The sequence below is a fragment of the Talpa europaea genome (genome assembly GCF_964194135.1).
Source record: "Talpa europaea genome assembly, chromosome: 12".
Lineage (NCBI taxonomy): Eukaryota > Metazoa > Chordata > Mammalia > Eulipotyphla > Talpidae > Talpa > Talpa europaea.
The window spans coordinates 77,996,268-78,137,161 of record NC_140079.1 but is presented as its reverse complement, the minus strand read 5'-3'; the positions used below and the strand labels follow the sequence as shown (position 1 = coordinate 78,137,161).

Genomic DNA, 140,894 nt, shown 5'->3' with positions numbered 1-140,894 from the left:
GTTTCTGTGGCCTCAAATAGAGCTGGCCTCGGTCCTTCCAGAACTTATCAGCCCAGGATTTTGAAACTCAAAGAACTTCTATAAACAAGATTTTTTTTAAAGACTTATCAAACCCACTATGACCTACAGGTTTGTTTTTTTCCATTTTGCCCGAGGCACTGGGTTAGCCAGTCACCCCACTCAGCAATGACCAAGGACACTAAACGCACTGTACCCCACGGAAACGCAGTGCTCAGCCAGGCTAGCGGGGAGCTGCACGCCAAGATTTGAGTCAGGGTAGAGCTAGACCCCCAACTTGAGGGTTCCAGGTCAGCAGTGGGGATAACCCCTTGTTGGTTGCTATGGAGAAGAGGTGCTAGCGGATGGGGAGAGCAGGCAGGGACTGTCAAATGGAGAGGGAGAGGCCTGGGGGCAGGGCTGGACCATGAGGCTTACTGTCACCAGGGCTGAGGTATGGGGGACCTGAGGCTGGATAGTGGAGGGCTCAGCCTCCCAGGAGGTGCAGGGTGGAGGGCAGTCACCTGAGGAGGATGGGGGACAAGAGGTAGTGATGAGAGCCTGCATTCTGGCCCTGCCTTCAGGGGCTCACAGCCTTGAGAGCAGGAATTCACAGGGATGTGGGGGGCTTTGGGGAGACATGTGCAAAGCTGAAGACCTGGACATCAGCCTTGACCCTGTGGAGGGTCAACCCTGAGCAGGGAGGCCTCTGACGGCACCAGCCAGGTAAGAGCTGGGGTCCAGCCTAGTCGGCCCCCCTCTGACCATTCCGGGCTAGGCCTAGTTCACTACTGCCCGAGCATCCATCACCTCATCTGTGAAATGCAAAAAATAAAACCAATCCTGTGCTCCATGGGGCCTGAATGAGACCCCATAGGAGCCCTGATTAAAGTCTCCAGCTGGTGGTTTCCTCACTCGCCCAGCGTGGCAGAGCAGCTGCTGAGATGTGGAGGAGGCAGGAGAGCTCTGTAGGACCTGAGGACCCTCGTGGCCCAGCACAGGGGTCAGCAGATCACCCAGTGAGAGGAGCCCCTGAGGTCCTCGCAGCTCCGCACCCCTGCCGTAGGCATCCCTGCACAGAAACTCCAGGAGCTGAAGGTGAACCTCCACCCCTAGGTTCAGGTCTGGGGTACAGTGGGAGGAACTGTGAATCTGCCTCCACAGACAGAGGACACCCCCACGTCCTCCCACACATTAAATTGTGCAATGATTCCAGATTTACAGAAGAGTTGCAAAAATTGTAGAATTCCATACCCCTCTCCCCAATCTCCCCTGATGTTAACCTCTTGCAAGGTCAGGTCCCGCTGGAAAGCTGACTCTGGTAGAATGCCATTGACTGAAGATCTGGCTTCGTTTGATTGCATCAGTTCTTCCTCTAATGTTCTTTTTCTCTTCCAGGGTCTGGTCATGCCCCCTTAATCTCCACCAGTAGGTAACAGTGTCTCAGACTTTCCTGGTCTTTTGTGACCTTGATATATTTGAAGAGCACAGAACAGTTGTTTTGTGAAAGGGCCCTGAGCTTGGCTTCTGTTGTTCAAGTTGTGATTTCTCATGATGAGGCTGAGCACGGGCGATGTGCCCGGTCAGTACCCATATCAGGGCTACCTGGTTTCGATGTCTCATTATCCGTCATGCTGACCTTGACCACCTAAGGTGCTATGTGCAGGATACGTCACCGTCAAATTACTCTTTTTCGGGCCTCCCCGGTGGCGCAGCGGTTGAGCGCTGGGTTGCGAAGCTGCCCGCGGCCACTGCGATGCCGGTTCGATCCCCGGCTGCTCCCCGGCCACCTGAGGAGGGTCCCACATGGCGCGCAGACCTCTCCTGCCGCCCGCTGCTCCCCTCAGCAGTGTACTTCGGTCCTTCTGCCTGCTCTGCTCCCCGCTCTGGCTCTGGTGAATTCTCTCACCCTCCCACGCTTCTGACTGTACCCAGTGCATGTATAAACCAAACAAACAAACAAATAAATAAATAAATAAGACATGCCTCTAGAAAATTAAAAAAAAAAAAATTACTCTTTTTCTCTTTGTAATTCATAACAATTTTGGAAGAGATACTTTGAGATTATGCGAATATCGAGTTTCTCCTTCAACTTTCACCACTTATTTTTCCATCTGTAAATGTATCTTCCCTGTGGCAATTATTAATATAATATCCTGATGGGATATTAGGGGTTTTCTAGTTCCTTCCTTCTGTCTCCATGTATTAACTGGAATTCTCCCATAAGGGCGTTTCTCCACTCCATATATTTATGCAGTCATTTGTCTCACTATGGACTCGGGGATACTTACCCTACGCTTTGGGTGGTCAGCCAACACGATCACTCTTTGCTCCGTTGTTCAAGATGTTGTAGCCTTGGCCACACCATTACTGTGACATCTGAGACTGGCGAAAACAAGAAAGCCGTCCAGACCATGCTCAAGTTCGCGCACAGCAAATGCATACCCAGCCAGAGGAAGCCCCCCTTTATTCAATATTATCCCAGGAAAAACTGGAAGACAAGGATATCTCAGACTTCTAAAGATTATTAGTATCGGGCCTCTCCAGTGGCACAGCAGTCGTTGAGCACAGCACTATGAAGCTGTCCACAGCCTCTACAGCGCGGGTTCGATTCCAGGCCAGCCAGGGAGCCACCCACATGGCGCAGCAGACCTCTTCTGTCTCGCCCGCAGTGTTTTCGGTCCGTCTGCCTGTTCTGCTCCCTGCTTTGTCTATGGTGAATCCTCTCACCCTCCCGTGCCTCTAGCCGTACCCCAGCTCTTGTATAAATAAATAAATCTTTTAAAAAAACTATTTTTTTAAAGATTTATTTATTTATTTATACAAGCACTGGGTACAGTCAGAAGCGCAGGAGGACGAGAGAATTCACCAGAGCCAGAGCGGAGAGCAGAACAGGCAGACTGACAAAATACACTGCTGAGGGGAGCAGCGGGCGCAGCAGGAGAGGTCTGTGTGCCATGTGGGACCCTCCCCGGTGGCCGGGGATCGAACCGGCACTGCAGAGGCTGCAGGCAGCTTCGCAGTCCAGCGCTCAACCACTGTGCCACCAGGGGAGGCCCTAAAAAAACTATTCAAAAAATTAAAAAATAAAATATTATTAGTATCGCAGGTATAAGAACCCTTGGCAGGGAGATGATCTTTAGCATCATCTGTGCAAGAAAAATGAAGCTGTTGATCAAATAAAAACCAAAAGAGAGAATGACAAGATGTGAAACGGCTAAGGAACAAGAGTTGAAAGGCAATTATTTGTTTCCCAGCAGGCCCCTGAGGGCTGAGAATTTCTTAAGTTGAAAGGCCAGGTTTGGTGCAGGCCTGTTGGAAATTAAAGAGAAGCGAGAGGAGGAAGAACAAGTAGGGAAAACTTACTAAGTGGAAAACAGTGATTTGAAACAGATCGCGATCTTGGCACATCTGATCCTCAGTAGCAGGGGAAGCTGCCAACCCCCTGCGGTGGGTGAGACTGTGCCAGACAGGGCGACGCAGAGCTGGAGGGGAAGCTACGCGGCCCGTGTCTGTCTGTGGGGTCTCTGCTGCCCCAGCACCCGAGGCTGCACAGAGAGGGTTAGTTTGCACTTTCCATTCTTTTTTTCTCGAAAAAATAATTTTCAGGAGAATGTTTTTCTAATGATTTCATTATTGAACTTTATAAATGGACCTTAAAATTTCAAATAGAAGAAAAAATTGCTAAGGACTTCCAGTTCAGGGTGGAGAATCCATAATGCAGCCTATGCCAACTTTGCCATATAACCCTGCAGCGGGTACTACACAGCAGACAGGCTGTTGGTTCCTGGGATGGGGTGGAGTGCAGGAAACTGGCTACCCCCGAGCCTTCACCAACTTGGTGTCATTCTTCTTAAAGTGTTCTTTTAAAGGGTGATCCTTTATAATTTCTTGGAGGCTTAGAATATTCCGTAATACATTTTTGCTTTTCTTTATTATGGAGGATTGATATACCTATGGTAAGGTGTACAGATCTTCAGTGTCCCTGGTGATGAAATTTTTTAAGGATTTATTTGTATTTATTTATGCATACAAGAGCTGGGGTATAGGCCAGAGGTGCAGGAGAGTGGGAGGATTCACCAGAGACTCTGCAGAGCAGAACAGGCAGATTGACTGAAATACACTGTGAGGGAGCAGCGGGTGAGATACAAGAGCTCTGCTGTGCCATTTGGTTAGCTTCCTGGCTGGGGATTGATCTTGTGCTGCAGTGGTTGACGATAGCTTCATAATATTGAGATTTTAGCCTCTGCGCCACTAGGGAGGCCCATGGTGATGAATTTTCACGTAAGTCTACACCAATGTAATTTTACCAGTCAGATCAAAAGAGTATTTCCATCTCTCAGCAGACTTCCTCATGCCCCTTCACAGCCCACACTCCCCCACCCACTAGGAAATACCCAACATTTCCACCCATCCGCATGCGATGCGCTATGCGTACGTGCCGCTTGGGGCCTGGGGCTCACGCCGCTCACACCTCCCTTCCTTGTAAGTAGCAGTGCCCAGCCTTTCCTGACGGCCATGTAGTGCCCTTAATGTACCCCAGTTTGTCCCTTCTCTCTTTCTTTGTATGTATTCAGGTTCTTTATTGATCTACAATTGACATAGGATATTCGTTTCAGGTATGCACCATAGTGATGTGATAGAGACAGACATGACCGTCCAGCAAACGTCCCTCACCCCACAGTCACCACTCTTGTTCTGGTGATGAGAACTTTTAAGGTCTGTTCTCTTAACAACTTTCAAATGTGCAGCACCGTATTGTTAACAATAGTCACCAAGCTGCACATCAGATCCCCAGAGGTTATTTCTTTTATAACTGGAAGTTCGCACCCTTTGGCCCTCCCCCCATTTGGCCGATCCTCTGGTTGCCTCCGGCAACTGCCAATCTGGTCTCTGGGTCCGTGAGTCGTGTCTTTGTAGGATTCCACATATAAGTGAGATCATATGGCGTTTGTCCTTATCCATTCTCCTCCTAATGCACAACTGGGCTGAGAAATATTGTACTGTGCCCATGAAGACACAGGAGAAGAGGAAGCTTGGTGAGGCACACAGTAAGATGGGCGGGCGACTGACACCACGAGCTGGAGGCTGATGGAATTAGCGACGCCTCCATGTCCCCTGACTTAGGCCTCAGGGAACTGCAGGTATGCTGGGCACTGGGGTCTACACAGCTGCCCCACAGGAGGTGCCAGGACAGGAGGCTGGGCAGAGGCACCCATGGGGGTGAGGCTGAGCCTGGAGCTCCCCCTCCACTTCCACGTGGGAATCGAAGACTAGAGCAAACAGGTGGGTACAGAGGGCCCTGATCCTAGCTGGGCGCACTTGCTGAGCTAGCCCAGATCAGAGTCAGGAAAGACGGGGGGAAAACTCCACAAGGTGGGAAAAGAGAAACACTGCAGAACGAGGCAAAGGGAGCAGCCTTTGGGGGACTCAGAGCAGAAGAGCAAACTTTGGAAAACAACCTACCCAGAATCCAGAGAAAGACAAACATGTGCCTGGAGACATTGGGGGATTTCTGTTTCTGACAGTGTCTCAGATTAAATTTCATTTTTAAAAAATTCTCTTGATATAAATAGCCAGATAAAATATAACACACGAGCTTTTAAGCAAATATCTGAGCTGGCTGGAAAATATGGAAAATCCCCAAGGCCAAAACCAAGGAAGATCTGGAAATCAGATTAGTGAACACATTTGTCAATCTCAGAAGCCCAAAGCCTCAGAATTTCATAGCCGCAAGGAGCTTGGAGGGTCAAGATGTGCCAAGTGGAAAGCTGGAATCAAATGCCTGCTGAAAATTGTCAGCTATGGAGCTACCACCTCCCTAGATGGATGGACTATAAAGCCTTTGCCGGCGAGAGGAGGTGGCAAATAAACCTGATTGTCTTGGCATAGATTCTGGGTGAAAGAAAAATCATAGGAGACTTTCTAACAGTCCAACCCACAGAGAGACTGGAGTTTGAGTTTACACCATTGGAAGTGATTCAGGAAATACTCAGCTGTGAAGTGGGCCTGGTGCAGAGAGCCTGGCAGAAGCAAGTGCAAGTCTACTCTGAAGGGATGACCACATGGCAGGCCTTGCAGGGAGCCCACTGGACATGAGCTCACAATCCAAAATGTATCAAGACCCAAAGCAAAAGCTATTAAGTCTGGAGTAAAAGGATTTCAGATACTAGAATTGTCAGATAGAAAATATGAAAGGCATTTTTTAAAAAGATTTACTTATTTATGCATACAAGAACTGGGGTACAGGCCAGAGGTGCAGAGGGTGAGAAGATTCACCAGAGACAGTGGGGAACAGAATAGGCAGACTGACTGAAATACACTGCTGAGGGGAGCAGCGGGCGAGACAGGAACGGTATGCTGTGCCGTGTGGGTAGCTCCCTGGCCCGCCAGGGGATTGAACTCGTGCTGCAGAGACTGCGGATTGCTTCATAGTGCTGTGCTTAACCCCTTGCATCACCAGGGAGGCCCAAGGCACATTTTTTAAAAGATTTATTTATTTATGTATACAAGAGCAGGGGTACAGACCAGAGGTGCAAGGCAGGGGAGGATGAGAGGATTCTCCAGAGACAGAGTGGGGAGCAGAACAGGCAGATAGACTGAAATACACTGCTGAGGGGAGCAGCGGGCGAGTCAGGAGAGGTCTGCTGCGTGAAAGTCGTATCACTTTTTTTTAAGTAAAAAAAAAAAAAAAAAAAAAAAGCGGTGGAATGAAAAATAGGAACAAGGAACATTATGTTACCCAAAAAGACCAAACTGGTTTGAAAAGATTGAATTAGAACTTCTAGAACGGAATAACCTCATCACTGCAATTAAAATTCAGTACATATTTAAAGCAAGAATAAACAAAACTGACAAGGAAAGGTAGGACTAGATGAAAAGTCTGAAGACGTTTATTCAGAGATGGAAACTGGCAGAGATTGGTTAGAACCCACAGAGGAGCTTACCTATGCCAGAGCTCAGTAAATATTTGCTAAATGCATAACAACGAGAATAAAAAGAAAGGCCAATATGTGTCTAATAGAGTCCAAAAGAAAATGGAGAGGATTTGAGACTTGTATTATTTAAAGAGGAAGCAGTTGAGAAATTTCCAGATTGGCAAAAGAGATAAATGAGAAACACAGAGAATCATGAGCATTATACGTAAGCAGCAATTCTAAATTTTGAACACCAAAGCCTAAGATCTAAGCAGGACTCACAGGATATGACCATAACAGCGACTTTATTTTGTCTCCCATTTTGTCATCCAACCGGTCCCTGAACAAAGCTCAGGCAGGACCTGGGCGTCCCCAGGCACTGAGCACAAGAGCGCAGAAGCCACTTAGATTGCAGAATCTTGATTTCAGGACTTAAAATGTTGACACCCATTCCCTGTGTCCCCCAACTTGAAGGAAAGGTCCCCAGGGGTTCTTTATTAAACTCCCTCTTGCAAGTCCTCACTTAGGAGCTAGTAAGCTGGCCCTGGCCTGGATGTGGGCCTCACCACACAGCTCTCCAATCTGCGGGTCTCCACCCATCAGGAGCTCCCCCGAGGGACACTGGATATGGTCGCGAGACATCTTTGGTGGACCTTACTGGCATTGTAGCAGGATGCTGCTAACTACTCTGCAGTGCACAGGACAGCCCCCCAGAAAAATTATCTAGCCCCAAATGCCTAAAGAGTCAAGGTGGAGGGCCTCCCCGGTGGCGCAGCGGTTGAGCGCTGGGTTGCGAAGCTGCCCGCGGCCTCTGCGGCGCCGGTTCGATCCCCGGCTGCTCCCCGGCCACCAGAGGAGGGTCCCACATGGCGCGCAGACCTCTCCTGCCACCCGCTGCTCCCCTCAGCAGTGTGCTTCGGTCCTTCTGCTTGCTCTGCTCCCCGCTCTGGCTCTGGTGAATTCTCTCACCCTCCCGCGCTTCTGACTGTACCCAGTGCATGTATAAACAAAACAAACAAACAAATAAATAAATAAAACATGCCTCTATTAAAAAAAAAAAAAAGTGAAAAAAAAAAAAAAAGAGCCAAGGTGGAGAAATGCTGCTCTAGAACAAATACTCCCTAATCTCCCACAACTGGGGTCCCTTTCTGTTCCTGATTGGGGTAGGTCCCTAACCGCTCCTCATAGCTCACCTTTGCCATCGAGAGACAGCACCATGCACTGCTAAGATCAGGTTTCACGTCTGACTCAGGCACTGACCCACCCGTGGCCAGAGTAAAGCCCAGCCTTAGTTTCCTCATCCGTAAAGTGGGGAGTAGAGTCCCCAGGGAAATTATGAGTTGGCCAGCGGTGAGAAGGAGCATCCTCCTCTGGATCACTCCCCCTGGGACAGGGTAAGGTGGGGCTCTGGGTCATGCTTTGGGGAGATTAAATAGAACTTGGTACAGTCGTGTTGGGGTGCAGGACTGAGCCCCGGTGGACTCGGGAGGAGTGTGACATCTCCGCCAGTGTGAGGACAGCAATGGCCCATAGTAAGCAGCCCTTTGGCACATGGGGAAAAAAATCTGGGCAGCCTTAAGAATAATATGCCCAGGTTTGAATTCCAGCTCAACCAATTTATGTGCCTTATGGTCTTCACCAGACCCCTAAAACTCCTTGAGCTCCCGTTTTCCCATATCCAGTTTGGTATGGACAATGAAATGCTCCACATGGGGTTGTTGTGAGAATTGAATGTGACCACCGCTGCCGGGGAGGGACACTGTGGGTCATGGGGGGGGCGGGCGGAGAGCAGGGGGGAGATGGACTTGTCTTAGGAAATGGTACTACCCTCGCCCCACCTCCCCTTTCTGTTCTGCCTGCCTGGAAGGACACAAGCCATGTTTCCTAGTCCATAAGGAGGCCTTGCCGCCGTCTCCTCCTGAGGGATTGAGGTGAAGCTAGAGGTGGCAGAAAACGCACCTCTGGACTCCAGGAGGATCCTTTAGCCAAGACTCGCCTGTGCTGCCTCCTCTCTCCAGCAGGTGTCACCCTTGGCCCTCTCATCACTGATCTCTCCCCACCAATGCTGAGTGGGGAGAGGAAGCAGAAGGCGCAGGGCTATGTTCACAACAGAGCGGGATGGTTCTGGTTGGGGCCTCAGCTCCCTTTCGAGGCCTTAGAGCTCTCTGATCCCTGTGGCGTCCCAGACTCGGTTCTGGCCTCTCTGTGAGTATCCACCTGGGACAGAGGCCAGCTAGGGGAGGATGTTCATTGTGTCACCAAGACCCTCACAGACCAGGACTAACCCCAGCACCCCCCCTCCCATCACTGTGGCCTCCCCACTCTGGGGACCATGTGCCCCTCCTGCCTGCAGGCTGCACCTCCTTCATGAAGCTACCTCCTGAGCCTGGAATGTCTCCTAAACCCCTCATCACTTCCCCCTACCAGCCTCCGTGTCTCCTACTCCTCAGGAGTCTGCCTGAGGTTGAGATTCAGTGTAAATTCAAGAGGCAATTAAAGGATAGGTCAAATCACCTGGAGACTTAATTCTAGAATTTTCTCTGGAAACTTGGGCAAAACTTTCTACTCCTTCCATCAGGGGATCCCCACAGCCTCCGTCTCCCAGCTGTATCAGCCGCCCTCCCTTCTGATCCACACAGGCAGCTTGGATTCCCCAGACTCCTCAAGCCTGAGATTTACCAGGAGCATCGTTAGTTGCGCCTCTCCAGGTGCACAGCATCATGTTCATGTCCTCCATCACGTTCAGTTTCCGTCCTCATTCCCGCCCCCAAACCCCCCCACCCCATCCCCCACCCCATCCCCCACCCCCGCCTCCTGCCCCAATCTCTCTTGGGCATCCCCTTCTTCCTTTTCTCTTAGTTCAGCCCTCAGATCCTGGTCAAAACCACATCCTGGGAGAAGCCTTCCCAAGTGACCACAGACAGCTGTGCACGCTCCCACCCTCCCCGTACCCACTCTCTTCCCTGGGCAGCGACACACACACAACCATCCAGAGAGCACATTCAGGGCCTCCCTGGTGGCGCAAGGGGTTAAGACGCAACCTATGAAGCTAACTGCAGCCTCTGCGGCTGGAGTTTGATCCCCAGCCAGCCAGCAACCCACATGGCGCAGCAGACCTCTCCTGTGTCGCCCGCTGCTCCCCTCAGCAGTGTATTTCGTCAGTCTGCCTGTTCTGTTCCCCGCTCTGTCTCTGGTGAATCCTCTCACCCCCCCACACCCCACACACACCTCTGGCCTGTACCCCAGCTCTTGTATGCATAAAAATAAAATAAATCTTTAAAAAAAAAAAAACAAAGCGCACATTCACAGGAAACTGCAGGGCAGGTAGCAGGCACCACGCTTGGCTCAGCCACACCCCTAACGTGCAGCCCAGCGCCTGGTATTTTCAGGTGTTCAATAAAAAGCTGTCAGATGGATCTAACCAGCCCCACACACACGCACACACGCCCCTAATCTTCCACCTTGCCCTTCTCTTTGCCACCTTCCCTGAGCTCCAAGCATTCCTGATTTGCCTTCCAGTCTAAAAAAAAAAAAAAAAAATGTTGCTTCACCTGCAACCCTCCACAAGGCACTTAGCTGTCCTTATTTATTTATAATCTTGATTTATTTGACCATTATGTCTGTAATCTTCAAGCTTTTTGAAGTTTCAAGCTTTTTTTTTTTTTCTTTAAAAAAGTTTTCTCTTGGTCTTCTTTAAAGTTTACTTCTTGTTTAGAAGATAAATATTATACTCCGTTCTTGTCTCTCCTCCCACGGTCCCATTCTCTTAAAAGTCGCTCTTTATCTCGTGGGTGGTCGTCTGCCTCTTAAACTCTTACATCTTTAACTTTCATATATTTAATCTTTTAATCTCAGACTTTAGGCTTTTGATCTTCTAACTGAAATTACATTTATTTTGTCACTTCATTTTATCATTGTTTTAAACCTCTTAACTTTTATCTCTTGTTTAGACTAACTTTTAAGCCCAACTGGTTTTTAATTTTAATTACGTTTTTGCCAGTTTTTACTGTATATTTTAGCACTCATATTCATATTGTAAAGGTTCGGTTTCATTGGTCCTAGTCTTTTTTTTCTTTCATCTTAAGATGTTTTTATTATTGAAAAACTCCTTGATTTTCAGTCTGTAGGCTTTTGTTCTTCATCATTTGAAATCCTTCTTTTTCTCAGCGACTCCATCTTCTTAATCTTCCAAACAGTCACTCCTTATAAAACCCGATGCGTCCAGTGTCCTATCACTGTCATCACCCCCTTTTGCAGATGAGACCTGGAGGGTCAGCCTCTGTGCCCAGTCCCAGGCCCCTTCATGGCTGGGGAGGGGCACTTCCAGCATGTAGCTGAGCCATGCCTTTCCCTCCCGGCCTCCTAGTTCCTGCCTCAGCATCACACCGGAGCCCACGGTACTAATGTTGCCCAGGCTGGGCCCACAGGTGCCCCTCACGCAGGCTGCCCCAGGGATCTGCTTCACCTTTTACAGCTGCTGTCCCCAAAACCTCCTTTCAAGAGACTCTGTAGAACCCATTAGTGCAAGTGTCACCCTTGATTTCCTGAAGCACAGAATCTTAGAATCTCAGGCCATCCAGGCTTTCCATGAGGACCTGCATGTTGTAGAATCTGTGGTCTCTGACACCCATGGCCACTGGAGTCGGGGCAGATTCTGGCAGGAGTGGCCATCCACCTGGAAGGGCTGCAGGCACACTCTGCCCTCCCGACCAGTCTGATGGGTGCTGGAGTGAAAGAGGACAGGAGAGCTGGGACCACCTCCCCCCACACCCCCACCCCCCGCCCCAGCTTGACACCAGGCTGCTCCAACACACTGACTTCCTGGGTGGCCCAAGGCTGGGTCCTGGTCTCCACAGGCTGTGTGACAACAGGTTCTCCATGTCGGACAACTCCAGGGGGCACTGAACCCTTAATGCCACGCGGTGATGCTGTGTGAGGAGAGGGTGCTCCTAACAACTGAGGGTGAGGGAGCAGTTAGCTTCAGCAGAATGTACCCCAAATAGGGATCATCTTTGGGGGGTCACCCACAGTCTGTTTACACAAGGACTCCTGACTGCCCAGCTGTTCAGAAACCCCACGCAGCACTGGGACCCTCTGGAATGTTCATCTCTCAGGGTTGTCCCACCTCTCACTTGTCTGACAAGAGGTAGACAGTTTTTAAAAATGTAGTAGAGCTGGTAAAATGAAAGGAGGCAGACAAAGCAGTACACCTGGAGGATTCCACTGGTGTCAGACAAGGAAAGGCCACGCAGTCCTGTGCCGGGGGGCAGGGAGCTTGCTTGCTACTAGCTAGCAGGAGCTATGAGGGGACGTCTGGGGGCCTGACAGACAGACAATCCTTGACTTCAAGACTTTTTGACATCTCCATGGCGCAAAAGTGACGGACGGTTTCAGCGACCACACTTCCAAGGGTGAGTCCTGTCGGGGAAGATCTCTTTTCTCCAATGTTTCCTAACCTGGGGGCTGGTTAGGAGAGCCTTCAGGTTTTGAAATCTGACATGCTGTACACTTACGATTTGCTCATTTTTCTGTATGTATTACCTCAATGAAAAGTTAAAATAAAGGTCCTCCCCGGTGGCGCAGCGGTTGAGCGCTGGGTTGCGAAGCTGCCCGCGGCCTCTGTGGCGCCAGTTTGATCCCCGGCTGCTCCCCAGCCACCAGAGGAGGGTCCCACATGGCGCGCAGACCTCTCCTGCCACCTGCTGCTCCCCTCAGCAGTGTACTTCGGTCCTTCTGCCTGCTCTGCTCCCCGCTCTGGCTCTAGTGAATTCTCTCACCCTCCCGCGCTTCTGACTGTACCCAGTGCCTGTATAAAAAAACAAACAAACAAACAAATAAATAAATAAAACATGCCTTAATAAAAAAAAATTAAAAAAAAAAGTTAAAATAAAAAAAAGCCTTCTCTGGCAGGTGAGCACAGGGATCTCCCAGTACCTGGACCACATGGGGCTGCGCACTAATTAGCACCACAACAGGACCACTGTCTAGGGTCAGTCCTCTGACCCAAGGGAGTGGCCTAACTAATCACCCCACTGGGTCGGATTTAGAGTGGATTTATCCCAGCGGGCTTGCCAGGAAGCCACACGTTCACACACACACATCCATGACGTCTTCCTATGTATTCTTGCTTGTTCCGCTTTTACCTTTTGGACAGATTTCTTGAGATTATAATTTGCATGCGGGACGTGGATATAGTAGAGTCGGCCCTGTGCAAACCACCACAACTCACTTTAGAGCATTTCCATTAGCCTCAAAAGGAACTCTGTGCCTCTAGCCATCACCCCCGCCCCCCCCCGCGCCCCCCCTCCCCAATCCTGCTCAGGAACAGCTGTGTTTACCTGGTAAACACAGCATTTTTATCTTTTAGATAGAAACCGATCATGTTTCCCTCTGTGTGGCAGTTGCCAAAGAGGAAAGCGTGGCCCCCTGTGAGACACCACCAACCCTCCCCTCCAGCTTGATCTTATTTTCCCTAATTTCCTGACTTGCTTGGTTTTATTTTATCTTTGGAGATAACACTTGATTTGATTAGGATAGCATTAAATTTATAGGTTAATTCAGAGAGGAATTATCTTCCCATCCATGAGCTTAGTATATATTTGCATTTATCTAATTGTTTTTAAATTTTATGTCCCTAAGTTAATTTTACCATGTTATCTATGAAGGTCTTGAGCAATTTTTACTAAATTTATTCCAAAATACCTTATATTTTATTTGGGACTGTTTAATAAATGCTGCTAGGACAATTAGCTGTCCATATGGGAAAAAATAAAATTAGATTCCCACCTCCCACATAAGCAAAAATCAACTCCAGATGAATTAAAGAACTATGTGTGAAAAGTAAAGTTGTGAATCTTTTAAAAGAAAATGTAGGGTAGGGAAATGTATTAGATTGGAAAATCCAAAAGCCATAGTGACTTTAGTAAGCTATCTCCAATTTAAGATAAGTTCTATTTCAGGTATAATCAGGCTACAGGTACACAAAAGCCAAATAAAATCTGAACTACTGTTATGACTGATTTACAATGATATCAAGAATCAGTTTTTAACTTTCTGTCCTGCCACTTCAGCATGTTGCTTCCCTACTGATGTTGCCTCAAAGTCCAAGATGACTGCTAGCGCTCCAGCCATTACATCTTCATCCTAGATGGCAGATGAGGAAGATGAAGAAGGGAAACATCACATAAAACATTCATTCACATTTCACTGGCCAGATGTCAGTCTAATGGCTACACTCAGCTGGAAAAAAAAACTGGTAAATTTAATTTCTTAGCTGGGTAGTAATAGTCAATAACTCCGAGAGAAACAGGCAATTCTGACTGTCGGCTCAGATTCCCCAAAGATCTGGGTACAAGTGTTTGGGAGGTGACTGGAATCTGTGTGAGGGGTGGGGCAGGAAGAAAAGCCAGTGAAGAGTGTACTGGTGAAGGGGCCCTTTGGGATCCTCCAAGGGCTGGGGACAAAATGCCTACCCATGGGGACAGCTAAAGGCTCAGTCACCACTCACATTCCTCAATGGTTGAGGGTCCTCCAGAGTATCCAGACACTCACCCAGAGCCAGCCAACAACTTCAGGCAGCCACAGAAAGCTGTGGTCAAGGAAGCGGACTGACAGCCCCAGCCAAAGTCCCCCCTCCAACACGACCATTGAGCCCCCAACCTTCCCTATTCAGGGACCTTCCCCATAGGTCTACTGCTCCACAGGAATGGGCAAAACTCCTTAGAAATCAAGACAACTAGGGCCTCCCTGGTAGTGCAAGGGGTTAAGACGCAGCACTATGAAGCAATCCAATCCTTAGCCACTGCAGCATGAGTTCAATCCCCAACCAGCGAGCGATCCACATGGCACAGCAGACCTCTCCCTACTTGCCCGCTGCGCCCCTCAGCAGTGTATTTCAGTACATCTGCCTGTTCTGCTCCCCACTCTGTCTCTGGTGAATCCCCTCACCACCCCCATCTCTGGCCTACACCCCAGCTCTTGTATGCATAAATACGTAAATCTTTTTTTTTTGAAGATTTATTTATTTGTTTGTGTGTTTATTTTTTTTAAATTTATTTATACAAGCACTGGGTACAGTCAGAAGTGCGGGAGGGTGAGAGAATTCACCAGAGCCAGAGCGGGGTGCAGAGCAGGCAGAAGGACGGAGGTACACTGCTGAGGGGAGCAGCGGGTGGCAGGAGAGGTCTGCGTGCCATGGGGGACCCTCCTCCAGTGGCTGGGGAGCAGCCAGGGATCGAACCGGCGCTGCAGAGGCTGCAGGCAACTTCACAACCCAGCGCTCAACTGCTGCGCCACCGGGGAGGCCCTAAATACATAGATCTTAAAAAAAAAAAAAAAAAGGAATCAAGTCACCTAGTCCCCTTATTTCACAGGTGAGGAAACTGAGGCCCAGAGAGACAAAGGACACAGGTGCATGTATTTGGCTCATGAAGTCCTCTCTGGAACTGAGATTTTAGGACCAGAGTGTGCTCCTCTCCTGGGAAGTAGGGTCCTTCCCAGAGCCAAGGGGCCCCACTTGGGGGAGGAGTCCGTGCTGTCTTCTTTGGCACCTTGGAAATGTTAATTGAGGGAAATTATGCAAAGGAGCCCAGATTGGAGATGCTCATTTGAATCTCAACAAGGTGCTAACATTAAAAATAGCTGGAGGAAGGAGGTAAGTTGGTTGGAGGGAGGCTGCAGGCTCCATACCTGGCCCTGGCCAGACTTCTGGCCCCTGCTGAGCTGGTGAGGCCTCAGGAACTGCCTGTGACTCTGGCTTCCACAGTCCTGGACCCCCACCACAGACCCAGTCCTGCTGGACGCAGAGCAATGCTCTAAAATCAGATCTGCCCACGTGGCTCCTCTGTAGATAACTTGCTGACTGAGACGGCCCACTGCTCAAGACCCTCCTGCCTGGTCCCTCAGCCTCATCTCCCACACGTTCCCTGTACCCCCAGATGCTCCAGCCTCGCCCTGACTCCAAGCCTGTGCACAGGCCACTCCTGCACCTGGAGCAGCAGCCACTCTTCTTTTCAGAGGAGACTTACATCATCTTTCAAGCTCAAAGGTACCTCCCCAGTGCCTCCAGGCCAAGCTGGTAGTTCTGATTCTGCTCTTCTTCCCACACCTTCCAGAGACTTCTGCAGCATCTGCTCATGGGATGAATGTGTCTTTGGGTCTGCAGCCCTAAAGACATGTTCCCTGAGGTCCGGGTCGCATCTGGGGCGCCTCCTGGGCGGGTCCCTCCCAGAGCTGGTGCCTCCATCCTGCATAGGGCTTGACCACAGGGCTGTCCCCATGCCCCATGCACCTCTCTCTCCAGAGCTGGCTGAACAGGCTTGGACAACTCTGGGCCCCCTCAATCCAGTCTGTCCTCAAGGACAACAGCGGGAGGGGAGAGGACCCAGGAGGGAGGCTGGTTATTAATTAAAAAGCAAGTCATGTGCAGGTCCTGCTTCATTCCAATAAAAACCGTCAAGGGTATTAATTACCAGATCTGGCGATAGACGTGGGTCAGGTTTACTCAGGCCTGGTAAGGAGCCTAGTGGTCAGAATGTCAATGAGCACCGGGCCTCCGAGGCTCTAGCTGGGCTGAGGGGGGGCTAGGGAAGTGAGGGGCACCTTGGGAAGGATGATCCGTAATGAATGAGGCTGCCACACCACTGCTTACTGCCTGCAGAGCAGTTGCTGAGGGCCTAGCAGGGGGCACGTGACTGCTGTCACCTGCCTTGTGTCATCATCTCCCAACAGCCTCATGAAATTGGTCCTACTTTTTTTTTTCTTTAAAGATTTATTTATTTATTTATACAAGCACTGGGTACAGTCAGAAGCGCAGAAGGGTGAGAGAATTCACCAGAGCCAGAGCAGGGAAGAGAACAGGCAGACCGACAAAATACACTGCTGAGGGGAGCAGCGGGCGCTGCAAGAGAGGTCTGTCGCACCTCATGGGACCCTCGCCGGTGGCCAGGGATTGAACCGGCGCTGCAGAAGCTGCAGGCAGCTTCGCAGCCCAGCGCTCAACCACTGCGCCACCAGGGGAGGCTCAATTGGTCCTACTTTTATGCATGTTTTGCAGCTGGAGACATCCAGGTACAGAGAGGTTTTGTAACTTGATAGGGTCACACAGCAAGTGGCAGCACTGGGACACCAGCCTGTGCCCTTAATTTTAGGACACAAGAACCTAGACATGCTCGTTGGTGTCATTAAAATAGCCCTTCATTGCACATGTGGGGAAACTGAGGCAGGAGAGGGCATCGCTTGCTAAAATCATAATGCACATCAATGGAACAGAAGCCAGTTTCCCTGATGCTCAACCCAGGACTCTCTCCCCTCTTCACCAGCTAAGTGTGTGTTGTGGGTCTCCACCAGGAAGGAAGAGGGTGAATGGGCCCCAGATGGGTCAGGGCCTGGGGGTGGAGGTCAACTGTCCCTCCTCCCTCTGTCCCCTCCCCAAACCTTCAGCAGCCCAGCTGGGTTGAAGCAACCCAGTACTTCTCTGTGTCGGCCCCGGAAGGCAGTCTCAGCCTTGCACTGTCCCAGCAGAATTAAAATAGTCCTGACCTAAATACGAACACAATGCCAGTGCTGAAAATGCAGCCGTGTCAGCAGAAACTCCAACCGGGTAGGAAACCAATGCATTTTGGGATGAACACCCCCCTACCCCAGGAAAGGGGCCAGGTCGCCTCAGGCCCAGGGCCAGTGAAATCTGCATGACCATGAACACCATCAGTTGCCTTAATGTCCCCTAGTGTGACTAAGAGGTGGAGGAGAGAGGAGGCCACTGTTCTCCCAGCCTGGCCTATATCGAGTGGTCAGGAGTGGTCAGGCCACCCATGGCATTGCCACTGTCACCCAGGAAAACTGAAACTCAGAGAGGGCAGGTGCCCACCCAAGGAGGCACAACTCTTGAGCAGCAGAGGCAGGGAGACAAGCCTCTGGCTTCTGAGTAGGGAGAGGCACGGGGTGGGGGAGGAATGGGGGCAGTGAACAGGGTCCTAAAGCAGAAGTCCTGGACCATGACCCTCAGAGACCAGGCTAGGGCCAATGGCTTTGATTGGCTTTGGTTGGGGGCTCCAGGCAGGCCCGGGTCAGGCCCCTAGCATTCTAGAAGGTGCCCACTGTCACCGAAAAGAATGAGCACTGCAGGTAGGCACAAGTGATGTACAAACAGGTGGCTGGGCAGGCTGTGCTTCCCTAGGCAAGCAGGCTTCCCGTGCCACACCGGGCCCTGTGCTTGGGAGGCCTCCATGCTTGGCTAAAGGTTCTGCAGGCGCCTGCTTCAAATACTTAAGACTTTCATCTTTGAACGTGTGTCCTGTTAAGTGAAGTCCAAGGGGACAGTGTGCATGGGGGAGAACTGTCCCTTGTGGCCCTATTTGCTTATAGTGCTGGCGACACCCATGGGCACAGATTTCAGGGGACCCCCAAAGTTCTGGAATTCAAGGAGGCTGGGACGCAGCCAAGGTGGGCAGATCACACCAGGGGCCTGCTGGCAGCCCCGACAGGCCTGACTTTCTGTGCAAACCAGAACTTGTTCCAAATGCAGAAAGAAGGCAAAGGTGTTCTAATGCAGAGGAACCCAGAAACCTATCCTACCCTTTCTTACTCGGCCCTGAAGGAGCAGCTTGGGCCGGCTCTGACCACTCACCACTGCCACTTAAACATCAAATGGGCTATTCTCAACTTGTCCCCCTGCCATTGAAACCAAGGCCATATTATTTGGTAACCTTGACCCTTACTTTTTAAAATCATGTTGACTTGGGTTCAACTAAATTCATATTTCCATGTTTGATGCACCCCAAGAACGTCCACTCCAGGGTTTGGGCCAGATGCCCGTGCCCCAGGCCTCCCATATAACATGCTTCTCCCGAGGACACAGTGAAGTGCTGAGGCTCAGGGGGCCTCTCCTGGGTGATGGACACAGGAGAGTGGTGCCTCTTTTTTTAAGCCACAAAAACATCAGTTAAGCATTGTCCAGTCTGACCTGGCAAGGAGCCAAGGTGGTTTCTCTGGGCCCAACCAATGTCCTAGCTCCTGGAGGATCCCCAGGTGGTGTCGGTTGCCTGGGACCCAACAAGTGCCAATGGCCTGTGTCCCCTGAGATATTGGGGACTGGGCTGTCCTGGGGATGGGTAGGAAAAATGGGCAGAGGGGGCATCAGGCCCTCTAGGGTTCCGGGCATGGGAGAGAAATAGGCCATGTGTGAGCTTCCCCAGGCTCTGAGGAGTCTGGGCCCGCCCACTGCCTCCATGTGCACTGGCATTCTCTGCTCATTTATTTATTTTCAGAGCAGGAAAGTGGATTGGAAATGCTCCTGCTGAATGTTTACCCCTGGGGGAATGTCGGGCTCATGAATAATGCAGCACATGAGGGACAGGCTGCTCGTCCTGTCCGGGAAGGCTCCAAGTTGCCACACATGAGCCCTGGGCAAATCCTCCCCTGCCACTATTCTGAGCCTCAGGGTTCCCAGCTTTAAAGTGGGGTGCTAAGCTCTCCTGTGGGCTCCATCCACCAGCCCTGGAGGGCTGGTCCCATCCTGGCCACTCTCTTGGCCCTCACCTTGGGCATCACTGTTCTTGCTCAGGCCTCATCCAGCAATCAGAGCCCAGGTAGTTAAAGCATCAACAGTGGGACAGAGCAGAGGCTGAGGACAGTGAGCTCAGCTCAGAGGGGGCTGTCGGTGGCCCCAGAGCCTATGTCTTGCACCCATCCCCAGATTAAATGGTGGACTCCCTTAAGGGGGCAATTTTTACATCTGAGGCAGGGTGCTGTCCTTGTTCTACTCTGGGCCTCTGCCCTCACTTCTGGGCAGAAAGGAGGGCTCTGGATGCCAGAAATGTCCCGTTCACCAGAACTATGCCTGGGGCAGTGGCCCCTTCCTGTTCCCTGGCCCCCTGCTGAAATCCCCCCTCCTCTCTAACCCCCCCCACCTCTGAGTTCCTGCGGGACTGAGTCCTCAAATTCAATGTAGGTGTGTAAGAACCATCCTTTCCGGCCCCCTTCACCTCCCGGGTCACAACACACCTCTCTGGAGCGCCCTCAGTGTGTGGGGTGGCAGAGGGTGGGTTCCCAAACCCCAGAAGATTCTAAGTGCTGGCTGCTGAGCCTAAAGCAGGAGTGACTTCAGTCAGACGCAGGGAGGATTGCTGGGCGTTGAAGTGGATAAGCAGGTGGTCAAGCAGCGAGTTTTCTCAAGAGTGGTGGCTGGTTTGTCTGGGAGTGGGGGAGACCATACAACCCCCTTGGCACTCCCCCAGGTCCCCTCTCTCAAGCTCTCAGAGGCAGTGACCTCATGCTACTCTCTATCATAATATTTACCAACAGCGCTGCAATTGAGCCAGGCAGCTCGGCAATTATAATCATGTTATCATTATTGCTGATAATTCCGATCATAAGCATAAATTACAAACAGGAGCGGGACACAGCGGGTAGGAGCAGGGAGGCTGGGACACCTCTGGGAGGGAACGGGGAGGGGGGAGACTGGCCCCTCTTCCCACTCACCTGCTCCCACTCCCCTCCTGTTTCTCTGGCCAATTCCAAGAGTCCCCACCAGAGCCTGGCGCAGGGATCCTGGTGGCTCCAGGAGGCTATTTCCCACCAGAGTCCAGGGCAGTCCTGGCCACTTCACACCAAGCCCCACTCTGCCTCCCAGAAACTATTAAGACGCAATTATTATAAGACAGTCGTTCCAAATTGATCTTTCAGTTATTCCACAGCTGCAACCATGGAGACGGCCCCAGCTCAATTACATGCCTCTCTGTTCTTGAAAGATTCCAGCAGAAGAGACTCGGAGGAGGCAGAGAGCAGAGACATTGGAGACAGAAGTGCAAGGAGAGCAAGGGCCACGAAGTCTCCCAGGAACGGGGAGACGCAAAGAGAAACAGCAGACCCAAGACAGCTGGGAGGGATAAAGGCTCAGAGTCAGAGAGAGAGAGAGAGGTGACAGAGACACATGAAAGATGGAGCTGACTTACGCAGTGGATGGTGACAGAGAGAATAAGAGGGCGACAGCTGGGTAGCAAGGATCAGGTACAGAGAGAACACAGGAGAAGGACAGGCAGGGCCAAGGCAGAAACAAGGACATGGAAGCAGACCCACGCACACATTTTGCTGGGGAGAGAGCTACCTAAAAAGACAGCAACAAACAGATGGAGAGAAAGAGAGAGAGAAAATAGAGACCAACAAGTCACCTGACAGCGGGCAGACGAGGCCTATTTTCATTCATCCATCCATCCATTCATCCAATGTTTGTAGAGTCCTACTACTAGGAGCCAGCTGGGCCCCGGGGACACCAGGGGATCAAGGACCCACCCCACCATCACCCTGCCCTCACACGAACTTCCTTTAATGGGTAAGACAGACAGAGATCAAGGAATCACCCAAACAACATAAAATTTTCACCCGGCTGGCTCCCTAAGGGGTTCTGAGAGGTTGGCTCGGGGGTGACCTACTCAGTGCAGTCAGGAGCTGACCTGGCGGGGGGCAGGCAGGACACTGGATGTAGAAGGAAATGTGTGGAAGATGTTGGGCAAGGCCCGCTTTCCCTCACCCGTGCAAAAGCAACACCCTGGAGTGGGGGGAGGTTTGGAAGGTAGATGAGAGATGAGATACCTGTGTGATATCTTTTCTTGGGGTGAGGGTGGTATAGTAGGGCCCTGGGTTCCCAGAAAATCCTGGGGCTGGAGAAATATTTTAGCATGTGCTGTGGCCCTGCCCATTGGGCCTTTGGCATGGAGGCTGAGGAAGCTGTCCTGTTGGTTCATCATTCCCCATGGGGCCAGAGGGGCATGACCTTGGCAACCCCACTCCCTCTTCAGGCTTAGGAAACTGCCCCCTCTGGCTCCAGTGTCTCATGGCTGCACACACTATGCTGCTGGCCCCCGGCTCAGGGCCAGTCTGGCCCAGCCAGATGCCAGACCTGGCTGCTGGTCTGGGCAGTGGCAGCCTATGACAGGAGCCAGCACTGAGTGCCTCGTGGCACAAGGGACAAGGCTGAGAGCCAGTACTGTGTGGCTGAGTATGGTTAAACCACAGATGCCAGGGCCTGAACTGGCACACGAAGGCCAGTAGAGTAATGTGCATCATAGAGAGTTGGGCGCTGTGTTCTAAAATGCAAAGTCCCTCACCTCTCCAGCGTGGGAGCCAACACATCTCTTGGAAGTGTCTAAACCTAGGCTTTTAGCACGCACACAGGTGAGGAAACTGAGGTCCCTCACCTGATAAAGTTCCTAGTCATCAGCTGAGATGGAATCCCTAGTTCCAGCTCATCCACTTGCCTCATCTGTTGCTTCCCTGGCCAAGGTTGTACTCACCACAGGCCTTGGGCTGTGTTAGGAGATCCTTTTGCAAATGAGAAAAACTAAGGCTCAGAGGGAAGAAACAGCCCCAAGCTGAGTTTCAGCTTCTTTTTTTTTTTTTTTTTTTTCCATTGCTGTACTTGGAATGGAAGAGTTTCAGCTTCTTGCAGTGAAGACCTTGTTGTTTGCATCCTCTCTGCCCCAACCCTTCACTGCCCCAAAGCTTTCCGACTGACCTTGCCCCCCACCACCTCCTCGCCTGTCACCCCACAGTGTGTGGGGAGTTTGCTTTGAAGTGTTTTCCCTTTTTTGGCCCTGGGGAGGTCAGCAGTCTCGCCTCATTTACAACTAAATTTTCTGGGCAGAGCGGCTGCCTGGTCCTGGTTGGAAAACCAAGCCTGCTGGTTCCCACTGGGATTGGGGCTCCGGGGTGGGGCACTGGGCACAGGTGAGAGGCTGGAGTGAAGGGCAATGTCATTTCTCACTTCTCCCAGTTCCCCCCAGCTAGGGGTTCAGGTGACCGTGCCCCCTCGGGTGCTCTCCCAGCTTCTTCCATCCATGGACTGGGAATGATGCGGGCTGATCAGTGCCGTGCCTGGCTTAGAGCGAGCGTCAGTAAGGGTTAGTTTCTGTTACTACTAGTATTTTCTTTTTTTAAAAAAGATTTATTTATGCATATTTTTATTTATTTATGCATATTTTTTATTTATGCACAAGAGCTGGGGTACAGGCCAGAGACGTGGGGGGTGAGAGGATCCACCAGAGAGAGTGGGGAACAGAACAGGCAGACTGACTGAAACACACTGCTGAGGGGAGCAGCAAGCGAGACAGGAGAGGTCTACCTCACCATGTGGGTTTCTCCCTGGCGGGCCGGGGATCGAACTCGTGCTGCAGAGGCTGTGGATTGCTTCATAGTATGGTACTTAACCCCCTGTGCCACCAGGGAGTCCCACTATTAGTTTTTTCAATGGTTGCTATGGATTGGGGAAGGGGGGGATTACAGAGGCTTCTTAGAGGAACTAGCAGATGAAGGGACTAAAGAGGGCAGCTCTGGGACCCCACCCCAGTTCCCACCCAGAGTTGTACCATGCTCATAGTGAGTGTCTATGCAAAAGTGTATTGAAAAAAAGTGCCTGCAGCTTAACAAAGGCTGTACTGTCCTGTCCAATACACAGCCCCCAGTCCCACAGTAATTTCTCTCTGGTCCAAATTGAGATGTGCTGTCAGCATAAAATAGACCCCGGATTTCAAAGACTTAATATCTCCATTTTAAAGATATTATTACATGTTGAAATGAACAGAGTTTGGATATGTGGGGTTAAATGAAATACTTTATTAAAATTACTTTCACCTGTTTCTTTTGACATTTTTAATGCGGCTACTAGGAAATTTCAAATTTCCTCTGTGGCATGCACTTGTGGCTCGAATCGTATTTCTGTTGGACAGCGCTGCCTTAGACTGCTCAGCCAGGCCAAAGCGCAGGGGCTGGGAGGCGAGACTGCTGACCTCCCCAGGTCCTGATGGAGTACCTACACAGCTTGCCAGGGGACCTGAAAGCCCAGCATGAGGGCTTTATTTGGGGGGGGGGGGGGCGTGTCTAGAAGGCTTGCAGGATTCTAAGAGGTTACTTTGTGGATCAAATACGCCACTAAGGGAAATGATTTCTGTCCTTAGCAACCTGGATAAGCCATGGAGACAAAGATACGGGGTGCATGGGAACAGGCAAGGTGGGGAGGGGGTGCCAGAAGCCATCCATGTCTCATTCTAAAAGGATAAACAGTAATTATCAGATGAAATCCTATTCCTAAAAATTCCAGGGAAGCCAGAGAGATGGTGAAGAGAAATGGAAGACAGGGGAACTGGGATGCCTGAGGTCTACCCTTGCCAGTCACTGCTGAGCAGCCGCTGGGCCGTCCTCCCGTATGGGTGCTACAGGAGCTTACCTGCCAGATTTGGGTCTTAGGGTCACTGTCCTTATCCTTGGTCCTGTGATCACACCGGGGGCAGCAAAGCCCCAGGTTACCTCAGGCTTACCCCAAGTTCAAAGAAGTGTTGCCTTGTTGGAGACGGCTGAGTGGTTCCTCTACTTGTACCCTTGTTTCCCTTGGAGTCTTACCTCCAAGGAACAAAGCCAGAATTGTGGGAAAGGAAATAATGCAGGAGGTCAAGGATCAGGACTGGGCCTAAACCCCAGCTGATCTAGGGGCTGAGAATATTGGGGCAGTTCTCTCTGATGGCCAGTCCCCAGAACTATTTTTTTATAAGACCCTTCTATACACCAGTGCACAAGCATTTTTCTGTATCTCATTTAATACTTAATTTAATCCAGAAACGTTGTGAAGAAAGGGCTATTTCAGCTGCGTTTTACAGATGAGGAAACTGAGGTCAAGAGAGGACAACTGACTTGGCCTAGGATACACAATCAGTGAACATGGAGTCAGGTGTCATACCCTGGCCACACACAGTTAAGCAGGGCCTGCATATGTCAAGGCAAGACCTTCTGCTGTACCACACTGTCCCCAGTCTCTGCCTGGGCGACGTTGCGGTCAGGTTGGCTGTTCTGGATTGGAAAAGGAGGCCAGAGGCTGCAGGTTCCCACCATCTCCAGCACTCCACTTGCGCTATTGCTGCTCTGGATCTGCCTGCAGAGGGCAGTACTGAGTACACACTGGTACATCCTCTCCAGGGCTCCCTTAGGCTTTGGGCTCCAGGGCTTCTGGCACTGGCCCAGGCCCTGGGTCTGGGAAGCCTCTGCCCAGAAACCAACAGGAGAGTGAGCCAGCCCTTCCTGGAACCAGCTTCCTCCAGAGGGGCCCACTGAAGACATGTTTCCCCTGGACATCTCATGGGCTAATGCAGTAGTGGAGAGACAGTGGTCAGTGGACTATACTAGGACCATGCAGCCAACCCAGTAGTGGCATTCATATGCTGCCTGTCCCTAAGGAAATCACTTCACCTTATCACAAAATGAGGCCAAGAGAACCCTTCCCCCCAATCTCCTGCAGGCTTTGTGTAAGGAGGAGAGATCTATGAACCTAGTAGAAGCTTAAGGTGCCCATCATCAGTATTACCCACTGTGGGGCCACACTGTCCTTGACTGAGAGGCTTCAGGAGGAGGAAAATAGAGACTCTGGAAGGTGAGCTGCCTTGCCCAAAGAAGAGCCAGGATGTGAACCAGCAGTCAGACTCCAGATCCTTGCCCTCAGTCATACTGCTGTATTGCACAGGACGGCTACGGATGTGGTTTTGAGGGGGGCCTCACAACAGGGTGCCGTAGGGTGTCCCCGATCCTTGCAGTTATGAGGGGCTGGGAGGTACCCACCAAGAGGGCTAGGGGCAGCAAGGAATGCAGGGAGCACTGCAGCCTTATTCCCAATCCCCAGTATTCCAGCCAATACCACCTGTGGGAAAGAAATTCAGCAGGCGAAAAGGGCTGCTCCATGTTCCACCTTGTGCTGGGTGCTGTGGACATGACCTGCCCAAGAGGGGCTCTGTCTGATGGGTTTGCCAGGGGAAGATCTGGTCAGCCAAGGTTAGGCTTTCCAAGTGCCCGCTGTGTGCCCAGAGGGCCCTGGGAGGCCAGGGGGTGCCCCTGTGAGCTGTGCCAGGCCCTCGCAGTTTCTCACTCTACATTTGGCTCTCCATCTAGGCCAGAAGCTCCCTTGGCCTCAGACCTACCTGGGCTATGTCCCTCCCTTAGTGTCCAGGGCAGCAAGGGCCTATCACAGGGCTTAGGGTAGACTGGGTGAACCTCTTGTGCTGAATTAAGATGCCAGGCTCCGGGGAGGATGGGAGGTATGCTCCCACATTCCACAGGAGGGCTGGTAATGTGGGGGAAGGGGGTGGCAAAAGCTTGGGTAGGGAGCTCACAAGGAGGGCCGCGCAGACCAGAGGGGATCTGGAGTGTCCAGTTAGATCTGCTGCGGCCTTGGGCATGTCACTGCCTCGCCTCACATCCCAGGGCACAGAGGCCGGGCGAGGTACCTGGACCGAGCCAGCAGAAGACAACCTGGGCAGGGCAGGGGTGCCCAGCGGCGCGACGGCCGCCTCCCCAAGCGCGCGCCAGGCCTCCAGTCGCTCCGGGCTTGGCCTCCCTTGCAGGGATCCTCCCCGCGCCCGCTGTGTGACCTTGACCCTCGGGCCCAGCCCCGCCGCCCGCCGGGTCCGCCGGGTCCGCCGGGTCCGCCGGGTCCTCCGGGGCCCCGGGGCCCCGGGGCCGGGCCGCGCTTTCTAATCCGGCGGGCGCTGGAGCGCCGAGGGGCGTCGCCGGGCAGCCAGGGGGCGCCGAGGGCTCGGGCGCCCCTCCCGCGGGCCCCTCTGGCGGCGGGCGCCGGGGCGGCGGCGCGCGGGGCGCGGGGCGCGGGGCGGGGGCGCCGCGCTCCCCCCGCGGTGCCCAGGCCGGGGCGCGGGGCGGGCCGGGCGGGCTAATCCCGTATGTAAATGGCAGCCAATGGAGGGTGGTGTTGCGCGGGGCTGGGATTAGGGCCGGGGCGAATGGCTGGCAATCTTACTGGGATTACAGAACAAAGAGCCTCCCTGCGCTCCCGCTCTCGGCTCCGCTCCCCGCGCCGCGCCCCGCCCTCCGCCGCAGCCCGCGCCGGGGGTGGGGGCCGCCGAGCGCCAGCCCCCCGGCCGGCCGAGCTCCCCCGCCGCGGCCCCCTCCCCTCCCGCCCCGCGCCCCGCGCCCCGCGCGCCGCCCGCCCGCCCCTCCGCGCGCCGCGGCGCTCCTCGCCTCCCTCCGGCGCGCCGTCCCCCATTCTCCCGGATTAATTAAGGAGGCAGCGGCAGGAGGCTGAGTCCTGGCCGCGGGCCGGGGCCGGGGCGCCGCTGGCAGGAGCGCTTGGGGATCCTCCAAGGTAGGAGAAACTTTTGCGGGGGGCGGGCGCCCGGGCCCTTCTCCCCTTCTCCCCCCACCCCCGTGGCCCCCGCCCCTCCCCCTCAAGGTGTTACAGAATCTGGGTCCGGCTTTTGGGTGCATCGGGAGGCACGTGACTGGGATTATAATTTGGGCCGGGGGAGGGGAGGGCCGGCCACCCCCACCTGCCGGGAGGGGATGGGAGCCGGGAGCTGTCACCCCCAGCCCTTCCGGGGGTGGGGGGCGCCCCGGGAGGCGGCGGGGCGCCGGCAGGCTGCAGCAGTTGGCAAATGAGGTCAGTTCTGCTGCCCGCGTTGGCGGCGCCAGTGTGGGAGCAGGGGGGGCTGGGAAGGCCGGTCGCCCCGTCCCCCGACCCAGCCCACCGCTGCCCTGCCCCTGTGGGCCATCTCCGGCGCGTGCCCCCCACTCACCGGCTGAGTCTGACACAGTCAGCGCTGCCCCAGCGCTGTGGCTCCTGTTGGGGGCTCCGGGGAGGGGGCTGGCAGGAGTGGAGGCAGCTGGACCCGTGGTAGGGTGGGGAGGAGACTCAGGATGGCAGTGGGGAGCACAAAGGGTTCAGAGGAGTAAGTTGGGGGGTGGCCTGTCTGTGGGTGGTCTCTTGAGTTCCTGCAGAAGGGCAGGAAAGCCAGTGGAGGGGCCAGGGGGTGCTTGGAGCCTGTCCTGAGTCCCGGGAAATGATGGACTTGACACCTATCTTGGGCTCCCTGGTGCCCACCTGCAGCAGGGAGGGAGCCTGCTCTGACTGGCGCCCAGGCAGAGGGAAACCTGCAGCTGAGTTCTGCCCTCCGGAGGGGACCCCAGCTCTGGATGCTGGGTTTGTAGCACGGCTTCCCAGGACCAGACCTGGGGTGGGAGCCTCCTTGTCCCCATCACAGCTGAAGTGAGGAAGTTCAACATACAGGGGTCTCCCTGCCAGGCACGTGGGGGAAGTGCTGGCCTTGGATAGAGAGTGGACTGAGTGATGTGGAGTGTGTGGCTACCCTGGGAATACCCCGGGCCTGGTAGCTGGGGTGAGGGGCTGGCCTGGACAATTTCTGGAGGAGTGGGCATTTTGGGGGGGGGCCTTCTTACTGCTCACAGAAGAAGGAAAGGATGGCGGGGGCTGCTCTGAGCCCCTGGCCATCATCTCCTGTGTGTTTGGTGGCCCCAAGACGAGGACTGCTCATCACTGACCCTGGGGCCTCGGGGCTTTGGGAGGTGCCTCAGAGCAGCCCATTTATTTCAGCACCGTCATTCCCAAAGGGGAAGGGCACCGGCATCGATTATTTATTCAGAGCAGTAGGCGGTGGTGGCTGGGAGTCTGGTCGCTGCTGGCGGGGAGGGGCTGGGCACAAGGGCAGCCAGGATAGGGGCGGTCAGGTGGCCATCAGGAGCCATCAAGTGTGGGGCCCAGGAGGGGGTGAGGTAGACTCTGACCTCTTCTGAGCAGAGCTGGGAGGACCAAGGGACAGACCTGGCTTTGGATGTCAGATAGGATGTCAGAACCCCCAGCCTGCTTTTGGGGTGTGGGAGACTTAAGACCATACCTCGTTCTGTGCCTGTGCTGAGGGTGACCTAAAAAGTCAAGACTTTGACTCAGAAGGCTCAGAGGAAATGAGGAAAGGTTGGCACTTCGGAGCCACTCACTGCCCGTTCATTCAAAAGGTGCAAGAATTTAGGGCCGAAGGTTGCAAAACTGGGTCTTGAAGACTGCATTGGAGGGGCGCGTTTAACCTACTTTAGAGGGCTCTTCTCCAGATGCCGGCGGTAGGGTCATTTATTTGCAGATACTTTTTTCCTGTTCATTTAAGGCAGTCTCCCAGAGCCGGGCTAGTCTGACACGGTGGCAGTTAGTGCTTGGTGCTTGGAAATAGTGGGCATGGCAGGCTAATGACGGGCCTCGGCAGCAGCTCCTGTAGCAGCCTGCTTGTTCCCAGCACTCATGCATCCGGTTCAGTAGACACCCTGGTTGTCAGAGACCCCAGGTCAGGGTTTCAGGGTGACGTGGGTGGCGGCTTGGGGCATTCGTGTCTTAAGCGTGACCTTGGAATGTCCATTCTCATTCTGCGTCTGGGTCATCTCTGCCTCTCACTGGCCCATCCACTGCTTCTTCCAATCCCAGGGCCTTTGCACATGTTGTTCCTCTTGCCCTGAAGGTTCTTCCCCCCTTCCCCGAGCCAGGTGGGGGCTTCCTTTAATGTCCCCTCCTGGCTAGAGTGAGGGTAAGGGGTTATAGAATTTGTCTCTTCCCGCTCCTGATAGGACTTAACTCAGCTGTCATGTCCTTCGGTTGGAAGCCTTCCAGGGCTAGGGCTACTCTGAGCCCCAGTGTTCATGTAAAGAGTGAAACACCTGTCTGCCCACTCGCACTAGGGCTAGGACAGGGAACAGAGGCTTACTTTTGACTCCCTGGTGCTCCGGGGCTGGTTCTCAAGTACTTGTTAAAGAGCTGGCTGCCTGAGTGAATGAATGAAATCCCACCCCAGAGCCTTGGCCCAGATTGCCGAACTGACTCCCTCCACTTGCTCCTAGATTATCCGTCTCTGGAGCAGGGTGGTGGGAATCCCAGAGCTTTCCCTGAGCATCCTGCTCCCTGGCTTCCAGGGGCCCACTCTCTCCCCCAGCCTATGACTTCTCCCAAACTTGAGCCTGGGGCTTTATTCTCCAGGCATCATCCATCCTGCTTCTCTTACCCCTTCCACACTCAGCCATTTGTGGGTATCTCACTCTGTTGCCTGGCAGCCAAGGGACATAGCCAGGTTCCTTGGGACCAGCCAGGAGTGTGTGGCCAGCTCCATGGGGCCCATTGAGACTTCCACTGGCCCCTGGGAATAAGATTTGCAGGGTTCGTTCACAAACACCGGGAAGTAGAGCAGGACCCAGGACTCTTGGGCCCTCCCAGACGGTGTGGGGCCAGGTGTGGAGTCTTGGGGAGCCTGGAAGGGAATTCCCATCAGGAACTCATAAGCAGGGGTGGAGTTGGGGGAAGGATTATTTTATGTGGGAGAATTGAGAGGCAACCCTGGTCAGAGACAGTGAGATACTTCCCCCTCACTGGTGGCAGGGTGACAGTGGACACTTCTGTATGTCGGTGTTAGGAACCAGGTAGATCCCAAGGACAGGCCTGGTTCCCTCCCTGGGTGCCCAGGTTCCTCATCGGCAGGGGTGTCTGCCTGGGACTGTTGTCTGTCATCCTCATTCTCACTAGGCTGGAGACCTTGTCATTTCAGACTCAGTGCTCTGGGCGATGGCAGATGACAGCGAAGGGACTCAGGCCTGGGGGGAAGGTGGTGCAAGGGGTTGAGCCCTTGTTCACTTTGGGGAGAGTAAGATTTCCTGAATGAGCTAGAGGAGGCGGAGTTTTGTGTGTGCTCGGGTTTGGGGTGACGGGTTTGGGGTGACGAGCTGGAGTGTCCGAGGCAGTGAGCAGAACTGTCATTCCAGATACCCTTCCTTTTAGTCCCGAGCTGGGTCTGGTGACCCAGAGCTATTTGCGTGCCCACCTGTCTCCCTCCTTCAGGACCACCTGCTTCGGTTGCCAGATTTAGCCAGTAAAAATAGGGACGCCTGGTTAAATTTGGATTTCAGATAGGCAACAGATAATGCAGTGTTGGGGACATAACTGCAATAAAAACTTAATCATTGTTTATTTGAAGTTCAGACTGAATCTAGGTCTTACATGTTATCTGGCAGCCCTATAGCTGCAGCCTCCGGGCATTGAGACTGTTGGCCTGAGGAGGGGTGTGAGGGCGTCGCTGGGGCTTGGAGATGGGCTCAGGGCCCCTCCTGAGGCTCCTCAGACTGTCTGGAGTGAATGTGAATCAGTCAGAGCCGATTCTAGTCTCCTCACTCAGACTTTCTCGTGTGTGTGGTTGAAGGGTCCAGCTCTCCTATTTGGCCCGGGTGGTGGGGGTGGAGGCTCAGAGACCCCCGTGTTCAGTTTTCTGAGCCGCTCTGGTTCATGTGGCCTATTAAGAGATACTGAGAGGAAAAGGGAAATTGCTGGGGACTGTTGCTTCGCGGGGTGGGGGATGAAGGAAAGACAATTCAAAGTCCAAGTGGAGAGAGGCCTAGAGGGGCTTACACCACAGAAAGTGCAGCCCTGACCTGTGGGCTGTCTCGTATTTATTTAGGACCAGGTTCGGGGGACGTGGGCAAGAATGTGGAGGAATGTACACACGTGGGGTGTGTTATTGTCTGGTGCAAGCTAAGGTGGAGTGAACCAGGGGCTATTGCTTGGGGGGACTCCATAGTTCCCACTAATCAAAGCATATTGTCTCTACTCCCTATTCTTACCTCACTTTCTGATAATCTTTCTAAGTAAGATATTCTAGCTGATCTTGCCAGTCTGGCCATAATGTCCACCTGCTGTTTTCAGCAGATACAGGTTTCCCAGTATGTTCCTCATACCAGGACTTTTGCCCTTGGTGAGAGGCCCCCTCCTGACTCTACATTTTAGCTTGACCAGCAGGAACCCTGGGCAACAAGACAGTAGCCCCCAGAACAAAGAGGGTAGGGGATTCCACAGGGGACACCCTGGTAGACCCCAATTTGGGATTTACAGTCAAGATTTGCAAAGCCAGGCCTGAGCACTGGGGGCCATTTTGCTGATACCCCCCCTTGAAGTCTTGGAGTTCCTGGGAACCCCGATAAGGGAGGGTCCTTGCTGGGGTGGTGATGGATTTGAGGGCTGTCCCCTTGAAGGGATGCCTGGTGAGTTCGGCATCATGGTTGCTGGGGGATTAACCACCCCCCCCAAAAGCAGGACCCCCTTCCCTGCCCCTGTGCTGCACTGAGGTCCCTGGAATGGGGGTAGGGGTTGGCCAGGAAGTGAGGGATGGGAGTCTTATGACCAAGTCCCCTCTCTCCAGTCTGACCTGTATGTTCATATGTAAAATGGAGACAGGTGGCATTGTGTTTTTAGGGTGTGTGGTGTTACATGGAGGGGGCTCCACGGCATGGGTGTGTGGGTCACCTCAGGCCAGGTTTGGAGTGGAGCAGGATGGGAATCCACAGGTGCAAGGACAGAGCTTGAAAGATTGGGCAGCTCTCAGGTACTGGCCAGGCTGTGTTGGGAGGGACGGCAAGCAGGGGACGAGGCGGGGTGGGGGGGTGCTGCAGGGGGTGCTGTGCCTTTACCCTTCTGGGCCCATAGCTGGAGGAGATCCTTGAGGCTGCTTTGCTGGCTGACTTCTGTCAGGTTGGGTCTCAAGGTATATTTTTTTGCTACTGGAAGAATCACTGCAAAAGGGATCTGTATCTGTTCACCCCCCCCCCCACACCTGATCTGTGGGGTCTCACTTAGGTCCTGGCATCCAGCCCCAAGCTGGCACGGAGGAGGGCTCACCCCGCATGATCTGTATGCTGTTGCGGTGGGAGGGGTAGTCAGTGAAATGCCCAGGTCCTAGGTGTACTGTCCAAGGAGCTTGGCTAGTGTGCTCACTCACATCACCAGCCCCTGTTGAGACACAACGTTCTATCACCTCAGGCCCATTTGCAGCCAGCCCCCTCCCCTCCCCCCATCCCTGACCCCCCAGTTGTCTGGTTTCTGTCTCTGTAGTTGCATCTTCCAGTGTTCCATAACCGCAGTCTCACGGTACCAGCCCAAGTCTGGCTTCTTTCACCAGCTAATGCACAACAGCAACTGGTTCCTTTTGGCTGCTGAGTAGTATTCCCTGTGTAGATCTGCCTCCAGCCCCTCCCACTCTCCGGGCCTTGGGGGTCCAGCAGTCCTGGCTTACCGCCCCTGTGCTGGCCTGGGACCACCCAGAGGAGGGCCTGCCTTTTTCTGATGTTCACCAAGGCGCTGTCTGCACCCTATCCCCTCCCCCGTGACAGCTGACCCCGAGCCAGGGGAGCTGCACCCCTCTGTCCCCAGAGCTGGAATTTCATCCTCTGGCTCTGGTGACTCACACACAGTGAGCCTCTGATGAAATTACACCTGCCTGCGGCTGCCCTTGGGCCTCGGAGTGGGTCCTCCCTCCTCTCATGCAGGTGGGCTCCTGGGACAATTGATGCCTGAGCATTAGGGCCAGGACAGCTGGGGGGGCAGGGGTAGATAGGGAGCGAACCGTGTATGCATTGAGGGATCTTGTCTGTCTCCGTGTGCCTGCTCCCCTGGGAGTCGGGGCGGTGGGTAACTGATAGTGTGGCCCTGGTCTTCACTCCTGGAGTTATTTAGTTTGGGGCAGAAATTGCAAGTTTTCCTGCTTCTGGGGAACGAGAGGTGGGCATTGAGGCTAGCCTTGCAGTTGGGAGGTGATTTAGGGCCTAATGGACAGGGCTGTGTGACCTCAGGTAAGTGACTTCACATCTCTGTGCTTCTGTTTGGTGCCTTGTGATTGGGAGCACAGAGCATCTGGTTTGCAGGGCCAGTGTGAGACTCAGCAGGGGTGACACAAGCCTGTGGACTACCACCGCAGGGACCAGGCTTCCAAGGGGAGACCTCCAGTGCCCCCTGTCCCCCCATGTGCCAGAGTAGGGCACCTTTTATCTGAGTTACGTATTAGGGCTCACTAAATTGTTGGCTCACCAACCATGGGCATGACCCACCGCTGCTTGTGGTCACACGGGTGGTTCTGAATGTTCGAGCAGCCAGGATTGAGATTTCAGTGCTGGAGTCTTTGCAGTTGGTCATAATAGCTTCTAGTTGGGCCAGTTCCATCTAGAAAATGGGGGCTATAGTAAGTCCTCTGAGGGGTTGCCTGCTGGACTTCTTGAAGGAGGAGGGGCAGGCAAGGCTTTGTTGGTCTTACCTGGGTCATGGCTTCCTAAGAAGAAGGATCTCCCTGGGTGATAGTGTAACCTGCCCTGCATGGGTGTCTTGAGAGATATGGGGGTGTTTTAAACTTTGGTTTTTGTGAGGAAGTCATTAATTTATCATTTTTTTTAAATGAACTGGGCTGCTCCCAGTACTGTGTCCTCTCCCGCACCCTACCATTGCCCCCTGGAGGGACTCAAGCTGGACTCTTCAGTCCCACCTTGGGCTGATCTCAGTGGGAAGCATGGAGGGATTGAGCTGGCTCACCCCATGCAGAAGGGCCCTGGGTGCTCCTGGGTGGTTCCCCAGAGCAGGCAAGGACCCCTGTCTGCCCACCCACCCAGCTTCAGGGTGGTCCCCCCCCCCCCCCCCCCCCCCCCCCCGCAGGCTCCCAGGGGGTCTTGTGGCTGGACCAGTCTGGAGTCTCCCTCATGTTTATGCAGGAGCTGGTTTTTCAGGTGTGGCGGCTTTCAGCAGAGGCCCAGGGTGGGAGAGGTAGGGCCTTTGGGAGGAGGTGGTTTTCCGTATGCACCCTAGTTCTCACTTGGGAGTGCAGCCCTCTGGGCGGGTGGGCTAACCACATCCTCCCTCTGATCCTGGTCCATTGCCCGCCTGCCTGGGGCAGCTGCTCTCTGAGATGTTCTCAGCACTTCCAGGGGAGAGAAGGTCTTGGTTGCCTGGGTGTGGGCCAGTGCCCCTCTGGGGGACTCCTCTACAGCCTCCGGGCTTCCCCACTCCTCAGCTGGGTACCATGGAACCATTAGGACCTCTGAAGCCTGGCTGCGTGGCTTCAGTCAAGTAACTTCATCTCTCTGAGCTCATTTGAACAAATGAGGATGATCAGCCCTTGTGCTGCAGGGTTCTGGGAAGATCATTGCATTCAGGTGGGGGAGGGATGGTCACCATCACTATTAAGTGTATTTCCTCAAGGTGTCATATGGTGACCTCAAGGCTGGCCCTTAAGGATCCCAGACCTGTTCAGAGAGGGATTGGATACCGTCATGCCCTGCTCTGTGGTTAGCAGTTGGCCCTCCAAGACACACCCCCTCTGCCTGTGGAACTTGGGGTATGCTGTGCCTCAGTTTCTGCTTCTACAGTTGGGTGAACCCTCAGGGTAGAACTGGTTAGTCCCATTGACCTGTCCACCCCTCGCCCCCTTGGAGCATGTAGTTGGCATCACCCACTCCCCAGATGCCAGGCCCTGGGCTGAGGCTGGGGCTCAGGCTCCCCAGGGCATTGCCTTGTGGCTGGTGTTTGGAGGCAAACAAGGAAGGTACACAAGCCTGAGGGCAGCCTGCAGGAGGTGACTTTTTGGTGGGTTCTGGAAGATTCGGACCCAGGATTAGTCAGGGCTGGGCATTCTGGGAGGGGTGGAGGTGGCCAATAGCAAGTCAGGGCCCAGAAACAGGGAATGACTGGGTGCGAGGGGCGGAGTGAGCACACCACTCCTCGGGATCACTGGTGGCGGCAAGAATGGGGTTCTGGTGCGGGCTTTCATCCCACTGCCCCCGTCCCAGGCTGGGCAGGGCCAGGCCCTCTCTGTTTCTGTGCCAGCCACGATGCGCTTCCCTCAGTTTCTGAAACACACTGCTCCTCGCTTCTCACTGTGCTGTTGCTTCTCCTTGGAACATGTTTTAATGTGCCCTGTGCATTTCTTTGGACTGATTCTTTCTTGAGGTCTCAGCCTAGATGTTACTTCTTTCTGGAGGTTTCCTCCTTTCAGTGTGTCAATTGCTCCTCTGTGTTCCTATAAGCCCCGAACTTGCCCATCCTGATCTTCATCAAGAACTGTGTTCTAGCTGCCCTGTACTCAGCTGTCACCCTGGGATTTGGGGCCATGTGTCTTGTCCCCCCACATACTTGCCCAGCACCTGCCTGGCGCAGAGTGGGCATCCAGAACAGAGTGGATGAAAATTAGAAGTAAATTAGGTGTGTGGGCATTTGGAGTGGGTCTTTGGAACTTGGGGACTTTCTCCACCCTTCAGTACCACCTCCCCCTGGCTCACCCCCAGGGAGCTGGGGGTGAGCTGCCTCTGCTGCCTGGCTCCCAAGGCATCCAGAAGGCAGGGGTGATGATTGGGGGTATGGGGTGCCATGTCTCTATGGGCTGAGTGTACAGGGGGATGGGGGGCGGATCTCCCTCCATGAAGGGCAGCTGGTGTGTGTGGAAAGCACAGGTGTGGTGCCTCAGAACAGTTAATCCTCTGGGTTATTTCGACACACGCGCTTTCGTGCGGGCACGTGTGTGTGTCGACGCGCGGGTGTGTGGCATCCTGGAGGCCCTGCAGAGGCCCCTGCCAGATGCCTTGATGCTTAGCTGAATTCTGACTGCCATCCTGGGATGAGTGCTGCCTGGGAACAGAGTCCCCTTTCGTCTGGCCTGGTGGCTGAGAGGGAGTTGAAAACCTGACTATAGAGGCTTAAAGAGAACTAGAGTTGTTCCTCCGGAGGCCAAGCCCATGGGTAGCCAGGCTGCGATGGGACTCGGTATGTCAGGGACTTGATTCTTTTCCTTCCTAGCTTATTGGATTTTCTGTTATTTTTAAATTATTTTCTTTACTGCTTACAGTTCAGTGTGTTTTCATGTATTCAGCACTCTCTAATTTTTTTTTTAAAGATTCATTTATTTATGCATACAAGAGCTGGAGTACAGGTCAGAGGTGTGGGGAGGCATGAGAGGATTTACCAGAGACCGAGCTGGGAGCAGAACAGGCAGACTGACCGATGTACAAAGCACACTGCTGAGGGGAGTAGCGGGCGAGTCAGGAGAGGTCTGCTGCGCCATATGGGTAGCTCCTTGGCCGGCCAGGGGATCGAACTCAAGCTGCGGTGGCTGCAGACAGCTTCATAGGTTGTGTCTTAACCCCCTTGTGCCACCAGGGAGGCCCCTCAGCATTCTCTAATTTCAGAGCATTTTTATCACTGCCAAAAGAAAGACCAACCCATGAAGTAGTTCCCCTCCACTCCCGCCTCACCTCTGCCCCTGACAACCACATATCTCTTTCTGTCCCCACAGATTTCCCTATTCTGGACATTTCACATATAAATGGAATTATATGTGTGGCTTCTTTGACTTAGCATAATGTTTTTGTGGTTCATCCCTCTTGTAGCATACATTAGAATTTCATTTCTTTTAATGACCAAATAATACTCCATTTAATGGATATACCACACTGTTCTTGTTCATTCATCAGTTGATGGACATTTGAGTTGTTTCCACTTTTTTTTAAGGATTTATTTATTTATGCATACAAGAACTGGGATGTAGGCCAGAGGTGTGAGGGTGAGAGGATTCACCAGAGACAGAGTGGGGAGCAGAACAAGCAGATCTACTGAAATACACTGCTGAGGGGAGCAGCGGGCAAGACAGCAAAGGTCTGCTGTGCCATGTGAGCTCACTGGCCAGGGATCGAACTCATGGTGTAGTGGCTGCCAATAGATTCATAGTGCTGAGACTTAAACCTTTGCACCACCAGAGAGGCCCTGTTTCTACTTTTTGGGTATTGTGAATGCTGCTGTTACGAACACTCACCGACATCTTTTGTATGAACTATCTTTTAGTCTCTTTTGGCTGTATACCTAAGAGTGGGCTTGCTGGGTGCTATGGTGTCTGTGTTCAACATTTTGAGGACTCGCCAAAACGGCTGCACCATTTTACATTCCCACCAGCAGCAGGGTAACGAGGATTCCACCTTCTCTACATCCTTGACATCTTTTATTATAGCCATCCTGCTCGCAGGATGTGCTGTCTTGTGGTTTGGATTTAGCATCTTGGACTTTGTGTGCCTGTGCCTCACAGTCACAAGGTGGCTCTGCCTACTCCCCCCCACCCAGCCTTCATACCCATGCTCCAAATGTGGGGGAAGGGGTTAGGGCAGAACCCTTCTCCCCTCAAAGCTTTGCCCTCATGCACACCCTCCTCAGGGACTTTTAGTGCCATATAGGTCGGACCTGGGTCACATCCCACATCCCTAATGTCCTACCCAGCAAAGGAGCTGGGAAGACAGAGGCATCAGCCTCCTAGTTCCTCATCACTCAGACCAGTTGGAATGTCTTCTTTTTATCAGGAGCAAAAAGAGGAACATAGAAGTGTGCTTTCCAACCCTCCAACAGGTACGGTGAAGACTGAGATCGTGGGTGCCAGATTCTGCTGCAGCCAAGTTACAACTGCCCATCAGATACCCTAGTAGAGGACAGTGTCGGTCACCTCCCCACCGTGCTGACTCCCCCCCCTCCCACCCAGAGACCTCCGTTTTGCTCGGCCCAGACCTGTACTCACTTTGGTCCTGCCCTGAGATCTTCGTGCTCTCCCCTCCCCTAACCCAGAGTAAACTGGGCATCATCTCACCTTTAAGACTGGCTGGAATGCTCATACATGCCTGGTGGAAGTGTAAGGTGGTCTGATCATTTTTGGAAAATAGGTTGGAGTTATTTAAGCTACAGTCACACTATAACATTCACCATCTAAAAGTACTTGGATTTATTCAGTGGCTTTTTGTATATTCAGAAGGTTGTACAACCATCATCAATGTATAATTCCAGAAAATTTTTATTACCCCAAAAAGACACCCCATCCCCATTAGCAGTCTCTCCCTATGGCCCCTACTCCCAGCCCCGTGGCTATCACTAATGGTGTCTCTGGATTTGAGCACCTTTTTATAAAGTTAAACATACACTTATCATATGACTCAGCAATTCTATTCCTAGGTATTTACCCAAGAGAAATGAAATACTTAGGTTCACATAAAACCTGAAGAGAAACATATAGCCGTTCATCACTCAGCATCTATAATTATTCATAATTGCCCCAATGTGGAAACAATCTAAATGTCCAGCCAGGGTGTGGGTAAACAAACCTGGGATACTGTTGTGTGGACTACTAGCCAGCCATGAAGACAAGCAAACTTGATATGACGCATGAGTCGCAGAAACGCCAAGCTGAGTGGCAGGCGGGGGTCCAGAAGGCCACCTCCTACGCAGTTGTGTTTATTTGGCATTTTGAAAAATGCAAAATTACAGGAACAGCGTCGCCTGGAATGGGGTGGGGAGGGGGCACCTGGGGTGTGTATGGGCTGGTCTGTGTCTTCGCAGTGGTGGGGGTTATCTGACTGCATTTATGAAAACTCAGAGCTTTACACCAAAGAGTGAATCTTTATGTATGTATGATACACCTTGGCAAAAAAAAAAACCAGCCAGCACTTGGTACCTGCCTTTTCTGGATTAAGCCCATTTCAGGTTAACCATTCCCTTTGTTCTGGCTGGGAACGCTTTCCCTTGAAGGGGTAACTATTGAGCTGTGTGGCCTGGCTGTCAGCACAGCTAATGTGATTCACCCCCAGGGCTGGGCCGAGCGTGCCCGGGTGTCCCTGCCACCCTCCGCAGCCCGCCTTTGCCCTCTGCTGTTCCCAGGCCTCCTGTTGCTCTGTGCCAGGGGCTTTTGAGCCATGAACTGTTAAAGCTGGAAGGAACCACAGAATACGTTGACCTTTTCTGTTTTAATTGGGGAAACTGAGGCCCAGTTGACTAAGACACTTGACTAAGGTTCTGGAGGTTTTTAAACTTGGTTTAAATTTAAACCAAGTCTCAGGATTCTTGATCCAGACTCCCTCGCCCTCCCACAGGTGCCCCTGGCCTCCCATGGTTGCCTGCCTTACAGCAAAACAGCAGGTGGGAGTTTTTTGAGCAGAGCATGGTAGACAGGAAGAAGTTGGGAGTGAGCGTGGTCAGGGCACGGGAACACCCCAAATGAAGAGAAGCTGCAGTGGGGTGTATGTGTGCACGTTTGCTGATTCTGCCCAGAGGAGGAGGCTGGTGGGTGGTTGATTGTGAAATTGATGCCTGGGGTCAAGGAAGAGACAGTGATTACTGCCTGGGAGCCCAGGGCATCACCTTGTTTGGGTCAGGTAATTCCCAGTGCTCAGGCTCTGCTGGGTAGGGCCAGTGACCCCGAAGTGCCTCCTACAGGAGAGACCCCAGGAGCCTGGGTCGGGGCAGGTGGGTGTCAGCAGTGAGCTCCTCTGAGGGGTGGGCCTAGTCTCAGTGATGGAGGCCCCAGGTCAGTCTAGTGCTGGTGTTGAGTCACTCCCTACCCACGTGGGCAGTGTCCATTCTCTAAGAGCTGCTGAGTGCTCTGGAGACTTCTATGAGACAGGACTTGGAGGTGGGGCCAGGCAGGTGTGGTGGCAGCTCTGCCTGCAGCCCCCAAACTGGACTGGCTCCAGGTGGCTACCACCCTTCTCAGGGAGCCAGTCCAGGGCTCTTTCAGCCCTGCCAAGAGGGGTCTCTCTGCAGGCCTTGGACAGCCAAATCCCTGGATCTGAGTGGTGGGGCATGTGGCTGCCAGGGGCCAGGCCTGGGACACCTCCCCACAGACCTGCCTTTCTGTGGGGATAGAACTTTGGAAGAGGGGTGACTTTCCTCTTCCAGGCTTCAGATGGGGTTCCTTTTTAGGCATAAAGTCAGTGATTCCCGTGTTTTCTCCGCTGGGCATCTGCTGCTGCAGCTGAGTGGGGTCAAAACTGGTGACTCAGAGTCTGGGTCTGTGTGGAGGCCTGGCAGCTCCCTGCATTCTCCGTAACCTGCCCTGACATCTTGGAAAGAACATGATATTGGCGGCACAGGACCCTTCCATGAGTTCCTTCTGGTTTTCCAGGCCGTGGTGCAGCTGGGATGCCTGTCCTCGTTGCAACCCGGAGAGGAGACCCACCCTTGTCCTAAAGCCCCTTGCCCTGGATGCAGGGTGGGGGAGGAGGGGTAGGGAACCTTCCAGCCTTGGCTAGTGTCTGCTGGGATCACCGAGCTGTGCCCAGGGCCTGCTCAGCCGGGGGCCAGGCAGGGGTCTTGGCTCATGTCTGCTCTGTTTGGCAGACGCTTTGGACCAGCCCCCCGGTCCATTCCAGCTGTGTGGCCTTGGGTAAGTTGCCAAGTCTTTCTGAGCATCCATGTTCTCGTGCGGCAGTGGGAGAGCCACACGTGCTTATGCACTTGTGGGGTCACCACGGGGCTTGTAAAGAAGGACACTGACAGCAGTGCTGGGCAGTCCCAGGGGTGCTGCTGATAGTGTGGGTGGGGGAGCTTTGGGAAAGGTGGGGTTCAGCTAGACCCCAGGCTAAAGTGGGTTGAAAAGCTGTTGCGACCTGACTTTCACCTCCCACTGCTGTGAGAGAGGCAGGGGCAGGCAGAGGGCCGTGCATGTCTTCCTCTATCGGAGGAGGAGCCTGAGGCCTGGGAGGGGGTGGGGGGGGGCGGGGGGAGGTTATCTGGTGACACAGCCACGAAGAAGGGCAGTGTTGAGTTGTGTGTGTGAACCTGTGGACTCACACGAGTGCGGAGTCCCAGCGCCATGGGGTCCTTGTGTAATTGTGGGAGGTCACCCACACTCTAGATGTGCTGCCAGCTGGGTGGTGGTCCTGCCCTGCCTTCCTCCCGGCCTGCTGGGACATCAGAAGTGATGAGGTGTGGAAGCTTTGAGGAGCGGACATGTTGCCCCCTCTGGAGCCAGGTCACCAATCTGATCCGACCCCTTAGTCCAGCAGGATCCCATAGCATCTCACAGATGGGTACAAGGCCTGGGGTGTGTATGTGTGGGGGCTACTTAGGACTGGGGCTTGGGGACCCCCTGGAATGGGGATCCTGGAGGGATTTAAAAGAGCAAAAGGGACAGGGGCAGAGGGTATTCAGGTTGGGGTCTGGCCAGGACGCAGGAAGGATTGTGAGGGGCAGGGTCACCAGGGGGCTGCTCTCAGTGGCTCCATGGTGAGGGGAGGAGTCCTGGTAGCCTTTGCATCTGGGGCTGAGGGTGGGAAGGCCCAGAGAACTTCTAGCCCAAGTTCTCACTTACAGATGGGGAAACTGAGGCCGAGAGAAGGATGGCCCCTAAGCTCCACTTTGGGGTGGCATCTAGAGTTAGGAGCCAGGTCTGCTGATCTCCAGCAGGGCATGGCCTTTCCTGGGGCTCCTTTCTCCTCCTGCAGCTCGAGGCCCAGGCTCTGGGTTGGTAGATGCCAGCAGGAGAGGGAGGGAGCAAGCCAGCTCCCAAGGGTGGGGCCAGGCTGCTGTCTGGGATGGGGGCCAGGCAGGGCTAGGGCCCTGGGATTAGATCACCCACAGGTGATTAGCCCTTTTCTGCCCAGCACTTCACAACAAGAAAGGGCCTGACGCTCCTCATCACAGAGCCCCTCCTTCTGAGAAGGCGTATTTATGTCTGGAAAGGGGGCTCTCAGGAGACACGATCCCCTCGGGGACTGGCACTGGCCCAGTGCTGGTTTCTTCCCACCATCTCCTGTCACCCTGCAGATGCTTGCGAGCAAATGCATATTTGCACACTATTCGGATGTGCTGCTGAGGGAGGATCAGCTGGGACTGGGGGAGGGGTGCCAGGCCTGCATTCTGATCCAGCGCCCGGGCACGTGGGGAGCACAGTGTGATTGCGCTGCCAGTTAGCTAACCTGGAGCTGATGTGAGGAAGGACAGCAGCTTGGCAGGTGATGTCAGCTAGCGCCATCATCACCACCATCCTTGCTGTCCTGGAAGGAGCCGGCCCAGGGCCAGAGCCTTCTCGCTTATTTGCTAGGCGTCTTCACAGCGCTGAGAGCAACAGGATTAGTGGGCCTTGTGGGAAACTGAGGCATGGAAGTGATGGCGGCCCAGACTCCTCACATTGAGCCTGCCAGGTGTGTGGTGGGGCTGGAAGTGCCGGGGAGGGTGCTGGGCAGAGCGGAGGTCATCTAAGTTTCATCTGTGTCTCCTGCACTCGTAGATTTCCAGTTCCTTTTAGTAACTGGTTCATCTACCCAGCAAGTATATATGGAGTGTCTGCCACGGTGCTGGGGAGCAGCCATGAGAAAACAGTCCCTGCTCCCACACATGTTCCATTGGGGTCTGCCATCCCCCTCCACCTTCCCAGGTTGGCCTTTGGTTCCAGCCTCTGCCATCCCACACACACCTGCCCATCCCATGGAGTGAGCCTCCTGTGGGGTGCTGGTCATGGGTTGGCAGAGAGCCTGGGTGCAAGGGCTTTTAGCTGTGGCAAACTCTCTCCTGGACTTGGAAGTTTTGGGGCCCGTGTAGAAGGACCTGGGAGGAAGGGATGTGTGACTCTATCCAACTCTATTTGTTTGGGTTTTCTCATCCTAAAGAATGAAACACTCTAGAGCCTTCTCTACCTCCTTTCTTGATCAGATCCTGCAGCCTGAATTCACCCTTCTACCCCCTTCCTCCTCTGCACCCGCTCCCCCACTGGCTTGCCACCTCAGCCCTTGTGTTATTCTAGGTTCCTTGACCTCCCTCCTGAATCCTAACCTCAGACCTCTGAACCCCCACCCCAGGACCCTGCCCTTCTCCCCTCCTCTGACTCTCCCTTACCCTCATTTTCCCTCTCATTTCTCCCACCACATTCTCCCCAGGCAGCCTTTGCTTCCCCCTGTATCTTAGATCTTATCCCTTCAACCAGGAGCCCCTCATCAGGCCCCCTGCCACCAAGTCCCTGATCTCCCACAGGTGACTGTGGCCCTTGGGATTTCAGACTCATCAGGTCCCCAGCACCCTGTTCCCTGCTGAGCTGAGAGCATTGTCATCTATGCCATCATTAAAGCTAGACACCTTCCAGGCACATCTTTCTTGGGCTACCCCATCTGCTCCATCACAAAGCTCTGCCCTTCTTGGTCAGACTCACCCTTCCCTCCAGCCTGCTGCTGTCATTGCCTAGGAAATGCCATGGCTGACTCAGACTGCTGCAGAAACTTGGCAATGCCCAGTTCTCAGCTCCAGCCCTCAATCTATCAGGACCGCTCAGCTGGCCACGTCTTGCCCCATACTCCAAACCTTTTGGAGTCTGTGCATTACATGGTCCTTGTCCTGACCCCACTGGGTGGGCCCGTCTCTTTGCCCACCACTTCCTGCCCCTCCTGGATGTTTCAGCCAGGCAGAGCCCAGCTCAGGCTCCACCCCACCCACTGCCCTGCTCAGGCCCCACAGCGACACTTGGGCGGCCCAGGCTGGTGGTTGGGTTTCCTGGGCAGCCGGTAATTTGGCACTCCTTCAAAGGGGTCTGGCCATGTTTGCTCAGCATTTATTTCCAGGGAGGTGGGTGCTGCGGAGGGCAGCGTCTGGGCACGCTTCCCTGATCCCGCCCTTCCCCCTCCGCCCCTGCACACTCCTGCATGATGTGACCATCCTCTCAGCTCAGGTGTCAATCTCCAGGGAGTCTCCTCTGATCCCCACCCGCCATCCTGTGCATCTGGCGTGTCAATTGTTTTTGTCTTTAATTGAAATATCATTTACTGACAGCGGAGTGCATGAATCTTAACTGTCCAGTGTGATGAGTTTTTACCTGTGTATGCACCCATGTTGCCACCACTCAAATTAAGACAGAGCACAGCTATGCCGCTATCTTTGTTTTCCAATAGTCTATTTCATTGTAATTGTCCTGTTTCCTCCCAGCCTGGGACTCTCAAAGGCAGGAGCCTGGCTATTGGTTCCAGAGCCGTGTGTGATGAAGTATGAGAGTATCGGTGTATGTACGTGCATGGGGTGGTGGTGGCAGGCGCTGTGTGTTTTGAGCCTGGTCAGGGGTCCTGCTGCAAGGCCAGATGCCCCCTCTGGTTGGGATAGGGGTTGGTCCCATTCCCAGCGAACGGCCTCCACAGGGAGCCCCGGCCCCACCCCAGAGGCCCCTACCGACTGGAGCTTAGTCTCCAAGGCCACGACACCAGTTGCCATAGGCACGCGGCCCTAGTTGGGATTGCCATTTCTCATCCTGGTCACGCTGGCGGAGGCGCCTCTACCCGCCCACTGGGAGCAGAGCCTGGCTTTAAATAACAGGGAGAAACCCGACCCGAGAGAGCTGTCTGCCCACCAGAGTCCAGCCTCCCTCCTGGTGGTCCAGGCAAGGGGGAAGCCAGACGCCCTGTCCTGCCAACAGCACCAGTCCAGCTCTCTAAGGTGAAGAGAAGGGGTGAAAGCTGAGTTTGAGGATTCCCCGTGTCTTAGTGGCCAGAGCCCAGACATGGCCCTGGTCTGGTCCTGAGGAGTCTGGTCTGAGAGGAGACTGTCTACCTTCATGAACCCCATTTTCCACCTCAGAGGGATAAAGTCTTGCCTCCTGGAACCCTGGACTTTGGGGTGTTAGGGCCGGGCTTCCCAGGGCCAGGCCCCCGCCCCAACCCTCCCCCCAACTCCACTTCCTCCTGGGGGACAGAAGGACCCCCTCCTTTTCCCTAGGAAAGTAGCCTGAGGCATGTGCTTCCCTGGACCTCCCTCCACCCAGACCTGGGCCTGCTTTCCTGGGGCAGCTGTGCTAGTTGATTACTTCATTTTTTTTTTTTTTTTTTTAAAGAGTGAGGTTTCTGTAACTTCTTTCCAAATTGTAAAAGTGATACCTTCTTATCTCAGATAATTTTCAAAACCCAGAAAAATCAAGAGAAGAAAAGTCACGGATCCCGCCCACCGAGAGGAGCATCCCAGGGGCCCCTCCAGGCCTTTCCAAGTGTACGAGAACAGTCATCTGTGCGATGTGGGTTACACACCATGGAGCACAGAGATTGTCTAGCGTCCCTTTGTGTGTGTGTGTTAGTTGTGTTTTGGACATGCTTTGGCGAGATGCCTTTGCACATAAATCTTCGTGTTTCAGATGATCTTGTCAGGCTAAATTGATGGAAGTGCTGGGCCACGGGTGAGAGCCTAGTCCATCCTCTTGAGACCTGCCAATCAGGTGGCTTTATCACTGGCAAAGGTGAGCTGGGGATCCCATACCCAACATCCTTTTAAAGGTTTTTTTTTTTTTTTTTATTGAGAAGAAAAGCTATTTATGATAAGTCAGCAGCTCAATACATTTTTAGAAACCAAACCACCCAGAACTAGCTCTCAGATCGAGAGCAGGATGTTCCCAGCCCCCAGAAACCACTCCCCTGCCCCTTGCTGTCCCTCCCCACTGATGCCCATCCCAGCTTCCGGCAGTGGGATTTGGCCTGTGTCTGAGCCACGCGTGAATGGAATCCTGCAGCTTGACCTTCGTGCCTGGATTCTCTCATCCTGCTTGAGAGGTTCAGCTGGGGTTCGTGTGTAGTTGTGGTTTGTTGATTCATCTGAGGTCTTTCGTACAAACCGGACGCCGGGGAGGCAGAAGCCAGCTCCTGCGCACTGCACTGAGAACTGGATGCCCTCTGGATCATCGCCCGTTTGCACAGAAATAAAGTTTAATTCCCCAAAGGACCTGCTCTAGTGAGTAGGAAAGACTGTGTGACTGGCGCAGCAATAAACCCCGGGGCGGGGGGGAGCACACCGTTAGGGCATGAACCCACGCAGGCGTGCAGAGATCTGGGGCACCTGTCCCCTGGGCCTCGGTTTCCCTGATTGGATGAGGGCCCCATCCAGCTCTGCATGCTGCTCAGTGTGTGCTTAGAAGTACAGAGAGCTGCTTTTCTTTTTTTACCCTCTATAATTGTTTGCTACTATTGGTAAAATATACATAACAAATTTATTTTTTTAAAGATTTATTTATACATGCAAGAACTGGGGTACAGGCCAGAGGTGTGGGGAGGGTGAGAGGATTCGCCAGAGACAGAGTGGGGAGCAGAACAGGCAGATTGACTGAAACACTGCTGAGGGGAGCAGCAGGTGAGACAGGAGACATCTGCTGTGCCATGTAGGTAGCTCCCTGGTTGGGGATCGAACTTGTGCTGCAGTGGCTGCGGATAGCTGTGTCTTAACCCCTTGTACCACCAGGGAGGTCCCAACAAATTTCTTTTTAAATAATTTTCCAATGTACTGTTCAGTGGTTTTAAGTAACTTCACATTGGTGTGCAACCATCACCCCCATTGATCTCCAGAACTTCATCTTGCTCAAGTAAAACTATACACCCATTACAATTACCCTCATCTCCCCCTCCCTGAGAGTTTATTTCCACATAGTTATAGTTGGTTCTTGAGATCCTATTAACCAATTTGGCTCCCTTTGTACATAAAGCAAATGTGGACTACCTTTGACCTCTGTCCATGTGCCCCCCACCCACCCCTGGGCCAGGTGACTTGTGGAAGGATCCTTGGCAAATAGTGCCCATTTCCCCTTAAAAAAAAAATCACAGAACTACAATGTAAGAAAATAAATTAATTTTTTTAAAATGCATAATAAGATGAAATCTTGCCAGAAGGAAAAATAAATAAGTAAATAAATCACAGACCCTCTTTAAATAGGTTCTGATAAGTAGGCAACTTCCCCTTGCAGGTTTTTCAGGAACCCAGTCTCTTCTGGAGCCTGTTCCCTCCGTCTTCCTGGCTGGGAAGTGTTTCCTGGTGTCGAGCCGAAGCCAGTGCCCCCATGCCATAGCCAGTGCCCTGTAAGGGCCTTGCTGAGCGGGATGTGTCAGGGGGAAGGACAGTCAGGCCTCTGTCTCCAGATGTCCCACTGGCAGGAAATAGGCATTGGTTTCAGCAGGAAAAACTGATTTGATGCTTGGACTTTCCTCTAAGGCAAGGATTGAGGGACAGTGGCATTTATCAGGAGAACCTGGGAGACTGAAGTCTTTCAGATTAGATTCCAGGGGGAGGGGAGAAAAAAGAATAGATTCTGATTCAATTAACATTATTTAATCCACCCAAAAGTGCAGTGAGGTTGGTCTGATTTGTTCTATTTTGTACATGAGGAAAGCAAGGTTTGGGGCATTAAAGAATTGGTTCATTAAGCTAGCTCCCTGCAAGGCTGGCCTTTTCACTTGAACAGTTCTGGCATCAGGGTGCTCAGAAATTCTTGGGTTATTTCACTTTTATTTATATTTTATTTCATAAATTATTTGGAAGACAAAGAGACACTAACTATAGTAAGATAATATAAAGAAGACAGTATAAAAAAAAGACAGTATAACAAGGTCGTGGGCTAAAATAGATTTCAGGATGTGAATCTAAATAGGAAAATGTGCATCCTAGTCTCTGTTCCCATTAGGAATATATGTGGTCACAAGGAACCCTATAAACGGAGATGCGGGTTGGTTTTCTCCTATAGCAAGAAATGTGGAGGTGGTGGCCCAACCCTGGGCAACTGTTCTGTGGCTCTTTCCTCCGAGGTGGTGGCTCTGGCCTTCTCGCCTAAAGGGGCTGCCTGCCACCAGCCCTGAGGCAGAGGCATTGAGCAGCCACATTCACTGGGGTAGATCATAAAATGGGGTGCATGCTCTCTAGCCATCAACTGGAAAAGGGGTCCTTGATCTCTAATAAAATAGACCAGAACACAAAAACAAATGGGTGACTATAACTGGTAAAGGCTAACTTAATAAGTTGCTTTCAACTGCAAGGGAAGAAATCTCCACTAAAAGTGGCTTAACTGTCACCCACCCTGAAGCCTGGAAAGGGGAGATCGGTCAGGAAGGACCAGGTTCTCTTCTACCAGTCACTCTGTGGTCCTCAGGTGGTGACTTGGAAGTCTCCTGGGCTGCATTTTCTTGTTCCTGGTCGCCGTCCTGGTTGAGGGTGCAGAAGAAGCAGGACTACCCTAGTTTTTTTTTTTTTTAAAGATTTATTTATTTATGTGTGCAAGAACTGGGGCACTGGCCAGATGCGCAGGAGGGTGAGAGGACTCACCAGAGACAGCAGGAAACAGAACAGGCAGACTGACTGAAACACACTACTGAGGGGAGCAGCGGGCGAGACAGGAGAGGTCTGCCGCGCTGTGTGGGACCCTCACCCGCCAGCTGGGATCGAACCCACGCTGCAGAGGCCATGGACAGCTTCATAGCACTGCCCTGTGCTCAACTGCCTGCGCCACCAGGGGATACCCAATTACCCTATTTTTAGTCCTTTGCTAAGAGCAAAGAAAACTTTGCTAAGGAGCCCTTGAGTATTAGTAGCCAGAATTGGGTTCCATGCTTCTTAAGCCAGTCCTAGGAAAGGGACTGGATGCCTTCATCTAAGCCACAGAATCCCAAGATTTGCTACCGCAAGTACCTGCCAGGACAGCAGGGGAGTTCTCTCAGCAGGCAGGAAGGCCCAGTTGACCCTTGTGCACTTGATATAAGTCCAGACTGCCTGCCATGCCGTTACATTGCAGTGGAAGTGAATATGAATTTGAAAACACATGTCTGGACTTTTATTGGGAGTGCATTCGGTTGGAAGTAACTTGATAAAAAGAGACTTGAGGGTTGTTTTTTCCTGTAACAAGAAGTCTGGAGGTGTGTGGCCCAGCCCTGGAGCAGCTGCTCCGAGACATCAGGGGTCAGGGCGCTATTCTCTGGCTCCTCTGCCTGGCTCTGGGTGTCCAGGCATCGTGGCGGGTGTGAGACCTCCTCCGGCTGCGCTGGCCCGCCTGGAGCCAGCCCGAGCCAAGGGGAGCCATGGCAGGCTTGCTCTGTTCTCTGCCAGCAGCAGTCTGGGGGGTCAGTGGGGAGGGGCAGGAACTCAGGACCTTGGGCAATTCCATCCCCCAGGACAGGAAATGGAGTATGCTAGTCAGGAGGGGGTGAGGCTGCTGGGGAGAAGAGAAGCCCCCCCCAAAAGGGAGAAATTTCTTTTTGTTTGTTCTCTCAAGCTTCTTTTTCAAGAAACACAAGCATATGGCAGCGGATGGTGCGGGGGCCGTGTTTGGGTGGTGTGTGCTCTTGCCTTTGCCTTTTGCGTGGTTGAGTGTATTTTTCTTCACTGGCTCCAACTGGTACACAGGGCAGTGAGACTTGAGTCAGAGGTGCTCCCCAGCATCCGGAAAAATCTAGCTCTTTCCAGTAGTGGTTCTGGGGTTTCCAATGGGAAAGGAATTGGAGAACTTTCCAGCAAAGGCTAAGCTTTGCAAAGGTCAGAGCTGAGGATTATATGTCCACGGAAGGGGGTTGAGGATGTGGACCAGGATTTGTGGGTGGGGTATGGGGAAAAAGGGAGTCCTGGATTCATTCCTGAGGCTGCTGTAACAAATTACACTAAATTCAAAACAGCCAGCATTTATTTTCTTGCAGTTCTGGTGGCCAGAACAAAAATCAGTACCACTGGGTCAAAGTCAAAGTCTCCGCAGGGCCATGCTCCCTATGGGAACTCGGGGAGAATGCTTCCTTGGCGCTGCCACCTTCTGCTCTGTCAGCATCCCTTGGCTTATGGCCCCCTCCCTCCAGTCTTCAAGGCCAGCACCTGTAGCTCTTTCTGCTCTATCTTCATGTTTTCTCTTCTCAGTGTGTCAATGATGCCTACATATGATGCCTTTTAGGACCCACCTGGATAATCCAGGGCAATTTCCCTGTCTCAGGGGCATTCATTTAATTGCATCTGCAGAAGTAGTTTTTCCATGAGATGACTTTTACTCATCCAGGGATTGGGATGTGAATGTCTTTTAGAGATTGTTTTTGTGCCTGTCACAGGTCCCCAGTTTGAGTGCCCATTCTTCTAGTTAGGCACTCCCATAGCACGTCCTGGCTAGGAATAGGGGTGCAAATGGATACCTCCAACTGACCCACCCCTGCTGTTTCATCTCAGCTCTGCATCACCTGTGCATTCACGTGGATACCCAAACATGTATCCGAGCTCTCTCCACCCTACCCGCCCCCAACAGCTGTTATTTGGGGATGCATCTGCATGGTCTGCCTTGAGATGTTTTGGTTTTCTATCAGTGCATAGCAAGTAGCCCCAAACTTAGCATTGTCAGACAGCCACCATTTATTACTTTAATCTTGTATAGTTTTGACTTGGCCAAGTGGTTCTTTCTTTGGATTCTCCTACAATTACAGTCAAAAGGTGGCAGGGGACAAGGTCATCTCAAAGACATCCTTGCTTGCTGGTCTCTTGTCTGGCATGGGTAAGAGCTGGGTCTGCTCAGGCCTCTCTAGATCTGCCTGACTGCTCCGGCATGGAGGTTTCAGTATGGCTGGACTTCTTATCTGTCACAAACAGGAACCCCTAAAGTACAGGCTCCAGCTCCGGGGCCACGGATGGAACAGAGCACAGAGTTCACTGCCAAAATCTGGTTGTGTTCCAGCCCTCGCACTCACTGAAGCCCCTACACATGGTCACTTGTACCCCAGGCCTGTCAGCACACCTGGGCTCCACCATTAGCCCTGTTCCTGTGAACTACCAGTCTTGCCTGCTCATTTTGGATAAAAATGTCCTGCCTCATGCTTTTGGCTTCTTCCCCCTTAGAATGGGCTCCTACCCATCTTGCCTCACTCCCAGGACAGAGGTGACAGTGCTTGTGCTTGGGGACAGAGGGAGGTGAGCAGCCAGGCCCCTCCAGGCTGGGGAGGGTCCCTGTCCCCACTGGCTGAGGATGGAACCTCATGCTGCCTTTGCCCATGCTGCCCCCTCTGTACAAGTGCTCCCTCCTCCCTCCCCACCTTCTCCATGTCTCCTGATTTTTCCAAACCTGTTAAACAACCCCTCTCCTTGGAGAGTTCCAGGCCCAATTATGTGTACCAGACTGGTCCTCAGCAGGCCGAGGGACACACAGAGAAAGTGGGCCCAGGAGCTGGCAGTATCAGGGGGGCTACCCATGCTGCATTTTGACAGAGGAAAAGTTTTAGGGGAGAAAGGAAGGATTTGTGGAACAACGGGCCAGCCTGGAGGGTCAGTACAGGAGATTCCCACATGCCCAACCCCAGCTAAGAGTGATCCTCTTAAAAAAGACACAGAGGTGCTAAGGTCCAGAAACCAGAGGAAGGTGTCCAGGGGCCTGCAGGAGTCTGAGGCACTGGAGGGAGGGCAGTGGATACCCAAGTGAGGCTGGGAACAGGACAGGATCAGCTCACTGTGTTACATCGATGGCCTGTGACCCGTGAAGCCAAAGCCTGTGTCCTGTCCATCTCTGCCCAGCACTGCTGGGGCCAGGGTCCTACTGCCTGCCTCTGGGCTTGGGTTGGTAGCTTCTCCATGAGTGTCCCCTTGCTGTCAGATGAGTGTGTTGGCCCCAGGAACACATTAGTACACTTGGTATGCAGTGTGCATGCTTAGGTAGATGTGTATTTGTGATTCTGGTGCTCACACTATCCTCTTTATCCGTGACACCCTCCCTCTCCACCTCCTTACCCACTCCAAGGCCACTGAGCATCCACTCTAATCTTCGGGTTGACATCCTGGAGCGGACACGCAGGGAGGTCTGATATCTCCTGTTACTTGTGCATGAAGGTTGTATATCTCCAAGCAAGACTTCCTCCTGGGCCTCTCTCCACAGAAATGGCAATATCCTCCTCCTCCTTGTGCTCCCAAAGAACTCCTAATCACCCATCAAAACCCCTCGCAGCAGTCATCAACTCAGGGAAACATTGGGAGACCCCTACTTGAACAAAGCTTAATAAAATGTTGAAATAAAAAAGGGGGGCAGCCATTTCCCCGGAGCTCTGCTCCTGGGTAAGTGCCCCCACTTGCCCTCATTTCATGTCCCACGATTCTCTGTGGATGCGCTGGCCCTGGGAACTCTAGGAGGGCAGGGAGAGTTCTAAGTCATTTCCAGGAGGTATTGAGTTAGTGGGTTGGGGTGAAGGGAGGCCAAGGAAGCAGTGACCCGGAGGCCCCTCCACAGGCAACCCGGCCTCCAGTTCTGCCAGCTCTTGCAGGCTGACCCTCCCCCTTCTGCAAGCTCATGGCCTCAAGACTGGCCGCAGCTGGCCAGCTGGTGGTGAGCTCTGTCCCTGTGTGGCCTGTCTGGAGGCTGATGAGCACCCATGGTAGCCACTGGGGTTCAACAAATGTGTGGAGGAGGGAGGCAGGAGGCGTACCCAACACATGTAACCTGGATTTAGAGGGCCCTGGGCGTGCTGGCACGTGGAGGAGGCTGGGCTGACCCTGCCTGCGGGTGCCCCTTCCCCACCCCCTAGATATGTTGGTTGTAGGAGAATTAGCAGCTTTGTTTCTTGGTTCCAGCCTCAGCCAGTGGGGACAGGGACCCTCCCCAGCCTGGAGGGGCCCGGCTGCTCACCTCCCTCTGGCCCGAGGCTGCTCTTGCTGTGTGTGGAGCCGCACTCTCTGTCTTCACATTCTTTTCATCATAGCTCACATCCACACGTGCACACTCACCCTCCCAGATGCTCATGCCACCACACAGATACCCCAACACACTCAGATGCTCGTTCTTTCTCCTGCTTCTTTAAGTTCACACTTTTCAAGTCTGGGGAGATGTGAGGAGAAAAAGGTGGGGGACCTGGCTTCCCAGCTGGACCATTGGCCAGGAAAAGCATCTGCCAAAGGTGGTCCTGGGTTCTGTGACAGCCCAGGAAGGCGACACACTGTCACCCCCACCCCCTTCCAACCCCTCAGCCTCCCAACCCACACCCTCCCAGCCCCCACCCTCACTCTGCTGACTTGCACCTCTCTTGAGCCCCAGAGATAGGGAAACAGAACTCAGAGTGAACTCCCAGCTCTGCCAGGGACCCTGCCCACTAATGTGTGGGGATTCCAGAGGAAGCAGGCTGAAGCTACGTCTTGGAGTGGCCGGAACCCAGTTTCAGTTTGTGATGTGCGCTCAGTTTCTGACTTTGCCACCTCCCAGCTCTGGGGCCTTTGGACAGGGTCCTCCTGCCTTGAAATCCTTATCTACAAAATGAGGGTGGTTGTGAGAATTAACCATATATTAGGGGCCTAACGTCCTGGCACTGGGACATGGCCCTGTTACTCCTCACCCCTTCCCTTACTGTCCCTCTGCTTCAGGTGGCCTGACACGGCATTCTTTTTACCACTCACTCTTTGACTCTAGATGCCTTTGAGTGTCCTCTGGGTGGGGCTCCAAATTCAAGGGCTCATGGTGTGGACAGTGAACACCCTGGACTCCTGTCACCAAAGGCTAAAGTGTGCCTCAGTCCCTCCCTGCCTCCAGCCAGGAGCATGGCCAGCCCCGGGCCTGTCAGCACACCTGGACTCCACCATAGCCCTGTTCCTGTGAACTAGCGGTCTTGCCTATTCATTTTGAATAAAAATGTCCTGCCTCATGCTTTTGGCTTCTTCCCCCTTAAAATGGGCTCCTACCCATCTTGCCTCGCTCCCAGGACAGAGGTGACAGTGCTTGTGCTTGGGGGCAGCAGCTTCCTAGGGGCCTTACATGAGGGTATTGTGGGTAGCCTGTGGGCATGAGAGTGGCTCTTCAACCTAGGAGATAAAGGAAGAGGAGCTGGAAACGGGAAATCGGTAGGGGAGGGAGGGGGTGTGGGATACTGAACCCTTGGATGAAGGGAGCATCTGGGGTGGTGGGAGGTGGGGAGTTCTCGAATGGTCTGTGCTGGAAGTGGGTCTGCAGCCCTGATGTTCTGCCCCCACCTCCCATTCCTTCAGCCCCATTCACTTTTGCCCTGGCCAAGCATCACAGGTACCCAGTGGAGCAAGCCCCTGTCTCCAGGCATCCGTCCACACCCTGGGGAATGGAAAGGACGGACACCGGACACTTCCCAGCTCCCAGCTGGCCCAGAGCGCCCAGTGCAGGGTATTTGGGATTGAAAGCCTCAGCCAAAGTGCTAGCGCCTTGGTCCTCACCCTGCCCTAGGTTGGAGTAGACTTTCTGGCCCAATTCATGGCTCCTTCTCCTCTGGAGGCAGGTGTGCCTTGAGGTGGGGCAGCGGTGACTCAGGTGGGGGACACAAAACACTGGGCTGAGCTGGCTCCAACTTGCAGTGGCCACCATCTAGGCCTGGAATCCCAGGCCAGGGCGGGAGGCTGGTGGCAGGCAGGAAAAGCTGAGTTGCTTAGAAATGAATGAGGATGTTGGAGAAATGTCCCCAGACATCATCCAGGCTGAATCCCCTGGGAACTTAAAAAATACAGTGTCTGCTCGCCCACACCCCGCAGAGCTGTCATCTTGGGGTTGCTGGGATGGGGTCCAGAAAGCTGGGAGCTGGACTGGCAGGTGTGGGCAGCAGCCAAGCTACCCGCCGGCTTCACCCACAGATGCGCAGGTGTCACATGGCAGTGACCACAGACCAGGACCCAGCATCTTCCCTCCACCTGCCCCAGTTCTGCTTTTGGGGCCTTCATAACACAGCTGTTCCCTTGGTCCACACCTGACCCCACACAGGTCACAAGAATGGCTTTCTTCCCTTCTTAAAATCTGGACAAAGCCACCCTGCTGCCCCCCTTTGTCCCCTCCCTCTGGAGTCCATCTGTCACTTTATTAGGTGAAGTTGAGTATATTGGACCCAAAGGCAGGCCCTCGTCCCCTGCTTCATCTTCCTTGCTGGTGTCTGTCCTGTTCTCGGTGGCTAAAAGGGACTCTTGGACCAATGATCCCGTGTCATGGGGTGACCAACCATTCAGCTTCTCTGGAACTGAGGGGTTCCCAGGCTGGAGCCTTCCTGTGCTCAATCCAGGAAAGTCACTGGCAAGCCCCAGGGCAAGTGGCCGGCCTCGCCCTCATTGGCTGTGCGCCCCTTCTGCTGGTCTTTCTGTCCCCACATCTTGGCAAGCATGCGGAGCACAGTCTCCCCCGCTCCCCTTCCAGCATGTCCACAGGAAAAGACCTCATGCCCCAGCACCATAGGTTCGGGTCTTGAGCAAATCCCTTCCCACCTCTGCATGTAGCCTGGCAGTCATGCACTTGAGAATGGGACCCTGCCCAGGGGGTGCCGAGCCCCCGCCCCGGAGGCACACCTTTCCAGGACACCCTATGGCCCTGCAGCCTCCCTCACTTTCCATTTCTGGGCTGCGACTCACGGGTGAGCCAAACACGTCCAGAGGTGGCCTCCGGCATTTTTTTTTTTTTTTTTTTTTTTGAGAGCCAGCCCGGCAGAAGATTCAGACCCTCTGCTTACAGCTTGCAAGTGTCCCACCTCCCTCCCGAAACGGCCATTCCACACTGGCTGGTTCCCAGAATGTGCGTGGAATGCCCATGAAGACCAAGGCCGGCCCAGGGGGCAGTGGGAGTCGGTGGGCCCGCAGACCGCTGGCCTCCAGAGCTCACGCCTAGTGGGAAGGCGTGAACAAGTCATGTCCGTTGCAACAGGTCCTGTGGGGGAAAGGAGCTGGGGAGCGAGTGTGAGGGTGGGAGGAGATGGAGATCTGGAAGCACCTTCTACATGGGAGGAAAGGGGAATCCAAGCCCCAGTGGCACACGCGAGGCGTGCTTAGGGGCGAGGGCAGTGTGGCTGGAGCCATGCAAGGGGACCAGAGCAGGCCGGGGCGCCTGCAACACCGGGAGGTGTTGCTTCCCTTCTGCACACAGCTGAGAACCTCCAGAAGATTCTAAGCAGGAGAGCAACAGGACACTTACGTGGCTGCTGTTTGCAGGAGGGATCTCAGGGGCAAGAACACTGAGAGGTCCGTGAGGAGGCTGTTGCCACGTCAGGGCAGTGGCTTTAGTGATGGAGAGACCCAGACAGATGTGGGTGCCTTCTGGAGCCAAGCGACCAGGATCCACCCCAGTTGTTTCTGAAGTGAGGGGGGATGGGGAGGGTGGGGGTAAGACCTTGGTTTCGGCCTGAGCACCTGGGCCAATGGCAAAGGGAGGGAGGGGCAGATCTGAGCGGGCAGTTTGAGACTGTGTCCCATTCGATTACTGTTGGACGCTGAAGAGATGTGAAGGAGGGGGCTCGGGGCTTGAGACAGAGAACTGTCACCAGCATACAGGGTGTCTAGAGCCCAGCGATTGCCCAGCAGGGAGGGAGGGAGTTGGGGGAAAGGACCAAGTCCTAGCCCTCCAGCCTTACCAAGTAGTGCCAGGAGGCTGAGTGGCCAGGACGTGGGAGGAAAACCAGATACGTGGCATCCTGGCAGCCTTGGCAGGAGTCTGAGGAGAGCAGAGCTGCTTGCGGCCTCCCTGCCTGCCTCAGCCCTTGCAGACCTTGCTCACCCAGGAACTGGGGGTGACTAGAAGTCCCTTGTCTCTGAGCGCTTCCTGACCACTTGTGCCTTGGGTTAGGAACCAGGTCAGGGCCAGTCACCTGTCACCTGTAGTGTCACCTCTGATGGCCTCTCCTGGGTGCCAAAGAGCAGCACATGGCACAGCCACAACCCCTGAGCCACACCCCTGTTGTCCAGTGCCCAGTGCATGATGATGACACCCCTGCCCCTCTTCCCCATTCTACCCCAGGAGCTTCTCTTCTGCGTCGGCACTTGCCTCCTGGTTAACTGCCTAGCGTGCATCATGTTTTCTAAGGAGTTTTTCGGTTTATTTTGGTTTATTTTCTCTTCTTTTCCAGTTTAGAATGAGCCCCACTTTACAAATAAGAAAACTCAAGGTTTAGTTGGCTGACCCCATGGGTCCTGGCAGGCCTGGGTCTCATCCTGTACATGGCCCTTGGCCCTCTATCCCAACTGCTATAGCTCCAGCCCTGAGGAATCTGCCCTTCTCTCAGAGGCTCTAGGGGTCCCAAGAAGGGTCTTCTCTCCACCTCTTGGGCTTGGGCTCGGGCTCAGGAAAGAGCGTCCTGGGTGTCCAGATGGCCAGGGCCAGAAGTGCAAGGATGGCCCACAGTACAGCCCCCTTCCCCCTCCTTGTCTCCCTCCCCGAGGCCCTGGTTCCTTTCTAAATGGATTAGGGCCTTTGCCGGAAGGAGCGGCGGCTGTCTGGGGCGGCCGGGAGGCCAGGGCCCAAGCGCGTCTGGTGCCTCCTGCTTCGCCCTGATTTGATTTGGACTCCAGCAGCTGGGAGGCTGGCTGCCCAAGACCGTTCTGGGAATGGCTCAAGGGACTGGTGGGCAGGGGGTGGTGGACGGGCAACCCCCTTGGCTGGGTCTTCTGTGGAGCTGGTCACAGGGCAGACCCTCGAGTGGGCTTCATGCCACGGAAGGCCGTGGCCGCCGGCTGCCCCATGGCCTGCCATGCCCTCAGCTTCCCTTAATGCTGCAGATTTCAGACGTCTATAAAAATGCAACCTGGGGGGAGGAAATACATTTTATAAATATCTAGAATTAAACCCAGTGCACATTTCAGCCGACTGCTGACTAGCCTTTTGTTAAAATCAATGTTTATCCACAACCAAAGAACAGGCTTGGCCAGGACGAAGGCCAAGCCATGCTCTGGTGCATCCCTCATGCCTTTGAACATTTTCATGACTAGAGCGGACACTTCTCCCCTTGTTACGTGTGACACTTTCTGTCTTGTCACTTTTACCACCCCAGGAGGCCACGGTCTGTGGCTTGGACCACCCTGCCTTGGTCCATCCTCCAGAACCTCAGACCCTGGGCTGGGTCCCGGTTGTGTAGCTATGCCAGGCACACCGGCCCCCACCCTCACTGAGCTCTGGTTGAGGGGCCGCTGCAGTGGCAGAAGTCACTCTGGCCTTGGCTCACTTTAAAAAAGCACCAAGCCAGACTGTCGGTCTGCCCAGTGCCCCGCACCCCTTCAAAGGAGTGCACACTCCTTCACCCCATCTGCAGAGGTTATAGGGGTAGGGTTCACGGGCTCCCTCCGATGCCTGCAGCTCTGCCCGCTGCTCATCCCCCTAAACTGGTCTCACTGTGGGCACCGGCCTGGGGCCCAGGCCTAGGGTGCTAAAGGGACTGAGCCCAGGAAGGAAACCGAGGGCCCCCACCTGTCACCGCTGTCCTCTCCTTTGCTTGGGTGGGTGAGCCTCCTCCAAGGGAGGTCCTGGCTTGGGGAAGCAGCTTGCAAGTGGGCCCCCTGACTTGATTCCTGGGGCCAGAAGAGGAGGTGGGGGATGGGAGGGAGCTGAAGGAGACTGATCTTTGCATCTAGCAAGGGCCTTGGTGGGCTGGCTGGTGCAGGGGCAGCAGGCCTGTTTCCTGCCTGGGGAAACCCTGGCATGAGGGGCCCTGACAAGGGGGAGGATGTAGCCCTGTCCTCCAGGAGCACCATGAGATAAAGTCCTGTCTTGGGAGAAATCCTTGTCTCTGCCCCTTAGTATCTTTCTGCACCCCTGAGATTGAGTCCAGGAGATAGTCTGAGCTTCAGAGACCTCAGGGTGGTGGCCTTGCCCAGGGAGCTCATGGCCTGATACAGCATTGTATGGAGGGACTTGGGGCAAGGTGGGAGGCCTGGGCGGGAAGGGACACCTTCCCAGCAGAGGTGACAATTAAAGCTGAATGGACAGTCGGTAGGTGCTGAAGGCTCCTTGAAGGGCACTCAGGTCGAGGAGGATTAGACCTGTGGAAATTGGGTGATGTTGTTACTTTTGGGGTTCATGACACCTGGAGTGTTAAGGGAAGTTGGGGCAAAGGACAGAAATCTAGACAGGGACCTTGAAGACCAAGCTGAGGAATCAAGAGCTGATGAGGGTAAGAGGGAGCTACGCGGGTGTGAGCAAGAGAGAGCCATGACCGGAGCTGCCTGTATGAGAAGAATTGGTTGGGGTACCAGGCAGACTTGGGGGCATGCCATGGAGCACACCCCTCAGTTATCTTGCGTCTGTGCCCACACCTGTACGGGCCATCGTAGACTTTGCATTCAGATGCTTTAAAGCTTTAATTCCATCATTCACATTAGACCCATGGGTGAAGGCAGGCCAGTGCCTGACTTGTCCCGCCTGGAAGTAGAGTCCAGGTGTGCCAGGCCTGTGGTGCACGCTAGCAGCGCATGCCCAGACCCGCCGCCTCCTTCCAGGTGACCATGGCCTTGCTGGGGAAGCGCTGTGACGTCCCTGCCAATGGCTGCGGGCCTGACCGCTGGAACTCCGCCTTCGCCCGCAAGGATGAGATCATCACCAGCCTCGTGTCTGCCTTAGATTCCATGGTGAGTGCCCCCACCTGCTGGGAGGGGGAGCGGGCCTGGCCTTTGCAGCCAGATATAGGAACTCCAGTCCCACAGCCTGGGTGTCTGTGTCCCCGTCTACAACAATGGCTGCAGGTTTAAATGAGATCAAGTGTATAAAAACCCAACCTGGGACTAGATGCTGCCTCATCTCCTCACCCCCTATCCTTGCTTTGTCACCTCTTGCCATTCAAGACCTGTCCCTGGGATGGTCACAAGTCTCCCTCCCAGCAGGTTACCTGATAGATAATATGCGGACAGCGATTCCTTACAAAGCTGTCACCCCAATGTTAAAGCAAGAACTGTGACTGCATCTGGGGGCTGGGAGAGAGAAACGGCCCCTCAATTGCCCCTGTTTCTTTTGCCTGCATACCTGAACCTATGGCAGTTTACCCCAAATGAGAAAATACTGTCATTTTCAGGGGAGAAATTTCTGTCATAGAAGGTAGGCAGGTATTAAAAAAATCTGTCTGGTGTCAGTTAGCTGTACCCCCTCCCCATTTTAGGATAGTAAAGTTGAAGTTCAGAGAGAGCAGGGACTTGCCTAAAGTCACACAGCATGACCAGTTTTTAAAGTGGATTCCTGGGTGCAGAGTCTATAATTCCCCAGGGACAAAGGACTTCCTTCTAGACTGTTCTTGCCAGAAGCAGAACAGAGGCTGTTTGGGTGGTGTTTGGCCCCGAGGTGGGAGGCACCTGGGGAAGCTGGCTGGTGCAGTCCCTTCCCTGTGCAGAGTGAGCTCCCTGGAGAGGACCCAGCCTGTGTCCTGCACAGTGCTAGCTTATTGTGGTGGAGGCTAACTGACAGTGACGGCAACCCCAAAGCCACAGCCATGTGTGCTACTTAAATTGTGACAAGTCAAAATTAAGCAAAATAGTAGAGTTGCTCAGTGGCACTCAGTAGCCAAATGTGGCTAGTTGCCACATGACAGGGCAATGCAGCAAGTTGTTTTGGACAGCACTGGTCTAGTGGGGTCCTCAGGGCTTCCTGGGGGAGCTGATGACCCTGTAGCAATCCTGATGCATGTACAAAACAGGCTCCCCTGTGCCTGGGACCCTTTAAGGGTTTCCTGAGTGACCCTCATGGGTGACAGTGTCACTTCTTGGGGTGAGTGGCGACTTAGTTCTGGCATCTTCCAGGACCCAGGGCCAGGGCTTTAGGCAATATATAAGGGGCGTTGGGCTAAAGTGTGTCCATTCATAACCCCCAACCCCAAGTCTCAGCACCTTTCCCAGCATTTCCTCATGGCCCTCATTCTCTGTGCCTTTGGGTGAGCTTATCCCCACCGTGGCCTCAGCTCCTTCATTTGAGAAGTGACCACACAATGAAGGATTTCCTGCAGCTCTAGTAGCCACTCCTATGTTGGAAGCAATTGAATTCATCTGTTACTTTTGTTTGTGACTGTTCAGCATTATTGCCAGGAAAGGAGAGAGCAGGGTTTTGTTGTAATCTTGGAGAAGAGGAAATGAACACTCCCCCTGCCCCACCCCCACCACAACAGGAGGCCCAGGGTCCTCACCAGAACAACTCCGACTGGAGCTGGCTTAGAGGCATGATTATGGCCCAGAGAGTCTGAGGATCCTGAACTAGGTCACACAGCAGCAGAGCCGTGTTTCGAAAGCAGCCTCCCCAACTATCAGAGCGCTACCTAACTCAGATAAAAACCAGCATTTGTCCGGCACTGGCACTGATTAGAAGCCGCAAGTGTTGCAGACAGGTTTTCCTGGTGATGTAGGTCAGAGGCCGTGATCCTGGTGGTCTTGGTTGCAGACCCCCCGCGCTCAGGTCTTTGTACTGGGCCTGCCAGCTTCTCCCTGGGGCTGTGAAACCTCTCTGCTGTACCCCTGTTGGGAAGTCCCGGGTTAGAGCTGCTTTCCCTCCAACAGTCCCATTGAATCTCCACAGCCAAGCCCGTTGCAACCCTGGGAGCAGGGCTGCTTGTCCTGGAACTACACATTTGGAGACTGAGGCCCGGAGAGGGCATGACCTGCCCCGTTCCTGCAGCAGGCAGTGGCTGGTGTGGGGCTGCAGCCTGGATGTGGCCGAGCCTTGGTTCTCCTGAGGCTCACCCCACCTCCTCCAAGTCCAGCACTTGTCCGTGACTTGGAGAGCACCCTGGGGTTGGGCCTGGGCCTAAGACAGGAAGTTCACCCAAAGCAGGGAGGACATGGGAGGGGATCATGTACCTGTGCTTCTTCCAACCCCCGTGACCTTATCTTCTCCGCCAACCTTGACCAAACTTGTTGGGGCTGGGGGGTCATTCGTTCCCACGGAAGATTCTGAGACTGAGCACATTGAGGGGTGACCTCCCCTGGAGCTGCTGGCAGAGCTCGGACACCAGGAGCTCACACTCAACCCCAGAACTGGCACTGGCAGTGTCCCGGAGTGTGCTAGGGAGGGGGCTTCCCCTGACTCACACACCCTGCTCCCCACACAGTGCTCAGCGCTGTCCAAGCTGAACGCAGAAGTGGCCTGTGTTGCTGTGCATGATGAGAGCGCCTTTGTGGTGGGCACGGAGAAGGGGAGAATGTTCCTGAATGCACGGAAGGAGCTGCAATCAGACTTCCTCAGGTTCTGCCGTGAGTACCTGGGGCTCTGGGGCAGGGTCCCAAAGTCCCCGAGGGCAGGAACTGGGGCCTGTCTCTGGATCCTTTGAACAACACTGGGCGGCCCCGCATTGTACTGGACAGAGGAGGTTGTGCAAACTTCCTAGCGTGGCATTATCAGGGTCGGCTGCAGTTTTGTGGGAATCAGTCAGCAGCCCCTCAGTCTTCAGAGACTGAGTCCAGACCCCTCCACCCCACCTGCTCATAGATATCAGGGGACATTGAGGTCCAGTTGTAGCCCAGTTCCTGTGCGTCCCTGATAAAGAACCCAGTATATCTGTTCAACAAATATGTGTTGAGTGCCCGCTGTGTGCCACACGCCATTTCCAACGCCAAATACTGTCCTGATGGCAACCTAGGAGGCAGCACATGGACGTGGCTGAGGACATATCCTCACATAAGAAATACTCGATAAACACAGTGTTAACGATGCTGTGGCCGGGCATGTGCTGGTGCTGTTTACCTTCCCAGCAGCCTCGTGAAATTGCTCCCATGGGTTATAACTGGGAAACTGAGGCACTGTAAGCACAAGTCACTTTCTCAGGGACACACAAGTGATGAGGCTGACAAGTCAGGTGGAGGCGGGTTTGAGGCCAGGTCTCTGGTTCTGAGATCCATGCTCTTTCTGCTCTACCCTTTCAAAACCAGGGAGGTGCAGCATGCTCCCCACCCCCTCTGCCGGAGGCCTGCCGGCGAGTCCTGGTCACTCTCAGAAGAGACCAACCATGGTACCCTAAGGCAGAAAGGTCATTCAAAAGTCCCCACGTCATGGTTGCTACATGGGGTTACCTGAACTCTGGGGCCCCTCATGACCCCGTTGACCTCTGCATTCTCTCCTCCTCCCGGCGTCCCTTGCACTCACCCCAGGCTGCACAGTGCTGAAGTGCCAGCCCCGTGTGTCTCTTCTCGCTCGGCCTTCCTTGTTCCCTATCTGGAAGGTCCTTCCTTCTCTCTTTGGCCTGGTAGATGCCTTCCTGGTCTCCAGATTCCCAGTCCTGCCACCCCAGGCCCCACACTGCCCCTCCACCTAGACCTGTGCTGTGGCCACCCACCATGTTGAGCCAGCTTCCGGGGCTCTAAATTTCCATCTGCCACCTAGTGCCCCCGCTGGCAGTGAGCTGCTGAGGAAGGTGGGCTTCACCTTTCTGGGGATGAGTTCCTCCAGGGGCAGGGCCGGCCCTCCTCTCAGTTCCAGCCCATGACCTGCGACTCTGGGGGTTAAAAGCACAGGCCTTGGAGTCAGAGGCCTGGGGCCACATCCTGGCTCTGCCACCTGCCACATCTTGGGCCTCACCTCCTTGCCTGTGGAAGGGGAGGTTCTGAGGATTAAAGGGATTAATGCTTAGAACCATGCCGGTGCTTGTTTCACACGCAGTGAATGCAGATGCTGTGGTCATTACCATTGTTAGCACTTGCCCTGTTAGCCCGGCCTGACCTTACCACCAGCCATTTCAAGGAAGGTTGTCCCAGGCCCTGCACTTGTCAATCCTGGGGTCCAGCTGCTTCCCCAACCAGCCTGTCTTCTACTCACTCCTCAGAGCCTGTGTCCTTTCCAAGGTCAGGGCGGGCAGGTGGGGCTGAGCTCCAGGGTCAAGTGGACAGTGCACGGTCCTGTGGCCTCCAGTTGGCAAGGCAGGGGGGTCAACAGGCTGGGGTCTTGGGGGGTCTGGGGAAGGTGCACCTGGCCTTCTGGAGCCAGGCAGAGCCACTATTTATAGCACCGGGAACTCGGCTGGTTTATTTCAAGCTTCACAGATTCCCAGAGGAAAGCATGATCCAAGCTAGGAGGTGGCCTCCCAACCCATCTCTCGGCCCCTTTTCAATGCAGTTTCTAGCATGTTCCCCAAGAACCTGCCTACTGCTCCCCTCCCTGTGGCCTTGCCCTGGCCAGCCTAGCATGACCTTGCCTCCTTGCAGCCCCTTAGCCTTCTGCTGGAGTCCCTGTCATCTCCTCATTTTGCACAGCAGAAACTAGGAACTTGGTTTATTAAGACAGCTTTCGTGTCAGAACACAGAAAGGGTGGATGGAATGGACATTTGTTGAGTCCCGATCCTGAGCCAGGCTGGCTGGCCTCCCGTGAGAGCTCACAGACTAAGGCTCAGAGAGGGAAGGAACTTGCCCAAGGTCACATAGCAAGGTAGAGGTGACCAGGGTTGAGACCCACACCCTATCCTGGGCACTGAAAACTCTGAGATGCCCTGCACCAGCCCTGGGCAGATTGTTTGGGGTGAGGCTTGCTTACTTATTAATTATTGATTCATTCATTGGCCCTCCTCAGGGCCCAGTACAGGGCAAGGACATGCCCGCTTTGAGGGGCAGGTGACATGACAGGTGCTCACCATGGCCCCACCTACTCTGTGTCCCACAGGAGGGCCCCCGTGGAAGGAGCCGGAGGCAGAGCACCCCAAGAAGGTGCTGCGGGGTGAGGGTGGCGGCCGGAACATCCCGCGATCTTCCCTGGAACATGGCTCGGATGTGTACCTTCTGCGGAAGATGGTAGAGGAGGTGTTTGATGTTCTTTATAGTAAGATCCTTCCTCATTCCATTTGGGGCCCCCAGGTGGGTGGGAGCCCCAGCCCCACCAGATGGGGAGGCCCCCACCTCTTGCCCCATTACAGGCCCTGGGCAAAAACTTCATGGCATAGGGCATTGCTCCCCCAATCACCCCCATCCTGCATCCCAGGAGTGGGTCTTCCAGCCCTGTTTCCAGAGCCACTGTCCCACTGCCCTGATCAGGTCACTGCCACCTCTTGCCTAGAAATGACCCTATGGTCCCCCTGGTCTCCTGCTTCTAGGCCGGGTGCCCTCTGCTGCCCCTACTTGCACTGTGACCAAGGTCATCTTCCCAAGGCCTTAGGGGACCCCTGTCACTCTAAGTGTGCCTCAGGCTCTCCACATAATCCCTCCCCAATTGTGCTGACCCATCTCACTTCCTGCCCTCCAGCATGTAATGGCTTCATTTCACATTTTCTCCCCTTCGCCCTACTATGCCTTTTGGGATTGCTTTCTCCTCCTCTGTCTGGAGGATTCCACATTATTCTGTAAGGCCCGGCCCCAGGAATCCTTTCCCCAATTTGGGTTAGGATCATGCCGGGCACTACCCCACAGTCCCCTCACTGACCCAGATGTTCTCTAGGATCAAGGGACTGAGTCTGCCTTCTTTGCTCTCCCCAGCCTGCAGTTCACTCCTCAGCAACACCAGGTGCTTAGAAAGGGTGTTTGATGAATGACTGAGTGAGGCTAACTGGTGGACTACGTCCTTTCTGCCGGGGCAATGAGGAAGAGTCCTGGCCTCCCTTGGGAAGCGTTAGGTTGCAGGTCTCGTGGTCCATCCAGTGGTGACTTTCACACTCTCTAGGTGACCTTGGGCAAGCCCCTTTGGTCCCTAAGGGTCCTACCTCATTATTTCTGACTTGCTTTATTCCTTTCCCTGGAGCTTTTGGTTCTGTGGAGCAGAGGTCTTTGAGGGAACTCCTGTTGTTGTCTGGATGGCTGGAGAAGCTGACTGGGGTTTAGGGGACCCCGTGGCCCTGGGAGGGCTCGCTGGCCAACCTGGCAGGGGTGCTTGGCTGTGTCACTGTAGACACTTCTGCCAGTTACTGGATTTGGACACAGAACCCCAGCCCCCCCACCCCTCTCACCCACCTGAGGCAAAAATCAAAGGTTTTGCCTTTGAGGAGCCTCTTTCTGCTTCTGAGTGGGAAGGACAACAAAAGCTCCTGACCCTAGGCCCCCCACCATCTCTCAGATGGCCCCCCCTCCCCCCTTCCCTCATTCTCACCATCTTCTCAATCTCTGGTCTCGTCCCTCCTCCCTATGGCTTTGTCCCTGCAGTCTCTCTCCTGGCCTCCTTTCTCCCCCCACCCCTTCCTCTTCTCACTTCCTACCCACAACCCCAGGCCCCGCTTTCCCCTACACGCCCTGCCAGGAGTGGAGAAGAGAATGGCCGGGGAGGCAGGATACCCTCTTGATGGGAGAGTCCAGGCCCAAGAGTGCAGACAATGGGGCCTTGTTGCAATCCCCACCCTCCCACCCCCAGCCTGTAAGGGGTTACTCAGTATGAAGTTTGCAGTTTAGGGGCCTAGGGGGGCCAGTTTCCTGGGAACTCAGCACCAAGGGGAGTCCCTCAACATGGCCCCGACTGTGGGGCACACCTGGCCCCCTCCCCTGCCTGGCTGCCCTCTCATACTAGACCCTCTCCTTGGCCTCCTCCCTCCACAGGCGAGGCCCTGGGAAGGGCCAGTGTGGTGCCACTGCCCTACGAGAGGCTGCTCAGAGAGCCGGGGCTGCTGGCTGTGCAGGGGCTGCCTGAAGGCCTGGCCTTCCGGAGGCCTGCTGAGTATGACCCCAAGGCCCTCATGGCCATCCTGGAGCACAGCCATCGTATCCGCTTCAAGCTCAAGAGGTGAGTAAGGCTGGCAGTCGAGGATTGGGCCAGGGCAAGCAGGAGGGCCATTTGCTTCCATGGTGGCTCAGCCACCTATTGCCTAGAGGTGAGGAAGCTTCACAGGGAGACCCAGGTTTTAAAACCTCCCAGTCTGACGGTGGAGGTGAGACAAAACCCAGTCATAGAGCATGATCTGCGGGAGGCCATTCAGTCATGGAAGTCTTTCCAGGGGCTTCTGTGTCGCAGAAAGACCAGAAGAGCCTTGGTTGAGCAAACAGCACTTGAGGTGTCAGGAATGGCCCTGCAAAAGGGTGGAGGTGGAGAATCACCTATGTGTACTTGTTGGGTTGTGAATCAAGGGTCACTGGGGGAAATGAGGAACTGGTGGGAAATGCAGTCGTGGAAGCTGGGCTGGGCAGGTCCTGACTGCCGGGGCCTCCAGGAGCGAGACTGAGGGCTTCGTGTTGCCCTTCAGTGCTCAGGCCCCTCTGGCAGCAAGCAGGCCCAGAAGAGGAGGTCCCTCCAGGCGGTTGGGTTTTGTGGGGGAGGGTGAGGAGGGGTGGAGGAAGAGGTGTGACCTGCAGGACAGGTGTGTGAACCGTCCACGTCCTCCTTTTTCCAGGCCTCTCGAGGATGGCGGGCGGGACTCAAAGGCCCTAGTGGAGCTGAATGGTGTCTCCCTGATAGCCAAGGGCTCTCGGGACTGTGGCTTACACAGCCAGGCCCCCAAGGGCCCAGCCCAAGACCTGCCGCCCACTGCCACATCCTCCATGGCCAGCTTCCTGTACAGCACCGCACTCCCCAATCACACCGTGAGAGAGCTCAAGCAGGAGGCGCCCGCCTGTCCACTTGCTCCCAGCGACCTAGGCCTAGGCCGTGCTGGGCCTGAGCCCAAGGCCTCTGGTGCCCAAGACTTCCCCGAATGCTGTGGTAAGCTGCTGCTGACCCCCAAGGGTAGTGAAGGGACTGGTCACCCGTGGCAGGGCACCATCCCAGGGCAGGTGGGGGATCCTCAGGCCTTCCCTGGGTTGAAGGAAGCAAGTGGGGACAGGGTGAAGGAGGGCAGAAAGATGATGTCCTGGCTTGTACACAGTCAAGCTCTGAGCCTCCATTCTGCAGTCTGAGCCCTGTCTTTTGCCTGGGACAGGGAGAAACCAGAGGGGACTCCCAGAGAATCTGTGACGTCTGTGAAGGGAGTAAACATGTTAACTTTTCCACTGAGCACCTGCTGCAGCCCAGCCTGGATTAGGGGTACTAGAGGCATAAAAGAGCAAACAGTATGAGAAAGACCTGGGTTCATATCCTACTTCTCTACTTAGTGGCTGTGTATTTGGAGCTTGTCTCTAAGCCTGTTTCCTCATGCTTAGAGACAGTGGTTCCCTACCTTTCCGGGCTGTTAATGAAGATTAAATTATAGAGAATATTAGAAATGCATGTTTCCAGGACCTGCTGCATCTGAAGCTTTGGGGCTGAGGCCCATCATGCTGCATGTTGACAAATCCACCAAGCTTCATTTGTACTCAAGGTTGAAAATTGCTGTATATAGAGCACCAGGTCCAATGCCTGGCACATAATAGGTGCTTTTAAGCACCTAAGTAGGTGCTTTTTATTATTATGAGGAGAAAAAAGCACTGCCCTTCACAGATATGTGGGCTCAGAGGGGGTGGGACTTATACACCTAAAGCAAGTGTCCTCAGTTGTGAAAGGTGACCTCTGACATCCTGCTTTCCTTGATCTGCTATTGGGGAAGCAGACACCGCTAGAGAATGTCTCAGGCTTCGGGCAGAAAATCTGCTGAGTTCATGATCACAGGGCTCAGTTCTGGTGTCTCCCTAGTAGGGAAGACTGGACCAGAACTAGGGACCCCCTCTTAAGAGCCCCCCTTGAACCTTAATCTCTCTTCTCCCTTGTCCAGGACAGAAGCCCACCGGACCTGGTGGGCCTCTCATTCAGAACGTCCATGCCTCTAAGCGCATTCTCTTCTCTATCGTCCATGACAAGTCAGGTAGGTCAGCGCCCACAGTGGCACCTATCCAAGTGGGGACCGGGGCTAGAGGTGGTGCTCACTGAAAAGGAAATGTTTGTACTGGGTCTTGGTGAGAGAGAAGAACAGCTCTGCTCAGGAGACTTGTGAGTAAAACCAGAGTGTAACAGCTGTGTTTTGCTGTGTAACTTATTGCCCCTAGCTTAGCTTATACCATGAAGCATTTATACCTCACAGTTTCTGTGGGCCAGGATTCAGGAGCAGCTTAGCTACATGTTTCTGGCTCAGGCTCGCTCATGAGGTTGTAATCAAATGTCAGCTGGGTATGGTCACTTGAAGGCGTGACTGGGACTGGAGGATCCACTTCCAAGCAACTCTGGCTGTTGGCAGGAGATCTGCTTCTCATCACATGGACCTCTACAGGGCTGCTTGAGTGTCCTCACAATATGGTGTCTGGTTTCCCACAGTTAGTGATGCAAGAGCGAGTGAGGAGGAAGCCACATGTCTTCTAGGCCCTTCTCTCAGAAATCACCATTGCTTCTGCTCATTAGAAGTGAGAAACTTGATCCAGCCCAAAATCAAAGCGAGAAAGAGGAATTGAACTCACCTCATGAAGGAAGAAGTATCAAGAAACTGTGGGCACATTTTAAAAGTACCACATAGAGTACTAAAAGCAGAAAAATTTGGAATTCACTTATTCCAGAAAGGAATGAAGTAGACTTTGTAGCAGCTCTGCTGGTGGAGGTCTGTCTCATCTTCAGTGACAGGATCTCTGAAAACCCAGTCTCCTGGGATCAGCATGGAGATACCCCACTGGCTCAAACAAGGTCCATCCTTGGCGGGAACAGGACCTTTGTGGATCTCCAGATGGAACAACATTGTGCGAGACCATGAGAGCAGGGGCTGGAACACAATCTCAGGGGTGGCAACTGGGTGGCGTGGCAAGATGCTCCGCCTCACTGAGCCTCGGTTTTCCCATTTACAAAATGGAAATAATAACTATATTTAAGACAGTTATAAAACAGAGACATACTGCAGGGAAGGAGGAGGGAGAGGGATGAGAGGGAGGGAGGGAGGAGCACAGGGGACTGTGGTGATGGTGCACGGGTGCCTTGGGGAAGGAAATTCTATGGGGACTCAATCTGAGGGGGTGGGGGAAAGCAAATATTATCTAAAAAATTTAAAAAATGATAAATGTTAATATAAAAAAAAGGAAAAAAATAACTGTTTAAAAGTTATTGTGAGAGATGAAACAGGATATTATAGATATAAAGTATGTAAACACAACAAATTACAGGTGTTACTTTTATAATCATAATGAACCAGTGGATCATCTTGTTACTGATAGTGAATTAAGGCAGAAACTTTGGTTTTATGGAAGAGGCCAGCAGGACTGAGGGTTTGGGGGAAGCTGACAGGGCCAAGGCTGGGTGGGTCTCCAGATGTACGAGGCGTGAGGGCTGTCTTCAAGGTCAAGGCCTTATCTTCCTCAGGGGAGGATGGTCTGCGGGGTGCACAGGCTGAGGTCTGCACAGTATCCACCGCCCGCGGTGGAGGGCAGAGGTGAGAGATCAGGGCGGTGGGGGCTCCATCACAGTACCCTCGATTTCTGTAGTGCTGCTTCCTGGTGAGGCCTGGGACATCAGGGTTAAAGGTGGGAACAGGTGGAAGGGCTGGTCTGGTCTCTGGAGGAAGCCAGGTGCTCCTGGGGAGGGAGCTTGGCTGTCTCTGGGGCAAGGCCCCAGCGGAGAGGGCCCACAGGGCAGCAGGGAGCCGGGGCCTCCTCATGAGGCAGCCAGGACGTGGGGTCCCTGCTCCAACTGGCCCTCACTTGTACCTCCTGTGTTTTGATAGAGAAGTGGGACGCCTTCATAAAGGAAACCGAGGACATCAACACGCTCCGGGAGTGCGTGCAGATCCTGTTTAACAGCAGATATGGTGAGTGGGCGGCGGCGCCCGCCGTGTGGCCCCACAGCGTGTTGAGCATCTCATTACGTGGCAATCACTTGTGTTCCCTAACATGACAGCGGGAGCCATATGTTGGCACCCGCGCGCCGTCAATGCTAATGTCATCTCCTGTCTGGGTAGGGGGTGGTTATGTCAATATTTCCCTTCCAGATTCTCTGGGCGGCGGGCTGATGGCAGAGCCCCAGACCTTGATTCACCTGAAGGAGGCTGGCAGGTTGGGGGCAGATTGCCATCTGGGAGACCAGCCAGAGGGCCCAGAAAATGGCTGTGAGCCTCATGTGCTCACAGGTGACCCTCTGCCCCATGCCAGTTCCTGCCTCCTTGCCTTTGCCCATGCTGTGCCCTCACCTGGCATGCCCTTTCCATCTTTTAGGGGCACCCTTGCACTTGTTCTTAGTGACTCAGCCTGAGCCAGCTGGGTTCCCCAGCCCCAATGGTTTCCTCTCTAGTATACCCAGAGCGCTTCACACACCTTTTCTGTATTGTCCCTGTGAGGCCCAGGACAGCCAGTATCCCTGGCACCCAGGACAGCCGGGCTCAGAGCAGAGCCCACCCCACCCTGGACAGCAAACACAGGTGGTACCTGAGACGGGTGTGGGGCCCTTCTCACAGACAAGCCAGCCCCCATCCTGAAGCTATCTAGGGGTCCATAGAGTTGCCACATTAACTTAAACTCAGGTTGAAAGGGGCTAGTTGTGAGTAAGAAGAGATACCCTTCTCACTGCTATCGCTCAGGAAATTCCAAGGGTCCAGGTGCTCTTGTGCCCAGAACTGGGGAGAAAGAGAGAAGATCGATACACTTGTTGTATCACACATCAGGCTTGCCCTCCTCCCTTCCTGCCTCTCACCATCACTGGTGAGCATACTCCTCAGCCTTGCTTGTACCAGATACTCAGGCTGACCCTGGTTGCAAGGTGCTCCTGCAGATGTGTCCTCAGCAGTGCACAGCAGCACACGGCCTACATGTTTCCGTATGTAGTATTGTACAGGGCTTGGACCCTTGGAGGGAATGCTTGAGGCTTTTGGAGGTCTTGTCTGGCGGGGTGATTCAGGGGTGCCTTCATGGCGGAGGTGCCCTATGACTGTGCTGAGGAGTCCTAGGCATGTGCACCTAGCAGACTGGGCTTTGTGGGTTGGGGTGGGACTAAGCCAGGCTCTCTAGGCCTTAGTAAAGAGTCTGGAGTAGCCCAAATGCCTCTGGCCAACCAGGATGATCAATGGGCAGTAGGGCAGGGAGCTCAGGTAGGCTTACTTTGTCTGCCTTGGAGGGTTCCACCCAGCTGGCTGTGGGTGAGACCTAGGCAGCCTCCAGTCTTACGGCCTGTTGCTTGATTTGGATGTTTCTAGAATGCTGAGCCTTTTCTGGATGTCAGCATTTGGGCCCTTCCAGGGCTTGGAACAGTTGTGCCTTGCCCCTCTTCAGGGCCCCCTTGGAGCTTTCCCTGGGGAGAAGGGTGGGGACAGGTCTAGCAGCCCCAGGCATCCCGCAGGCCCTGGATGAGCAGATCTTTCTCCTAGTTCTGTCCTTTCAGCCACCAGCTCTGGGTGAAGCGGGCCAGCAATGGGACTGGGGGTGTATAGAGAAAAAGCAGAAAAGAAATAGGGGGAAGCCCAGCCTTCAGAGAGCCTTAGGAACACTCACTTGGAAAGGAGTTGAAACTAAACTCAAGATCTAGGATGAGCCTGACACTCTGCATGCAGGCAGCCCCCTCCAGTGGGCAACGCTGAGGCCTGGCAGGGCTGTCCCCCCATCCCTTCTGTCCCCTTGTCACTGAAAAGACAGTCTCAGCAAATCCGATGAGCCTGGGTGGTGGCGAATTCACAGACTCAAAGAACTCACGCAGCACAAGTGCTTGGGGGGGAAGGGTGGCTGGTGATACAGGGGCTGGGGGAGGGCTGGCTTGTGGTTTGACAGCTGTGGAGATTTCAAGAGTTTAATTTGACAACGAACTAAGTGTGACTTCACAGTGGGATATGACTGCCAAAGCTGCCAGCGCAGACCTGGGCCACGTTAACAGGAAACAGTCAACGATGCGCCAAGGAAGCCGGGACTGCTCTGCCCTGATGTCAGGGCGGGGCTGGAGGGCTCTAGCTCTGGGCCAGCACTGGTCAGGACACAAAGCATGGTGTGGTCAGAGGAACAGGCCAGGATGGGGGGCACCTGCGGGGCAGTAAGGAGACATAGGACACTTGGAAGAAGACAGGGTGATGAGGCAGGAGTGAAGTGGAAACCTAGCCCAGCTCACCTCCTGAGGCCTCCTAGACCTTGAGGAGCTTGGGGACCCAGGAAAGCACCATCTGGTCTCGAGCACACAGAGTAGGTACTCACAGAGTATTTTGTGAATGAACAAATGAATGGATAAAGATGTGAATGTCTGAAATGGCACAGGACCAAACCTAATGGGCTGGAAGAAAAGCACAAGCTGCCACTTCATGAGCCCGGATTTCACCTACTTGCTTTTGGACCAGCTGCCAGCTTCCGGCCAATGTCTCATTTATGTCACTGATGAGTGAGGAGTGTGAGCTCCTCCCTGGAGGAATGGGCACACCTGGGTAGCCCCAAGACCCCACCAAGATCTGCCTGGAGCCTGGGGGTTTCCTTCAGCCAGTCATACATTCACCGACCATGCAGGGGCAGCTACCTTCTGAGCAGCCTGTAGAGCCCAGTGATGGGATGTGAACCAACACCCTCCCTGCTCCTTTGGGCTTACATTCCAGCCAGAAAACAACACGTAGATGAATGTATACATGGTGCAATTTCTGGTCCTGATAAATGTGGGATAATAAAGCAGGGTAGGCTCAGGAGGCTGATGAAGTGACATTTGAGCAGACGCTGGAGTGGGGAGAGGGAAGAAGGGACATGTGTAGGTATCTGGGGAAGTTTCTCAGCAGATGAAAGAGCAAGTGCAAAGGCCCTGGGGTAGGTTTGTGCCTGATGTGTTAGGAGTGCAAGGGGGGATGGAGAGGCTGGGGTGAGCAAGCAGGGTGGGGAGAGGTGGGAGATAAGGTGATAGGGTCCTGGCCACATAGGGCCTCATAGGCCACAGTAGGATGGGACTACCTGTGAGGTAGGAGTCATGGGCATTTTCTAAGAGAGCAGTGACATGACTGAACGTCTCAGCAAGATCCCTAGGCCACTGTGCAGCCTGAGTGGTGCCAGGGATGTAAGCATTTTCTGCTGCCCTGGGACCCCACATGTCCTGCAGCCTCTATCTCAGCCTTACTGTTGCCCTTCTAGCGGAAGCTCTGGGCCTGGACCACATGGTCCCCGTCCCCTATAGGAAGATCGCCTGTGACCCAGAAGCTGTGGAAATCGTGGGCATCCCGGACAAAATCCCCTTCAAACGCCCCTGCACCTACGGGGTCCCCAAGCTGAAGCGGATCCTGGAGGAACGGCATGGCATCCACTTCATCATTAAACGGTACTGCCTGGGCTTGGGGAACCAGGGTGTTGGGAGGGCCCTCAGGAGGGAGTGATGGGGCAGGGGTGGCGGGAAGGTGTTCTGTGACTTCACAGGTAGAATCAGGTACGTCTGGGAGAGATTCAGGCTCCTTGACCTCAGAACTGCATGGCCTTCTTCCTGGCCTCTTCCACAGTTTGCGTGGAAAGAGAAGGCACCGTCCCTGGCTTGAGGGGCACTTGGTAGGTTCCTAATAAGGAGGGTTTTCCTCCCCATAAAGACCTGAGGCCTTTGAACTTACTTGCCTCCAAAGGGCAGCCCACCTGAGCTCAGGCAGGGCTACGTCTGCTCCTCCCCTTCTGTGCTGCCCTGCCAGCTGTAGTTGACTGTCTCCTGTCTTTGCAGGCGCCTGTTTCCTCTGGTGCCAGTGTGGGTGGGTGGGGGCAGGGGTCCATGGACGCCAGAACAGCAACCTCCCTTACTTCCCTGCCTGCTGCTGGGAGTTTGCCCTCATAGCTGTCTAGACTCTGCCAAGAAAGCTCCAGCCCTTCCCTAAAGGGTTGGAGACCAAGGGTGGCCAGAGGCCATGTCATCCAGACCCTGCCTCAGGCAGCACTGCACGGTCCACCTCCCAGGCCTCTGTGCCTGAAGGCCCCTGGGGCGCTCTCCTTTGTGTTCTGTGTTTACCTGACTGGTGCTAGTTAGTTGCCACTGGCTGTAAGCAAGGACTTAGGGAGGTGTTTTGTTCATTGCTGAATCCCCAGCACCTAAGCACCCTCTGCTGTGTAGGAGACACCCACCATGCATGTGTAGAATGAAGGCACGAATGAACGAATGCTCCTCTGGCCTTTTGACTTGGTAGAGCTTAGGAAATAAATGGGGTAATGGGAGAGAGGAGGAGACCTATTCAGGGTGATCAGGAGCCTCTGAGAGGTCCCATTTGCTAAGGCAGAGCTGGGAGATTGGAAGGGGTACCTGCACTCAACTGGGCACTGTCTGGATGGAAGGGCTAATGTCAGTGGACAGCCCAGACACTCCCAACACACACACAGACACACAGACACACACACACACACACAGAGTGTGAGGAGGCTGGGACATGAGCAGAGACTGGAAGTTGACTGAGATCACAGAGTTTTTCTGGAGCAAAGGAGCGACCTCTGCGGAGAGGGATCTGACAGTCCCTCTGGCTGCTGGGGAAGAGTGGACTCCAGGGAGCCAAGAGCAGAATTGGGGAGGCCCATGAGGCTGCAGCAGTGGGCTGGATTTGGGATAGACTAAGCCGTGATAGGATTTGTCGGTGGGTGAGATGTAGAGGCAGGGAGAGCCATCAGGAGGCAAGATGCACCCCACGCTTCTGACTGCAACTGGGGGAAGCAGGTCTGGGTATGAGTTTGCCTCACATGTGTTAACTTGGACATGCTCAGGAGGTGGAATTCTCAGAGGTCCAGTTGAGATGTCTGAGGTTCCAGAGAGAGGGCTGCATTGGAGATAAAGTACAGATAAAAATCAGAGTTGTCAGCATAGGCCAGAGAAGGATCACAGAGAAAGAGAAAGAGGCCTGCGGGGATCCCCACTTAGAGGGCGAGGAGTCTTCAATAAGAGACTGTGAGGAGTGGCCAGAGGATGGGCACTCAAGCCCTGACAGCTGACTGTGGGTTCTGCTCAGAGCCCTTCACTGCCCTGCCTTGGGGGGGGGTGGGGAGGTGAGGGCAGCCCACGCCTCCTCTGGGCAGGTGCAAGCAGAACTCCTGCTGCCTTCCCTGTTATTGGTATTATGGGGCTCCCCGGGTCCCAGACCACCACCCCCAGCTCTGGCCTCTAAATCCCGCCTTCCTACCAGGACACAAGCCCAGTGGGAGAGGATCTGAGTTCACGCCACAGGGGCAGAACTTAGGAGGGAAGCGTATGGTGGGGGAGGAATCCTAGAACTCTGGTTTGTTGTGAGATCGACAGTGACACCCTTGGTCATGCCCTTCAAGGGGGCCTTCCATACCTGGCAGCCCTTTGGGGGGAGCTGTCATAGTCTTGGAACACCAGACCTCCCTGTCCTCTGGCCCCCAACTCCTCCCCAGGAACCAGTCACGGTGCTGTGTCGAGCCCCTGTCCCTGCTCGCTGATACACACATAAAGCTTTCAATAATGAAAGCACAGTCGATGCTGGCAGCCTCCCAGTCACTGCGTGGGACTGAGGAAACAGGCATCAGAAGGGAAGCCACTGTTCCCCAGAATGACTCCCCATGGCAGCCTGGGCCTCCTGGAATAGTAGGGGAGCTAGGGGCACTCTAAGAATGAGAATAGGAAGTCACACTTTGGGGTCTCTCTTCCCTGGTGACCCAAACTGTGCTGCTGCCACTTGTTAGGCCTCTCTTTAAATTTCCCACTGGGTCTGTTGGGCATTGCTTGGCCCCTATATCCGAATATCCCTTCATTGGTCTCCTGTCACCTCTGGAACCTGTTTAGTGACTGAGGCCTGTCCCCTTGTCCAGCTGCTCCACAGCACATCAGCTTTGCTGCTCCCGCATGAGCGGCTTGAGGCTCCCCACCCTGTTGGGTACTACCCTGGTGGGACTTGAGGGTAAAACAGGAAGAACAGCCCAGGAGGCAGCAGCTCGTGGTCCCAGCTCCATCCCCAATTTCCTGGCCCAGGCTTCTAAGTCTTATCTGGATAACTGGGAGGTCTCCGAATAGCCTCTGGGCCCCAGGTCCCCCCAATCTACCTCTGTGTGATGATAGAGTGATCTGGGCATACCATGCTCATCAGGGACTCCCCGGTGCCTACAGGGAAGACTCCTCATTCTGAATACCATGCTGAGGACTGTTAACCTCCCAGGGGATACCCCCAGTTAGCCAGGTGGAGCCCCCAGCCAGCCCTGCCTCCAACCCCACCGACGCCATTACCTGGATACTCTCTCAGGCACCCTAAATTCACCGTCCCCTCCTCCCTAAAGCCTTTCCCAACCCCTACCCTGTGTAGGTCCCCTTGGTTTCTGAGATACTCATGAGAGGTCCCGTGTGTCACCCTGTGGCTAGTGACAGGCCTGGCTGTGCAGTCAACAGAGGTCTTGGGCACAAACCTCTGCCCACATCTGTCACTGGGGCACATGAGACTGGATAATGCCTGCAGGGCCCTGGAGGGGAAGGGGAGTGAGTCATCCCCAGCTGTGGCCAAGGAGCTCAGGTGGAGAGCTCAGGAGGCTCCTGGGGCATCCTGATGAGCAGGTTGGACCCTGCAGGACCACCCAGGACCCAGCCCCTGCCTTCCCTGACTGGAGAAGTTGTTTGGGGTACCTGGCTATCCGGACAGTGCCCTCTCCTGTCTGCACTTCCCAACTGGGGGCCGACCCAGTACCCAGGCTGGAGTTGTGGTCGTGCATATGTACTCCGGTGACCATCACTTAGGGGACCTGGAGGCCAGCTCCCTGAGCCTGGGGGAGCCCTGGGCCTCACCACTTACATCTGTCTCTCCTCTCTCCCCAGGATGTTTGATGAGCGAATTTTCACAGGTACGTATGGTATGAGTAACCTCTCGTCTGCTCTGAGCCTGCCAGGCTGATGTCCCCAAGGTGCTCGAGTGGTCATCATACCGACCCTGTTCTCTTGAGTCCCTCCCTGGCATGGCTCCTGCATCCCACAAAACCACTCTCCCGCTTTGCTCCCCTCCCTCTGCTGCAGCAGGAGGATGGCCTGGACTTTACCTCCCTTACCCAAATCTTATCAGAATGTGTCTTGTTGACAGATCCTCAGTTGCATCCAGCACTAGCATAAGAGTCTGGGAAATGTGGTTTTAGGTTTCAGACCTATCCAAATATGGGAGCAGGGGCTGGACCTTGAGCATCAGTCCACACGCTACAGATGGGTTCCCAGGTGCCAAAATTGTATTTTGTTTGCAATAGTCCTATGAAGTCGGGTCTGTTCTTCTCCCTGAAGCCCAGCTCAAGAGCAGTGGGGCCTAGTTGCAAACCAGGCCTGTGACTCCAGCCGCCAGTGAGGCTCTACCTGGTGCAGCACTGGGGCTCGGATCCTGGGGTTCCAGTGCTAGCCCCCCACCAGCTTTGTGATCTAGGGCTGGGTGTAAGGGCCTCTGTTTCCACATGCATGAAATGGGGTGATGAGTGCCTTCCTCTGAGTTCCTTGGATAATGAGTGAGAGATTCTGGTCCCACACCTAGCCTTGGGAGAGACTTGGCATCTTTCCTGAGGAGTCCCTCAGCCCCAGTAGTATATGTGAGGTCAGGACAGCCATTTCTTAGCTGCTTCTCTCCTTCCTCCTGCCCAGTCCTCCCAGGCTCTTGGCTTCCTCTGCCCCTGCAAGGGAGGCATTTCTCTCATTCCTGGCTGTTGACTGGACATGGAGCCCACAGGGAAGGGTATAGACCAGCCTGTATCCAAGGGGCACCCCCAGGAGCATTACACAGAGCCCTGCCCAGTTTCCCGCAGGCAAGAGGAAGCTGGAGAGCCTTCACCCTGGCCTCTTCACCTCTCCTTTCTCTCCATGCAGGGAACAAGTTTACCAAAGACCCCACGAAGCTGGAACCAGCCAGCCCACCAGAGGACACCTCTGCCGAGGCCTCCCGTACCACCGTCCTCGACCTGGCGGGTACTGCTCGGTAAGGCCCCAACTCCAGCCACAGCCACTCCTATCTCTGGGCTGTGTGAGGCCCAGGATGGGCCAGAGGATACTGTGCCTGCATCCCCTGGCACCTAGCGCAGGCACAGGCTCATTCAGCACAGACCCCTGCATGCGCTTCCTGCACAGAGCCAGGGAGAGTCCAAAGGGACGAAAAGGACAGGCTCCGCTGATGTTTTTCCACCGAAGAGCCTTGTCCCCTCTGGGATTTATCACGTGTGTGCTGGTCTCCAGAGCCTTCCCTGGCACCCAGACTAGCGTGCCCTGCATGTCCACAAGGTCCTGCACTCAGCATATGACCTGGTAACTGTCCACCAGTGCCCCCTCCGGCCTCAGGGGTCCAAAGATGAACCATATATCCCAGAATCCCCACATCCAGCCCAGGCATCCCACACTGTGCTGTGTGAGGGAAGGAGGGAATTAACTAGTCATCTCTCCTACAGCTCCCACTCAACTTTACTCTCCAATCCCTTCCCAGATTTCCTTGCCTCCTTCCAGCCTGGTGGGCCCTCCAGCACTCAATCCCCCCAACAAGCACTGATCAGAACCCCAGTGTGCTAAGTTGCAGCTCCCATACTGGTCAGGCCCAGGTCCTGAGGCTCCCAGCTGGTGGGGAAGGTGAAAGCCTGGACAGTTCACCCCAGGATAGTGAGTAAGATCTTGGCAGGGCAGCCAGAGACCATTGTTCTGGAAGATGGGACTGGGAATCTCTCAGGTATGGGTGCGGGGGGTGGGGAGTACCATCCTATAGGGATGGAGATGAATGTGTTCAGAGGTGTGTTCTAAATTGGTAGCCACTGTGGGCCCTGACTACCTGGCTGTGAGGCTGGGGCCTGCCATGTCTGCTTCCTCCCTACAGGTCAGATAAGAGCAGTATCTCCGAAGACTGTGGGCCAGGTGAGAAGGGGCAGAACTCCACCATGTATGACATGGTGGGGCTGGGAGGGTGCCCTCTAGCCCCACCCAAACACCTTGGAGAGGAGACAGGCCTCCCCCTGCAGGCCTCATTCTGAGAGCTCCTTGGGAGACTGGAAGGGGCACATGGGTCTTGGGTGGCATTGTGGGGGAATTGGGAGACCTGAATTCTGGTATCTCCACTGCCTCCCAGTGTGTCTGTGGCAAGTGTCTTCCTCTCTGTGGACCTCAGTTGCCGGGTCTGTAAATTGGAGACAGCAGAACTGGCCTGAGGCCCCTCCCTGAGGGTCAGCCTGACTCTCCATTCTGGCCTGGAGTGTGGGGTCTGACATGGCTTTTCTTGGCACTTGCTGACAAGTCCCAACAGGAGAATGTTCTGGGCTGACTTGCCCTACCCAGCCAAGTCTTTGCCCAGATCTGATTGGATCCCCACTTTGTCCTTGCAGGAACCTCTGGGGAGCTGGGGGGACTGAGGCCCATCAAAATTGAACCAGAGGATCTGGATATCATTCAGGTCACTGTCCCAGGTGAGGGCTTCTCCACCTGAACCTACAGGAAGTAAGCAGCTCGCAGACCTGCACATCCCCTCCGGGCTGCCCCGGGACAGGCCTCCATGTCATGGTTTCTCTGCTGTGGTTCTGAGATCAGGGGGTTCCGAATGTCCTTCTGCAGCCACATCTGCCCTTTGGGTTGAGAATCAGGTCTCTCAGCTATGACCTTCCTAACGGCCCCCCAGCTTTGGCATCTCTGGCCTGACTTCCCTGGCATTTGTGAGGCAGGCTGGAGGAAAAGAAAATGCTCTGGAGTGTGAGGATCTGAGTTTGACAGCAGACTCAGAATGCCCAAGCCTCAGTTTCCTCATCACCACTGGGAGCCAGTAGGACTACAGACCCCCAAGGGCCCTGCCTGGCCTCCCAGAGTTCCAGGGTGGGGTCATCTGAGTGCCCTGCTCTGTGGGTGCTGGGCTGCTGGTCCCTCAGGGACCATGATGGATGGTACAGAACAAAGATCCTCTTGTTATTTGGGGTTTTGTCTCCAGACCCTTCACCAACCTCTGAGGAAATGACAGACTCTATGACAGGGCATCTGCCTTCAGAAGATTCCGGTTATGGGATGGAGATGCTGACTGGTAAGAAATGGTTTAGGATGCGCCTCCCTGGGGTGTGATGGTACTAGCTGCCCCTATTAAGGACTCCCAGTGTATCCCCAACTTCCCACCTAGACTGGACTCCTTTCTAGAGGAAAGAAGTAGGCCTTTCCCTGACTTGTGGTAAGTCTGGTCACCGTATTTTTCCCAGGAGCACCCCATTTGGATTTATTTGTTCATTTATTCACCAACTATACTGAGCACCCATTGTGGACCAGGTCCTATGCAGGGTGCTGGGGACACAGCAGTGGACCAAACAGAACTCCCTACCCTCCTGGGACTAACATCCCAGTGCAAGAAGACAGTAGTAAGCAAATCAATAAGTAAAATAGAAAGTCAGATAGTGGGAAGTGCTGTGCAGGGCACAGAGCTTGGGGAAGTGTCAGGGGCAGTTAGAGGATTTGGGTAGTCAGAGAGGACCTCATGGACACTGGGGCAAAATTGCTGAAGGACATGTAGATGGGAGCCAAATAGATGTCAGGAAAGAACGTTTGAGACAGAGGGGACAACAAGTGCAAAGGCCCGGGGGTTGACTCTGCTCAGCATATCCAAGGAAAACAAGGAAACCCAGGTGGCTAGAGCAGAGGGAGGTCATGGGTGGGTTGTGTAGGGCAAGTACATCAAAGGGAGTGATGGAACTTGGCTCTGAGGTGATGGGGAACCACTGGGGACTTGGAGCTAACCAGGGCCATTTTAACAGTGTTTATTCTGACCTTAAGATTGAGAATAGACTGCTGAGGAGTGGGGACAAAGACAGAAACAGACTACTGCAGTAATCTAGGCTACAGGATTGGCTTCACAGGTGTACAGCTGCAGGAAAGGGCTGGGGGTCTCTATGTTTGGGTGTCTTAACTCTCAGAATGTTTCAAAAACCTGCAAAACTGGAAAGAGTAGTTTAATGAATCTCAATATCCAATTCCAGCATTATCAACAGATGTTATTATAGATACTAAAAATAAGAATGATCATAAATAGTTAACATTTTTTCAAAGTGAGTCATTAATGACAAGTGGCATATAAGTTACAGTACCCAGGTCTCCTGGATATAGCAGGGTATGATATTTGTACTCAGATGACTGGCGTGTGGAGAGCTCTGTAACAAGGGGAATGTGGGGCCGGGCCAGGAGACTTTAAGAAGACGGCTGGTGTTTGTTTGTGCGTGGGTGGGCTCACTTGAGAAGGAGGGCAGAGGCACCTGCATGCGGATTCGGGCGTAGTAGGCAACATTTAGGTGAACAGTACAACGAGATCTCAAAACTGTTACATTCAATGGAAAAAGTAGGACCAGAAGGACACGGACAATACAGCATTTATCAAAATTGGGAAAACATAAAAACTGTCTTGTTCAGTGTTTTATTAAAAAATCAGGTGCAAAAATTAAAAATAAACCATAAACCGGGCCTCCCCGGTGGCGCAGCAGTTGAGCGCTGGGTTGCGAAGCTGCCCGCAGCCTCTGCAGCGCCGGTTCGATCCCTGGCTGCTCCTCGGCCACCGGAGGAGGGTCCCACATGGCACGCAGACCTCTCCTGCCGCCCGCTGCTCCCCTCAGCAGTGTATTTCGGTCCTTCTGCCTGCTCTGCTCCCCGCTCTGGCTCTGGTGAATTCTCTCACCCTCCTGTACTTCTGGCTGTACCCAGTGCTTGTATAAATAAATAAATAAATCTTAAAAAAAAAAAATAAACCATAAACCAATTGAGAAAAAAATCAGGTGTGAATATGACAAAATGCTAACACACACTGTTGGCCCCGGATCCGAGGGTTCTGCATGCTCAGATTCAACCAACTGTGGGTGGAAAAATACCTTGGATAGTAAGGGCTGCAATGGTTGCATCCACCGTACTGAACATATACAATGTTTTCCTTGTTATTATTCCCTGAACAATACGCTTGAGCAACTGTGTCTGCATGGGCATTCACAGTGAATTGGGCCTTTTTTTTTTTTTTTAAAGATTTATTTATTTGTGCATACAAGAACTGCAGTATAGGCTAGAGGTGTGGTGGGTGAGAGGATTCACCAGAGACAGTAGGGAGCAGAACAGGTAGATCTACTGAAATACACTGCTGAGGGGAGCAGCGGGCGAGACAGGAGAGGTCTGCTGCGCCATGTGGGCAGCTCTCTGGCCAGCCAGGGATCAAACTCGTGCTACAGAGGCTGCGGATTGCTTCATAGTGTGGTGCTTAATCCCTTGCGCCACCAGGGAGGCCCTGAATTGGGTCTTACAAGTCATCTAAAGATGACTTGAAGCACATGGAGGATTGCACTGGTTATGTACAAATATTACACCATTTTCTATAAGAGACACGTAAGTGTCCCCCAGAAAGGCAAACCTTGAAGGACAGCCTCAGGCTGCCAGCTGACCACACTTCCACTGGGCAGCAAGCTGGGGACCTGAACAGTCATCCTAGTGTTGGACACTACATGAATGGATAATGCACAAAAATTTTTTGAAAGGTGCATAAACAAGCACAGGCAGCCTCAGAGTGATGAGGGCTTGAACAGAGAACGTCCCTTTTACCTTTTAATTTGATGGGATTTTCATTGAGCATTTTGGGAAACAGCTAGTGCAGGTTGGCAATTTGTTGTTTAAGGAAATGTGTCTGCTTATAAAGAGTCATAAGCACCCCCTGATAGTTCCAGGAATTGAGTCCTTGGAAACTGTCTAAAATGTAGGTGTTTTTTCCTCAGTGTCAGTGTTCATGGCAGTGTCAATAATAACAAAAAATTGGGAAGAGCCGGTCCAACTGTCAGGGAATGGAGAATGGTATATTCTCCTGGCGGATTACTATGTGGCCATGAAAAACAGGCACTGAGGGGAAATGTAAAAGACAAGTCTGACTGCACTTTGCTTACAACTGTGTTGAAAATAATCACCAAATTAAAACAAAGAAAATAAAGAAAGAAAATACCAAAACAGTCATTGTTAGATTCAGTGGCTTGTCGTTTTTGTGTTCTAAATCAGTTGCTATGTGCTTTAAATACTTTGGTAATAAAGTATTTTGCCAGGCACAGGCTGGGTATGACTGCACTTGACAGCAAAATGTGCTGATGCTGTGGGGCGTTCAGTTGACCTGAAGCTCAGGATAAGCCTACTGTGTGACCTGTTAGGAAGGCTTCTCCCCACTGGCTTGACACAGGAGGAAACTGAAGGCCCACAAAGCCAGTCTATCTCCCAAGGTCATCCAGCCTTGGACTGGAACCGAGGTTTGCTGACTCCTCTTCCAGGGCTCCTTCCAAGGAACCCCATTCTAAACTGATGAATTATGAAGATGCTGGGGTCTTCGGGACCCCATGGAGTGGAGGGAGGTGTCTGAGCGCATGCTTTTTCTCCCTACATGTGTGCATTGTAAAATCAACAGCTGTGATACATGAAAAGGAAACACTCCACCTGCCCCTCCTCAGGCACGTACTAGCATAGTGTCCATGCTTTGTACATTTCATCTGTGCACATGCTAAGTGTGATCTCACTATTTTGTACATAGTCTCCCTCTCTCCACCTGGTGCCCTGGACATTGTGCCTGCATGTCCTTGATGGTTTACTGAGGTGGCTTCCTCTTACTTGCTGGCCAAAATGGGGGAGCAGTGAGAACATGGATGGGTTTGCTCAGGGCAAATAGCCAGCTTTCCATGCCTGGATATAAAATCAAGCAGGTCCCCTGTGTTTGGAACCCCAAAGTGTATGGGTTGTTTCTTGCTGCCTTTGAAAGGCCTCCCAGGAGTGGACTCGACACCCATGCCATAGTCTCCAGAGCTGACAGTCCCTGGGATTCTTCCTTCTGCCCTGGTGATCAAGGGTCGTGCTGAGGAAGACCCTTCAGCCTGCCGATGCACCCACTCCTGGCACTGGCACTGCCTCCTCCAGCACCAGCCCATCATCTCTGAGCTTGCCACATGCATCCCCACGCTGCTCCTCCCTTCCTGCCTGCACCCCTCACCCACCCCGTTTTCCTAGTCACAGGAATCTACCCCAGGAAACCTCCTCCTGCTGAAAGCCTCCCCTCACCCTTGCTGCTTGGGGGCAAGAATCTAGAGACCAGATTGGTTCCATCGCAGCCAACCCAGGCCAAGGCCAATATCAGAGATCCCCTGACCACCTGAGCTTAAATAGCTCCACCTCACCTGCCTCTCTCCCCTGTTTCTCATCATGACATCACTTTCAGACACCATATTATGTCGATGCTGCACCAAGAGGACAAGACTTTGTTCCTGCGTGTCTTCAGTGCCTAGAACAAAACAGAACAGAGTAGAAGGAAGGATGGACTGGTGTGGGACTTGCCTCTAGGGGGCACATATCGAATGTCACGGGGTGTCTGCACCTGAACCTGCCCTCCTTGCATGGAGATGAGGGTGGAGTGCCAGTAGAGAATTGGGGTCCCTGAACCCATCTGGGGGTTGCTGTGCTGTGCTTCAGAGTCTGGGCCTACCCTTCCCACCTATCTGGCCTGACTTTGGCAGCACAGGGTCCAGATGATGCACGTGGCTTCCTGGCACCTCCTGTTCTCTTTCAGACAAAGGCCCCAGTGAGGACCCGCGGCCTGAGGAGAGGCCTGTGGAAGGTGAGGCGCTGTCTACTTCCCACATTTCGTCTCACCACCCCATCTCTCCTCCCCTTCCCCCTTGTTCCCTTTATGTCCCACCCTGTCTCTTTCCAACACCCAGTTTGGGGATGGGAGTCCTGCAGGCTGCCTAAGGTGGGAGGAGATTTATAGACCTGTCTTATAGAACTAGAGGTTCCTGGTCAGAGGTGCAAGAGCTCTTTCTAGTAAGGGAAGTTGCAAGGCTTTGATTTTGTTTTTATGCAAACCTGGTTGCTTTCTGAAAATGTTTTTAATCTGAGCTCTGAGTCTCATCTTCCTGAGCAAGAATTTAGTCCTGAAAGCACAAAATTGGCTGTGTCTAGCAGGCATGCCCATTCCCAGGAACACTGTTCATTCCCTCTCTGCTGAGTGAGAGTAGGACAGGAAGGGAGATCAAGGTGAGGATGGATCTGTTTCATCTCAGGAGTATCTGCTACTGGTGGAAGGAGTGGGTATCAGAGAAAACAAATGTCACTTCCCCAGACCCAGCCTAGTAGTAATGAAGTATTAATAAAAGTGCACTGCCACCTGGTGGCAGCATACTCAATTTGCAGGCTTAGTATTCACCTGATTAAGTCTCTCACTGAGTAGGTCTATAATGACAGTCACTTAGAAAGATCATATTTAGACCTCAAAAACAACCAAGTCTCCATTCAGACATTTGATGATGCCTTAGATCTAATTTTAAAAGCAGGTATTGAGCCCAAGACGTGAATCTGATTAGGGATGCTATTTCTGAAGAAATAGGAAGACCACCCTGGGCCTTCCCCATTAGAGTCTCATTCTTGGTGCCATGAGCAGAGACACGGGGTGCTGAAACCACTGGGGAAGCTCAGTAGACTGACTACCTCTTGCTTTCCAGACAGCCACGGTGACGTGATCCGGCCCCTGCGGAAGCAGGTGGAGCTGCTCTTCAACACGCGATACGGTGAGCAAGGAGCTGGCAGGATTCAGGGCATCCTGGCTCTCTTTTCAGCTGCCCTATTTTCAGGGAGACTTTGGGCCCAGCCCCCCATCCCAGATTCTCCCTGCATGGAGACAACGAGGGCCAGGGGCCTGGGGCCTATCGGATGGGGTACAGGAACACTGAAGGGGCTACTACCCAGCCACTAATCCAATTCCAGGCATCCTGCCCAGGGAAACTGAGGCACTGCCAGAAAACCCCACACCCTTAAATGCTGCATCCCAGACTGCTGGATCAACATACTCTCAGTCATGGTCATTTTCAGCCTGAGGCCATTCTCTCCACTTGTAGGGACTGCCCCTATTCCCTCACAGACACTCTCATTCAGGGCCCTCAGGAGGACTTATATGTAGCAGGAGCTTTCCTACTAGAGAAACCAGAAAGGAAGACTAGGAGGTAGGGGAGAGGGTTGTTCTTTAGCCTCAGTTGTTTGCCGACTGACTGGATGCCTCACACAAGCGCTCTCATCCCATCTCCCAGAATCCCTATGTCCTAATACCCTTTTTACAGATGAGGAAGGAGGAGGTCTGGGAAGTGACATGGATTGTCCGAGGTCCCACAACTAGCGGGCTGCAGAGCAGGGCTGGGCCTCAGATCTGCCCCGGGGTGTGGTGTTGGGCCATGCAGGGGTCTTGGGGTGTCTATGGTGGCAGAGGGACCCTCTAGAGGACCTTTCTGGCAGCACAGGGACAAGTAGACTGGGGCGGAGCTGGCACCAGGTCTCACCAGTCAGTGGAGAATCTCCCGCACTGTCTGGGTGTGAAGCATAGACTGAGCCTGGATTTGAAGGAGCTGCCATTCTTGGGTTTCTGAGACCTAAGATAATTCACCTCTGAACTCCAGGTCTCCTAATTGCAGATTGACGGTGGTGGTACCCACCTCTCAGGAGGCTCAGAGTATACAGCTAAGGGTTGACTCTCAATACGTCTCTGGCCCCCCTGGCCCCCACAGATGTGGGAGGCGGGCGTGGAGGTTTGTGGCCCCATAGCTTTGGGTGTCCCTACAGCAGCCATGTCTCTGCAGCCAAGGCCATTGGCATCTCGGAGCCCGTCAAAGTTCCCTACTCCAAGTTCCTGATGTACCCAGAGGAGCTGTTTGTGGTGGGGCTGCCTGAAGGCATCTCCCTCCGCAGGCCCAACTGCTTTGGGATTGCCAAGCTCCGGAAGATCCTGGAGGCCAGCAACAGCATCCAGTTTGTCATCAAGAGGTAAGACCTGCGCCACGGGGACCTCTCAGGGCTTGCCCAGCACCCAGGAACAGCTCCAGGTTCCCATCTCTTTTTTACCCCCCAAACAGTATGGTGTTAGATGGGCCTGCCAGTCCTGGAACAGCCAGGCTGAGCTTAGTCCTAGGAGAGTAGTCCTCAGTTTGCCCGGAGGTAGAATGGGAATATGCCCACTGACTTGCTCTCCTGGACTGTTCTGAGCATCCTCCAAGCACGTGTGTTGGTGTGCTGGGGCTGGGGCCAGGGTGCTGCTGGGGGCAGGGCCCATTATTCCAGGACTGGCAAATCGGGTGGTGACTTCTGCAGGTTCTGTTTTCTTGGCAGTGGAGCCCAGCATATCCCTATGTACTGACTTGGATACTAAGTTCCTCTTGAAGAGACAGAGGCAGTTACTGATTTAAAAAGGGTTGGGAGGGGCCTCCCCGGTGGTGCAGTGGTTGAGCACTGGGTTGCGAAGCCGCAGCCTCTGCAGCACCGGTTCGATCCCCGGCTGCTCCCCGGCCACCAGAGGAGGGTCCCACATGGCGCGCAGACCTCTCCTGCCGCCCGCTGCTCCCCTCAGCAGTGTACTTCGGTCCTTCTGCCTGCTCTGCTCCCTGCTCTGGCTCTGGTGAATTCTCTCACCCTCCCGCGCTTCTGACTGTACCCAGTGCTTGTATAAATAATAAATAAATAAATCTTAAAAAAAAAAATAAAAAGGTTGGGAGGGACCTAGGTTTTTTTTTAAGATTTATTTATTTATGCATACAAAAATTGGAGTACAGGCCAGAGGTGTGGGGGGGTAAGGGGATTCACCAGAGACAGAGTGGGGAGCAGAACGGGCAGATTAACTGAAATACACTGCTGAGGGGAGCAGCAGGCAAGACAGGAGAGGTCTGCTGTGCCATGTGTGTAGCTCCCTGGCCGGGAATCAAACTCATGCTGAAGAAGCTGAGGAGAGCTTCATAGGTTGTGTCTTAACCCCTTGCGCCACCCGGGAGGCCCCGGCCCTTCGTGTTTATTGCTTCTGTGTGATGCTCTCACAGCCTCTAAGTTTCAGAAAGTGATAATGAGAAAGAGACTCTTATGGATTTGTTTTCCTTGGGGGAGTAGATGGTCCCTAAATAGGGAGACTCACAACAGCGACAGGTAGAGAGTCTCACATGGGGCCTAGTGTGCACCAGGAGGAGGAAGGGGGCGGGGCCCCAGGAGACACCAACAGTGGAGAGAAAATACACCTGAGTTCCCACCATGTGCCAGATTGCAATGTAGCAGCAAATGCCTCCAAGTCCTGCTTTTGAGTTGGCCAATCTCACCCAATGGAATCACAATGTAGTGTCAGACAGAGTAAATGCTGTAACCAGGATAAGGGGGCAGAAGGAAACTGTCTAAGGGGTGACATTTGGACAGAGACCTGATAAAGTGAGCCATACAGATTATCTGATGGAGGAGTGCTCAGGTGCGCAGGCCCTGAAGCAGGGACATGCTTACATCTTTGAAAAGTAGCAGGGTGCTGGCGTGATTGTTTCAGAGTACGTGAGGGAAGAGTGGTGACTGGTGAGCCCCAAGAGGTAGCAGAGGCCAGATCATATTGGGTCTTGGGCCTGCTTAAAAAGTTTGGATTTTATTTTCAATTTAATGAGAATTTACTGGAAAGTTTTGGGATGGATAGATATGGTCTAGTCTTTTTTAATTTCTCTGTGAGATAGAGAGGGGCCTGGGGAGGGATGGTGGGCGGGCTTAAAAGAAGGGGTCAGTGGCCAAGGGGACAAGGTGGCAACTTGGACTCGGTAAAGACAGGGGCGGGATGGTGAAAAGTTGGCAGATTCAGGTAATAATTTGAAGATGGGCTGGCAGAATTTGCTGATATATGGATGGAGAGAACGAGGAGCTGGGATGACTCAAGTTAGCGACTGGGCAGGTGGTGACACCATTTTCTGAGTTGGAGGCAAGGAGATGGAGGACACGATCAAGAGTTAGGTGTGACTTGTGTTATGTTTGGGATACATGGAGGCCTGTGAGGGAGGAATGGCAGAGGTTAATGGGACTTACAGACCAGCGCACAGGGGAGAGGTCGGGTGGGAACAGCCCCTTGGGAGCTGTCAGCACTCAGGAGGGGCCAAACACCCAGACCCGGAAGCATTGGATGGCCCAAAGGAAGATGCCAGATCAGCATCATCTCCTGGTGAATGGGCTTTCCTTATTGTTTGCCCGCAGAGAAGACTCTCCTCCCGCTCCTGAGCACTTTTATTTTATTTTATTTTATTTTTTTAAAAGATTTTTTATTTATTCATGCATACAAGAACGGGGGTACAGGCCAGATGCGCAGGAGGGTGAGAGGATTCACCAGAGACAGAGCAGGGAGCAGAACAGGCAGACTGACGAAATACACTGCTGAGGGGAGCAGTGGGCGAGACAGGAGAGGTCTGCTGCACCATGTGGGATTCTCCCCCACCGGCCGGAATTGAACTGGCACTGCAGAGGCTGTGGACAGCTTCACAGCGCTGCACTCAACCACCTGCGCCACCAGGGCAGGCCTCTAAGCACTTTTAATGCCACTTTGTATCAGAAAGCAGGCAGATAGCCCCGAGGCTCTGTGGCTTTCCTGGGTCAGCGTCCAGCTCCTGCTATGACTTCCCATGACCTTAAGCATAGTGAACCTCACCGATTCACGGGGTCATGATGGAGGTCACAGACAACAAAGGGCCTGGCTCACTGAAGTACTCAGGCAAGATAGATTTGTTTGTTTTTTAATGTCAGGCTTATTGAAGTTTATATTTATTAAAATTATTAAAATCCACCCCGTTCTTTGAGCTTTGATAAGCTCATCCTGGCATGTAACCACTACAACATCAAGATTCCACACAGTTCCATCACCCAAAAAATGTCCCTGTGCCCTTTGTTGCCATCCTTAGCCCCTGGCAACCGCTGATGGATTTTCTGTCCTCCCCAAGTGCCTTTTCCAGAAGCCACATAAGTGGAATCAAGGCAGGTGAAGCCTTTTGTCCCTGGCTGCCTTCACTTAGCTTTTTTTGGTTGTTGTTGTTTTTTTGTTTTGTTTGTTTGTTTGTTTGTTTTGTGGGGCCCTCGCCAGCAGCTGGGGAAGAACCAGCGATGCAGAGGCTGCGGGCAGCCTCGCAGCCCAGCACTCAACTGCTGCGCCACCAGGGGAGGCCCTGCCTTCACTTAGCTTTTGAGATTCATCCACATAGTTGCCTATCAGAGTTCATCCCTTACAAAAAATACTAACTATTAAAACTTTAAATGGTGAATTTAACCAATTGCAGTTTTCTGGAAGCCAAGTGAAGAAAGCGATTCAAGGAGGCTAGAGGGTACACATTGTCAAAGGCAACAGTTGGGGTGGTGGGCTAAGGACTAGCTGGGGTGGTTTCAAGAGATGATTAGAGGAGTGAGATCAAACACTTGATATTTTTGTTCTTCCTTTTTAAAATTGACAAAAGATACTGTTGGGAATATTAAGAGAAAAAGAGCTGCTTCTCGTTAATCTCACATTTTTTATTTACGTAAAAAGGGCACATTTTGGGGGTGATGTAAGTGTTCTGGAAATAGACAGTAGAAGTATAACTGCATGAACAACTTTGTAAATTTCTTGAAAGCCACTTTACATGAGTGCATTTTATGGTATGTGAATTACAACTCAATAAAGCAGATATAGAAAGAAAGAAAGATAGATAGATAGATAGATAGATAGATAGATAGATAGATAGATAGATAGATAGATAGATAGATCATACGTATGTAAGTCCATATGTAGGTATGTTTGAATGGATGTTTGTGTGTACATCACTTTGCTAGGCTGCCATAAAAAAAAGTACCGTAGGGCCTCCCCGGTGGCACAGCGGTTGAGCGCTGGGTTGCGAAGCTGCCCGCAGCCTCTGCAGTGCCGGTTCAATCCCCGGCTGCTCCCCGGCCACTGGAGGAGGGTCCCGCATGGTGCGCAGACCTCTCCTGCTGCCCGCTGCTCCCCTCAGCAGTGTACTTCAGTCCTTCTGCCTGCTCTGCTCCCCGCTCTGGCTCTGGTGAATTCTCTCACCCTCCCGTGCTTCTGACTGTACCCAGTGCTTGTATAAATAAATAAATAAATAAATCTTTTAAAAAAAAAAAAAGTACTATAGCTTTTGAGATTCATCTACTTAGTTGCCTATAGTCTGGGATGCTTGAACATTTATTTTTCAGTTCTGGAGGCTAGAAGTTCAAGATCAAGGTTGCAGGTATAGTTTCTCCTGAGGCTTCTCCCCTTGATTTGCAGATGGCTGCTTCTGTCTGTGTCTTCAAATGGTCTTTTCTCTGCACACGCATCCTTGCTGTCTCTGTATATGACACAGTCTTTTCTTATAAGGACACCAGTCAGATTGGATTGGGGCCCACCCCGATATTCCTTGTTTTAATTTAATCACCTCTTTAAAGTCTCTATTTTCAAATACAGTCACTTCTTGAGGTGGGTGAGGGCTACAGTTCAACTCATAGTAACATACAGATGAGAAATCATCACCTGCCTACATATCGCTAAGTGATAGTCTTTCCACCTGAACTTGACTTCCACATCCTTCTAAACCATATTCCAGACAACCATGCCAGTCAACTTTGGCTCTTAATCAAGTTAAACTTTCTAACCTTTGGTCAAAAACATCCTTAATCCAGATCCTTGACCTTACAGGCAAAATTTTGATATTCTTTTGTGCAGTCTTCTAAGGAATGGGTCCCTTGCTTTCATCAAATTCTCCAAAATTAAAAAACCCTTAGGAAAGGTGAAACCACGGGAGTCTTCACGCACATGAGAGACTGAACAGGGGACATGGAGATGGGAGACCTGTCTGATTGCCACGCAGGACTGATGCTGACACCCCAAAGTCAGCAGACTCTTCAAGGCACTGCCCTCACTGGAGACACCCTCATTGTAGACACCAGCCACAAGTTTGGGGGTCCCTAAGCTACCCACACTTCTGAGCAACTGGCTCCAAATTCAGGGCTCCCCAGGGTTCTCCCAGGTTTGCTCACTAGCTATCATGAGCCACAGGCCTCAGGAAAGCGCTCCGTGACGACTGCAGCTTTACATCTTGGATGCAGGTCAGGACCAGCCCAGTGAAGAGACACAAAGGATGAGGCCTGGGAGACACAAGCAGCTTCCACGCTTTCTCCGTGAAGTCAGGGCACCTCACTTCCCAGCATGTCACCAACTAGGCAGCTCTCTCGAGCTTCAGTGTCCACAGCTTTTATCAAGGGCCATTAGTAGGTATGCCTGATTTGGTAATTGGCTACATGATTGAACTCAATCTTCCAGCCCCTTCCTCTCCCTCGAGGCCCAGAGGCAGGCTGGTAACAGTGACTTGAGGTCCTAATCCTCTGGTCACTTGGCTGCCCCTCCTCAGTCATCAGGAGTGGTGATGATTCAGCACAAACAGGTGTGATCCCAGGGATCTATCATGAATAACAAAGACCAAGAAATTCCAGCTATTTAGAGATCCACTCCCAGGATCCAGGGACAAAGGCCAGGCACACTGATCGGCAAGAGTCCTAAATGCTCCATTTTCAGTGCACCCTTAACCAACTAGAGCCCATCTGTCTGTGGCAGGCTGAGGGCACTGGGGAGATCAGGGCTGCCCAGAGGGGTGCTGGGTAGGTTGGTGGGGTGGGACAGCTAGCAGAACCACTCCTTCAGATCACGCCAAGGGTGTTGTAGGAACGGACGCTAGGCTGGAGTTCAGTGTTGGGAGGATGTTTCTGGGTGACACTGTCAGCGAGGTAATGAATTCTCCATCAGAGAGGTAACCAAACATCAACACACAGGATACCCCTGCAGGTCAGATGGCCAGTGGAAGAGGATTTGGTGCCTGTTCTGACAGCAGGCATCTCCTGGGCCTCAGCGCAGGACCCAGCACAGAGCTGGGCTCACAGGGCAGGGACAGGGACTGTAGGAAACCCCGCCCTGCCTTGGACCACAGTCTCAGGAGTTAGTAAAGGCCTCAGACTGCATTTAGACTCCCCACACCACCACTTCCTCTCCCTCTTCTTATGGGGAAACTGAGGCCCAAAAAGTGGAATGACATCCTCATAGTCACTTCAGAGTCAAAACTGAGCAGGGCTCCCCAGGCCTGGCCAGAGAGCTTTCAACTGTCTTGTGATATCTCCTCAAGCCTGGATTTGTGAGGCCTTCTCCCTTCTGTTTGAGCCAGGAAAGGGTTATTATCCCACTTCAGATGAGAATATAGGCCCAGTGGGAGGGATGGGGGAGGAGTGAGTTTTCGACCTAAGCAGCTGGCCATGGGGTCCAACGGGGGAGGGCAGGGACTGAAAGGACAGGGATGCTGGTTAAACTCTGCCCACTGAGGTTGCGGGCACTTTACTCACCTTTCTGATGCCTTGGTCACCTCATCCTGCAGTGGAATGATGGGGATAGTACCCAGCTCCAGGATGCCAGGCGTCTAGAGGGGCTTTGTGGGATGTGTGGACATTAGGGCAAAGTGGGGCCTGGGCCCCTGAGGCCCCTGACTCTAAAACCACACCTCTCAGGTGTCAGCAGATGCCTCAGACCTTCACTGCACCGCCCAGATCTCGCCACACAGCCCCGACTGCTTCTGCACCATAGGCAGACTCAGTGGGAAGCCCTCCAAAACCACATCTCTGACGCTGGGCAGCGCCAGCCCCTGGCATCCTGGAACCAGCCCCACCCCCTTAACCCCTGTGGCCAGGTTTGGGCCTGTCTCACTACTGAAGGGTCCACAGAGCCCCTAGATGTGAGTCAGCAGGATGGCAGCCCTTGGGGCCCCAGACTTAGACTATCTAGAGCCAGGAAGGCCCATTGCATAGATATGTAGACAGGCTGTACCAGGCAGGCCTGGAGGGGCCTCAGTGACCGCCTCGCTGTGGTATTTTCCAGGCCTGAGCTGCTCACCGAGGGAGTCAAAGAACCCGTCACGGATAGCCAAGGTACCCTGCTCGGGGCCATGGGTGGGCACGGCCAGGCTTGGGGGGGGTCTCAGGCCTCAGCCACCACCCTCCTCCCACTTCCTCTGTTCTGGATTCATCCCCCCAACCCACCCCAGCATTCCTCCACTGCCCCATATTGGGTTTGCCCCCAGTGGATACAACCTTTGTCCCCGGGGTCCCAGGAGCTGCCTGCTCATCCTGGCTTCTCTCCCCCCGCCCCCAGAGAGGGATTCCGGGGACCCTCTTGTGGACGAGAGCCTGAAGAGACAGGGCTTTCAAGGTAAGGTTACAGCTCAGGGTGAGGTCAGCTGTCCCAGCACCATGACCTTGACCTGGCTTGAGTTTAGAGGGCCAGGCTGGGTGGGAGGGGCTGGCCCCCCAACTTCAGGGCCCCAAGAGCTGGGTGAGCTGGACTGGCTGCTGGGGCAGAACTGTGACTTCCCAGTTCTGAGTGTGAGGCTCCACAGGGGTGCTGGAGGGTGGGGAGGGAGGGTATAGGCAACTGTCTGGGCAGGTTGCCTGCCCACTCCATATTAGGCGTTCACACCTGCTCCTAATGCTCTTAGAGGAGAAAAGGTAGCCGAGGACGAGGGCTCTGGAGAACAGAGGGATGGAGTGAGTGGAGGAAGAGGAGTGGAATATGGAGAAAAGCTTAATAAAGGCATGTAGTGGGAACAGAAGCAGGAAGGGGCCAGGGCCTGTGGGGGGAAGCTCCTCCCTCCCATCATTTATAGGGGTGTAGTATTCTCTTGAATGAAAATCAAATGTAACGTGAGTGAGGGGGTGACTGAGAACAGCCTTCGCATGCATGTAGGGGTGGCTCCAATCTGTGACTATGAGTGAGCCTCTGAGGTGGGTGTCTCCCCGGTGGGCCCTGGGTGGTCACTGTGGTTCTGAGGAGAAACCAGTAGACTAGCAGCAGGAAAAGCCAGCCCCCTGAGGGTGAGGGAGCCAGAGGAGCAGCTCCTCACTGCCCAGTCTCCATCACCCTCTCCAGGGCAACCAGAACTTTGTATGATGAGGTGAATTCACCTCTCACCTGCTTCTCCTACCTAGATTGGTGTCCTTGCCACATGCTCTGCCCAACCACCCAGAGATCCACTCCCCACCCCCACCTCTCTCTTCCAACCAGGTTATAATCTCCCTGAGGTAAGGGGGCTGCCATGCATAGCACAACTAGCTCATGGGCCCCTGAATAAAAACCCTCAGGGTGAGCAAATGGCCCTTGGCAAATGCTTGGCTGACTCCAGGACTCTGGGGGGCTGCCCGTTCGCCCAGCTCCCTCCATCCCCTCTTCCCAGTACTTCCCCACTGATGAGCAGAGCCCCTGCTCCCAGCTGCCATGTGCAGAGGTCTGCTCCTCTCCATGGCATCTCCTACCTCCAGTGCTGATTTATTGGTGTGGTGGTTTACAAATGTCAACAATTAACTTAATTTCTGACTCATTGCTGTTGTTGCAACAGAGTGCGTCCTCCTAGAAAAATGCACGTCTCTGTCAAGATGTTAGTTCTGAAGGACTCTGAGGGGCCCACTCCAAGGATCTGATAATTGCCAGAGAAGGAGTTCCCCATAATTAGAAAATCATATTCCTTAAAAGTCACCAAGTGCCTTTTAATTTAGCAGCCCAAATCCATAATTGTTTTTCACTCAGCAGAAAATTACGACACCAGACTCTCACGGATCGACATCGCCAACACGCTGAGGGAGCAGGTCCAGGATCTGTTCAATAAGAAATACGGTGAGCCCAGGGCACCCGGCTGGGGTGGGAAGAGAGACAGGAACCTCCCCGTTCTCCCAGGTCACCTCTGGGGAAATCACTCACCCACTTACAGTATTTCTTGAGCACTGACTATGTGCCATGCACTGGGGGTACACAGTGAATAAAACACAGTCCCTGTCTTCATGGGCCCCCTTGACCAGTGAGGTGAGACATCCCCAACGACTATGCCCAGAATCTAGTAATAGCCAGGAATTGTGCCATGATTTTGCAAGTATCGAATAGACAGCTTCAGAGAGAATAACTTGGGTACTTACCTTAGACTGAGGGCCAGGGAAGGCCTCTTTGGAGAAAGACATAAAGGATGGAATTCACCAAGCAGAGTGTGCAAGAAGGGCGTGCCAACTGAAGTAACCGCATATGCAAAGGCCCTGAGGTTTGACCTAGGAAGGGGCACAACGTTGAACCATGGGAATGGGGATGGGGGAGAGAGGCCCCCTGAGCTGGGCTCGTGGTGGCCCTAGCATCCAGGCCTGTGGAGGGAACCATGGTATCAATTTGTATTATGATGTATAATAAAGTGAGCAGTACTGCTTTGCACTTTTGGAGTCTTTTCCTGGCCTCTGTGAAGAAAGGGATGGCTGCAGGAGCCCAGGTGGTTGCTGGGAGACCAGCCTGGAGAGAGTAGACCAGGCAGGAGTGAAGATGGTGTGGGCGGAGCCCTGAACAGATGCTGGAGGGAAGTGGAGAGAGTCAGATGTGCTTCAGAGGGAGAGTGAATGGTGCTGAATTGTCGGGGTTGGGGGGATGAAAGGGGAGGCATCCACTTGAATCCTGGTTTGAGAAAAACAAGCTAGTATCAGTTAAGATACTTTTAGATTTCAAGTACCAAAAACACTCAAACCAGCTTCCACAGTAACGAGGGCTCATTGGCTGGTGAGGCTCGTGATTCAGTTACTATGACTGCAGAGCATATCATCCTAAAATTTAGTGGCCTAAAATAGCAGTGACCCTTTATTACCTCTCCAGTGTCGGTGAGTCAGGAATTTGGGAGCAGCACTGCGAAGTGGCTCTCGGGAGCTCAGGGTCTCTCCCGAGGTTGTGGTCAGAAGGTGGCTGAGGCAGGGTCATCTTGACAACTTCCTCACTCACGTTTCTGACCCCCGGCGTACTTGAACAGCTGGGCCCCCGGACATCTCTCTTGATTTCTGTGTAATCTCTCCATGTGGGCTTTCCAGCACGGCGACTCCAGGGTAGCTGGATTTCCTACTTATCAGTCTGGACTTCTGACTGTCCTGAGGTGGGAGCTGTGTTACCTCTTTGACCCAGCTTCAGAGATTATGCAGTGTCACCTCTGCCCTCCTTCGTTGGTCCACGGTATTTACAAAGTCCAGGTTCAAGGGGAGGGTCACAGAATCCAGTCCTTCATGAAGGAATGTTGATGTTACATGGTAAGAGGAGCCTGTGGAGTGGGAGAGAGGCTGGTATAACTGTCTCTGGATTGTGTAGTCTGCCCTAGCTCATAGCACAGGATGTCTGCGTGAAAGGCAGCCTTCAGGAACAGCTGGGCCCAGCAGCTGAGGGATGTCCTTGATATCTTTCTGTGGTGTCAGCATCACCTCAGGCTAGCCTTGACTTGCTGGCAGAATGACTGCAGCAGGTCCAGAACACCCCATCTGCACCCTCTGAAAGGAGGGAGAAGACTAGCCCTTTCACAGGTTTTCTCCAGAGAGCCAGTTCATTTCTTTCCCAGAATTTCCTTCCATTTTTTTCTCATTGGTTCCCACTGAGAACTATTCTTTACACTGTCCCTGTGGCAGGGAAATACTGTTTGCTCATTGGCCTATGTCTGAGCTGTGTGGACCTGTCTTCATGACAGGGGGGATGTGGGGGTGGAGCACCTGGGCCACTGGGGACGACTGACTTATCAGGCAGGGAAAGAGGCAGCACCGTCACCAAAGGGGGTGCCATGATGATGAGTGCCATGGTCATGCTGAGTTTGGGGGCTGGGGTGGAGACCACCCTGAGGCAAGCAAAGATGCAAGTCCATTATTGAGGAGAGGTATCTGGGTCAGATGTAAACATTACGTCATGATAGCGGAGGAGACACCCCTCGGTTGTAAGAGGACCCAGACCAAACACCAAGGAGCTCCAGTTTCAAGGTCAGGTCAAGGAGAGGGACAGTGGCCAGAAAAATGAGAAGCCAAGAAAATGTAGCATCACAGACACCAAGGCAAGGGCTTCAGGGAGGGGAGAGTGGCCATCTGTATCAGAATTTGCCAAAAGATTGCAAGTGTCTGCTGGCTTTGGTGACTTGGAGACCACCATGGTATAAAGAGCCACTTTGAAGGCCAGAAGTGAAGAGTAGAGATGGCAGGGTCCCCATGGACAGATGATGATGATTTCTTTCCATTTCAAAAAGGATTTCTTTAATCACATGGAAACTAGCCAACAACAATCTCAGGATAAAAAATTAAAAACAGGCCAAAATTCCATAGAGATTAGATTAGATTAGTGGTTGCTAGAGCATGGAGGGAAGCTGAGGGTGATGACTGATGGTTATAGGGCTTGTTTGATGTAATTAAAACAATAATTTCATATACTGGTTAATATAGTAAAGTCACTGAATTATGCACTTCAAAATGGTAAATTTTGTGGTATGTGAATATATCACCAACAAAACAAGCAGGCTAGAGCAGATGGCATAAAGTCAGGGTGACATGAAGATTCAGAAGGTCTGTACTTGCTAGATGTGGGCACAAATCAGATTCTGAGTTTCCTGGGAGCAAGAGCAAAAAGGCAATGAAGCCAGTTATACATTTCCTTTGTCTGTGAGATAAAAATTAGTTTATTACATAGAAGTTCAAGGGTTCCTTCTAGTGCTGCGACATGTGGAAATTGCTGCAGTGTGTTTCACAATGGGCATCCTGTGACACTGGGGATAGTGCTCTTAGCAGTACCTGGGGAATCACAGTCAGCTCCAGCCAGCTGTCAGGATGAGGGAGCCTGAGACAGGTAAAGCAACCTCATGGCATCCAGGGCTGCAGAGCCTGGCCCTGCCAGCAGGCAGCAGGCTTCAGCTGACAGTGGTCAACAGTAGCCACCCTCCCTAGGCCTGTCCCTGGCTGGCTGTGAAATATACAGTCTCTGAGGTGGAAGAGCCCGGCATTCCCCAGAGGTGACAGGAAAGAGGACAAGGCCTAGATTCAGAAGATAACCTGGAGGTTAACCCTGGCTTTCTTGCTCCCAAATGCAGTCTGCCCTCTTAAACCGGGCTGGTCCAGTGAGATGTGCTCACGGGGCACTTTTTTGGTGATGGACTTTCAGATTCTCAGGAAGTGAGGCCACTGCCTTCTCCCTTGGAGTGCTAACCACACATCTGGACACACGCTCACATACCTAACCCCCCAGAGCCCTGCACAACACACCCCAACTCCTAGGCCCCCACAGGTTGTATCTTTCCACAGGTCTTCACAACAGCCTCTCGTCCCCCATGTACACATCTTTCTATCATACTCCTGCATAGACACCCCACAACCCCCATGTCCACACACTGCTATGGCTCTTAATGGCACCTCCTTGTCCCTCTTGTTCCATAGGGGAAGCCTTGGGCATCAAGTACCCAGTCCAGGTCCCCTACAAGCGAATCAAGAGCAATCCTGGCTCAGTGATCATCGAGGGACTGCCCCCGGGAATCCCGTTCCGAAAACCATGCACCTTTGGCTCCCAGAACTTGGAGAGGATCCTCGCGGTGGCTGACAAGATCAAGTTCACGGTCACCAGGTACCCAAGGGAAGGGTGAGGAGGCAAGACTAGCAGGAGTAGGGGCTGCTTCCACCTACTGCCTTTCCTTCTCTCTGGTCTTAGTCCTGCCCTCTGCTGATCAAGGTGCCCTCCCACTGTCATCCTGGGTCCTGAGGGGCAGAGGAAGGGAACTGCAGGTTTGTTGGGGTGTAGGGGGCCCCACACATGTGAAACCTCAACCACCATAGTGGGGGCAGCCTTTGTGGCACCTTTTCCTACCCACAGTGCCTGCCCACTGTACTTCTGGCTGCTAGGAGAGGCCTTTGGTCACTTCAGAGGCGGGGAAAGCTGGACAAGTGATTTGCAGAGGTCGCAGAACCAGCAGGAAACCCTGATCACCCGCCTGCCATGTCATCACAGTGTCCCCCCCGGCCCCATGTACGCATATCAGCAGCATCTTACACTTGGCCTAGGGTGGGCCCCAAATATTTCTGACACTCCCATCTCTGTTTTTCTTCCAGGCCTTTTCAAGGACTCATCCCAAAGCCTGGTAAGAGGCACTGGCTGTTGGGGGCCAGGGGAGACCCCACGTGGTGGGGTGGGGGTGCAGTTAGTCACAGAGCTGGGTACCAGAGTCCAAACTGATTGTGGGTCACAGGTGCTGGGGTTCAGGCTCCTGCCCCTCTATTCTCCCTCCTCCATAGGCAGCAGACCCAGATGGAAGGAGGAGACTAGGCTGGAACCTTCCCACTGGCGCAGAGAAGGGTGGGAGTGGGGGTACGAGAAGACTTCCTCCAACCAGGTTCTGGAGGAAGGGGCCAGGCTGGTCAGTGACCTTTCCTCCAGATGGGGGTTTTGGTTGGCCTTGGTTGTCCCCAGGTAGTTGAGAGCAGGTGGGTTCCTAACCTCAGAGGGAGGGCTGCCCCCATGCAGACCCTTGAGCTTGGTGGTTAAGATGAGTGTCTGCCCCGGATTTTGGAGACAAAACCCTCTCCTTTCAAGGTGTCCATTGCTCTGTATTTGCTGTGGGCTGCATCCTTGACCTTCCTAAGCCCTGAGTGAGCAGACACCTCAGGAAGCAGAGGTGGCCACAGAATAACCACCTGGTGGGCACTTCAGGCTGAGCAGGGTTTCCAGGTCATACACGGACCCCAGAACCTGTGTATGAAGAGATGGCAGAGCCCCACTGTCAGCCCTGTCCCTTGGGGAGGCTGTGCTGAGATGCTGGGAGCTGGCACACGGTCTGAGCACCTGGACAGGGGAGGCCTGCAGTCCAGGACTCTAGTCTCACCTTCATGAAAACACTGGTGCACCCTGACCCCCAGAACTGTTCACCCCTGTGCCAGGCCTGGCTGGGTGGGCTTCTGGGAATGAGATGAGAGGCCATCGAACTGGAGGGGGGTGGGCCCTCCTAGGACAGTGTGACATGGTGGCTCCTAGTGAGCTGTGCGGGTTCCCAGGAGGGGAAGCAGGAACAAGAGCTGGGTGGCTGATAGGACTTCCTGAAGAGGAAGGCTCCAGAAGAGCCTGGGGGAGGCAGGTCTTGGAGAGCCAGGGAGGAGAGGGGAGGGGGGAGGTGGTAAGCAGCAGGGGCCCATGGCCCATTCAAAATGTATTTTTCCTGAGTTCTCAGAGGCCGAAATGCTCACTCGAAATGCTCACTCGCATTGTTAATAAGGCGGAAATGTCAGAGGAGCTTGCCCAGCTCGCCTCTCCTGGCCCCTGGGAACCAGGACAGGCCTTTCTGCTGCCACTGTCCCCTGGCCCACCCCCACTCTGAGAGGCTGCTGGGCCCTGGCTCCAGGACCGTGGGGCCCACCTGCCTCACTGAGTGCCACTGAGTCAGCTCCAACCCTGCCTGCCCCACGCCCCGGGGTCTTCTGCCACAGTTGGTGTCAGTCCTGGGCAGTGCTGGTCCGGTTCCCAGGAACAGTGACAGGAAGAACAGCCTGGGCTTCCCTCTGCCTGTAGAGACAAGTGCAATGTGGCAGCCCCTGAGGACCCAGCCCCTTCTTGCCAGTGAGGAGGGTCCACGTTTAGGCTGCAGGGGCCAGCATGTTTTCAGATGAGTCTGGACAGCAGAGATCTGTGACCCCTGACATGCGCCAGGCTATAGATTCAGTACTTTGCACTGTCACCTTTGTTATGTCTCCTTCTTGCAAGCAAAACTGTGGCAGAGGGAACCCCGGTGACTTACCTGGGTGCCTCACCTGACTTGAAGGAACCATTGGCAATGTAGCCTCTCTCCCTGAGTTTCATCAGGGAGAACCATGCACCAGCAAAATGTTGGGCTTTGGGAAGACACCCTGGGCGAGGCTCATGCTGTAACCAGGGGAGCACACAGCCCCTCTTGCTGGCTAGCTGCTTCTTGAATCTCAGCCTGGGCAGCCTGCCCCAAGGTCTGTGCTGATCTGCCTGCCTGCCATCCGACTCCCCTTTGGCTCCTGTGAGTGCAGAGAGCCCTTGGAGATGCTTTCTCTGCCCACATGGCATGGGAGAGGATGGCAGACTGCCTGGAGGAGGAGATGGAAAGTGGCCCTGGCCCAGCCTGCAGGGTGGAATTGCCAGCACCTTTCCAGGCATTGGCACCCGGGCCAGGTGTCAGCCGGACGGGCAGCAGCCAGGCCAACTCCACGCTGACGCATGCCACTTGTCACACTGTGCTGGGAAGGGGTCCAGGCTCATGAGGGTCATTGAGTGCTGCTTCTGCCCTTCCCAAACTCCCCATCAGACAATCACTGAAGCCTGTTACACTGAAGCTCCTGGGTTCTCAGGGTGAATGGGCACAGGAGCCTAGTCTGTGGGGGACATAGACCATTGGCAGGTGCCCCAGGCATGTGGAGGGTGGCAGATAATCTGTTTTGGGGTTTTGGATCTGAGCTGGGCAAGGCACAGGGGCTGTGGCAAGGCAAGGCACAGGGGCTGTGGCAAGGCTGTGGCAAGGCTGTGGCAAGGCACAGGGCTCAGACAGACACTGGTTCATATCCCAGCACCCTTACTACCATGCGATTCTGGGTTCATTATTCCCCATCCCCAAGCCTCCACTTCCTCATCTGTAAGATGGAGATAGGCACACCTGCCCCAGGTGACCGGAAGGAGATTAATGGTGAGCAGGGGTGGGCAAGCTGTGGAGCAGTGGTTTTCAGCCAGTGAAGATGGTGCTTGTTATTATTTTTCCTGGGATGCAGGAACACTTCCTGGAGGAGGTGACATTGAGTTGAGTCTTGGGGGGGTGAGCGGAACACTGTGTGGCACTGACACAGGACCAAGCCTAAGCCAGGGCACAGAGGGTGTCGGGGAAGTGGCAGGACAGCGGCTAGGAATGGCGTGGGTGTGTCTAGGGGAGGTTAGGCTGGAAGGGCATGGCCTGGCATGCCACAGAGCCAAGCCTTCTCCTGGCTACAATAGGAATCTTCAGAGACTTTTCCTTTTTTCTTTCATCCTCCTCCAAAAATATGGAATTAACCTTCATCTTCAACCTTAGAAGTATAAGATATATAAATTCTATTATTCTGAACTTGGACTAGATCCCTAGCAGAACCCCCCATTACATAGTGGAAGAAACCTAAATTGAGTGCATCTAAGATCTCCCTTTTTTTCTGTGTGCTGGTGTCCAAGTTCCAGAAGGATTCATAGTGCCAAGAAGTTAGGGCAAGAGGCCCATTAACTCTTGAATGACATGTGTCCATATGACTACCCACAAGACCTCTATGGACATCCTCCACTGAGGTGTTTGGAGAGGTGCCCCTTGTCCTGACCTGTTGAGAGCCTACCAGGACCTGGAACCTTCCATGAATCCCACCCCTTTAGCCAATTCGACACTACAGAGGGTCTGAGCATGAGCAAACCCATGCTTGGGGTAGGCCAGGTCAGTGGGATTGCGGTGCAAAGGTGACAGCATTGGAGGGGATGGTTCTGCTCAGGGGTAAGAACTGGGAAGGAGGGGGAACTTCCCTTGGGGAGGAGACACACTGTAAAGGATGGCTCTGAGATTTCTGGGTCATTTATGGAAGGATCCTGCAGAAGCATTTCCTAACTGAACCATCCTGAGAAGGTGAATTCTAAAGAAGGAAAGTATGCTTTAAAGATAAATTGGTTATTAAATTTGGGCCTTGCACAGCACAACCTGGAACTGTGGGTCAGCCTGAAGGGGCAGGAAGGGTATGGATACAGCCATTCCTGGGTCAATTTTGTTCTGGGAAAAGAGAAAACCCCATAATGCCTTTAGTGGTATCCCAACACTAAAGCCTTTACAAGCTCCCTCGTTGCCTCAATTTTGCTACCCGTGTCTAGTAGCCTTATCTGCTCATGTGGAATGGTGGGCAGGTACTAGAGAGGAAGATGGAGTTGGACTGAGCCTCAGGGGGTGCTGGGAGGGACTTTGGAACTCAGGTCAGGGTTGTGGGCCAGGGATTTCACAGGATCCCTGGGCAGTGGAGATGCTGTCTAGAGGGACTTTGCAGGGGAGGCTGCAGAGGGATGATGGGACCAGGCTGACCTCTTATACTAGAGTGGACTGCATCCCTGCCTTCAAGGGCCTGAGGTATCCCAACCTGACCCCAGGGGTCAGAGCCAGTGAAGTCAGGGAGAGGGGTACATCATTAATAGCTCCCTGATATCTACCTAGGTTGCTCGCCACCTCACCCACCCTTCTTCAACAGCATCCATTTAAAGGTGGGACCTAGGCCAGGAGCAGAGAGGCAGGTGTCTGCACAGCGCCAGGAGAACTTGCCCTCGACCCCAGCTCTCAGAAACACATGTGCTCTAGGGCCCCCAGGCCACTCGGGCACCTGGCCAGCAGTACGCAGAGCACAAAGGGATGTTTGCTACCAAAAAGGACTCTGGGTGGGCCTGACATCCCCCTCTGTGCTCTCGGCAGTGGCAGTGCTGAGTCAAGACACATCTCTTCTCAAAATGCAGTGGGGCCCGAGGCTACAAAAACCCCAGACAGCAAAGGAGGTTGCTCTTCAGGCACATGGGTAAGAGACAGTGGTGACCAAGGAAGGAGAGAGGCCCCCTGCCTAGGTACCTGGTGTTAGAACAGCCACAAAACATTCTAGTAGGTCTTTAAAATCTGAAGGGAAATGCAAATATATGCCCATGGTAGAAATTTGGAAACAGCAGAACTCTTAACTGCCCAGATGGCTGTTCATTTTTATGATGATACGTTTCTCCCAGATTTACCCCCAAGCTTATTAATTTTACATTCACTGTTGTTCTTACCATAGAACTATACATACATTTTAAACATAAGTATTTTCCTATGTCTTTAAGGCACTTTATAATGTTCCCTTATCCGGATGAATCATATTTATCAACCCTGTCCCCCCTTGGGCATCTCCTGTCACAGACACTAACTATGCTTCTGACTTGCTAGCTGCAAAGCCTTCCCTATCAGTACACTATTCTCTCAATAACCAGTCTTACAGAAGGAAACGGAGGCTCAGAGAGGTTTAGGAACTTGCTGAAAGTCACACAGCATGTGCAGCATGATGAGTTTGAAGCCAGGGCTTGCTGTACCACTACCTTCCCTCTGGTGAGTTGCATCCATACCCTCTTCCCCTAGCAGCTGCCCCACCGGGCTTTCATTCACACTGACTGGCTCTTTGCTGCCCCCTTCTGGCTATCAGCAGCTATAACGTCATCCCTGCCTAGATAACCCTTGAGGCTCACAATTAATCCTTGGAGTTCATTTATCTGTACGATAAAAAATGTATTGGTGTGAAGTCCGTCCCAAACAAGATTCAGGATTACAAAATAGACAATAAGCTCTATCCTTGTGGAACTTGTTGTCTAGTGAGGGAGACAGCTAAATAGCATCACATTCAATAGTGATGAGTACCCTGGGGACAAATAGAAGGCTGTCCGCTGCGACGATGCTTTTACATAGACCACCAGGAGTTAAGGCCTGCAAGGCAGGAGGATGTGAGCTGGGTAGAAATCCAGTTCAAGTATGGCGGGGAGGAGTCTGCAAAGCCTCTAAGGCCCCCAGGCATATTTCAAAAGTGAGGCCATCAGGATTGCTGATGGAGTGAGTGTGGGGTAAGAAAAGAGAGGCGAAAGATGACATCAAGATTTTGTCCCAAATATCGATAAACAAATGTTCTCAATAAAAATATAAACTTTGTGTTAAAAAAAAAAAAGATAAAAAGATTCAGTCCTGAACAGCTAGTCGGGGAGAGGACAGGCCATGAGTGGTGGCCAAGCTGGACACCCAGGTGGACAGGCAGACCAGCAGCAGAACTCCAAGTCAGAGAGGGGCCCGCCGGAGACGCAGCCCGGGGCCTTTCTGTGTTTATCGAATTTCAGCGGTGAAACTGGATCACAGGCGGGATGAGTGTGGACAGCGGGAAGGAATCCAAAGATGAGCCCTGGGCCCTCCAGCGTTTGGGTGTTGGGGAGAGAGACAAAACACCCAGAAGGTGTGATGTTCCCGAAGTCAAGTGAGAGTCTGTTAAAGGAATGTGATCGCCTTGGCCAAGTGCAGCTTCAAGGTCAAACATTCAAAACCCAGAAAGGCACCGTGAGATTGTGGGCAGCATGGTCAAAGCAGTTATGGGGAGGAGTGGATGGGCCTGCAAGTGGAGTAGGGGGCTCAGGGGAGAATGAGAAGACAAATGGCACTACCCAGGAACAGGGCGCCTTTTAAAGGGCAGGAGAGAAGGGACAGAGCTACAGGGTGCATCAGGAGAGGGTTCTAGAGTGGGAATAGGAACAACATGATGCAGAGAAATGAGTAAAGGGAGGATGTAGGGTCAGAATGGGGAAAGCAGGGACATCACTCAGAGAAGTAGGTGGGTTGGAGAGGGGAGGGGGGCCAGAGCTGTGCACTTGAGGTCGCTGTGTGGATGAAGGATCATGGGGTCCAGGTGCTTGAAGGAGGGCTGGCAGCATGGGAGGAGATGGTCAGAGGAGAAAGCATGATGTGCACACCGCTGTGGTGACGGATAGGTTTAGATGTGGCTGGAGAGAGGAGAGGACGGGGCCGAGGCAGAGCTCAGCCATGGAAGGTGTGTCTGCACACAGATGACTCCTCAGGAAATTAGACGGGAGCAGCGTCGGTTTCCAGTACTCGCACCTGCCGTGCGAGTTCAGTATCACCTCAAGGCAAAATCCAGCTCTCCACCAGCCAGCACAACATCTTGGGGTCGGAGTGCTCCCCAGGAAACTGATATTCCCCAGGAGCTGGAGAATTCCACACCAGCAAAGGTGGAAGCTAGGAAATGCTCACGTCCAGCCTTGGCCAAGTGCCCAGGTTGGGCCTCTCATGGAGCCTCAGTGTCCACCAGCAAAGCCGGGAGGTTGATGCTGCTGTCCCTGTTTTGCAGCTGAGCACGCTGAGGCTGAAAGAGGCAAAGACAACCACATAGTTAGCACAGGACTGAAGTCATACCAGGTCTGTGCTATTCTGGAGCTTGGGCAGGAAGGGGAGGGGAGAGCACAGTGAAAGAATGAGGCCAGAATTATAAAAGACCTTGACCTGGAAGTCCTATCTTAGAGCACTGAAGATTTTTTCAGTCAAGGAAATGATAGGATCAGATTTGCACTGCCTTACAATTACCATGGTAACCATACTTGCACCCTCTAGTGCAAGTGCCTTGGAGAAGGCAAAACTGGGGCAGCAAAGCCAAGGGGGTTGAGGAGGCCTGATCCCAGGCAGGGGCTACAGGACTCTGAGATGGGTGGAGCTAGGATCTAGAGGTGGCAGCAGGTATGGGGAGGAAGGAGAGAAAGGTAGAAATTTCCTGAAGGGTGATGGTATGCCTATCCCGGGGTTGTGGGCCAGTGAGACCTCAGGGGCAAATGTGCAGTTGGTGGGCCCCCCGGTGCTTAGAGCAGGCAGGGTGGCCGCGGGGCCGGGAGGGCCGGTGTGATGCAACCACAGCCAAGTTTGCAGCTAGCAGAGAGGCCCAGGGCCAGCCCAGAACACACCGACCTCTAAAGGACCTTGAAGGAGAGAAGCTTGTTGAAGGAACAGGGAGGTGGAGGCCGTGGAAAAGAGGTGGAGGAATGTGCTGTAAGAGTTGCTGAGCCAGTCAGCTGTTTACAGAGCTCTGAAGAGCAGAGCAATCAAGGAAATAAAGAACGTTTTAAAACAAATACCAGTGGTTAAAAAACAGCCTTAGAGGGTAGTGAACTGCGGCATTTGTGCCTGCCCACCGCCCTTTAGTGCCTCAGAGGCCGCGAGGGAGGGCCTTTCCTTCTCTCTGCTGCTCATTTCCAAGGTTCTCCACTGCTCTTCTTGGACTTGGGAACCAAGTGATGACCCCGTGGCAGATTCAGCTGCCGGGCCCCAGCTCCCTTCTAGGGAAACCCAGCCAGTGTCTCACGTTGTGGTTTCCCTTTCACCCAGTGGTGCATCCCTCCCCCCACCCGTGTCAGTTGTGGGAACTTGGGTAAGCAGCCAGGCCTCCCCCACCCCAGAGCAGGGGCCAGGGGTCCAAAGACAAAGCAGAGCGGCCAACATCCTGTGTGACTCCAGCAAGTCAGGTGTGCCCGCCTGGGCCTCAGTTCCTCTACACACAAGTGGGACATTCCCAGCCCAGCAGTGCTGGGGCACACAACCAAGACAGCAAGGGGAGGAATGAAGAGCCTGTTGTGTGTGGGAGGTGGTGGGGTGGAGAGGCTGACTAGGCCGGACTATGAGGGCCTGGCTTTGCGGCTTAAACCAGACCCCGCAGCCCCGGCCTTATCAAGCTGTTCCACTGACATCCTGGAGGCCAGAGCCCAAGCACCCCTGCCCGCCAGGGCCAAAGCTCTGGATGGTCCCCAGCTTTATCTAGAAAGTCCCTACAGAGTCTACTCTATAAACCCTTTACTTGAGTTTTTGTTTTAAGGAACTGTATTAAAATACATTCTGCTGAGGAAGATAGATTATCTACACCAGCCAGCTTTGTGCTAGGCCCGGTTTGAGAAGCTCAGCTGTGAGGGAAAAACCTCCCGCACAGAGGGCTTGGATCACGTTTGGGGCGGGGCGTAGGGGGGTAGTGTTGGGAAAAAGGGCCAAACACCTAGCTCCTGGCCCCTGCTAGATCTCTCTCCTCTGCGGGTTCTCCTGTCATTCCATCACTGCGTGGAATGACCTTCCTGGAGCAGAGGGTATTTGGGGGGTGACAGAGGGACTGGACAGGGGAAGGAATGGGTCTCCTGTTCCTCCTTAGCATCTGATTCTACTCTTCTGAGCTGTGTGATCTTAATAAGTTAACTTATTACTGGTGATCTTGGAAAAGTTAACTTTGACATTGGATAAGTTGACTTACTATATGTGATTCTTACTTTCTCTGGGCCTCAAGGTCACATGGAGGAGGGACACCTTCCATGGTGGCCCCCTGCCCCCGCCCCCCCTCTCTTGCATCTCCCACAACCTGGGGGTTATTTCTTCCTCCCTAGTCACATACTCAGAACTTAGGCCCCTGCCTTCCTCTCTGTCTTCCCCTCCCCCGCTTCCAACTCTTGAGAGCTCAAAATAAAACTGTCCTTTCTCAAGTTTCTAAAGATATCACAATTCCAGCGCCAGCCACATGTTTCTCCACTTAATTATCTCTGCTTTTCTTTGTTAATTAGGCTCCAGTAATGATCTCCCTTCTGCCTTCCTGGGAAGAGTTGGCATCTCGCTGGGCGGGGCTGGGAGGCCTTTGTGGGCAGACTCCCAGCTGCCAGACCCAGAGTTGGCCCACTGCCTCCTTTCTTCCCAGTGAGGCTCTGTGGGCGATGGAAGATGTGATGTCGGGGAGACCCGCCCTTTTCCTGGATGGTGGGGGCCCAGCTGGGTCATTGCAGCCCTGTCCTGCCCCTGCCTGGGTTTCAATCCCAAGCCCTGCCAGATGGGGGAAGGGGGCTTCAAGTTTCCCAGCACTTGTTAGAGGGGGCTCCACAAGCCCCAGAAGGCAGCAGTGGGTGGGTGGGGGGGGTCGCTTCAGAATCATCTGCAACATTCCAGAAAGCTTCACTGAAATGACTTCCTCAGCTGGGACCACCCAAGCTGACAGGAACAACCGAGGCTTTTATTAACACTGGAATGAGATCAGCTGGAGGGGTCACCAGACACGGTGTGCTGAACAGAAGCTGTGGCTGGCTGATAAATGTGGCTTTGAGCCACAGACATGGAGGCGTGGGGGTGGGGCCCGAAGTCAGCCTCCACACATGTGCTGCACTGGGTGGATGCGATCTTTCCTGTCTCCTGGGGAGGAGCGGGGTGACAAAAGGGGCCTCGTGGTGGGAGGTGGGCGACAGGACATGCTGCCCCAGCCTGAAGACCCTACAGCCCAGAGACTTGACTAAAGACAGGCCCATCAGGGCTTTGGGAGCTCAGGTGCCAGCTCAGTTCATGCACTGCTGCAGGGCATCTGTGAGACTCACACCCAGTGGGGGACAGGCTTTTTATTAACACCAATTGAAAAAATAAACCCTGCCTCGTGGAGCTTATATTCTGGTGTGGATGCAGAGAATAAACAAAGTGTGAAGTCTAAGGTGTGTTAGGTGAAAGTGCTAAGGAGAAGCAGGGAAGCAGATGGGAGCGGTTGTGCTTATTTTTAAGGGTTTGTCAACAGTAGATGAGGTGGTGGCAAGGAAGGCCTTTGGGTAAAGACCTGGAGGGGATGATAGTGAGCCAGGGAAGAGCATTGCAGGCCGGAATAACAAGTGCAAAGGCCCTGAGGTCACCTGCCAGGGTGCTAGAGGAGGGAAGAGGCATGGGGAATGGGAAGGATGAGTTGGAAATGAATACAATTGACATTTGCTTCAGTGAGCTGGGAGTCAGTGCAGTAGGAGTCTGAGCAGAGAGAGACAGAATCTAATGGGATTTATCAGGCTCCTTCTGGCTGCTGTGGGAGATCTGAGGAGGTGATAGTAACAATCCAGGCAAGGTGTGAGTCATTGGCTCTAGGTATATACTGCAGCTAAAGCCAACAGGATTTGCTGATATTGGCTGGGAGATAGAGGATTCAAGTTTGACCTTAGGGATTTTGGACTGAGCTTCCAGAAGAACAGAGGTGCCAGTAGGCAAGACGGGGAAGATGCAGGAGGAACCAGCTGTGGAGGAGATAGAGTATCAGCTTGTGGCTTAAGTCTGAGGTGTCATCTAGTAGCAGTTTGATGCATAAGTGGGGGGTCCAGGGAAGCAGTCTGGGCTTGAGGTGTAATTTGGAGAATCATGAGCATATTGCTGGCATTTAAAGCCCTAAAAGAGAATGAGATCATCGGGAGTGAGTCAAGTCAGAGGGCCAGAGCCCTGGTGCCATAAGCATTTGGAGCACAGGAAGATAAAAAATGGGGAGGTGGGAGGAAGCCAGGAGTGGGTGGTGTCTTGGAGCTGGATAGAAAGACCCTGTTTCTTCCTGGGGGAGCGCCTTCTCCCCTTGCCACCCAGGAAAATACTACAGCCCAGAGACTTGACTGAGCATCCGGCAGGGACCCTGAATCAGACCCTACTAGGTTTTTAGCAGTACCTAGCTCCCCTCCCCACTCCCCTGCAGGATTATAGATACCACACACGGTGAGGCAGGAAGACTCCCCATCCACCCTCCAAGAACTAGGGGAACCTGAGTTTCTATGTGTTCTTTGAAATAGCAAGTTTCCATGGCCTCTGGGTGGAGACCTTGGGAGCGGCAGGGCTGTGTGAGAACACATCAGCTGATGGGAAACCAGTCTAGCTGAGCCTCGTTTGGGAAGAGATGGGTTTGCCCCCAAGGACAGCAGAGAACCCCCGGTAGGTTTAGAGCAAAGAATGACACTGTCAGACTGTTTAGAAAGATCCCCGTGGCTTAGAGAGCAGAGAGTGAATTTGGGAAGGCCAGGCCAGAAGTTCTTGCCACTCGAGATGAGATAATGAAGACTAACTGGACTGAGGGTAGAGCTGCAGGCTGTGTCTTCCACAAAGTGGCCTATCGTGGTGACCCCCTGATTTGTGGATGAAGGTGAGGGGGTGCAGGGAGTTTGTATTTGTTTCTGTGACAGCTGTAACCAGTTACCCAAGTTTAGTGACTTCACACAAATGTATGCCCTTACAGTTGTAGAGGTTGGAAGTGGATCTTACGGGGCTAACATCAGGGTGTCAATAGGTTGAGTTTATTCTGGATGTTCTAAGAGGAGAATCTAAGGTTCCTTGTTGTTTCTAGCTTCTAGAGACCACATTCCTGGCTCTCCCTCCATCTTCAAGTTTCTGTTTCTGTTGTCCCATCTCCTGCTTTTGACCATCTTGCCTCTTCATAGAGGCCCAATGATTACACATAGGGTCCATTTGAATAATCCAGGATAATCTTCCCATGGAGATTAAGGATCTAGACCAAAAAGTCCCTTCTGCCAGATAGAGAAACATAGCTACAGACTCTGGGGTTTGGAGTGTGGGCAGCTTTGGACACTCAGCCTACATAGGGTTGGAGGCAGCTGAGGTTTCTCTCCTGAGTGACCATGTAAGAGAGGGGAGGCAGGGACCCTCAAAAAGCCCAGGGGGAAGGGACAGGTTTGAGGAAGACCTGGAGAGCTAATGGGGATATGCAGGGTCAGTGGTGCTCCCAGGAGGCTGTTGGAAGTGTGAGTTTGGGAGTTGCAGGTGCAGAGAGAAGGAGAAGAAATTGCAGCATGGACTGCTCTCCCCCAATGGTGGAAAAAGGCCCTACTAGGTGGTTGGCCTGATAACATATCTGAGATTTGGCCATTCCTCCTGCTGTCCTTAGAGGCGGGACAGAAAAAGGCAGCACTGGAGATGATTAGAAGTCGGGGGTAGGGTCCTGGCTCCCCCACTTAATCACAGCATCGCTGGATCACTTCTGTGCCTCAGTTTCTCATTTTCAACAACTGTAAAATAGACATGGACTCACAGGATTGTTGGAAGAATTAAGTGAATGAGTCCATGCAAAGACCTAATAACACCTTCATTTCTTTTTTTTTTCCTAAAGATTTATTTATTTATGCATACAAGAGCTGGGGTACAGGCCAGAGGTGGGGGGTGTGAGAGGATTCACCAGAGACAGAGTGGGGAGCAGAACAGGCAGACTGACTGAAATACACTGCTGAGGGGAGCAGCAGGCGAATCAGGAGAGGTCTGCTGCGTCATGTGGGTTGCTCCCTGGCTGCCTGGGGAATGGAACTCGTGCTGCAGAGGCTGCAGACAGCTTCATAGGTTGTGTCTTAACACCTGCGCCACTATGGAGGCCCGTGACACCTTCATTTCTTGAATGATTTTAGGGAGTGCTTATGCAGTGGGCGTTATGGTAGGTGCTGGGACTATAATAGTGACCCAACAGGTAATGAAGGACAATGTCAGCCCATTGGTTCTGTAATTGGCTGTAGTGTAGGCTCCAATGAGGAGCCCTTATCTTCCCTTCTATCCCTCCCTACCTCATGCCCTGACAAGGGAGACCCCAGATCAGATAATCAAGATGCATGGTTCATGACCTGCTCTTCCTCCGATCCCTGCATGGAAAGATTGATTAGATTGATTAATTAATTGACTGACATACCTTTTTAATTTATAAAGAATGACAAATATCATACAGTTCCCAAATATTCTTCACCCATGCAGGATGTTAATGTCTGACATAACCATGACACATGTGTCAGCACTCAGAAATTAAAGTGGATTTATCCAGTACAATTTTTTTAAGGTTTATTTATTTATGCATACAAGAACTGGAGTGTAGGCCAGAGTGGGTGGGGTAAGAGGATTCACCAGAGACAGAGTGAGGAGCCGAACTGGCGGAGCTACTGAAACACTGCTGAGGGGAGCAGCAGGGCAGACAGGAGAGGTCTGCTGTGCCATGTGGTTCAGCTCCCTGGCTGGGGATCGAACTCATGTCACAATGGCTGGAGGTAGCTTGATAGTGCTGTTTCTTTAACCCCTGCACCACCAGGGAGGCCCTGATCCAATACAATTAACTGAACTTCAGACTATTCACATTTGATCAGCTCTTCACTGGTGTCCTCCTTGTGTTCCAGGGTCCAATCGAGGGTTCCACACTGTGCTTGATATTCATTTATTTTTAATCTTTCAGTCATAGTGCCTCTTGCTTGTTTGTTCACTTGTCAATAAACACTATAATGAATGCTCGTGAGCTCCCCCACCCCCACTCAGAGCTGGAGCAGCACCAGTGACACCCACGCACCCATGTTCTTTCTTCATTGCCTCCCCCTCTCTCCCCAGAACAAATAATCTGAATTTCATATATATTGTTCTCTTGGCTTTTCCCTCTAAAATCTTAAAACTGCAGGAAAAAAATGAAAGAATAGTATAATGACTACCTGCATATCCTTTCTGTGGACTCATTAATTCTTAACATTTTGCCAAGTTTCCTTCTGTCTCTGTCTCTCTTACGCACGCACACACCCCGCCCCATTTATTTCTCTCTCTCTCTCTCTTTCTCCATTTGAAGTAAGTTGCAGACATCTTGTCTCTTCACGCCTAAATATTTTAACACACATCTCCCACATCTCCTCAGAACAATGTCATTCTTTTACATATCCACAATACTATTACAATGCTCATTAAACATAATAACTCCCTATCATCTAATGTACAGTCTATATTCACATTCTCCAAAATGTCTTTTATAGCTCTTCTCCCCCAGAATAGGATTGTTGTTCAGAGGTAGATTTTTTTTTTAATGACTGTTTGTATGTAATATTTGCCTAAACCGAAATTGTTTGTTTTTTGATGTGGGTTTTTTTTTTTTAATTTTTGTAAGTATAACATCCTATTGTATCAAGTGTGGGACTTTCTTCTGTCATTCAGCATTATGTAACATGGTGTTAAAATGTGTAGCTGAGCTTCAGTTTTCACTGCTCTATAATATTCCATTGTATGAGGGTCATGCGCTCATAATGGCATTTCTGTCAATGACAGGTTGCATGTAGGAGCGTGGTCTCCTTATACAGCTGAGTCCAGAGTAGGCTATCCTATCTAGGTGTGTGTAATTACACTCCGTGATGTTTGCACAACAACGAAATCCGCTTGATGACTAATTTCTCAATTGTTAATCACTCAGAGACTAACAGGATTGATTCATCTGTCCTCCTGTCTTTGATCATTTGTGTTGTTTCCTTGGTTTTGCTCTCACTAAGAGGACCATTATCACTCTGAAATATGTTTTGTTTGCACTGCACAAAGCTTTCTCATGGGTACGTGAGATCATTGGCCTGGGCACGAACTCCCCCCACTGCAGCATGGCCATCCTTCTCCCAGCTTCAGTGTCTCTGTCTGTAAGACAGAGGCGATAGGATTCCCACTGCAGCTATGTGTAGTTCCAAGAAGGGGTTAAATTAATGCACCTTCTTATCTTGATGAAACTGGTGCCAGGAAAAGGGGGCATTGTGCAAGCTGCAGAGGCAGGGGCGTGACTGATTCCCCACTTCAGTGGCCCCTGCTGCTTCATGAGGCAGCTCTTCCTCATGGTGGGGACACCATAGATATCTCCCCCTCTATGATCTTCAGGGTCTGCATTATGTCTGCACTCCCAGCCCAGGCCTGGCAGAAGGAGGGGCTCCGCAGCAGCCCTGGAGAATGGAGCAGAGGAATATTTATTCACCTTACCTCACAGATCAGTTCCTGCCCTCTAAGGGGCCCTTCCTTGCTGCTGGCTGCCTCTGTGCTGTTTATGATCATGATTAGCAACATACTTGAGCGGCAGACATCCAACTAGGTGGGAAAAGGCCAAGGCTGTTCAAGGTTCTTGTACTTTGCCCCAGGAGAGGGCTGTGGGGCCACCCCAAGCATCACCCCGAGCCAATTGGGTTAAAATTGTGTACAGAGCAGGGCTGCGATTTAATAAACTTGGTTGCTTTCTTTCCCCCTGGGCAAAATTCAGTTAATCCTCCTACAAGACAGCAGATTAGAAGCAGCGAGATGAGAGCTGCTGGGGCAGACAATAGAGAGATGGGGGAAACTGAAAAACTAGAATAAGCAAGAAGAGGCAGAACAAAGACCGTCAGAATGGGCCTGTGGGGTCCAGCACAGTAGTAGCAGGTCACTGCTGTCCTGGCAGAGCAGGCTCAGCAGCACTTTCTGGATGGTTGGGTCATGAGGATGACCTTCCCCACTACCAGGTTCTTAATGAGAAAAGGGTACTTGATGCATTTGAGAAAATATCCTACCCAAAATAGGTCAGACAAACCGAGGTAATTTAAGAGAACAAACTTCATTATCTGGAAGATTCTCATATGTAAAAATCTCATATGAGATTCCAAGATAATTGAGGCCTTAATCTAGTTAATAACATCAACAACTTGACTTTGATGGCAAGAGGCCTTGAACTTTTTTATATGTGAAAGCTCTGGATCCTCCCAGCAGGTCAGGATTCCCACTTGAGGGCCTCACCCCACTATAGCACAGCCATCCCTTTCCCAGGGCTGTGGAAACTGAGGCCCAGAGAGTCATATCTTTTCAAACATCACACAGCGTTAGGATTAGAATCAAGATTAACTTGCCTTCTACCGGATCAGGGGCCTTCCCTGCCGTGGATGCTGGGTACTCCCTACTGCCCTGCTTTATGTAGTCTTTTAAGTAGGTACATTGAGGACACACACACACACACACACACACACACACACTCACTCCATGTTGAGCCCTAACTATGGCATTTCCAAATGGAGAACATTCTGAAATATTTGCAACTCTCGATGTCCTCTACAGGCAGACTGGATTCAGGGAAGCTCAGCCGCTCCCCCAGAATAGGTTTGCTATCTCAGGGTAGACTGAGGTACTCCCTTTCAGAACAGTACAAGTAGCCAGGGTGAGTTCCTGATGGTCAGCACAATCATGCCAGCCCACTAAAGACCTTGCAGGGGGACTGTACCCGCTTCTAGACCCATCACCTCAGTCTACCCAGGTACCGCCTGTGCTTCTACCCCATCCAGCATACCATGACTTCTCACCCTGTGGTGGTAGGACATGGGCCAGCCCTTGAGCCAAGGTATCTTTCCCCAACCCCACCCCATCCATCCCACACCCCGACCTGCCTTCTGAGAACCACTTACACACCTGCTTCCCCAGGAGACACACTCTGGGCCAGGTGCATCATGGGATTCTCCAGCTCAGCTTCAGGGCTCAGAAGGGTTACCTACATTCCCTATAGCAGCTTTTGGCTTTCTACCCACCTCTATTTTTAATTTGGAGGAAAAGTGTTCAATTTTTTTGTGAAGAATTAGTTTTGGAATGAAACAGGCCAGATTGGGGGCTGGAGGGGAGAAAACCTCCTCCCTTTCGTGGGTCTCCCCAGACTTGAACAGATAGGGGTGGGCATCCTCACGTGTGCCCCATGTCACTTGGTAGGTGTCCCTGTCACACTTCTGGGAGGGTGCTGTGATGGTGTGGGGAGAGTCCCTGGCTCCCTTTCCTCGGGATGCTCTGTGCCTGCTAGTGAATGTGGGATGGACGGACAGGTGGATTGCTACACAGACAACTGAGGCCAGGGCAGCCAGGGGGTAGGGTGGGGCAGGGCTTGGGGAGAAAGCTCTAGCAGGTGAGGGATGCCACACAGAAGTCCAGTGGCTGAGCCTCTGCAGAACTCACTCCCCTTATCTTCCTCTTGCAGATGAAGATGATGCCAACAGACTAGGGGAAAAGGTGATCCTCCGGGAGCAGGTGAAGGAGCTCTTCAATGAGAAATACGGTCAGTGCCTGAGCCGAGTCCTGGGGCAGAGTCCTGGCACCAGCCCTCCTTGCCTGCCCCTCCCACCTCTGCAGCCAGCCTGGCCTCCAGTTGCCCAGCTGGCCTGCCTGCTCCCTGGTCACAGTTGCTCAGCCCATGACTGGTGGCAGCAGCTCTCTTATTCTCCCTGTCCAAGAAAGGAAAGAACCGGGGCCTCCCCTGGTGGCGCTGCGGTTGAGCGCTGGGCTGCAAAGCTGCCTGCAGCCTCGGTTCGATCCCCGGCCGTCAGTGAGGGTCCCATATGGGCTCAGGCCTCTCCTGCCACCCGCTGCTCCCCTCAGCAGTGTGTTTCATCAGACTGCCTGTTCTGTTCCCCGCTCTGGCTCTGGTGAATTCTCTCACCCTCCCGCGCTTCTGACTGTACCCAGTGCTTGTATAAATAAATAAATAAATCTTTAAAAAAAAAGAAAGGAAAGAACCCTCCATCTGGGGTGTGCATACCACGACCAGCCGCAGTCAGTTGTGGTACTCCCCAGGCCCAGGCTCACAGCCCTGGACTTGTCCCTGCAGAGTCCAGCTTCCCCAACATGCATGTGACCTTGCAGATTCCAGAACAAGTCAGGGCTCAGATTAGTCTACTGAGGGAGATGGACGTGGGCTAGATGAAGGCATCCAGGCTGCCAGTGCAGAGCCCAAGTCCCAGGGTGCCAGTGCAGAGCCCCAGTCGGGACAACTATAATGATATACCTACAATTGACTGAGCACTTTCTAGATCATTGAGAGCCAGACTGACCTAAGTGCTCTACAGACATTGCGTTTTATCTCTGATGAATTTAGTATTATCATCTACAGTTTGCATTGTAGCAGAGGAGACAGAAAGTAATTTTTTTTTTTGCGGGGGAGGATTTCAGAGAGTGATAAGGAAAAGAAGTAAATGCAGTCATGTGATAAGGAAAGCAGGGGTGGTGCCAGGTCTCTGGATCTGTGAACAGGAAAGCCCTTCAGAAGAGGGCATGATTTTTAGCTGAGACTTGAATGTCAAGAAAGAGAAAACAATCCCCAGGTGGAGGGAGCAGCTGGGGGACTAGGGAAATGAGCCAGCAGGTGGGGGAGGCTCTGATTAGTGGGGAGTACTGGGCAGGCCAGGAAGAAGAATTCAGGTTTCATTTCAAGAGCGGTGGGAAGTGACTGTGCTGGTGTTTATGGCATTGTCATTTTTGCTTTTTATTTTGGAATCAATTTTCAATCATATGCAATAGCAGGGAGCATGAAAGAATGACCCCAAAACCAGCTTCTATGATGATCATCATTTTGCTAATCCTATTCAAGCCATTTCCACACACTGACTTTGATTTTTCAGTACTTTAAAATACATCCCAAACATATATCATTTCAGCCATCAAAAAAAAAAAAAAAAAAAGAACAACCCTAACTAGGACTTTCTTAACCTTCTCTGACATAATAGTCGTGGGTTGCAAGCAGACATCAAGTCCTCCTTGGTCAATGCTAGGTGTGTGCTCATACCCAGTCCTTGCACCATGGCTGTAGGAGGGTACGTGTCTCATCATCAGCCTTGGCTGTTAGATTTTTGATTTTACTAATCAGATAAAAAGAGACGAGGTACATGTGTGACTTCTAAACTCTCTGAGTATGGCGGCTACTGAGCTGGGCGTGCCAGATTCTAGCCCTTTTCCCACATGGCTTGACTTTTAACAGGGATTGTCTTTGACTCTCCCTCTAGGTGAGGCCCTGGGCCTGAACCGGCCTGTGCTGGTCCCTTACAAACTGATCCGGGACAGCCCAGACGCCGTGGAGGTCACAGGCCTGCCCGATGATATCCCTTTCCGCAACCCCAACACATATGACATCCACCGGCTGGAGAAGATCCTGAAGGCCCGGGAACATGTCCGCATGGTCATCATCAACCAACTCCAGTGAGTGCTCCCAGCTGGGGGGGAAGGGATGTCAGGGGAGGGTGCTGTTGGCCTTCAGGCATCCCCAGAGCAGACCCAGCCTGGAGTGGGGGTGACACTTGCAGAACCCCAGACATGGGCTAGCTTGCCATTCCTCTCCCCTTAAAGATGAAATGACCCAGAGTAAGAGGAGGGACAGTGTGAGTCACAGTGGGTCAGCAGGGATCCAGACCCGGGTCTCCTCATCTGTTCACACTGCGATAACAGAATGCCACAGCCTGGAGGCTTAAAGCGCAGGAATATATTTCAGGGTTCTGGAGGCATTGCCTGGCACAGCACTGAAACTCCAGGTCATCACCTGCTCTGATTGGGATGCTGATTATTTTCATCAGGGTCTTACTTGACTCATGCTCCAGCAGCAATATCTCATCTTACTAGAGATACTGCTTGTATTCAGGGAGCATGTAAGGAGGAGAGGAAACCTTGTTTTCTAACTGCCATCTGATTTCTTTCTTTTTCAGACCTTTTGCAGAAATCTGCAATGACGCCAAGGTGCCAGGTAAGTGGGAGGCTAAAAGAGGCTACCCTTCTACCTCTTGGGGTGCAAAACTGGTGGACACGAATTGGATGACTGACCACCTGGAGAAAAGTATAGCTCTTCCTCCTACTACATCTGCAAAGGAGCCTGAGATCTCCATCTGCAGGGCCAGTGTCTCCAGAAGGCCCCAGGAAGGCTGTGGGGTTCTTCAGAGGGGGCCCTGCCACAGCAATGCTGAGCACATCAGATCAGGGAGAGGATGGGGGGGCAGGCTGGAGCTAGGAGGAGGGGACACCAGATAGGATCATAGTAGCCACCTGGGAAGGGGTGAGGGAGCAAGTACTGGCCAAGACTGGCTGAGCCCCCCTGGATTCTGCTTGTGTTTGCAGGGCACACACCTGCACCAGTCTCTGGTCTTTTGGAACCATTAGGTTGGCAGGAACTTGACAGACCATGTGGTTTGATGGCTCTGATTGAGAAGTGTTTGATAGGACTTACGGGTGTGTGCACCCTGGGATGATTGGGAGGTACACCTCTGATTAATCAACCTCTGATTAATCGATACTGATCTAGCCCCACCTCTCATTGCACAGCTGGGAAAGGGAGGCCCAGAGAGAAGAAGGGTGTTGCCAAGGCCACAGAATGAGTGGGACCACAGGCCCCAGTGTGGTGGGATGGTGACGGGACTCAGCCAGGCCACCCACCCAGATTGAGACTTGAGGCCCCAACTCAAGCGGAGTCCAGAATCACCTGAAACTCCACATCTGGGGGCTTCTATCCTGTACCCACAAGGTCAGGTGTGTCAGTAGATCTCAGGATAGGGAGGTGGCGAGGTTTGGAACCTTCTGACAAGTCAAGGGCAGAGAAGCACTGGACATCTTGAAGGTCTCAGGGAGGCTCCAGGTTGGCCACAGCACTACATCAGCACTTCTGACTTCTTTTTCAGGTGGACCCTCCACCACTGTCTTCTCTGTCTCCCAGCCTGCACTCCTCCTGCCTCTGTTTCCCAGGGTCTCTGTTTATAACATCACAAACCCCCAGGCTCTGTTTTTCTTTACCAGCTGGATTGTGGCCTGCCTGGGCCCAGCCTGCTATTACACTGTAATTAAGGCCCTTCTGGTGAGCAGTGTTAGGCAAGCTACTCAGTAGCCTGTCCACTCAGTCAAATCAGAACCCTGCTTATGTAGCACACAGTTGCAGATCTTTTTTTGTACATATTATATATTCGTATCAATTTAATCCTGCAGCAATAAAACACCTCCGAGTCCTGCTCTGTGCTGGGCATCATACTGGCTCATTTCATGTACATAATCATTGAGCCTCACATTACACTGTTTTCCCCATTTGGCTCAGAGAGGGTCATCAGTTTGCCCCGGGTAACACAGCTATTAAGTGGCAGCAGTGGAGTTTGGCTTGGTATTTCTGACTCTAAACCAGTTTCTTCCCACTGGGACACTGCCTGTCCACTGGTTGTGCCTGCGAACTGTTATTGTCAGGTCAAAGTCATCATACATTGGCAATAACAGTAGCAGCAATATATCAGTTCTCAGTTTCTGGAGTATTTCCTGGGTGTCAGGTACATTATCTAATGGGGCAACCCTTAGGATCTTACATTTCACTCAGTGAATGAAGTTTCAGGGCCATTGAGTGATTTTCCCCAGGCCCAAATGTGCATGGTTCAGGAGGCCAAACTCACCAAGAGATGCAAGACCCTGGGGTCTCTGGGACTTCTAGGGAGGAGGGATCCTCACAAACTAGATGGCCCAGGGAAGTTATAAGAGGATCTGGACCTGCAGTGAGCCTGCTGAGGAAGGGTACCTGGGTGATGAGGGTCTTGAGTTAGCAGAGGTAGGTAGGTGAGCAGGAAAGGAGGCTGCAGGGCCTGGTTAGAAAGAAAGCTGGAGAGATGGGTATCAGCTATTGGTGGGCCTCGTGGGTCCTGAGCTTTGAAGGCTGGGAAGGGGACGTGAGCCCTGAAAGCAAAGGCCTTCTCCAGGAGTGTCGGGAAGTCAGGACACAAGGGCCCTGGCCTCCGGTGTCAGCAACCTTTTCTCCCACCAGCCAAAGACAGCAGCATTCCCAAGCGCAAGAGGAAGCGGGTCTCTGAAGGGAACTCGGTCTCCTCTTCCTCCTCGTCTTCCTCTTCCTCGTCCTCTAACCCGGAGTCCGTGGCATCAACCAACCAGCTCTCTCTCGTGGTAAAATTGCATAGATCGGCACCTGGCCACTCTTTTCTATGGTCTTTGCCCCACGTTGGCCGTGGTCATCTACTTTGGGAGCAGGCTTTTATGGGCTGGGAGACACGGGTTCTGAGTGGGATTCTAGAATGTGGGGGCTGCAGACACATCTGCCTGCCCTACCCACAGGCGCCCGAGCAAGAAGCCCCAACCCCACTGGGTAGATGGGCCAGCCAGAGAGGAAAGGAACCCTCCACAGTCCTAAGCGGGGCCAGAGCAGACTCCTGGTTCCTGAGCAGTCAGAATCAGGCTCTGTGCTCACCTCGGGTGCTCTCCTCACCTGTACCTCTTCTTAGAGAATCCAAAAGCCCAGTCTTGCCTTTCCCCCCACCTAGGTATAAGAGCACCCACAGAGTGTCACCAGCTCCTTACACCCTGAGACACAGGGACAGGTTCTTTGGAGCACGAGACTTGGAGGATCCTGAGTTTGTGAGGTATCCACCTGTTCTGAGCCAGCCCTCACTTGGGTCCTCCAATCCCATCTACATGATTAGCCCAAGGATACAGGTGGGAATAGGTCAGAAGGCTTCAGCCCCGCCTCATGGCCACAGGCAAACTGCCTGACCTTGCCTGGGTCACATTCCCTCCTGGGCCTTCAGCAGCCTCAAAATACATAGTAGCAAAGGAAGCAGAGCTAAGTGTTCTGGTGTTCTTTCCTCATCACTTGGTGTCCTAACCCAGCCATTTGTTTGTCCCCCTCTTTCTAGCAATGGCCAATGTACATGGTGGACTATGCTGGCCTAAACGTGCAGCTCCCGGGACCTCTGAATTACTAGACCTCAGTGCTGAATCAGGACCTCACTCAGAAAGACTAAAGGATATGTAATTTATGTACAAAGTGTATATTCGGATATGTATCAATGCCTTTTAGTTTTTCCAATGATTTTTACACTATATTCCTGCCACCAAGGCCTTTTTAAATAAGTAAAAAAAAAAAAAAAAAAAAAAAAGCGTTGCCTTTCCTCCTAACTGTTGCATGTTCTTTTGGAATTGCGGCTGGCGAGCCATCTCCAGGAACACGGTCAGGAAGACGAGCTCAGGTGGTCCCCCAAGGCTTCTCCTTCCTTGCCAGAGCAGAGATGGTGTCCCTGACCCCTAGGCCCTGGTGTCTGGGTGCAGATTTCACTCACTTTTCTGCTGCTGGGGCCATGCACGGAAGGCAAAATGCCAGAAACCCCTCCCTGGCCTCCAGGATTCCATGTTGGGGGCCCTCTTGGCCCCCATAACTCAGGCGAAGTCGAAAGTGTTGAGTGTGATACTCAAGCATAGACTCTACATGGCTGTAGGGAAGGCATTTGGAGAAGAGGCTTTTGGTTGGATCTGAAAGGGTGTATGGTTTTTTTTGTTGTTGTTGTTAAGCTATGCAGAAAGAGATACAACTCTGTAAAACACAAAACCCAGGAGACAAAAAGAAAACATTCATAGAGGTAAATAAACACAACTTTAAAATTTCTTGTAAAAGGTGAATAACAGACTGGGAGAAAATATTTTTCCAACATACATAACATGCAAGTTAGTATCTTATGACTCAATAAGGAAAAGAACCAAAATTTGTTAATGGAGAATTTATAAGGAAAGAAATAATTTGCATCTATAATAAGCCTATGAGATGCTGTACAAGCTCAGTGGAAACCAAGGAAATGTAACTAAAGCAACACTTTTGTAGATATACTTTTTCATCCATCATAATCATTCTTAATTCATTCAGAGTTAAATGTTGTTAAAGTCTCAGTATAATAGATAGTTTTATGTGCTGTTGATAAGAGTATATACTGGAACAACGTTAATGCTAATATACTCTTGGCCAAGGATTTCTTAGAGCGGGCAGATTTTTGATTGAGCCCAGGGTACCTGAATGATGGGTCCAAGCTATCTCAGAAAGACCATTTGGGGGCATGTAGAAAGGTGACAGCTACTCATCAATTCACTCATTCATTCCTGGTGGCACACCTGTCTAGGTGTGCCCTGGGATAGACGTCCTGCCAAGGAAGAGCAGGGTGCCCTGGGAGCGTAAGGCAGGGCCACCTCACCTAGTGCAGGATCAGGAAAGGGTTTTAGAAGCTGAGACCTGAAGAGCAAATTGGGGTTGGCAGGACAGAGCAGGGAGGGGAGGGGAAAGATGGTGTTTTAGAAGGGCAGGGTACATGTGCAAAGGCAGGGAGGCTAGACTGAGAACTCCAGTGTTACAGGAACAAGAAGAGGACACTAGGAGGTTGGCTAGTGGGGAGGTAGAGGGGTATGTATGGTACTGACCTGAAGGGGTAAGTGGGGTCAGAAATGCAGCCTAGGTTCTGCTTGCCCAGCTGTGCACTCAGACTATCTGCATTGTTTTTCTTATTTGCTCAGGTGGAAGGGAATTGTCCCTAGGACAAAGGCAATCTCTAGTAAGGGGTGAGGGGAGGGGAATGAGAACCACAAATGGGTCTGCAGTTTTGGAAGGATCTGCCTTCCTTTAGTGAAGAACCATTAGAAGACGGTGGAGAAGCTGGAAGACCACATGGGGAGCTCTTGCAGTTGTTTTAGCCAGAGCTGGCCACGTTTGGAGCCAGGTGGAGAATTAACAAGGAGGTCAGCCAGCAGGACTTGGAGGTCAATTGGATGGGGAGTGCTGGGGAGTGGAGGGGTCAGGGTGACTGCAGGATCAGCCAAGATCCAGAGCGAGGCCTATGACTTAGAGGCACTGCCTCCTGAGTCAGCTGGATACACCATCCAAACAGTCCAGGAGCTTCTGCCAACCCTCTGTCTGGGTCAGCTCCAGTGCCCAGAGCTGGGAGGGAAGGCTCTGTCCCAGCCTTCCAGACTCTGCTTCCTGGAAAGATGCAAGAAGCCAGAAACCACAAGCTTGGCACGCCCAGCCCAAACTATTCTTCTCTCTGCTGGTGCCGTTGGTGGGGAAGGATGTCCCTAGCAGTGCCACCACCTCCCCTGACATCCCAGTGTCCCCAGGACCCACCAGAGCCCTCCAATCCCTCCTCAAGCCAGCCCTGCCCTGCGAGGGATCTTTTTCTCTCCAGAATCAGGGGGGCCAGGATTCCCTACATTGACCACCCTCAAGGCAGAAACTGACTATGAAACCCAAGACGGCCCTGCAGCTGCCACCTGGCCTTCTGTCCGCCCTGCCTCCTGGAGTCCACCCCCTCCTTCTCTCTTTCCCTCCCTCCCTCCCTCCCCGGCCCCGACCTACTCCCGACCTACTCCCGTGGCTCTCTGTACTGAAACTTCACTGCTTTTTTGCAATGCTGAGTGCAAACTTCTTGGCCCAGCGTTCTAGGCTCCTCCAGGTCTGTCCCCCTCCCCTGCATCTCATCCCTCGGTTCTGTCCCCTTTCCTCGGCCACTGCGCACTGAGAGGCGGCCGGCCTGGGGCACCGGCCCACCTGGCGCCCCCACAGCCAGCCTGGCGGCCGACTGGCGCCTTCCAGCAGATCGTCTAGACCGGCCCGGCCACCCCCGCCCCTGCTGCTCAGATCTGCGGTCGGCGGCGGAAGTGGCTCCTGCCAGGGGGCCCGCCGGGGAGGGCGCGAGGAGCGCGGAGCCCGGGATATGCGTGCGCAAAACGGGGCCTGCGGGTCTGCCCCGCGTCAAGGCCATGCGGGAAGGGGCAGTAACCTGGGCCACGGGAACCCTGGTCCTCTGGCGCTGCAGCCTGCAGAGCCCCTCCATCTCTTCTGTTTGCTCCATCTCTTCTTATTTGCTCAGGTGGAAGGGACTTGTCCCTAGGACAAAGGCACGCGTGCAGTTAAGTGGGTTGGTGCACCAAACCCTCACGCCTCCATGCCCGACTTACTTCTGTTAGGCGGGAAAAGGATGTCCTAAAGCTAATTCCATACAGGCTTTGTGGACTCCACCCCCACCCCAGGCCAAAGCCAAAGACACTGGGAACTCCAAATCCCATCACCACCAAAGGGAAGGTGGCTGGGACCTGAGGGTGGGGTTAAGAAGCCAAGTGAGTATAAAGACAGACACGTGGGCTTTGGGGGGTCCCCCATTTTGGCTCTCCACCAGCTAGCAGCGTCTGGCCAGCTCTGAGAGTGACTTTGGGTTTCCAGGTCGTCGGATCGGGTAGGACGCATTGAAAGACTTTATTTCCCTATTTTCTCCCTGAGTTGTACATTTTCCTTATTTCCTTTTCCCTTGTAAATAAAGCTTTTATGTTAAACTTTTTATTAACCTTCTGTGTGTGCCTGTAGTGGAGTATTAATAAGTCCCTTTTAAGCGCGCGGGTGAGGATCCACAGCCAGGAACCCGTTCAATATCGGGGCTGTCCTATAATACTTCCATAAAGGCTGAAGGGGGACGCCCTGCCCCGCAGTCAAAACTTTTGAAGCAGGAGCTTTCCTGAGTCAGTTTTCCCTCCTGTCTCAGGGGCTCTGGGCTTTGGGAGGTGTGTCCGAGCAGAGGGCAGAGGACGCACTTGGGGCCCACTGACCACCCACCCCGCTCGCTTTGCCCCACGCTGTGTCTGCTCAGCCCCTGATCAGATGGGGATGACTTCCTGGGTATTTCCTGCAAACAGGCCCTGCTTTCTGCAGATGAGCCCAGATGCTGTTTATGCAACCTCTCCAGAATCTCAGTGTACTGTACTTTTTAAAGTGATTTGATTCAAAGCACTCATTCTTTAATTAAACTTCATTTAGCTGCCATCTGTCTGGGTTCAAAATGGCTTCGTGTTTTGCAACTCTAGATGAGAATTGTTATTGGATTTGTAAACACATCCCCCCAAAAATCACAAAACACTTTCAGAAGTAATAAATGAGGAATGTGGGGAAGGAGTGTTAGTTGCATTTTAAACGTTCTAATTACTGGGGAATGTATTCTGGTGGGTACATAATCATTTTATATACAAATCTTTGTATAAAAATCTGGTATCAATGAAAAGATCAAGATTATAGAAAATGCCGGAATTATATCTGACTGAAAACAGTAATAAAGCAATAATCAGCACAGGAACAAAGCTAGCGGGAGGCGGAAAGAGGGGCGGAGGAAGGGGCCCCCAGCTCGCTTGCTTGCTCTGCCACACCTGCTCCCCCATGGCCAGCCGCCCTACCGCCCAGGTGCCTGCGTTCCCGCTAAAATGAGACATGTGATCCTGAGCTCCAGCGCCCGGGACTTCTCAAAAAACCCGGAACTTCACCAAAAACCCGTCGGATCTCTTTTATTAGGGAATCAATGTTTTATTAGTGGTGGCTACGGACCCACCTCACCCCCACAAGGTGCAAGTTCTTCCTCCCACCTGGTCCAGGAGGTGAAGAGGAAAAAAGTTGCTCAGAGATGGCAGCTTCTTGTTTAAGCCTCAGGTGGTGGCTCAGTGGAAAGTGGATGTTTGGGGGCAAATGACCTAACTATTTCTCAGTGGGGAAAACTGAGGCAACAGTAGAGAAGTTGGCCCAAAACCCGGTGGGTCTCAGGGTAAATGTCTCTCGCGTAGCAGCTCTCTGCCTGACCACGGTTCTGGATGGTCAGGGTTTAAGGACCCAGAAGTGGGAAATGTGGGTAGAACTGAGCTGTGGATGACAAGGACCCAACAACTCTTAAAACTGGTGTAGGGTAAGTGAAAAAGCATCAGGCTTTTCTGCCCTCCCGCCATTAGGATTAATGATGGATCCCTGCGGTCCTGAATGCTTGCCTGATGGTGGGCACCTGGAGCAGGGTGTGGGCATGGGTAGATGGGATTCACCTGGGCTGAGAGACTGGGCCTATAAGGGCGGCGTCACGGAGGACGCCAGGAGAGCAGAACCACAAGCAGAGAGAGAAGCAGAGAGAATGTGAGACGACGCCAGCGAGCCCAGATAGAGTGAAGACTTGCTGGGGGCTGGGAGGCCTGCCAGCCTCCCGCCCCTCTCAGCACCCCTGCCTGCTGTGTACCTGGTAAATCCCAATAAAAGCCTGAAAAGCCACCAAGGGCTCCAGAACTCTCTCCTTTACCCGTCTGCTCTGGTCACAGAGATCCTGCTCCCTGTCCTCCTGCCATTACAACTGGGTGGTTTGGCTCCTGCCCCAAACTAATCTCATCTGGGCATCTCCACAGCGCCACCTTTCTATCACACGGGGGTGGAGGCCCCTGCTTTTAGTTCTACAAAGGGGCCTCCCCTCCTTCCCAGCTCTGCCAGGTAGCTCCTTCCTGTTTACCTTTCACTGAAATGCCCCCTCCTTAAAGAGATCTTTCCCAAAACCCCATCTAAAACAGCTCCCCTCACATCTCATAATTTAAACATTTCATCTCCTTTTTAAAAAGTGTTATTACTACTATGTGTGATAGTTATTTTCTGGGTTCCCCCTACTTTAAGCCTATGACAGCAGCAGTGGAGTCCATCCTGCCCACTGTCAGACCCTAGTACCTACCTCTGTGCCCCAGATGTAGGGGCTACTCACTAAATATAAGCCACATGGATACGTGACTCAACTAAATCTCTCTCCAGGAAAAGATGCTGTATGATCCTCCAACGCTACTTTTTATTTTTTGGCTTACATGTAGACAATTTATTTGAACAGAAAACAGTAGTTTGAGGAGTATTGTTCACAGATGGTGATCTCCCCCCCCTCCCTTCTTGCTGGTAGTACAGAGAGGATGGGGGTGACATCTTCAATCTGTGGGATTGTTAGGGGGAAAAGGATGTCCTAAAGCTAATTCCATACAGGCTTTGTGGACTCCACCCCCACCCCAGGCCAAAGCCAAAAACACTGGGAACTCCAAATCCCATCCCCACCAAAGGGAAGGTGGCTGGGACCTGAGGGTGGGGTTAAGCAGCCAGGTGGGTATAAAGCCAGACATGTGGGCTTTGGAGGGGTCCCCCATTTTGGCTCTCCGCCAGCTCGCAGCCTCCGGCCAGCTCGGAGAGTGTTTTTTGGGTTTCCAGGTTGTCGGATCGGGTAGGACACATTTAAGATTTTATTTCCCTATTTTCTCCCTGAGTTGTACATTTTCCTTATTTCCTTTTCCCTTGTATTCCCTTTTATTAATCTTTTATGTATGCCTATAGTGGAGTATTAATAAGTCCCTTTTAAGCGCGCGGGTGAGGACCCACAGACAGGCAACCTGTTCAATATTGGGCCTGCCCTATAACAGGATCTTCATTCCTGAGCCAGTGAGGGTTCTGAGAGCTGAATGGACCCAGATTCAGCATCTTGTTCCGACCTCCTCTGTGGCCCGGAGTTTGATGTGGAGGGCCATGATGTCCCATTCCTTGGCCTTCTGGGCCACAACCTGGGCGGCCAACATGGCAGCCTATGAAGAAGATTCATCTCAATCAGCCTTCACCTTCACCCCACCAGTAACTGGTTTCCTTGCCAGAAAGATCGGTGACATGGACAAAAGTGTCACTAGATGATGCAAAGATGTGGCAGACAGAAAATACATATTCTCCTTCCGTCACCTGAGGTCCAAGGCCAATGACCTGTTCTGCTTCCTTTTCCTTCTCTTTGCAAAACCCCATTTTTGTGTGTCTTCTCCAGACTCTGCCATTGGAAAACCCCTCACTCTAAATCCTCCATCCACAATGATTCCAATAACCTTGCCCCCAACCCCAGAATCCTCTATGGTGGTGGTGGGGGGACCATGACAAATGCATCTGCCTATTAAACGATTAAAACTTGCTTTATTTTTGCAGTCAAGTATTTGAACTCCAAAAACTCTCTATTCCAACATCAGTGTCCCTGAAACAGCACACCTAAGTTGCAGGAAAAGAAACCCAAGGCAAACTAGATGCCGGAAGAGTCAAAGGAGGCTGTACAAAAGATACCCAAAACACTCTGCCTTGCTTGCCCTTGTGCAGGTAATAGTAACACTACTGTAAACCAGATGTCTACAGTGTCAGTCATTACGCAAGAGCTTTTGTGTGCACTGGTAATCCTCACAGCCCTGCAAAGTAAATATTACTTCTTCCCTTTACAGATGCAGAATCAGAGCTTCAGAAAGATCAAGGGCTATATCCGGGGTTACACAACCAGGATAAACTAATCACCAAGCCAGGATCCAAAGCTAGGGCCACCTGAGTCAGACAGGTCACCAAACACAGCCAAGGTTGCTCCTGTATGCAGCTGCCCTTCCTGGCTGCAATGGAAAAGCCGTGTGCAACTTGCAGGCTGAAGTATATTTGAATCGAAAAGAAGTACTAGTTAATTCAGGTTTGCTCAGAACACACTCTGCTCAGTCCACAGAAAAGGGCTATCAATAGACGGCCCAACTGGAAGGCTCAGAAGAACACACACACACACACACACACACACACACTCTTACACAGAGTCACTCTTACTCACACATGCTCATTCACTCGATACACACTCACACATCTACACTCATACTTAGACATTTGCACAGACATACATAGACATATACACGGAGACATACAGACACACACACACATTGTAAAACCTGTTAATTAGAGATGTCGCCACAATCCCCAATTATAGCACAGTGCTTGGCTCACAGATACTAAGAAATTGGCATCTGAAAAAGATGCAGCAGTGAAGAGCTGTCCTCGCCCACAGCTCTGACTTGCCCATCCCTGCTTGCTCATAACCCTGCTGGCCTCTGCTGCCTTTCAGAGGAAACCCGCAGGCCTCACTCTGGCATCAGATGCCCAGCCCCCAACAACTCTCTCCTGTATCTCCCAGGGTGCGTGGGGCTGCAGCCAAACCATGTTCTCACAACATTCTCGAGCCTCTCCCACTTCCACGCCTCTGCCCCTGCCTTTGCCTGACTGGCTCTTCCTCTTTTCTCTGCAGACAAGAGTCTGTCCTGCTTTCTGATCCAGTGGAAAGGGCCTCTCTGTGCGATGCCCAGGCCCAGCAGGTGTTCCCAGGGAACTCAACACAATGTGCTATTGTGCCCTGAAAAACAGCTCATTGAACACATGGCCTAAAACACAAGCTGTTAATAGCTCCTTAATATCTCCCAGCAAAAAGAATGTCTCTTTCTTTTCTTTGGTCTTCCAGATGTCAGGGTATGCAGCCTCTGTGATCCAGGCCTTCCTTGCTCAGGAAATCAGCAAGTACACTCAAAGCCTTCTTTGCTTTGCACCATCTAGTCATTAAATCTAGGATGTATTTATTCTATAACCAGAAGTTTATATCTTTGGACTCCTTCATCCATTTTTGTCCACCCATCCCCCTCCCTCTGTCAACCACTGATCTGTTTTCCATATCTGTGAGTTTTTTTTTTTTAAGTTTCCACATACAAGTGATACCATAGCTATTTTTTTCCTCTGACTTATTTCACTTAGCATAATGCTCTCACGGTCCATCCATGTTGTTGCAAAATGGCAGGATTTTCTTTTTATAGCTAAATAATATTCCACTGTGTGTGGCTGTGTGTGCATCCATTTTCTTTATTCATCCATATGGACACTTAGGTTGTTTCCATGTCTTCATTATTGTAGATAATGCTGCAGTGAACATGGGGGTGCAGATATCTTTTAGTGACTTCATCTTCTTCAGATAAATACCCAGAGTGGAATTGCTGCGTCATGTGATGTTTCTATGTTTAATGTTTTGAGGAAACTCCCTGCTGTTTCCCACAGTGGCTGCACCAATTTATTTATTTTGTTAAAGATTTATTTTATTTATTTATGATTACAAGAGCTAGGGTGTAGGTCAGAGGTGCGGAGGAGGGGGCCGGTGAGAGGATTAACCAGAGACAGAGTGGGGAGCAGAACAGGTGGATTTACTGAAATACACTCTGAGGGAAGCAGCGGACAAGACAGGAGAGGGCTGCTGCACCATGTGGGTCAGCTCCTTGGCCAGGGATCAAACTCATGCTGCAGTGGCTGCCAGTAGTTTGATAGGGCTGAGACTTAACCCCTGCACCACCAGGGAGGCTGCTGGCAGCCCAATTTATATTCCCACCAACAGTGCACAAAGTTCCCTTTTCTCCACATCCTCACCAACATTTGTTATCTTTTATGTGTTTGATAAGTCATTCTAACAGGTGTGAGGTGGTCATCTCTTATGGTTTTGATTTTCATTCTCTGATGATTAGTGATGTTGAGCAACTTTTCATGTTCCTGTTGGCCATGTCTGTCTTCTTTGGAAAAATATCTGTTCACATCCTTTTTTTAAAGCAACAATTAAGAGTTTTAGTCAGGGAGTGATATGATCTAATTTATTATTTTTTAATCACTCTGGCTGCTGTGTGGAGGATATAAAGAGCACCTACCACTTGATAACAAAAAAAAAACCCACAACCCAATTAAAAAGTGGGTGAAGGATGTACAAATAACCAATCAGCACATGAAGCACATGAAAAGATGTTCAACATCATTAGTCAAAACTACAGTGAGATTTCACTTCACACCTAGTAGGATGGCTACTCTTGAAAATAGGGGCCTCGCTGGTGGCCATGGGGTTAAGTCTCAGCACCATTACGGCAGGAGTTTGATCCCCAGCCAGGGAGCTACCCACATGGCGCAGCAGACCTCTCCTGTCTTGCCCGCTGCTCCCCTCAGCAGTGTGTTTCAGTAGATCTGCCTGTTTTGCTCCCCACTCTGTCTCTGGTGAATCCTCTCATCCCCCACACCTCTGGTCTATACCCCAGTTCTATGTATAAATAAATCTTAAAAAAAAATAAAAAGGAAAATAACAAGTGTTGGTGAGGATGTGGGAAATTGGGACTTTCATGCATTGCTGGTAGGAATGTATCATGGTGTGAGAATGGGGAATAATTGGTAGTTTCTCAAAAAGCTAAACATAGAATTAAATATGGCCCATAATAAGAAATATCTATTTTAGTCTTCACCTGCAGCAGCTCTGGTGCAACCTTGACACATAGTTCCTAACATCCTTGGAATTTGCTACGTGATAAGAGACATAAAGGTGTCTTTTATTATTTCTAACAAGCCCTTTAAATAACTTCTGAGTTTATATTAATGAAATGACTCTGGAAAGCCCCTTTCGAGGGCCTGGTTGCCAGGGAAACCAGCCATGTAGTTGGAGGGCTGGGGTATAAGCTAATCACCAGTGATCTACCATGTAATCAATCTCACCTACATAATGAAGCCTCCATAAAAATCCCTACAGTGGGTTCAAAAAGCTTCCACGTTGGTGAACAAGAGTAGAATTGTTGGGTGAAAAGGAACAACTCTTTTGTGTTTCTCCTCTACTCTAACACCCTATACTTTTGGTCACCCAACTGTGTGGGGGTTTTCCTACACCAAGAAATGCCCAGAAGATGTACCCCAAATGCTCCTGTGCTTGGACCCTCTGACCTTGGCAATGTATTTTTTCATCTAACCATTCATTCATATTTCTTTTTTTAAAGATTTTATTTATTTATTTATTTATAGAAGAGTTGGGGTGTAGGTGAGAAGTATGGGGTGGGAGGATGAGAGGATTCACCAGAGACAGAGTGGGGAACAGAACAGGCAGATCGACTGAAGTACACTGCTGAGGGGAGGAGCAGACAAGACAGGAGATGTTTGCTGTGCCATGTGGGTAGCTCCTTGGCCAGGGATCAAACTCGTGCTACAGTGGCTGCAGATAGCTTCATAGTGCTGCGACTTAACCCCTTATGCCACCAGGGAGGCCCCCAAATAAACCTTTATTTGATCTCTGTCTGAGTGCCTGCATTTGGGTGTTGTCCCAAGTTCTCAAGTGCATGGGTAAGTTCTCATAAGCTGTATCACCCCTGCTTCCCCTGTAACATAACCTATGTGATCTGACACTACCTTTAGGTATATAGTGTCAGAATCGCGTTAAATTGCAGGACATCCAGCTGGTGTCTGAGAATTTCTTGGTCAAATTTCCTGCCTTCCATTTTTCTCACCATTCGTTCTAGCAAGTAGTACTGACTATTCCATCCTCAGCCTGCCATTTGTTAACTTGAAAAATATGCAGGCCATAACATCACCACGCAGGAATCATGATTTGGGTCACAACCAAGGATAAGTCCCAAGGTATGGGAAGAGGGCCTCCCTGGTGGCGCAACGGTTGAGCGCTGGGTTGCGAAGCTGCCCGCGGCCTCTGTGGTGCTGGTTCGATCCCTGGCTGCTCCCCGGCCACCGGAGGAGGGTCCCACATGGCGCGCAGACCTCTCCTGCCGCCCTCTGCTCCCCTCAGCAGTGTGCTTCGGTCCTTCTGCCTGCTCTGCTCCCCGCTCTGACTCTGGTGAATTCTCTCACCCTCCCGCGCTTCTGACTGTACCCAGTGCATGTATAAACAAAACAAACAAACAAACAAACAAACAAATAAATAAATAAAAACATGCCTCTATTAAAAAAAAAAAGATATAAAGGATTGGGAAGAAAGCTGTTTAAGGTTAGATCATTTGTGCTGACACTTTAGGATCGGCTCCCAAGTCCATTTGTCTGTCCTTGACTGGTGGGCAGAAAGCCTTCAAATAGACCTCTGCTGTTCCTATCAACAGATCATCTCTTGTCTCTCCATTGTTGCTGGAAAACTTTATTTTTTACCTAGAAATCTCCACATGGCAGCTTAGACACAAGAGTCTCTTTCCCACAAAACAGGCTCCACACATTCAAAGACTCCTACCTCAGTCTTGCTTCTGGCTCCCTCAGGTGCTCTGAAGCCCTGAACACGACAGGTGGGCATCTAGGAGATCCAAACTTGCCTCCATCCAACCTAACCTGGCTGGTCCAGGGAAAGTTAGTGCCCCCAGAGCACCCTGGCACTCAAGAAGCTCACCCCAACCCTTTTGGGGGGTGGAGGTGTGGCTACATAGAGACCTTGTGTCCATGATGGCAGTGCACTGCTGGGTACTACAAGAAGTGCCATCAAGCTGATCCACTGGTTGGCAGCTCCTGCAGTGCCCTGAGAGGCCCCTGGCACCAGGAAGAGGGCAGGTGCAGGGCCCGGGGTTGGGGATTTGAGTATCTCTCTGGCCGAAGGAGGGAAGCAGAAATACTATCTGGGGATCTGTTTTCATGTCTCTATTCTGTACAGTCCAATTACTGGCCAGTTGCTCATGGGCCCAGAGGATGCACCCCTCTCCCAGGCCTGGGTCTGGTCCACTCTGGGGGTGCTCGAGACAAATGTGATAAATGATGAGAGCTTGAGGCCACAGATGCCAGCTTCACATGTGCCTAGGGAGACCCCATCACTGCCCATGGCAATGCACAGGAAATTGGCAAATGAGTCAGGGTTGGCATTGGTTGCTGCCCCCCAGCCTGGCCCTCCCTCCAGGGCATCAGCTTCTGGGCCTACAGGAGGAGGTCCCGGAGGAGAGGCAGCAGTTGAATCACACACATTCTCTTTTCACAGGGAGTTGTTTTCTCTGCTTTTGTTCTCTCTCAGCTTCTCTTTCCTCTTTCCTGATTAGAACTTTGAAAGCTGAGCCATCTTAAGATTATTTTGCCAGATTTAGCATGTAAAAATACAGGATGCTCAGTTCATTGTGTATTTCAGATAAACTACAGATAATTCTTTAGTATGAGTATGTTCCATGCAAAATTTGGGATACAACATACCCTAAAAAATTATTTGTTGTTCATCTGAAATGCAAATTGAACTGTGCTTCCTGTGTTTTTCTGGCAAAGCTACTTTAGGAGCCAGGACTCTGTTATCTGCAAAGAAAAGGCCTTTGAGAGAGGGAGAGAGAAGGAAGAAGCCGATGGGTCAGCCCAGGTTCAGGAAAATGACTGCTTTCCTCCACTAGCGCTCAGAACCTAGCTGGGCCCTGTCAAACCGAGCTGGGCGGCACCTTCGAACAATCCCAGAGGCCCTGGGCTTGGTCCCAGCCTGCCTGTGTTTCCAAGGGCAGAAGCAATCCAGACACCTGCTGCATATTGAGAGACAAATGAGGAAGTTGCTCAGCCAGCCAGAGAGGACAGGAAGTCCCTGGCTGCTACAGCAGAGGAAATGGGAGCAAGAGCAAGAGGCAGTGGTGGGGGAGGCAGGTCCAGGATCACAGAGCTGTCGCCCCACCCCCACCCTTGGCAGCACAGAGTGGGTGCCAAGTAGACCTCAGGAAGTGAAGAGCTGCTGACTGAGAAACTGTAGGTCATGTGAACAGCCAGCTGCACAATTTGTTTGCGATCCCGGCCAGACACCTGGCTCCTGTGTGCCCCAGCCCCGCTTAGCCCCACACACGGTGGGGGAAGGTGGTGGGAGGGTGGTGTCCAAAAACAGACCCAGGCCCCAGGAGCAGGGAGGGTAACAGCCCTGGTCATGCAAGCGAGGATCCACTGTTGGGGAGCCTGGGACAGCATTACATGCCACAGCCATGGTACACCACAGGTCAGAGCTGCTGCCATGCGGCTTGAGTCCCTTTCCTGCTCTGCCAGCCTGCATCTGCCCTCTGGGCCTCCTCTCTCCAGCCGGAGTGCTGAGAGTCTCCTGGATATTTGCAAGTTAGGCTGGTGAGACTCACACCAAGGCCTTTCACACCAAGGCCTTCAAAATAACCCTGAAGCTGATAGTGGTGGCTCAAACTGCAGTGTACTAACACATCTTCCATTTCTTCTGCCTCCCCATGCCTGGCTGCCCCCCACAATCTGTACTGACCCAGTCATGGGCCCAGCTTGCTTTGAGCCTGAACTGGCTGAGTGATGACGGGAAATTCCAGAATGCTTGGTACTCTTTTTCTTTCTTCCTCTCTTTTTCTATGATTTTTAGACATTGTTATATTTTATCATGAAATTAACAGATGTTTGCTGTAACAATGAAAACAGCATAGACTAAAAATAAAACTTTGTAGTCTCTCCTTTATCTCCAATCTTATGCCTGTTATTAACCGTCAGTGACAGTGGTGAGCTATGGATTTTTTAGCATCTTTCTGCTTGTCCAGGAGGAGTAGAAATTTCCCCCGACTCCTTTGGGTTCTCTGGTTGGTCAAACAATAAATTAACATTACACCAATTTGTAGGAAAGAAGAACAAATTTATATACTTATGGAGCCATCTACTATGTCTTTTCTAAAGCCAGTGGGGCAAAATGAGGGTATATATCCTGAACTAAGAATGGGGTAGGGGGAAAGAAAAGGGGCCCTCATGTGATGAGGAGAGGGTGACTCATATGATGAAAACCAGATGCTCTAACTGTGTCCCCTACCATAAAGAGAGGTTTCTCCCACAAAAAGTTTATTCTAGTAGAAATTCTAATTCTGGATAACACCCGAATTTTCTTTCTTCTAGTTGTTACAGGAACAATGAAATTTCCCCATGAATCTGTGTGGCTTCCAATAACCTCAGCTCAGAGGATAATCCATGCCAAAGTGACACATCTTGGGAAGACCTGATCTAAACACTTGAGGAGAACTATACTCCATGTTCCTATAACTAATTACACACATGTATGCAGGTGACTTTTTTCTCCTTTTTTTTTTTAAGATTTATTTATTTGTGCATACAAAACTAGGGTACAGGAGAGAGGAAGGGGTGAGAGGATTCACCAGAGACAGAGTGGAGAGCAGAACAGGCGGATCCACTGAAATACACTGCTGAGGGGAGCAGTGGGCGAGACAGGAGAGGTCTGCTGTGCCATGTGGGTCAGCTCTCTGGCCGGGGATTGAACTTGTGCTCCAGTGGCTGCCAATAACTTTGTAGTACTGAGACTTAACCCCTTGTGCTACTAGGGAGGCCCAAGAACCATTTTCTTAATCTCTGTGTCCTCCTTGCTCATTTCAATGGCCTCCAAAATAATATTTACTTAAAAATGAAACCATTTTTACATATAAATTTGTTTAAAAGAAATGTTACTTCTTGGGGCCTCCCCGGTGGTGCAGCATGTTGAGCACAGCCCTATGAAGTTGTCCGCAGCCTCTGCAATGTGGGTTTGATTCCTGGCCAGCCAGGGAGATCCCCACATGGCACAGCAGACCTCTCCTGCCTCGCCCGCTGCTCCCCTCAGCAGTGTCTTTGGTCTGTCTGCCTGTTCTGCTCCCCACTCTGTCTCTGGTGAATCCTCTCACCCTCCCGCGCCTGTAGCCTGTACCCTAGCTATTGTATAAATAAAAAATAAATCTTAAAAAAAATTAGAAATGTTACTTCTTGATTTCTAATCACATTGTTTCGATGATAGCCAACCACTTTCAGACTGACTCACAATGATATGAAAACTGTAGTTTGCAGGGCAGAGATTCCCGGGGATTTCAGTCAGAGGGAACTTGACACATTAGGGGCAGCTAGGGAACACCTCAGAAGACAGCCAATATGGATTCTTGACTAAACTGGAAGTTTATAAAATTTTTCCATGAGGTGGCAGCAGTTCTTCAAGTAGTTGTGGAAAATGATCTTACTTGAAATTAAACAACAAATATTTGTTTTGCCACTAAAGAGACCTCTTTTATACAAGTGAATGCTGCCTGTCTTTAAATTAATCTATGATTTTAAAATCCTTGGATTTAAAACTTGAACCTGTTTTTCAAGTGTCACTATTTTCCACCAAGCAACGCCATCGAGGGTCTTCCAAGGTCATTTGCGCAGGGTCTAATGAAAGATCCAAAATTCAATTCCCTCCCCAGCTACTGGAAAGCGGTATTTAATTTGAGCCCTGCCAAACAAAGGGAAGCAAGCAGTCAGCAATGTTGGCATCTGGAAGCATTTCAAGCTTCAGGACCCACTGAGTGTGTCCTTTACTTTCCAGCTATGGGCTGGCTGCCCTGTTAATTTCTATGTTGTCAGAAATAACACTGATCTCAACTTACATGGTAAGTAATAAAAAGAAGAATCAAGCTAGCTGACGTGCCACACAGAATAGAAAATAGAAAGGATGAGCTCTCACAGAAGGGAATTGTTTCCAAGTCTGAACAAAGGGGCAGATGGATTAGGCCAGTCTGAGCCCTAACTCCGCCTCTCAGCAGCTGGGCCCCTCACCTGATCTCTCTAAGTCAGTGTTTTCAACCATAAACATAATGACAACAATACCTGTTCACTGGATGGCTTGGTGCAAAGGTGAGAACCAGAATGTCCTTGAAAATACTTTAAAAACTCTCTAAGTGCTGTGCTCTTTAGCTGGAGTTACAGCAGGTATCGGGTCACTAAAATATTTTTACCCACAGGCTTTTTTTCTCCTTTGCCTCTCTCCCTGAGGAGAAAGACAATGGAAGTAAAACCAAAGTCATTATCTTCTTGTCAGTCAGTTCTTGGCTGCTTCTCCTCCCTGGCGGCACATCAGAATCACCAGGGAACCCTCACCCCACCCCAGGCCAAATTGCCGCAGTCCCTCTGGAGCAGGGTGTGGACCTGAAGCTTTTACTTCATGCACCCTCTGGATGTCCTTGAAGGGCCGCTGCCTCAGCCTGAGTGGTCACATGGTTTACTTGCTGAGGACATCGCCAGCCAAGAAAGAGAGCTTTTGCTTAAATGAATCTATTAAACAGTTGCTTCAAATTCAACCTCGCTGGTCCCTGGAGGTCTGAAGCTGGCCTGACCTCACTGAGTTAAATGGACATACTTTCCTTCTGGCCTTAGAGAAGTATATTAACATGCATCTTTATAGGGTTATTCAACATTGAATAATTATATCCTCTTTAATCTAATATAATTATAAGGACACGCTAAATAAATGCACAAATAACCCAAGACACATTTCAGTACATGGCTTCTACAACACATAACTTTGACTCCTTCCTGTTTTCTCTCTTCTGTGCCTACCCATCTCTTTGCTAAATGATGTTTAAATTCAGTTTTTTTAAAAGCTAATTTTAAGTACTTTATTTGTTGTGACTGAGTTTCTTAAGCCTCTATAATGAAAATATTAGCAGTTTTGGGTTAGTTTCAAGTCCGAGGTACTCATTAGTAAGGTACTCATTAGTACTCTTCCAAGGTGACTGTTTCAGGTATTTTCCTTTTTAAAGTTTTTTTTTTTTTTTTTTTTTTGCATAGAAGAACTGGGATGTAGGCTGGAGGTGTGGGGGTGGGGGTGAGAGGATTCACCAGAGACAGCGGGGAACAGAACAGGCAGATTGACCGAAATATACTGCTGAGGGAAGCAGCAGGCAAGTCAGGAGAGGTCTGCTGCGCCACATGGGTAGCTCCCTGGCTGGAGATTGAACACACACTGCCGTGGCTGCAGACAGCTTCATAGGTTGCGTCTTAACCTGCTGCGCCACCAGGGAGGCCCTCTAGTATCACCTTTTTTCAGAAGGTATCAACATACATTTGAATGGAACTCATAGTTTTTCAAACTATCCCTGAATTAAAAGAAAAGCTTTCTCTTATTAAAACCAAAACAATTTTCATACAACTTTGCAGGAATAACCAATGGTAGAAGGCCTGATTGGAAAATTTGGTCCTGACATATCTTGGTAGGATATAAATAAATGTGTACTGAATGTCCCCTCCTCAAAACAGAGATCTGTCCTGTAGCCTTGGAAACCAGGAAGAACAGTCCATGGCAGCAACTTCTGGCTAAACACAAAAGTCAGGCTGCTGGGACCTAGGTATTTCTCTCTTCAGGGCCACATGTCCTCTGGGATGTGGCCACACTAAAATCTGTAGCACCTTTGTAATATCATCCTAGCCACATCAGTGGCCCGTCTTAGCTCCTGATTCATACTCTGTGCCCACAATGTTCTTATATTGACAACTATCCCATACATCCATCCATTCACTGTTAGGTCTTCTAAACCCAGAAAATATTCATCTTCTGTAGATCAAGCAACTGCAAACTGGTTTTTCAATAGTGGTAAATGCACATAGCATAAAAAGTGCCGTGTGAACCATTTTTAAGTGCACAGTTCAATAGTGCTAAGTACATTCCCGTTGTGTAACCCATCTCCAGAACTCTTCTAGTCTTGCAAAACTGAAATTCTATCCCCATTAAACAACCCCCCACCCCCCTCACCTCCCAGCCCCCTAGCAACCACCATTCTGTTTTCCGTCTCTATTAATGTGACTGACCTAAGTACTGTACAATGGAATTGCGCAGTATTTGTCTTTTGGGCAAACAAAATTTTAACCATGATTGTTAAGCTCAAAGCCAGAAAGCAGATCTAAAAATTAAACTATGGATAAATATGTAAAACAAACTCATACACATTCACACACACACAGAGAGAGAGAGAGAGAGAGAGAGAGAGAGAGAGAGAGAGAGAGAGACTGGCAGACACATGCTTCTTACAGAACTGAGTTTGGGACAAAGTCCATCAGTGGGGC

General features: G+C 52.3%; 1 protein-coding gene across 1 annotated transcript; it reads left to right on the top strand.

Moving 5' to 3' along the window:
• Positions 1–59,247: 59,247 nt before the first annotated feature.
• On the top strand, positions 59,248–122,625 carry GTF2IRD1 (GTF2I repeat domain containing 1; the record flags this gene model as incomplete). Its single annotated transcript, XM_084249735.1, has 26 exons — positions 59,248–59,370; positions 61,827–61,968; positions 64,365–64,520; positions 66,218–66,401; positions 67,006–67,313; positions 68,299–68,388; positions 70,222–70,305; positions 73,574–73,757; positions 77,217–77,242; positions 78,237–78,345; positions 79,225–79,262; positions 79,727–79,807; positions 80,320–80,409; positions 84,934–84,981; positions 85,865–85,930; positions 86,990–87,173; positions 94,069–94,118; positions 94,342–94,398; positions 95,773–95,856; positions 99,435–99,618; positions 100,101–100,129; positions 117,105–117,182; positions 118,903–119,095; positions 119,596–119,633; positions 121,674–121,810; positions 122,557–122,625. 26 exons carry the CDS (start codon positions 59,248–59,250, stop codon positions 122,623–122,625), a joined length of 2,832 nt encoding a protein of 943 aa, XP_084105861.1.
• Between the last annotated feature and the right edge of the window lie 18,269 nt (positions 122,626–140,894).